Source organism: Plectropomus leopardus, chromosome 2, assembly GCF_026936395.1.
Source record: "Plectropomus leopardus strain MGB_pleo_1.0 chromosome 2, ASM2693639v1, whole genome shotgun sequence".
In the NCBI taxonomy this organism is placed as follows: domain Eukaryota; kingdom Metazoa; phylum Chordata; class Actinopteri; order Perciformes; family Serranidae; genus Plectropomus; species Plectropomus leopardus.
In genome coordinates, this window is record NC_142177.1 from 28469783 (window position 1) to 28576040 (window position 106258).

General features: G+C 38.6%; 4 protein-coding genes across 7 annotated transcripts; all 4 read right to left on the reverse strand.

Moving 5' to 3' along the window:
* Positions 1-335: 335 nt before the first annotated feature.
* LOC148190231 (uncharacterized) lies at positions 336-31111 on the reverse strand. The gene is made up of 4 exons (XM_088089937.1): positions 30571-31111; positions 30035-30100; positions 26918-27034; positions 336-1580 (listed from the first exon to the last, which is right to left on the reverse strand). The coding sequence occupies exons 2-4, from the start codon at positions 30095-30097 to the stop codon at positions 1335-1337; spliced, it is 426 nt and encodes a 141-aa protein (XP_087946063.1). The 5' UTR covers positions 30098-30100; positions 30571-31111; the 3' UTR covers positions 336-1334.
* A 156-nt stretch (positions 31112-31267) lies between these two features.
* Positions 31268-46464, reverse strand: rbm6 (RNA binding motif protein 6). 3 transcript variants are annotated; one of them, XM_042507232.2, is made up of 23 exons: positions 46315-46464; positions 44726-44794; positions 42321-43863; positions 42121-42210; positions 41936-42005; positions 40980-41053; positions 37212-37286; positions 36723-36999; positions 36444-36601; positions 36228-36328; positions 36068-36128; positions 35887-35980; positions 35718-35776; positions 35504-35624; positions 35120-35217; positions 34202-34558; positions 33963-34112; positions 33779-33844; positions 33087-33314; positions 32927-33001; positions 32741-32835; positions 31721-31772; positions 31268-31627 (listed from the first exon to the last, which is right to left on the reverse strand). In XM_042507232.2, the coding sequence occupies exons 2-23, from the start codon at positions 44776-44778 to the stop codon at positions 31532-31534; spliced, it is 3993 nt and encodes a 1330-aa protein (XP_042363166.1). In that variant the 5' UTR covers positions 44779-44794; positions 46315-46464; the 3' UTR covers positions 31268-31531. The 3 variants fall into 3 exon arrangements, with proteins under 3 accessions (XP_042363166.1, XP_042363157.1, XP_042363149.1); XM_042507223.2 differs by having other exon boundaries at positions 31268-31624; positions 35887-35983; XM_042507215.2 differs by having other exon boundaries at positions 35887-35983.
* A 1145-nt stretch (positions 46465-47609) lies between these two features.
* On the reverse strand, positions 47610-67887 carry LOC121955293 (caM kinase-like vesicle-associated protein). Of its 2 annotated transcripts, none has more exons than XM_088089951.1 (11): positions 67667-67887; positions 55980-56105; positions 55758-55889; positions 53036-53110; positions 52053-52191; positions 51811-51931; positions 50665-50740; positions 50433-50563; positions 50224-50302; positions 50024-50111; positions 47610-49073 (listed from the first exon to the last, which is right to left on the reverse strand). In XM_088089951.1, exons 2-11 carry the CDS (start codon positions 56072-56074, stop codon positions 48774-48776), a joined length of 1236 nt encoding a protein of 411 aa, XP_087946077.1. In that variant the 5' UTR covers positions 56075-56105; positions 67667-67887; the 3' UTR covers positions 47610-48773. The 2 variants fall into 2 exon arrangements, with proteins under 2 accessions (XP_087946077.1, XP_087946070.1); XM_088089944.1 differs by having other exon boundaries at positions 55980-56120; positions 67667-67886.
* Positions 67888-85479: 17592 nt separating this feature from the next.
* LOC121958329 (macrophage-stimulating protein receptor-like) lies at positions 85480-103067 on the reverse strand. Its single transcript, XM_042507244.2, has 21 exons — positions 102928-103067; positions 100878-102167; positions 98134-98310; positions 97075-97194; positions 95928-96098; positions 95655-95821; positions 95314-95443; positions 94906-95042; positions 93900-94076; positions 92722-92821; positions 92211-92441; positions 91924-92070; positions 91659-91821; positions 91413-91502; positions 90373-90582; positions 90211-90291; positions 89943-90124; positions 89722-89831; positions 88380-88545; positions 88157-88293; positions 85480-87926 (listed from the first exon to the last, which is right to left on the reverse strand). Exons 2-21 carry the CDS (start codon positions 102081-102083, stop codon positions 87695-87697), a joined length of 4134 nt encoding a protein of 1377 aa, XP_042363178.2. The 5' UTR covers positions 102084-102167; positions 102928-103067; the 3' UTR covers positions 85480-87694.
* Between the last annotated feature and the right edge of the window lie 3191 nt (positions 103068-106258).

Below are 106258 nucleotides of genomic sequence, written 5' to 3' on the forward strand. Positions count from 1 at the left end.
TGACTGTGAGGTTTTAGTATCTGCTGTATTCAGAGGCCTCACATCGCATAAACCAATAACTCTCACCTCCATGTGTAAACCTTTTTAAAGCAATATTTACAACATCCGAACGATATCTCAGAATCAGGATCATTTATTTTGGATTACTTTAAAGAGTGTTTACCAGGCTTCCTGTCAGAGATGCTGTCATACACAAGAAGATTGTTTACAAGAGAGGAGAAGGCTCTTCGGAGCTATATTCGGCATCTGTGAAAGCATTTGTCTTGAGATAAAACTATTAATAGGCCACATTGTTACATCTTCTGTATGCTCATGTTAAAATAAGTGTGCTTTTGGGTGCCTGGTACGAATGATAGCATAATGCTCCTAAATAAAACAGGATGAGACTTTATCAAGTTGAGTTCAAGGAATGCCCATATCAGACTTATTCCAGGTCTCACCGAGGAGACCGAAGGATCATTTCTCAAAGTGGAGAAGACTTATCCTCACACTTAAAACAGAGCTCATCCATCTGCTGCTATCAGGGCATGCCTCACTGAGGAACAAAAACAAAACAGTTCATATAGAAATCCAGAGTGAGCTCATATACTGTAAAGCATTATGGGAATACTTCAAAACGAAACCAGACTCCGAAAGTGTGGATTGGGCAGAGCGTCTTGCCAGACTCTGAGCTTTTCCCTCTTTGGGCCACAAATGAGCTTCATGGAGAAGTCATCATACTCAGCACATACACTGCCAATAAAACTGATTTATTCCCATGAGGAGGATTCCCATAAATTGCTTTTGAGTTTTTAAATCCCACCTCCTTTATTTTCTCGATGACTGATGTGCCCTGACATTAGCAATCTCTCTGCGTCATTTGACATTTTTCTTATTTTTATAAGGCAGCTGTAAACATAGTGCTTCTGTTTGTTTATACCAAGTCGCCCGTCTCTCCCTCAGTGCGGGTTAGAGGTTCGATAATGAGTTGGCGTGAAAGTATCATTCAGGGATTGTCAAAAGAATCAAGTGTTTTCTCTTTCAAATTTGATAAACAAATCAGTTTACTAGTCAAAAGTAGGTTCTTTCAAATAAGACTCCTATCCAAGTTTATCCTCTATATTTATCTGCTTTGTATTTTATGACTTTTAAGCACTTTGGTCAACTGCTGTTGTTTTAAATGTGCTCTACAAATAAAGTTTGACTTGACTATAACATTTGCCTGCAATTTTCATCCAACCACAAATGCAGATATGTTTTATCATCCCCATTCATCTGCAGAGGTAAACCAAGCTTGCTTTGACCTGAGAAACATTGATATGATGGAGTCAGATGTGGAGGGCCGAGGTACGAGTTCAGTCTGAGTAACCTACTACACAGTCATAGTACATGAGGAGAGATTGTGTTACACTCAGAGATGTCCTCCTCTTAGAAGTGGCGATGTCCTCCTCTCTTTCTGAGGGGCATTCCACACACACCAGGTCCAGGGAGCGGCTCACGTCAGACGATCCTCTTTCTACTTCATACGCGACCGCAGGGCTGTCGTCAGAGGGCTTTACCAGCGGTGTCTGTGAAACCTGAGTTGCTGGACAGGCTTCACACTGGGGGGGGGGGCAAGAGGTGACGGAGGGATGGGTTAGTACTGTTGAAGAGGTAATGCACACCTCAAGTAGTAGGGAAACTGTGGCATGGTGGCTCACCACAGGGCTGCCTGAATGTGAGGAAAGCCAACCCGCCACCTCTAAGAGGATCAAATTTCCTCGCAACTTGTTGCCCGATGCTATATAAACTCTGGCATGCAGTGCTGACACCTGATCCGGACTAAAAGGGCCGCTGGAGAGCCGTGTCCCCTGCTCTTTCAAGTCCAATGCCCCCCTCCTTTTGCCCACACCCACCCACTGGCATGGTCACCCTCACTGGGGCCCACGGTGGAGCTCCACCACACAGCTCTCACTCAGTTTCAGTCATCACTGCTCTGCTAATTAGGGTCTCAGGGGACAGTCTGCCACAACTAAAGGGACACTGTGGGGCCAGGGAGCTCCCTTTAGCTACTGAAGGAACCTCCCTCCTCAAATTTAATGTGTCCCCGGTGTGTGACAGCTGTCCATCTGGCTGCCAAAACACTCCAAATGTGAACTGAGACATGATATCATGTTTGACAGGCCTGCATACAATCACAACAGTTGAATGTGGCTCTGAAATAGAGATTAAAAGGGGCACTCCACTAATTTTACACATCAAGATCAGTTCACTCGTCATGAGGAATAGGCTACTACTCAAACCGTGAGCTATTTTCTATTTCTTTCTGCTCTGAAGTGACTTTTTAAAGTCTGGATAAAAAAAGAAACACTGATGATGTCATTAGGTTTATATCAGCTTGGGCTTGAAGACTACTTTACCTCCACTTTAAAAAAAAAAACCCTGTGTTACAAACTTGGGGTGTATTTTTTTAAGATATTTACCAGGTAGGGCAAATTAAACCCTTCACTGAGTCCTGCCTCACTGTGCAGACTGGCCAGTCATTATAGTGCAGCATTGGCTGGATCCAACAATGGTCCCAGCACTCGTTTTGGATTTCCCTCATTTTCAAGTTTGTTTTGTGGATTTCTAGCTAAACGTTGTGCCTGGGAAATTATATAACTCATTATTTTGTTCGTAGTAGCTATCAATTTCTTTGAGTAGTTGGACATTTTAGCATATACATCTATCAGCTGTAGCAAGCAAGCAAACTTGAAACAATATAGGATACCAGACAAGCTTATAAACAAATTAAAAGGTAAACTACACACCTGATGCACTTTCTATGTGCTTTGTTCTGCTGCTAAAGCACAAAGGAGCTCTTTGCTATTGCTTCAGGTAAAACATAAGCCATAAAAAAAACCCTTTTTACTTCTAGTGACCATTTCTGAGCAGAGCACTTGAATGCATGTGTGTCATCATTGACTGTTCAACTTGGAAGTATGATATTTCCAAGAAGCATGTGAAGGCAGCATTAGTTTATCATTCATTCATTCATTCATTGAATTATAGAATTTTCCAACAGAGTTGCACTATTATCTGATCACTTTGTGTTTGTAATCATAGTATAGCTAATATACATGTAGCTAGAATATTTTGATAATTAGCAAATGGTGGAGATTATTTTCATCATCTTGCAAACATACAGTAAATATGTCAGGAGTGCAAACAAGCAGCTGAATTAACTAAAGCCATTAGAAACCTTGACCGCCATTACATCAATAAACAACTTGAGGTTGGCAGTTCCACAAGCCCTGAATGGAATAATGAGTGCTTCAAGCATCAATTATTCAACTTTATTGAGCAGGGTAAGAGTTTTCTCTTCTTTCATCAGAGACATGGTGAGCTGGCAGCCGCTGAGAGATGTCCAGTCTGACGTAAATTTATCATAACGCAGAAATCAGCCAGTCGATATCACATATGTCTGTGAAGATAATGTGCATGGCTGACTGAGTGTTGTTAGCTCGGAGAAATGAACCGAGGACGAGAAACTGAGTATGAAGCGGGAACAGAGGAGCGATAAAAGGCTTCATCCTGGAAAAAAATCCAGATGTGCAGCACAGCAGCAATGCCTGTCTACATAAAAAGAAGTCCTTAAATGAAAAACAAAGACAACATGTATGTGGAGGACATTTTTCTGTACTATAACCAATACTTTAGGCATTTAAAAAAGCAGCAAAAAGTAAAGGTTTTAGAAGATGTTAATGAGGATCTAGGCTGTAAATAAACTCGTCTTATGTGACATAACATTTCAAGTAGGTCTCTTTAAATTGGGCATCAGCACCTTCAGTCTTGAACCTCTCTGCTATCGGCTGCTCTGCTTGTTGTGTCAGTGTCAGCTTGAACAATCCTCCCTGTGACCCCCGAGATGCCTAAAGCTCTTTAGAGAGTCACTTCAGATGAGGATTAGGACCGGGTGTAGAAGAAGTATTCAGCAACAGGAGACAGCTCTTTTTGTTTCAGCGAGCGAGGAAACAGAAAAAGACTGCACATTTCTGCAAAAGCTGCAAAGAGACAGAGCAAGAGTTAAAAAAAGAGGGATTAAAACACCAGAGGGCCCCTCTTTCTTCACTCAGGATGTTGTTTATATTGTTGACAGGCCTTTTAACCTCCCTAAGCTCATTCTGTGAGGTCTCTTTGGGAGCTCACTTTGGGTTTGTAGCCCGTGGAGTCTCCATTCAGCCTGCATCCAGTCAAGCAGCTGCATTATTTATGAGTGCTGTTATTCTGACTCCCTTATTGAGATTGCTGATGCCTCATCATGGAATAAAAATAATGAGGGGACAATAAATTCAAGCGCTGTCAACAGCCACTTGAGTGAACAACATGTCAGGTTTCTCTCCCCCAGATCCTGATGACATCAGACTTCTCTGCATGTGATATGTTTTCCTTTTTGGACAGGTCCAATGGTTTGGCCTCAAGGCCCATTTCACACTGGATTAGTTTCCATTTCAAGCCCCGGCCCAACCCCCACCTCCTGTATCAAAGACATCAACTAAGGTTAAATCCTTAGAAAGTCTTTTTCATCTTTTGTGATGGGTTTAAAAGCAGTGTGACAGAAGTTTGCGATTGTGGCATAAATAACATTAGGTCAGGCCAAAAAAAGACTTTCTAATCAAGTTAATTGAAATGGATTAGACAATGACCACAGTGCTGTGCTTAAATTTAGAATAATGCAATCTCATGCCAAGGTTCCTACACATTGTCCTTTTCAAAATACCCAAAGGAGTACCTAAAAGATTGCCCTGAGGTATATGGAATTATACAGTTAAAATTTAACAAAAATAAAAACAATACCCCAAGATAGTATACAATGATAATAATAATAATAAAATAATACATGATTAAACATTGAGTGCTAAAAATACCAGCTCCCTGCCTGTTCTTCTTCCTAATCACCTGATTCTCCTCAAATAAGCCTCGCCGCTCTTTTCTCCACCTGCACTTCATCCCCTCGTCAGACTAGTTTGTAAGTAAGTCCTGCAGCCATATAAAGTTGCTCCTTGTGATGAAATTCTAAGAAAATTGTTAGAATTCTGACATTTTCCAAGATTTTCCCTGTAAAGTTAAGAGTAGGTCCTGGTAAAGACTGAAGTCAGGTTGTGTGGGCTTAAACATTATGTTATTATCCAGTTGCTGGATTTTTTCCATGTAACTCACAACTAAATGTCAATATTCACCTCAGAATGACGTAAGCATGAGAGGTTTTGAAGACACTTGATTTTGATTACTTAATAACACAACACAACTTAAAACCAATAAAATAGCTTCATCAGGCATCAGTACTCTATATCAAATTGGCATTAGACAAGGTCCTGATGTTGAATTTTGGTCACCTGATGTCACAACCTAAATTCAACCAAATATTTATGTCTAATGACATTTTTGAGAAGCTTGTTATTGTTGTTAACTTAGAAATGTTCACACAAATTTGATATTTTGTTAATTTGGATGCTATGTATACGTGCAATTCAAAAACATTGATGCATTTTCTTTCAGACTAATGTTGTTACAGATGTCTGGATTTGGTTTTGTAACAAAGCCCTTGGTTGGGCAGAGATGCTACTTCTTGCTCGTTCTGGCCCATCTCCCTCACACAGCGTTGTAGAAATTTTGGCTGTGCTGTCTGTCTGCTCCAAACGCCATTAAAAACACTCTGCTTCTATGATCTATGTATTGGTGCATTCATCTGGGGTCCTGTTTACCATGTTCACAATATAATTCCATCAGAGACCGCCTCTCGTGGTATTTACAACCTTGTAAGAGGACATTTTGCAGAAGCTCTGAGTTCACGAGTTGTAACGTGTTTGCTGATGTTTTCAGAAATGGGACAGGCAGTGGATGCTAGTTTTTCTGCAGACGGTTGGTTGATATATTATAATTTTAGTTGTATAGTGTTGTTCTTCGTAATTTAAAAAAAAAAAATGTTAGTTTTTAAAACGGCCTCATCTTTTTGTTTTGACACTCTGCCTTTGCATTTCCTGCAAAACGTGACTCACCATTAGCTACATTGTTAGCCTCTGTGGCCTCTAGATGCTGACAGTAGCGTCCATATTACCGTTGCCTAGTAGTGGCGCTCTCATGACTTAACCACTTGAACGCCATCTAATGTTGTAACTACGAGCTCACAAATTCCATTTGAACACAACATTTTTTTTAGATTTTCTGAATATTACATCTTAGAAAACCGAACAGAGGCAGTAGTCTGGCAATAGCTATTTTTCTATACTCTTTTCTTTTTTCCCACATTTATCCAGAAGTGACTAAAACAGTTATATTTTTACATTCTGTGTAGGATTCCTGTCATGTTAAACCTTCATTGCCTGCATGTACACTAGTAACAATACTCATCAGACCACCAGCATACAGCGCTGTACATTCTTCTCTTCACTCTCATCAATACACTTTCTGTCTCCAACACAGTATATACACAAGTAAACATGCATGTTTATCCACATGCCTAAAGATGCACTGAGACTACAAACATCAGAGAATATACACACACACACAAGCACACACCTGCCTTAATGTGCAGACAGACTGAAAGTGCACAGAACATTTCCCGTATGGGGAGTGTTTTAAGTAGACATCTGTACATGTATAAGCCATGAGCTCCTCATCAGCGAGTGTACTTCCAGATGTGAACACAAATCAGTCACTCAGAGCAGCCTCACTCTCCATCTCCTCACGCATGCACAGAACAAAATGGGTGTTTGTATCAGGGGAAATCATAACAGGAAAGGACCAAAGCGGGCGCGTTATCCAAGCCGAGGGAAAGTTCCAGCACATCTCAGACTCTAGACAGACACCTCATTACCGTCTGTCCACGAAGCATCTGTACCTGACAGAGAATCAGTCCACTCAACCCGTCATCTGTTAGTGGCAAGGACATTTCCGCAGAACCGAAAAGGCAAAGACATTTCAAAGGATCTCAGTGTGTTGAAATCAATGAGAGCACCGGGTACATTCATTGTAACCCTTAAAGCAACAAATGTTATGTTGTATTCTGTTATCAATTGATCTTTTTGTCCTGTTACTGCATCTGTATCAGCTCTTCTCCTGTAGCACCTCATCACAATAAACTTCCAGTCACACAACATTAGCAGAACCTCAATGAGGCCAGTTTAAGGAGTAAAACCACTCGTGCTCTGACCCTTTGACACCAGATCATGCATCCCTCACCTTTGATTTTTGCAGTGCATGCTAACAAACCACAAAGTGACATAAAATGCCAAACTCTGAGAAACATGACAGAATGTTTCTCACATCAGATTGGCTACATAACTTAAGGTTATTTTAGAAAATGTTGTTTTTTCCCTCCAAAAAAACACATTACATCATATTTGAAGTGGAAACAGACTACTTTTCAGCTTTTCTTTGATGTTTCACAAAAGTTCAAGAGAAGACTAAAATGCAAGAAACCACACAGGCGGGACATGAGAACAAAAGTGAGCTTTAACTACATAAAGCTGATATAAAAGACAAAAACTCCATCCAGCATCAAAACAGAGGAGGCAGGAAAAAAAGAAACAGCACGCCAAAGAAAAATACAAAAACCAAACTAGAAACAAACCAGTATGCAAGAAACATGTAATGCATGGGAGCAATGCAGATGGACTGGCCAAAGACAAGGGGAGAACAAGGACAAAATTCACAGGAAGAGCAAGAAAATACAAAGGGACAAGTGACAGCAGGGGTGATGAGGAACAGGTGAAAAAGATTAGGGTGGGGATAGACGTTCCTCTATGGTGGGAAAAACACACAAAGGCAGGAAGTTTTTCACTTTAGAGATCCAAGTTTCCAAACATACTAAATACATGGAGGAATTATGCAATATAACTACAACATTTCTATTTGATGAAATGAAGCAGCCATAAAAACAGAAAGTCTTGGGTTTGGAAACATAATTCGATTTAAACATCATATACCACCAACGAAGAGCTGCACCAACTGGAGACTCAATTTGTGGAATTGGATATTTTAAGTGAAAACAAAAGAGGAAAATCAAGGCCGTAAATATATTTGAGGGGGCCCCAGTATTCAAATATGTTTGAAATGCCCCCCTGCTGCTCCCCAGTGTTGACTCTGACTATGGCCTTGGAAAAAAGTTATGTTTGCTGTGAATCTGCAAACTGGAACCCTTCAGCAGTTAATTGTCCTTTGGCATAAAAGAAACTTAATGGAAAATATCCCTGTTGTATTTTGATCAGCATCAATCTCAGGGAAGCAATAATAACTCAGTGGGCTCTTTTCTCGTTAACAGCGGTTTTGCTCTGGTACTGTCCTTGGTGCTGCCTGCAGGAGCTTGTAACAAGCATGAGGACCCTCTTAGTCCAGCTCTCCAACAGAGTGGCATGTGGATGACTTTGCCACAAAAACTCAAGGGGTTCTGCTGGCCAGCCCGGCTTCATTAGCAGAGTTAACCTTCAAAATGTGCTGCTGCCTCCTGCTCTGCCCTCGGGTCTGTTATGGCTGAGAGGAAGTTGGAGCAAGACTTGTGTCAAATATACTGTCAACGCGCTAAACAGGAACAGCTTGGACACAGCCAAGTGGCAGTCAAGAGTCCCGCTGGGAGGAGGAAAGTTTGCTGAATACCACAGGAAGTTATGGGCCTGTCTTTGAAATAAAACTGCCTCCTGTCTGCAAGAAAACGTCTTCAGGCTTCAGCTTTTATCTGATTAGTTATAAGGGAACTAACTGAATGAGGAAACAACACACCAGCAGAACTTTGCTGTGGCTCTGGCCTCACCTCACTACAGCGTGAATGGTAGTATTTATGGGACATCTCTGTAAGGTTATGTAGCAGCAGTCTCTGATCATGGTTTCACGATGCAATTTTTGGATTAGCGGTCACTGGATCCAAAGACCATTTGCAATGTGGCATGGATGATATCACTACATGAAAGAAGAAAATAGCTGTCCTATATGTATTAAGCATACTCAGTAATCATGATGCCCTCCCTCCATATTGCACTGGTTTACCTTTCTCTGGAGGCCAGACTCTCACTCTGAAACAAGGGAAGTATTATATGACCTGAAACTAACTCAAAGAAGCTGTGGAATTTGTCAGGATGGATATATACTGATGTCAAATGATAGGGGCTGCTCGGAATCAGTCTTTTGGAGTCTAAATTCATTAAAAATAAGGAAGACCAGTGCCGAAAAAAGTCCTATCTCATCACATAATGCTGTAACTCTCTAGATCACTCTTTTATTCATGTTCACGCTGCTTTTATTGCAAAGCTTTGACTTTAAGACAAGTCTGAACTCATCTGGACGAACTTAAATCGAAAATGAAGTGAGACCTAAGGTGAGGCTGGCTCACCCAGGTGTCACACCTTTGTTTCCTTAATTTCCTCTGCAGAGAGCCCTTGTGCTCTGTGTGAGGCTGTTTCACGCCTCCCCCTCTGCTGGCTGGAGGCCTGATGAGGTCCAGATGTGGTCCAGATGAGGCCCCCTGTCTGATGCACGGGCCTGAGAGGAGCTGTAGACTCTGGGGGCTCATCAAACTTCTAGAGGTTCTGCTCAGATTGATTTCTGACAGAGAGGTGCATGTTCTGCCTTAGATTCAGTGTTTTTATGTATTTATAAAGGTTGTGCAACAAAAATGATACACTAATTCATAATTTACTTCATACAAACCTTCTATATACAGTTTCAAACTTTCTAATTTTTAGCAATGATCATGTAAATACTCTGATCATGCACTTTGGACAGGATGTGGAGTTCTAGATCTAATGTCTAGATTTAATGTCTTTTTTTTTTTTTTTGAGGGCTAACACAGAGGTTAGCGTCATCCTGGGTCCCTTGTTAAAAAACAAAATTATTACTTATTTTTTCAGTGGATTTTGGAATATTGCAGAATAAAAGCTCTGTAGCATATATGTTAATGATACCTGCGCATTTTCTTCTTGAGATAATTGCCACAAGTTAACACCACTTTTATGATATGTGACATTTAAGAAACCCACTGACTGATGTGAGGGACTCCACGTGTACTAAAATACTAACTCATTGCCAGTTCTTAGCACTCATTCCAGCACCATTTCATGTCAACTGCTTCTTACTTTGAAGCATGTTTATCCTATTAATTCATTTTTTAAAATACCTTAATAATATTGGTGCTTATTTGGGACTTATTAGTTAGACTGGTTTAATTTTATGAATATAATAATAATAATAATATTTTTTTAAAAAAACATCAGACTTCAAATGCACTTTTCAGAGTCCTCAAAGACATTTTAGGATATTAAGAAAAAAACCCTCAAAATTCTTTAAAAAAGACAATAAAATAAAATGAAAGATTACAACTGGATTTAATCAACTGCGGAAAAAACATAGTTACGAACTTCTGAAGAGGTGGTTTTGAGGACCTTTTGGAATGCTGACCAAAAAAATGGCTAATGTGTAAGCGCGGTATGTCTAGATAGTTGTGTATCTATGTGGAGGTAATGTTGGTATAATTCACCCACTGCAGACAGATTCTGGATTTGACCAACCAGTCTCAGCAAAGGGCAGAACATCACATGGAAGGTTTAAAAGCTCAGTCTATTATCTTGAAATGAAATTAAAATCAAAGAGGAAAAATGTTTGTGCAATCCTCTATGAGCCCAAATTCTGCCTTACGAGAGCGGCACCTTGAGCAGAGCCTGGCCCTGTTAAAATAGCTTTCAGCCCCAGACACAGAAAACAGTAAAGACCTATAAACGAAATTTAATAAACGTAATACATCAAATAAAAGTGTGTTAAGCTTGCTGTCTGACAGTTTTTGTGTTCCCATTTCCACTGACACTTCATGCCATGAAGGTAAATGGGTTTAAATGGCAGGAAGGAGAAAGTATGAGGGCTGTGATACCATGGAAATTTTCGGAGATGGGCTGCGTCTTTCTCATATTTCTTCCATGGCCTCTGTCTCTATCTGCTGGTTCAATCATTCACTTACACCTAAAGATATTTGTCAGCATATTGTGGCCTACTGACCCCATTAAAGGCTCGCTCAGTGCATTTATTATGGTTTTCTATGAGTGGAAACATGTATAGGGATTTGATTGATGGGTTTTTTGAAATAAGGCTAAATATGGATGTTTTTTATTGGTCTATTTCTTCTAATGACATCTAAGTGACATCAAATGAGTTTTACTGTTATTTGGGAGCCAAACAGGTTGCACAAATGTACCTCAAAATTCCGAGAACCTGCCTAAAAATGTCTTTACTTAATGCTCACCCATTGTGTTCTGCTTTATTTTATAAGTGTCTTTCTCAACACAGGTGACTGATGTTGTTTTATGGTTTCCTAGAGCTTTTGGGCAAATATTTCATTATTTAAAGGCATATTAACTCTGAAATTATGTTTTTTTCCGGCAAGGGCCAAAATTTCCATGTATCCTGTCTTTCATTTAATCTGGTCCAGTAGCATTTATACTGATCTTTACAGCTGTCAAGTTCATCTGGCGTTTGTTATGCTTAGTCTAAGCCCTTGACTATTCATATGGGGCTTGTGGTTGCTGAGATATTCTCAGTATTTAAAGAAATACAATTTTTGATCGCAGACCTGAAAAAGGGGAGCAATGTATAACAGGTTAAGTGTATGTGCGTTTGTGCATGTATATACTGTATGTCGGAGGACTGGTTACAATGTTAGCACGTGTAAACTGTGATGATGGTACAGTGTAGGCAAAGCTCATTCCCTGCAGCAACAGCTGCATGATGTGAGATGTTGAGCAGAGATTGGACAGATGTGTGATTTGAAGTATGCAGGAGATTAAGCCTGCAGTCTGCAGAGAAATCAGAAATGTTAAGCAAGTGTACAGCGGGACAGCGATATAATTTAGGTGCTTTATTTTTTTAGCTTGACAGAAGATAAAGGACATGAAAGAGAAAACTGGAAACAAAAGGTTTAGAGAAAATAAGAATGGGAGCTCTGTACACAGTCTCATATGATACATGACTTGTTTATAAGGAATTTGGTTACTTGATGTGTTTGGCAAAGGTTTTTATTTGCCTCATTAACAACATGGGAGATTTGTTATGCTTCTTATCAGTCTGTAAAACTTCTACAGGGAATAATCATGTGTCTTTTTTGTTTCTTTTGTTTGACCACAGATCAGAGGTTGGTGTGTGTCTGTCATGCTTAAAGTTCACCTCCAGACCATGTGAATTCTCGCAGGCTCAGGCCTCAGCATCCTTGGAAAGTCTGTATGAACAGGATTAGAGACTGAAAGATATGCCTAATTGCCCACAATTCCTGTGTGCTGATTATCTGCATCTCAAGCTGTTGCGCCAGCGAAATAGATCCCATGACAAAAAGACATTTGACAGACCTGAGGATTATGCAATGCTGCAGGGAGAAATGCAGCCTGATTTATCCAATTATCTTTTCTTTGTTGATATATTTCTCATAAGCCTCAGGTTAGAGCAGTGGGACAAAGAGACTGTAGCAGCTTTTTTTGTTTTGTCTTTACAGGCAAATATAAAAACACAAAGTGTTGAGTCATTTGAATCTCAATATTACATATTTTCTCACTTACATCTGGTGAAATTTAGCTCTCTTTTTATATTCCTGGGGTTTTGAAATATCTGCAGCTGAGATTTCTGCTGACACCCCAATATACTGTAATAGAGCTAAAGGGAATTTCATTTATGGTCTTTAAACCATTAAAAATTCACATTTGAAAAACTCAACAGCAGCTTGTCTTTCCAGAAACAATGCCCAAGTTACTCAGCATAAACCACAGACCACACTGTGAACAGTTTTCATTGGAAGTACTTTCTACTGAAGAAAAAATCCCAATGAACACTGTCTCCGCTGTGGTTATTTTTTTTAAATTTACCCTTTCATTATAAAAACTATAATTTGTAATTCTGAACTGTTAGCATGTCGGCGTGTAAAGATCACACCAAAAAGAATCGGGACTTTGTTTCCAGGTTTGTAGCGCCTACATTTGTCAAGATGCTTTCTGCGTTGTGTTTGACATAAAAATACTTTTGAATAGACACAGTTAAAATGGGACTAAGAAAGACTGAGCATAAGAATCTGAGTAGACAGAAAAGAAGATAGTTGTTGTCAATATTAAGAAATGCACTTTTGTTTCTGTTACAGTGATGGACAGTTAATTTGTATTTAATAAGAGGGATGTTCTGAGATTACGACTTTGTGGCATTAAAGTTTCAGGCATCAGCTCCTTCCACATGTGTTTAGAGTGAAAGCAATGTTGAACTTCTAACATTAATGTTTACGAGTCTACATGAATTTATGTGCATCAAGGTTCATGTTAAACTGTAGAGAACATGATTATATATTTTGTCTTTACAGGGGGATTATAAATGCTGTCCAAAGCTTATCTTCTTTGTCTCTCTATACTACATAAGGGATTTAAAAAAAAAAATCTCAGTAAGCCTACAACACTGTTACAAAAGTACAAGTGAAGTAAAATGTAATGAAAAACAATATCCTGTGGAACTATAACGCAAGAAATTGTAGAATTATAATACATCACCTAGAGATTTTTGGGTGATTACACCGAGGAAACGACTATAACGGCACTTTTACTATTATATTATGAATAAAACAAATTGACCTTTGATTTTCTGCACAGTGTGTCATGACTGACACACTGTGCATTCCAATAGCCACACTACTTTACTATATAGTTGCCAGAAAAAGATTTAGGGTGCGTTCCAAATCGCATACTAATTCTTTTCACTTGTAGGAGGTACTGCAGCTTCCCTTATCAAGTATGTGCTGTTGCATGCAGCACACACAGAAACAGGACATACTACCTCTCCATAACACGGCCGCCTGAACTTTCAACCTCTTTTTCTTAAATCCATTACCACAGAGATAAAACAAATCACTGATTGCTGAGTGTTCTTATGTTTCAGCGACACTGTAGTCAACATATGTTAAGGTTTATAGGCACAAAAAAAGACTTGGTTATGGTTAGGAAAAGTTTGTATTATGGCTTAAAACAAATGCTTGTAGTGGCACAATCCTGGCTAGAAAAAAACAGCTTTTCATGGCACTACATCCTCAATGAAAACACATTGACCACTTACTATAAAACCCACTACGTCCGGTGGCTAACAAGCTGATAGTACTCCAGCAATGACTTGCTAAAACACAACCCATTTTGTTGCTCTTTGTCTTGAACAGTCATCAACAGCTTGGCATGCACCTCACCACTGACCATCACCTTCATCTCCCATGACAACATCGACTCATATACTACGTCACTTTTGATAAGATACATGAAACATACATATGGGACATATCCATGTTTTGCAGAAATGTACATTTCTTCTGGCTACTGACCAACTCATGTGGTCATATGTTTTATGTTGTATGGAGCGTTGCACAGTTTATAAATTGTGAAATGAGTCTGTTCTTTGATTAATGCATCGAGGCATGGCTTTACATGTTTCCATATAGTCCTTGTTCTAGGTGCATGCATGTGGTGACACTTCTTTGGCGTTACATTGTTGCGTTTGGCACCCAATGCACAGAACCATGGAAACTTAATCCTGTGTAGCTTTTTTATTTGACCTGAGAAAAAGAAAATTACCTGTTTCCTTCAGGGCTAAGAAAAAAATGGGGGAAAATTGTATGAGCAATTGTATTAACAGCTTTCAGCAGATCAGTTTAAGGGAATAATTCATCTGCCTGTACAGCTACTATATCCATCAAATACCTTATTACCCAACACCTCAAAGCAGGTCAGATAACTGTCTTTTTGGCTTCTCAGTGCGAGCCTCTGAAATCATATCAGCACCTATAGTATAATGTGGTCCACCTTTATCAGCACTGTCTCCAATATCAAAGCTCGGGTTGAGATTGAACACCCAGAAGAATCCAGGTAGATTTCTAAAGCAGAAAAGGAGAGAGACAAAAAGTACTGATAATTAATGGCTGTCACAGGATACGGAGTGGATGCAGAACGATTACAGATGACATATAAATTGCTGTGTAATTTCAGATGCTATGGGCGTTTTCTGTGGAGCAGGTCTCCTCTTGTACTGCCTGACAGATGATATTCGAATTGAAGTCGAGGCCAGAGGGATAACATGCCATTGTTGAAGCATCTGATATGCCAAGGACATACAATGGTCCGGGCCGCATGCAGAACAGCAGATCAAACACGTTCTAGGATTTCAGGGGAGTGCAGTGTAACACAAAACAAGCTCTCTGAAAAGACCCACATCATTATACTCTACACTTCACATCAGTAACTATTGACAGACAAGAAACAACAATTATTTATATTAATGCAAGTGTTGCTCTCCATTTACTGCATTAACAACCTTGGACATTTGGTGCAATCAGCACATCCAGTTTGAGAGCATTCGTGGTCACTGATTAGTCAAATATGCCAACACCCCTTCTCTTAAAAGACCTCATCAAGTTTCCTTCTTTGATTTATGCCTGAACAGCTGCAGAGGTGGCATGCACACCAGCCAGGTCTGACAAAAAGGTGCATCTGTAACACAGTCTCCTCTGTCTCTCAGTCACTCCCGATACAGTTTGAGGACCTATGATGGTTATTAGGGTCACGTGAAACATGCGAAGCACTGGAGCTCGTTGGAGGTAACAGACAGCTGATGAGCTATGTGTTCCTGGATCATGAGCCCGTTTGCTGGCTTGCAGCACACCATGACTATGATAACATTTTGATCAGTGGTCAAAGAAACTGAATGGCATGGCCAAGCAGAATCTAACATGTCCATGAAGATTAAAACAGATCACATGTGATGTGACCCCTATGTGACTTGTACAGGTCGCGAGGGAAAACATGTTTTAGTCGAATTCACTAATTGAATTGAATTCACTAATATTTTACAGATTTTATATTGCATGCATCAGTACATCTGAGCAACACTGGTTTAATCTTGCAACAATCACTATCTGCAGACAGCCTCTCACTCAAAGTGGCTTGCTGTTAATTATGTGTAACTTTAAGATCAAATATGGTTTAGCAGGCAAGTTATATAAACAGTCATACCCTCGTACAGTTGTCATAAAAAGGGAATTTAGCTATAGAGACCAAAACCATTTGTTGTTCTAGGCTGTAAACATGGAATTTCTGCTGTCAAGTTTGGCATTCTAACATAGGTGTCTGTGGGAATTTGCTAGCTTCTGGAGCCAGCCTCAAGTGGCCATCCAAAGAACTGCACTTTTTGGCACTTCTGTGTTGGCCTCATTTTTCAACCCTGGAGGTTGTCGCGTGTGTGTCACAAAATCACATAAACCTCATGTTGGTGCTATGGGAAAAATCAGAGGATTACCAAAGGCATTTGGAATTATCCTCTGGGCACCATGGATATCTGTAAAAAAACAATAAATAAATAAAAATGTATTGCAATCCATCCAATAGTTTTTGAGCTATTTCAGTCTGGACCAAAATCTCTATTGCAGTTTCAATATGAGGCCAGACCAGATTGTGTCATTATAAGGTTTCTATGTGATGCAGGCATCCTGTCAAATAACTGCAATCCTATAAATCTTTCAATGTACTGACATGCGCACAGATGAAGAGTAATCCCACATCTAAATCCAATCATACTGCAGTCATGGCAGTCCAGATTTGAACGTTTATAACAGACTCTCATGCACTTTGCACTGAATGCAGCTTTGGTTTTACAGTTTACTGGAAATTGTATTTTTCATGTGCATGAAATCAACAAAGAGACAGTTGGCATGGGATTACAACAAGATGTACTCTGATTTGAATGCCACACCACAGTTTTACTACCAATAATTATTCATTAAAACACACTAACCCCATGATACTTGATTAAGTTGCATGCTTGGACATCAGATCTGTACTCAAGGTACAGATTTAATATGGAAAGCTGCATCAGTGTTCCTTGTACCATGGTTATGCTTACAGAGACCAGGAGACAAAGATAAATGACTGTCCTCATTTCCCCTCCAAACATGTTTGCCTTGTTTCTGCACTGCAAGCTATCAATCAGGCCCTGCTAAAGGTCGCCATTCACTGTTAAGGCGGTATATGTGCACGGATACGACCACCCAATCTGATCTGTGATTGAGGGTGGGCTGTGACATGGTGACATATGGCTCCTCCTATTTGGATTAAAGTCAGTAGACTTGGTTCTTCAATGCACCAGCTCTACAAAAGCCCTGTCTTTAATTCCTGCTTTTCAAAGTGAAAAAATTCACCAATGTGATAAGCAGAAGAGAGCTTAAAGGAACATGTCGAGGGATAAGAGGCAAGAGTCACGGTGTTGACACTAATTAGGAAGTAAGGAACTTAGAACTGCAAAAACACTTCAGAATACTCTAGGATTTCAAAGGTAGGAATCTGGGATCAGATGCAACGGGACAGAAACAGCTTGAAAGTCGCTCTCAGCACACTTACGGATCTGTATGCAGACGTTCTGAGCAGAGATATTCAAAGATGGAGGGGAACTGCTAAACAGAAGTGTCAGAAGTGATTGAAGAGTTGCTGAGGTGGACATCAATATATTGACTGCCGATCACAATAAACAATCTGAATGATGGTAAATTACTATTTGCTGTTTAAGAGCCCAACCTGAAAACATAAGCCAAGACAATAGTTTCAAATGAGGATCAAGAAAGCCAGTCAGTGTAAAAGGCTGTTTTTCTGCTGTTGTATTATGTAACAATATAAGAGATCAGTCGCTTTACTTTCTTTAAAACGTTCATAAAATAAGATAAGGCAGTGTCCCTGAAGGTAAATTTGTTCTGGACTCCATCCACAGAAGATAAAATCATATAGAACATACTACTCGGTGGAACATCTCAACAATACATATTCCATAAAATAATTTGGACATACACATCTTCTGACAGTGCTAATCTATTGCACAACCCTTGTTATCAACATTTGCATTAACTTGTCAGTATCAAGAGTCTTAATGGACATGGACAGGAATTAATATTTATAGTTCAACCTACTCAGAGGAACCCTGAATCAAGGTTAGATAGTAGTTAGATTTTCGGCAAGTGACACCAAATTGGTTTATGTATAAACTGTAAGATTTATTACTGTACATTTAAGCAACTACAAATTGTGGGAAAGGTCAGGAAATGTTTAAGTTAGAGTGATGAACGAAGCATGAAATATGCACGTCATTACTACTTTTGACTGATACAGCTTTAAACAACACGTCCTCATACCTAAACAACACAATAGTGCTTGCCAATGACTCCCAAAATGACATATGGCAGCTGTAGAGTACTAGGCACCAAAACTATTTGGCACCAAAAGTATTTGGTTAGGTTTAGGAATAGATCACAGTTTGGGATAAAAAAAAGTTTTAAAATAAGTTTGTTTCGTATGTAAGTTAATCTATATTAGGTCAGTAACATAAGTTAAGGACATTCAAACATGGTGTAAGTTAGGTATTTTAGGTAAGTTAACTTTGGTATGTAAGTTAAGATACGTCAATGGTGACTTTTGGTTTCACAGAGGGACACAAACAAGGTCTCCTGGGTCATCCTCCAAGCTGGCACCTTACGCCAAAATGATGTCACAAAGACAGACTCTTAGGTCAGACAGATACTAAATTTTGGTTGGAAAAAAAATTGGGTTGATGGTGTTTTAAATGTCCAACTACATTAAAATTTAATTTTGTGTTGATGTTAACAATATGACATTTTGCAGATGTTGAGTTTTGTTCTCCATACCTTATGACTAAATGTTATTATTCCATATCAAAACGACGTTGACATAAGAGATTTGGAAGATGTTGGATTTTCGATACCTAATGACACAACTTTAAACCAACAAAATATCAACATCATCTGTTGTCAGCATTCTGTGTAAAATTTGTGTTGGCAGTAGATGTCCTGACATTGAATTTTGGTCACAGGATGTCACAACCAATGTTAAACCAAATATCAGTGTCTAAGGCCATCCATTTAACCCAACCTTCCCCCTATGTGACCTTTGTCCGCCTTTTAATTACTACAGCCACCAGAGGTTGCAGCCTAACTTTAAACATAAATATGGGTCATAATAACTACTTATACAAACAACCTATGTGGGGGTGCCTTTGGTGGGAGGATGATCTAGTTTTAGATGAACGGTAACTTGCATAATTTTCAGTAAAAGCATCGCTGAAACATCTCTTTTAACCAACAGGAAATTGCTGGCTCATTACAATCCTAAGATAGATGCATTTCATGAAAGCCCTTTTGCCAGAATCACTTCTCTCCTGAACCAAAAGAATTCTCTAGAAACTACATCTCTGCTAACATGCATGCAGATACGCCGCTACACTTGAGGTTTAACAGGCTCCCATTAAGACACACACATTACAGCAGCTCTCTCTTTGCTCTCAAACCCACGCTTCATTCAGGGACGGGCTGCCCTGAATGGCTGTGTTGTCGTCAGTACTCTCTCTCCTGGGAGGTGAAAGTGTCTCAGGTTGAGAGAAGCTTTCTCTGTTATATGTGTGAGCCACTTGACACAGAAAGAGGGGAAATTAAAGGCTGGTAGGTAGATGAAATCATTTTAAACATAAAGCTATTTAGATGTAATTTAAACATACTTACATATGTGTGCATTTTATCTGACATGATCCGGTGCTTTACATGCTCGGTTTAATGCAGTTTGAGGTCTGCGTTTCTAAAAGAGACACAATGATTTATGGCCTCCGTTTGTCACCCACAGGGCCTCAAGCACTTCATCCGAAGACAAATGACATTTACAAGAGACAAAGACTCCTGTTCCTTTCTTATGTACACGCTGACTTTGTTACAGAAAAGGCATTTCTTTCTCTTTTAAATTTTTTAATTACACACAGTAACAGGCAGCAAATAGTAGTCCTGTTTTTTTCTCTCTACATAAACGTTAAACTGATTTGGTTTGAAAACCCCATTACATACAGTAGATAAACACAAATGGAGACTATACCTATCATAGTGAACATCAAGAGGAGACAATAACATTTGCATGTTTCCCACCAGCCCTATCTGTTCTCATTTGTGTTAGTGTGCAGGCAACATTACAGAATGCTATAATCCCTCAAAGCTGACAATCGTGATATGGCTGTTAATGTTGTCACTGTACTGGTTTGTGCCTCCAGGACAATGCATAATTTGTACAGTCATTTTCACTCCAGGAATTGGCTTCCACGCAGGTGATTGGGTTACAACAATGGTGTCATATAAAAAATGCACTGGATGTTGTAAAGCCAAGAGCAGGAATGAAAATATCCTGAAGCCAGCTTAACGGGGATCGAGTTGTAATGTCGAGTGAATGAGAAAAGGCAGCAACACTACGTCTTCATCTGTTTCCCAACACTGTGCTGATAGGTTTATCAGCTGAGGAAAACTAATGTAAACCTACTGCTGATGAAACTAGCCATGTGCTCTCCGGTTCTTTCCACAGATGGAGACGGAGTTGAGGAGAGCTTTTGTTCTGGGGTAAAAAGCTGGTGTTGCGAGTACCTTTCAGCACTCTCTGATTCAGTGCACATTTACAGGGCCCCACTACACAGGTATGGCCCTGTAGGAAGTTTGAAAAGCATGGTAATGTTTCTGTCGTCAGGGGTCTATGAGAGGGATCTGTGTTCCAGCTGTGACAAACTTGCCACGGAAAACGTTCGTGATATCCTGAGAAGTACAGGTACAGCGGCAGCAGGAGATGATCATTCACACTTGTAAGTATTTTGGGGAAGCTGTGTCTGTGAATTTAATGTCAAGGAAAGAAAGTAGTCGAGAGTCAAGGCACCAGAGGAGGAGTGAGGCCTTCTGCTATGTTACCTTCAACCCCCAAGTGTTTTCACCATAATTTTAGCAGTAAGAAAAATCAGGACATACTGGATGGAAAGGGGCTACATTTTACACTCCTGACCTACCAGATGTTGAATGCAAAGAGCTCCAAGTTCATTTCCATGTGGCAAGATATCACAATAGATCAATTCAGGTTTTTAACGTGAAAGAATTTGACCTGTTTGGCAATAAGAACGGTGACAATATTGTAACCCTAGTTCTATAAGCACAGCCCTCTACTGGATTCTACAGAGTGCCCCAGGGATGACATTTTCCAGTAGGCTGACGTAGAAGTTAGCTTTGCCCTAGTTACTTTGTCAAAAATCTATGGGATTTTTCTATTGGATTATTGCAGAAAATAAGCTCTGTGGTGAATGAGTATTTATGATACCTACACATTTTGTACGGCAAGATAATCTAAATGAAATCTACTTTGAAATTTTTGAAGCCTAAATGCAATCACCACAAGTAAAAAGCTAACATTAGGCTATAAAAAAACTACAGTATGGTCACATGACTTAATGTCGCCCCGAACATTAAAGCTGTGAAGCTGTGTACAGAACGGTTTGGCGTCCTGGCATTCTGTAGTCTCATTTAGCCACTTGCTAGCAACCGCCTTTTCGCAAGTAGGGTATTATATGTTGCAGAACAAAACATAAAAGTCTCTTAGGCTTGTGTTAAGCAGAGACCTTATTATTTCAGGCATCTAACAAAAAAAAAAAACATCCAAACAAACCCAGTGAGGTTGAGATGAGGGAATCAGAGGTGCTAAATTCTAACAAATTTCTAGGTTTTGGGACTCATTACTGGGTTTCTCTACCCTCCCTTCATCCACAACCAAACATTCGCTCTGTGACATTTGCAAGAACATAGCTGTCCAATCAGAACTTGCCTACCTGAATATACTCAAAGCCCACAGTATATGTAGGAGCTATATGATGGCATCAGCATCATTCACTCTTTTCAACCAATGGCGTAATAGCATTAGGGCCCCTCACATGGAGGGCTTCACCTGTTCTAGTTGAACTAGAAGTGCCAAAAAAACTGTTCCTCTAATGGCCACTTGAGGCTGGCTCCAAGACAAATTCACTATACACCCCCATGTTAATATGCCTTTAACTTTAACTTTACAGCAGAAATAAACATGTTTACAGCCTATTACAAAAACAGTTTTGGTCTTTAGCTAATTTCAACCCTTAGGCGGCCCTCCAGGCAATCAACACTCTGACCCAAGATAACAACATAGGAAAAACAACCAAATTCTATGGAATTTATTGACATAAGACAAGCAAGCAAGACAATAAAAATCTCAGGCAGAGAGGCAGCAGGATCAGCAGTCCCAACGCTACAAGACTCTCTCCTCTGCTGCTGACAAAGAAGCTTTTGAAAGAGCTCCTTCCCCGTTCAGGTGCAATGTACCTCATTAGGTGATGCACACCTGGGCAGATCTACACAGGGGACAACAGCAAAGAACACATACAGCCATAACACAACACTTATGAAAACTGTTAGGATAGTGATTTTGTTTTTTTATAATTCACCTGTAAACATTTTCTTATTATGCCCATAGTTACGCATATTTTAGTGCCGGCTGCTTAAGTGACAAGCTGTTTGAGGCCTCACCGCAGTCTATGAGTCAGATCCGCTCCTTGTTCATCCACAGCTCCAACCTTCCATCCAAATATGTCACACATCCACCCAGCCACACTGGTAAGTGGGCAACCACCGTCACTTAAGAGAAAAAGGGTGCTGATGGCATCGTACAACTCCTTTAAATTGGGCTCTGCATGTACTTGGGTAGGCACGTCCTGATTGGCCGACTATATTTATGAAAAATTCAGTGGTTAAATATGTGCTTGTCATTCCAGGAGAGTATTACCCACAGAGTCCAGTAAAGATGATTATTCCTCTCAGAGAGAGGTTCCTCAAAATGAAAAATGGACTCTACATGTCAGACAAGATGGTCAGCTAGGTATTTATGTCATTTCTCAAACAGCATAACAAATAACGACAGCATGCTTCGTATTTTCCACAACATCAATACAACAACACACTTTAGCTACAAGCATTAACATGATGCAAAGTTATGAGCTAAGGGATGTACATTGATGCAACTATAGAGGATTAAACTGGATAAAGAGAGAAAATAATACAGGCGCGAGAAGGAGATGATAGTTTGAAAGCAGCTAATATGGTATGAAAATGGACTTTTAGACATGGCCATGCATAATATAGCAGTAATGGCTGATTGCAAGGATGGCTATTTCCACTTCATGTGACTTACAATAATAAACTGAGGCAGGAAAATGACCTGAAATGATGTTTCATCCATATGGCTGCTATGTTAAATTCATCAGATATATTCCCATGGGTTAACATTATTACTGCAAAGTGTTAACAACATTTCTGCCAGGTATTTCTACGCCAAATGAAAGAGCCTTACAAATAAAAATTCAAAATGAAACAGACATGTTGGTTATTACAGACATTCCCTCCTGTTAATATTGACTTAGTATGCGATTGTTTCTTCCCTCATCCTTATGGTCCCTCAGCCTTTTGCTCACTAACCTTATATTACATTAAAAATTTAACAAGCCATTAATAATATACAAGAATAAAAATCTAAATATCTGAGGGCTTGAACTCCTGGGTCATGCTAAATCTTATGGCTGGACAGAACCTGATTCTGGGGAAAAGTTCTACACACCAGCCAATCAATAAGTTTGGTTTTTATTTTTCTTTAGCTCTTTTGCTACTCGAGCACCCAGCTGGCGAGTTAAACATTGAATAACCACACTGACATTTCATGGGCCAGGGGGATGTATGTGCATGTTTTGGAACATGTGTCCAGGAACAAAGCAGTCTGACTGAACAGAGAATTACCAACTTGGAAATATTTTTCATTGCTTTTGTGGAGGGATCATGCTGCTGCCTTCAGGCAAATACAATGCTGTCATATTACACACATGTGGTGAAAGAATCCTCCTGGTCCCCACGCTCAATGCAATTAGCATAAATAGTCATGTATCTAAAATATGCTGATGTCTGATGGGAGGATAAATATGAGAACTGCTGTTTGGCAAGATGCAAGAAGCAAGATATGCACGGGACCCAATCCCAGTCTTTTCAGTCTAATATTTTGTTGTAGCTATATTTTGAAGAAAGAGCTCTTCAACATTCTTTGTAAGTCCAAAGGTTCTCTTCAGAACCCCTGTTAAGCAAGAGTTCTTCAAGGATTGTTGAAAGATCCTCATCCCTGATTATTCAAATGTTTACCAGTGTTTCTAGTGGTATTTTACATGTAGCTGTACCTGAAATTACCTTAATCAATTCACTTTACTTGTTTACTTGTGATAACTTTTACAATCATTTTATGCCATGCAATATCACATAGTCTGCCAAAATTCTTTTTTTAGGGGTACGTGGTACTTGGCAGTTCGGAACTGGTTTTAATTTAGAAGCGAGTTTAGTCTCCAAACCCCGGTGCACCATTGAAACAGTAAAGTAACAACAACATATGCCTCTAATTAGCACCTTTATTTCTAGGAGTGTCACATCCCACAAAGCAATTTAACCATGAAAAGATGTTTAATAAATGTCTATTATATGTCTAGTTTCTTTAGCTGTTTAGATTTATTTGTCTATAGATGTATAGATTTTGGATATACAAAGTTGAAAGGTAAAAGTTTAGTAGACGTCTAGCCTTAGACTAGATTAAAAGAGTAAACAGAATCTGTGTATAAGACAAAAATAAACATTCATCAGGTAAACGTGGTGGTATGCAGTACTTATGTTCATTATTTAAAGGTTTTCATGTATTTTTAAGATATTCAATGATTATTATAAAATATGGTCAAAATTCTATATGTCGCCAATAAATCCTAGTCTACTATAACAGGGCTAAAGCTTAGAGAGTTTGTTTAAATTAGGTCTTTGGATCAGTGGGATAGCATGTGTAAGAAGATAAAGCTGAAGATGGTTGTGACATTACAAAAATACAACTTCTTCCTTGGCTACAGTCACAGGTAAGCTTAGAATTAGCTGAACTATGTATCGGAACAAAGCAAAACTAGCATTAAAACTTACTTTTAACTTAAAATTTCGCATTGTGAATGACAACTGCCAAATATAAAGTGAGGTGAGAAAAATAATCAAGGTCTAAACATTGTCAGATACAGCTATTATATTATTATATGAAAAATGATTCACAGAGCATTCAATCCAACTGCCAAGTGTCATGATGGCTGACATTAAAATGATGCAGAGCAGAGCTTTTAACTTTATGGCAACAGGGTTACACTGCAATTATAACAGTCTGGGTATACTTTACAGATCTTTGACGGCTCTCAGAGGGAGTGTTTACAAAAGCAATGCACAGTTGTAGCAACGTGCACAAGAATTGCTTAGCTGTAAATTGTAATTACATCAGTCAGTCATCTGAGGGATAATTAAATGAGACGACTGAAAATTATAGAAAGCTACAAGAACAGCTATGAGGGGTTTTTTTAGAATCAGAAAAGGCGGAGAGTAGAAGCTAATATTCCAGCTGTCTGTTTTCTGTATTAATATATCACTATCGCTGCTGTCATTTCTCCATCAGTACTGGAGCGCAAAACCATGACATCATTTCCAAATGTTTTGAATGTATATAAAGTTCTCAGTGACAGTCCGCCAGCAGAATTGGTTCTACTGCGAGCAATGGTCCAAACTTAACATAAGCTGTGCTCTGAAGTATGTCCCACGGCTGGCAATCACAAGGACATTTTCAAGATGATGTTATAGATTAGCAATCAATAACAGACATCGTTTTTCAACTTGAACTTGAAAGGATAAGCCAGATGGTGAAAATTGCTCAGACAAGCGTGATTTTCCTACGAGGCTCTGATGGTATAGTCTCTTTTGTTTGCATGGGGGTGACCACAAACACATGCTACTGCTTAAGGGAGTCATTCTACATGGGATGTGTTTTTGATCATTTGTCATAACAGACAAAGAAGAGATTCAAGATAACCACACAGTCATCCAGCATGTACGCATATTGTAAACTAATCCATTTCATCTTTAATACTACATGGATTTAATTTCAGGCAGCTTCTTTAAGGGGCTTCTTTGAAAGGAAAAAACTGGAAAAACTAGGCGATGTCTGGTAAACTGCCTGTCCGTTGGTGTTGATTTAGATGGATGTTCCAAAATATTTTTTTTGGAACTTTTTATTGATGTTTCTTTTTTTTTTAAATAATGCCCTCAAATGGGACCATATAAAAATTACATGTCTAAAAATAAATATTTTTTAAACAAAAAACAACAAAAATAAGCAAACAAAGAAATAAACACTATTCTTCTGTATACAGTTCAATAATTTAAATCAAATAAATATGAAACTGAGATTTACAGAGAAAGGAGGCATTAACAGCAGAGCAGGTTCAACATCTGAAAACGACGACGCTTTGAATGATATTTCGTTATTATAAAATCAATTACAACGACCAATTCTACTTGATGAAAACCCCAAATATGATGTGACTCGACTTCACCTTTGTGTAAAAGTATCCTTAGTATATGCCTCTGGTCCTTACTATATCTCACTTTAGATATAACTCCTAAAAAAATATCAGTGAGTCTGATGGGACATCTAACTCCATAATTCTGTCAATTTCTATTTTAACACTTCTCCAAAACCCCTGAATTACTGTGCAGTCCCCAAAAATATGTCTCCAACACAATGCCACCGACGTTTCTTTCATGACTAAATAATGTAAGAGTATTAAAATATGTGAATTTTAGTTACCAATCAAACCCTTTCCGTAACTGACAATTAATAATATAAAAATGTTCAATGTGTTTTGTCACCATTAAGAGCATTTTTGTTCATCTGCAGCAGCTTGGAGTCAGACCTCCATGAAAAGCAATCAAATGTTTCTCCCTCCTGTTCTCTCGCCTCTGCCTACTGACAGCACATCTCAACATCTGAGAGTCCTGCTGACTGTGTTCGTCTTCTGTCTCGTCCCCAGACTGCTGCTCCAGCTCCACCCGCCTGCTGCTAAGAGCTGTCCAGCTGGGATAATTGGCCCCCCTGTCCACCTTTTTCTGACATTCACGCTGCCTGAAAGCTCTCTGTCACACATGCAGGGGATACTAACACAGCAGCTCTCCGTGCCTTACCTCTCTGTTTGGCCTCTCATCCTCACAGACGAACTGCACATTCATTTTCATTCCATAGACTTTTAGGACTGGGTAATGACGACATCTGTCACTGGGAGCTGGATGTGTCTTTGGGGTCTTGTGACAGAATGGAGAAAAGAGGAATGGAAATTAGTCCATATGAAATAACAGAAAATAGGGAGATTTCTCCTGCAAATACCCCTCTGCTGCCATTTTTGAGAGAAAAAAGGAATTTTCATCTCGTCTCTCGACCAATGACTTTATTTGAAATTTCTGCATCAATCAAGATGCTACAATCTAATATTGTTGACACTGTGCTTCACATTTGTATCTTATAGGCTCTGTAATCTTGGTATCAGAAAATACTGAATGATAATTTGTGCTATAATCTGAAAATTGTATTTCAGTCTTCTGTATGATCAAACAGTTTATTAAACAGTCTAGGACATGAAAAGCATTGTCAATATAGTCCACGATACCCTAAGTCCATGTGAATCTTGGTAATAAATATTCCATTTATATGCAAATACACAGACAGTGTGCCTAAATCTGTTGCTCTGAAAATGTATTCATTTGATTGATGTCGCAGGATAAACTGACCTACATGGAATTAAAATATGTGATCGCTTCATCCTGCCAGCATGACAGACAGTGAAAAAAAAAAAACTGCAAATATGGAAGCAATTTAAAAGGCCTCACAACATCTAAAGATCAAACCTTGGATTTCAAGCAGTCCATTATTTCAAGGACACATGGAAATACAGTGACCGACCACCTACATTTCAGAGAAATAGGCAAAAGTATAATGGTGTTCGTTTGTGGCGGTGTACGAATACATTAATAATTTATATTTTGACAAAAATGTCAGATAGAATCTTATGATTCTAAGGTGGCTATTCTTAAACTTTTATTTTATATGAAACATTTTTTTAAGTAAACAACAACAGGTGATGCTGGCTAATTTGCTGTAACCTGTGGTCTGACGCATGTAACTGAGCAAATACATTATAGAGTTAATATGCAGTAAACATTCATGACTGACAAATATAGATGTTAACTAAAACGTTAGCTTGAACCCTTTTTGGCTCCTGGTAGAACTATTTGTAAAGCGTCCATCTTACAACCCTTTCTGAGGGTTTTACCTTCAATCCAACATAATTCATCATCATTGTGGTTTGCTCTTCGGGTCAAAGGAAAACCTGCTTTTTTTGTTACAGCTGAGAACCAACTTTTCAAGATGTGAAACAATTTTCTTTGATCAAAACACAACACAGCTAAATCAAATGATCAGGTATCACACAGCTTCAGGAGTTCTTAAAGAGCTGATCATTTGAATCAGCTGTGTCGGAGAAGGGAGAGATCTAAAACGTGCAAACAAGTGGTACTTGACAAGAGGTTTGGGTAACACTGGATTAAAACCCAAAACAACAGAAGTGTTTGTAAAGAGCACAGACATATGAACTCAAGATGAACAGAACAAGTTTAAACTCAGTGCAGTACGGTATTACCCTTGACCCATCCTGAAGAGAAGGGCATGATGCAGAGGTTGAATACTTGCTTGCTAATTTACAGAATGTGATTTAGATAAGAGTGAAATAGTAGGTTTCTTTGAATCCACACCACCTTAACAGCAGGCTGGCAGTTTCACCTTTAATTCCACTAATGTTTGTCTGGCTCTGCCCTAAAGACTTTCTACATAAGTAAATGGTATAATTACTTCTGTTTGCTGCTACACAGTTATAAAAACACAAGCCTTTCATATAAATGTGGATTTTATGACTGAAAAGCAAATGCAAAGGCAAGTTGTGTTAGGGTTTCACTGCAAAATATCAGAACCTGCAGATAATAATTGTAGTTTCGTTGCCAACCCACAGAACAGGTTTGTTACCATGTCGCGCTGTATCCTCAGACAAAGAGACTCAATGTACCATCAGTCACTCTGAAAAAATAATGTACACCTCTGCCATTTTTATCAAATGCCAATTGCAAAGAGACAAGACTATGGGGGGGATGAAAGTAAAGTGCCTGCTACCTGTTTGTTGACATACTCAGCCACAATTTTCCCATTAGGTTGTCCAAAAGCAAGCACACAATAGGAGGGGGGATTTCATTCAGATTTAAAGGTGTTGGCTCCGGGTTCTCTGCAGTGTTTGAGTGTTTCTGCTGTTTGTCACTGACTGCAGTTCCTCAGGCTCCCAGGTGTTCTAGTTACTGCTCTCTGAGGAGTTAGTATGTCAGCAGACTAAACCCAAGGCAGTCCTATATACATCGAACCACAGCCATAGTGACAGCAGGGGCTGGTTCCTTCATATCAGTAAAGGTCAGAGTGGAGCCTTTTTGATCTGAATCCTTCAGTGCACAACTGGGAAATATGAAAGCTGAATCCACAATGAACTGAAAATGTGCCAAAGGCAAGACAAGTCTTAACTGTAATCCATGGGACAAAGTCTAAAATGCATACACATGAAAATTATCATGCATTTCTCTTGAACTCGATATATACTAATAACCAAAGCTGATTGAGTTTGCATTCTTCCTTTACATCGACACAAAATAGAACATGGTTGTTTGCTGCCATCTAGTGGACAAGAGATGCACGCACGACAGCAGCAGCATCTTGTTTTACATATTGAACACAATTTAAACACTGAAAAGACAGAAGGGTTTGTCTGTGATTTTTTTGTTTTACTTAAAAATGTTGTATATACAATAGCAATTCAGACCCATGAAAATGAAAATGTTAAAATTGCTTAGTTTTAAAACAAAATACATCTGTGGCCAGCGTGACAGTATAAGACTACAAGAGCAGTTTTTGGGTTGCCTGCCTCTTTTTTATTTATTTTGATTTTCTAACCAATTCTAGCAGTCAGAATCAAGTACCATACTTTACTGGATTCAGAAGGACCTCAAGTTTCTGACTCATTTAAAGTCGCAATTTTACACTTTCTTTGTCTGATATTGAATGAATTTAACAAGAGGTTTTTAAAAAGCCAGTAAAAAATATGTTTTGTTTTCTTTTTTACTTTAAACACAGACAGAACTTCATGAAGTTTTTTTTTAATTTAGAAGGTTGTTATAGGTTTTGGTATTCCAAATAAATTTTGGATGAATTCTCACCTTCTGCAGTGTCTGCAGGATGCATGCTGATGGGGACAGTGGCCAGGGCACCCCCTTTATCATCCTCTGTAATACAATAGAGAAAATAGAAGTAAATGTACAGATATAAATGTGAAGACAATCATTTTCATGCCTTTGTTAGTTATTTTTCCAGTGCATGGATCATCCTACCTCAAAGTCATACACACACACACTAAATGCCCCCTGCCCACACTAGCTAATTTGATGGTATCAGTAACTGAATTGTTATGCAATGCTGTATGCATTGCATAACAACAACGAACTACAAAAAGGCAAGCCTGGTGAAGAAATATGTAAAACACATTGCCTGCAGTATCTTTTCCTGAAATGCATTACTCTAGTGGGTATCGAGATTTTTTTATGCAAGTTTGTTTTGACTTTACATTACAACAAAATTACGGAAAACAGCCATGTATTAGGAGACGCCAAGGACTTATTTTGTCCGTTTTATAGAGAAATAGAAAACAGTAAGTGATTTCCAAACTGTCCAGTTTAAAGTTAGTTATGTTACTCACCTAATATCTCCAAAAGGGACGTTGTCCTGCCTGTCCTCCTGCTGCTGCACCAGCTGTGTGTGCGTGACCATCAGCTGCACCCTTCAGGCCGAAAACACTCATTCCAGCGCCCATTCAACCCTTCGCCTTTATTTTCTCATCTCGATCTTGCTTTTTGCTGTGCTCTGTCTTGTTAAATATGTTATTTTTGGGTATATTTCCATGTAAACAAAGCACACGTACTTAGTCTCGTTTTTCCCACGTGTATGTTTAAATTTCCGGAAAAAAACCACCAAAACCAATGTTGATTGTTGGAGTAAATGACCAACCACGCATGGACTCTGACATTTTCATCCAATCGGGACACAGCCTTCACAACCCTTGCTGTTTGGCTCAGAGGGCTGAAAAACTTAAATTTTTCTGGCGGATCAGAGTTGCAGAATTTGATGATGTACGCAAGCTCACTGCGGAGCCGCCGGATGTGCAAACAGGGCATATGTGATATCAACGGAAAGCTTAGTTTCTTCACTTTAAGTGACTTTATAAAGTATGTTGATAGGATTAGCGGTACAAAAGATATTAAACCTTTTATAAACGGTGGCTATTTTTATAGCCGCGGACAACTAAAAAAAAAAAAAAAAAACCTACCATATTTAATAATTCTACATACAGGCCAAACATAAAACATGGACAAAAATATTCAAATCGACAGCATGAATAATATACACTTTTTATACAACATCAACTGTTAAGGGCATCAAATAATTCCTGATTTTACTCATTGTATCGCAACTCTAACCTTGTGATGTGATTTATACACATCATTTTTCATTTCAGTGTAGAAAAAAAATGTGTTTCTTTAATGTAATAATGTCTCAGGCAGAGAGACAGTAAAAACAGTCACGGGATTTCTCATGCTAAGGTGGGCAAGCATGTCATATTAATAATTCACATATCAAAGTGAGGATGTGTTCAGATGAGATCACTCGAGTTCCTTAAACCGTGCAAACATGGCCTTGCGTACTGCTTGTTTGTAGGTGGCATGGTTCCAAACGACGGGCTCTTTCTTTTTTCTCTGCTAGACAGAACACAAAGTGCAATGAGGGTTTTAATAAACTAACAAGAAACAGCACAAAAAAAAATTAACAGTGAAATAAAGCTTCACACTTACCGGGACAGGTTCAGCTCCTAAACCAGGTCTTTCACTGACTTTACTCGTCTCCCTGAGAATAGACAACAGACGATTAAGGCAAAGATGTCTTCAGTAAAAACCACTTGAATACTTTGTTGTTGTAATTTCAATAACAAATGTTACTTTGGTATTTTTCAGCCTGGATGCTGTTTTCCAATGTTTTGGGTGTCTAAGTGATTCATTGGAACAATTTCTGATATAGGTCCAGTATTTAGCCAGTGTGCTGTACAGTTGTATTGTAACATCATGTTCACATTGTCAGTTTATCCACTAAAAGAGCTTATTTTCACGACTGATTGGCTCAGGTTATTTCAAGTGTCTGACAACATTATGGAAAGGACTCCCTACGGAGGTCGACTTCTTTGTTTAAGAGTAAGATTCTTTTTTGTTTCATCAGAAACAGGCCTGAAATTGCCATCGCCAGCTTCACCAGATTCCATTTAAATTAAAAATAATATTGGTATGTATAGAGCCAGCATATTTTCACATCTCACTGAGTGAATTAAGGGTTTCTTTTAAACAAATTAGAGTTGGTGATTGTTGAAAGAGTGAAAAGATGAACCAACACTGCTTTTGTGAGCTTTATTTTGCTTCTGTCGACTCTGAATGAAGTATGTTGTACAATGATAAGATTACTGTTTATCTAAATGGAGTCTGGCAGTTACAATTTTAGGGCTGTTTATGTTTAAACAAAAAGGATCTCACACTTTACAAAAAGGTCTTTCTCTGTATGCATCATTTTCATAATGTCAAACACTTAAAATAATAAACTGAGGTTGTCAGAGGCAAAAGAAGCACTTTTAGAGGACCTACATGACACAGCGCTATTGCCCAAGTGGTTAAATTGCAGCCTGTTTCGTGGCTGCTGGCTGCAGCACTTTTGCTCAATACTGGACCAATTTGAAAAACTGATGTCTCCATTAGTCACTTAGACACAAAATCGTGGAAAAATAGGGTTCAGGTTGAAAATACCCAAAGTTACCCTTAAAGCACACAAACCTGGAGCTCCCAGCCCAGGTGTTATGATGCTGCTGTGGCTGTTGGTGTTTTCTTCTTTTCTGCTCAGGCGACCTGGTAGGTTCTCTGGCACTTAGCTGTGAACAACACATTCCACCTTTATTAATCAACCCACAACCTGATAAGTCTTCTCAGCATATTTTCCCCAACCCATTGAATTTCACTTACTTCTTTTTCCTGGTTCTCAAGTGCCTCTAGCTCCTTCTTTGACCTCTTGATCTTTAGATGGATCTCCATATTTTGCTGTTGAGACAATTATTAAGTATTAGAGGCTGTATTTTTAAGATCACTGTCAACTTTTGTTCATACAGAGATTAATAAGTTGTACTTTGTGCAGGTCGGAGAGCTGCTGATGGCGGATCAGAGCGTCCTTGTTGGGGAACTGTCTCCGACACAGCAGGCAGGCCATCTTTTTCCAGTCTGTCAGCTTGCTGTCCTTGTCTTCAGGCTGGCCACCCTGACTGCTTTTAGCTGCATCCTCCTTATCTTCTTCCACCTCTTCATCACTGCCAGCTGCATAGTCCGATGCCAGCATTCCCAGGGAGCCCATTGGACGCTGGGGAAGTTAAACAGGCAAATGTTAAAAACAACAACATTTTTCCAGTTGCCAAATATCTTAGTGTGATCGCTTCATTTCTGGCATAATATTGTCATTGTGTGGAATGGAAGATGTGAGCACATCTCTAATGAGATCGACCACAAACCTTATCCCTGCACCCTCTAATCTGCAGCATTTCCTTTACTCACTGTCATCCAGTGTTTGAAGAAGTGTTTATCTTTACCAGGATCTAGTCTTAACTTTAAGGGTAAACTTTTAGAAAACCTCAATATTCTAAGAATTTTCTTAGAACTGTCATTAGTAGCAACATTTTGGACTATGAAGTTTTGTGAATACAGCCCCTGGTCTATCAACTTTTGCATTTCTTTTTTAAATTTAGTGCTCTGAACAAAGTTAACGGGTGAGTAAGAAAAGCCACACATCATAAGGTCACAAAATGTGGTTAAAATGAGGATTCTTACCTTTGACTTTTCATCTTTCTTAGGAGGAGCAAGGGGCTTCTTAAAAAGATCATCTGCACCTGATATCTAAGAATATAGACAAAGGACAGGGCCAAAAATGATTATAAGATACAATAAATTAATACCTCCCTCCCTAAAAAGCAATGCACAGAATAGATGCGGTTGACGGAGGCGAGTCTCTCACCTTCCTCTCAAAGATGGCAAAACCAGCATCAGCTGACTTGGACTGCCTCCTTTCATCGTCCCCTCCGGTCTTCAGCAGCGGTGATGCAGAGCGGACGCTTTCCTTTTGTCGATTCTGAATCTTTGCCCAGCGCTCCATATCTTTCATGATCTGCAAGCAGCAGCAAATGTCTTAACAATCACCCCCTTAAACAACCGTGTTTCACATTTTGTGCACTGTTATTGTAATCAAAGTTCTACCTTGACAGCAGCAAGACTTCTTGGCTTTTCCTCTTTGTTATCCTTCTCTTTCTCCTTTTTAGCAGAGTCTTCCTCGTCTTTCTTTTCAGGAGCTGCTGAAGAAGTTTGGACAGGCTCCAGAGCAGAGGCAGCATCAGGAATGGGATCTTGGGCCAGAGCTGCTGCTGTGTTGGTAGACCCTGATACCTTCTTCATTTCCAAAGGAGCATCTGCTGCTGGGTTGGAAAGAATAGCCTGGTCTTCAGCAGTCATGGGCATAGGTTGAGTCGCTGCAGGGTTCCCTCCTGGAACTGGGATGTAGGTCTTTGATGTAGCATCCCAGTACAGGTAATCTTGGGTTTGAGCATTGTAGAAATACTACACACAAAACATTAGGGGAAAAAAGGAGGAATGAAAGCTTAATGAAAAGCACAACCAATCATTTAAGAATTATTTATGGTGGCTACAGGCTGTCTAGTTGGTGCATATGTAGCGGAAACTGCAGTTTATGTCCTCTCATTAAGATATCAGTCAAAACCCAGATTATTATGATAACACAGTGGCTTCTTTATAAGGATTTCGGTTAATATTTTCCTCTTCCATGCTGCAGGACATTTATAAGTCTTCAGACTGTGACACAGTTAAGGAACAGCTCTTTAGTGCCTTTGAAATTAAAAAAAGAGAGATTCATTCAGTGTTCATCTATAAATAAGATATCTAAAATTATATAGAAAGTGTACTGGTCAATAAATGTGCATATTATAGGACACAGTTACTTCTGTATAAATATGTTTAAGCTCTACATTATCTTATATTCTCTGGTTTGTTACTGACTGCAGTACATACCAAACATTACCAAACCTGTTTCCCCATAGTTACTTTTTTTCCTAATCATAGGCCAGAAGAAGCCAGGACCACTGTGCTATCTTGTATTCTCACCCTTGAGTTGGGGTCATAGTACAGGGTCGTCTCTGGGTCGTAGTAGAAGCCTGACGTCGAATCGTACAAGTAGTTGGTGATGTCTGGAACCTCAGGGCCTGGAAGAATTAGGACATGACATTTACATGACATTTATTCATGTTGCAGACGCTCTTGCCAAGAGCAATGTACAAATAAGGTAAAATCCAAGCCAGAATAGATCAAACAGTCTTCAAGAAGAAGTGCCTTGACATTCAGTTCAACAAATATTCTCTAAATACGTCACCATTTTATATCCGTGAAAGTGCAACACAGCTTTACTGGACTAATTTACTACAATGTGGGAACGATAGACACAACATTACTAATTCTTTTTTGGATTTTAATGCTTGATTTGTTTCTTACCATAGACATAGGGCTGTGATCCGTCTGCGGCAACTGCCATCCCAGCTGATTCTGTGGGCACATGGGGTCCACCAGCCTGGTACAATGGATCAACAGCTGGAGTCTCACCATAGCCAACTCCCTATAAGGCATTAAAGCAGGCATACAGGTTACTACTCAGATTTGAGACAAGATATCTATCTAAAAAGCTTTTGCTTTTCACTTTGTAACTAACCTGTACCATGCTGTGGTCTGATGACAGAGCAGGGTTTGTGCTGACTGTCGTCAAATCACCTGTTGGAAAGAAATGTGAGACTGCTTAGGACAGTTTGATGTTCATGCTTAGTAAGAATAAACAGTGTTTAGGGCACAATATACCAGAATGTGTGCTGCTTGAGTCTCACCTTGCATTATAGCAGAGGCACCAGCTGGTGGCTGTAGAGGTTGTAAGTACTGTGGAGGTTGAGGGTATTGCTGCTGCGGCTGCTGCTGCGGTGGCTGCTGCAGTACCAGGGGAAAAAACACAAGTCATCCACTTTTTAAAAAAATATTTTGTTATACAACACAATTAAGACTTCAACTTACCACCATCATGCTAGGCTCAGGTGGATACCCGAGGATGGAACTGTTTGGTTTATCGTCTTTCCTGACAGTGAAACAGACAGAAAATCATCAGGTCAAAATGAGATGATATTGGTCTCCTAGACATTGCCACTCTGAAAATCCTTGCAAAAGGCTGACTTACTTTTGGTTCTTCAGAGGTCTTGCAACCTCAGCATAAACTCTGACTCCATCAATATAAAGGGGTCTGGGTTTAGTGAGGAGCTCAACCAGGCGTGTCACTTGCTGCAAAAGAAGACACAATGCTAAGTGCTGGAAACTCACAGGGAAAAGCCGCAGTCACAAACTCTGATAAGACATGAAATTAACAGCAAACTCTGTGCATTTATATTTGAGGTACCTCGTGAGAGTCCATGTCAACAAAGCAGAAGCACTTGACTCCTGGCGGCTTGGCCTTGACTAGGCGAACGTTTCTTTCATCCAGATATGCAAAGGGATCCAAGGCTTTCAGAATCATACTGACTGTGGTGGTGGGCTTCACATTTTTTATAATCATGGCTGTAAAGTGACACAAGGAATGTGTTGTTTACCTGATTTGGTTACAATAGCACATACCAAATATATCCAAGGATTGTTATGTTATGCTGCAGAGAAAACCCAGAAGCTTCAGTCAACCTACTTTTGCTGTTTGTAAAGACGGAGAGAGGATGAGAGTGATTGCGGTTGGCCAAAGACTCTGCCTGCTGCTCCGTTTCTTGCTGTTGGAGCTGTTGGTCTACCTGCTGTTGCCAGGCCTCGGGAGTCAGGTCAGAGCTACGCTGCCACTGGTTGTGGGACAATGGGTCCATAGGGCCTTTTGGTTTGGATCCATTTAGATTAGTCTTTAATTGCTCTAAAGGCTCATCTTGTCTGGGCAACGGGGGCTCCTGGAGTTGAGGTACTTTGTGATCTGATTCCTAATTCAAAGAGAAAGGTGGAAGTAAGACTTCATTACTTAAACTAGAATGAAGCTTTGACCAAAAAATTCTAATCAGTTCATCACTTAGTCCAAGTGGAAAATTTTGCCAAATATGTAGACATTGCCTCAAGGTGTCCTTGAGATACTGCGTCTGAGAATGAGGCGGACGTAACATCACACTGATAGATACATTTCTTTTACTATACTCACATGAACACTTCTTTCACACTCATCTGGCTGAATGTACTTCATGGTTGTTGTTCTAGTGCCAACCTTTAGGGATCCCTGAAAAAAGAACACACAATCAATCAGCATCATATGACGTAGGTGACTAATATAAAATCAATGACACCCAACATGCACTGTGGCAAGTTTAGCCCTCTTCTTCACTGCCGAGGATAACACCGGCAAACACTTATGCTGGTGAGCAAAGCCCAGATCGAGGATCATGCTTCACACAGCCAGCTCGCCCCACACTATACTAAATAGTTTGAAGTTTAAAATTACATTAGGGTTGCAGCTAAATTATTTTCAGTATCAACTAATCTGCCGACTACTGAAAATTAGTAAAGTAATCATTTGGTCCTGAAAAAAAAGGTAAAAGTGGCCATCACAGTTTCCTATGGCCCTGGGTGATATCTTCTAATTGCAGATATGCAGTTTACAACATCAAAATCCAAACAAAAGCAGCAAATCCACACAACTTAAAAGCAGAAACCAGGATATGTTTGGCATTGTTGCTTGAAGGTGCTGATATCTGTCCACAGCATAATCCAAACAACAGAACTTCATAGTGTCACATGAGAACCATGCTCTCAGTAGTTTAAGTGTACAAACCAAACTATGCCATTGTAAAAAAAAAAAAAACATTTCCAACTCTAGACTGCATTCAGATGAGAAATAAGCTGTTTGAAAGGGAAGCTCATGGCACATCTAAACATACTTAGCAAAATGGGTAGCACTGTGTTAAACATCCAATATTCCGATGTTGGGCGTGTATCTCAAGGCTGTCTTTAAATCCAGTGGTTGATTACAGAGACTACCTCATTCGCACCGAGGTAACCACTAAAACAATACATCGAGTCAAACCATAGAGCACAAAGCAAAAGCAAATCTTTACCACTCTGGATAGCTTCTAAGTGGCTCTTGCAACTGATATTAAAGTTACTGACCATGCATCTGTCTGCATCATATAGTTTTCATCCTGAGATACCACAAGCTGCAGAATGCCGGCCAAAAGCAACCAAATGCTCCAATAATAGCGACAGTAGGGCCAAACGATAAACTACACTGAGCTGATGGGCTACTCTATAGTCTTCCAGACATCATCAAAGCACATGAATCCTGGCCAGTGTTGAAGACTTTGTCCATTGTGTCAAGAAGCAAACTAAATTCTCAAAAATGCTCAGAGCAATTAAAAGAAAGTAGAAATCATGGTGCTCAAAGTTCACTGATGATGAGTTCAACACCACCAAGAGGACATAGACTCACACAAGACTGAAAATGCCTTGAACTGGTGAAAGAATTTTGCCACATAAGGACTGCCGCAGACAGCTAAAGATGATAAGAAAAGAGTCTGCAGGCACACGGGCACCTTTGTAAGGCTGTAATGCTGATTGTGAAGAAAACAAAACTGTTAAATAGATAAAATGTAAAGTAGAAAAGCCAAAGAATCAGACAAATTTAAAGTTTGACTTGAAGGCGCTAAATGAAAAGTTAGGGGATCACCAAAGAGCACAAAGACCACAAATTTCTGGATCAAAACAAGAAGAGAAAGATTATCCATCCAACAGTTGTTGAGAAATTTCATCCTGAACCACAAATTCAACCTCATGGTGGTGCTAGAGGAAAACTCAGGGATCATCGAAGGCATTAAAATTCATCCTCTGGGAATCGTGGATGTCTGCATCGAAATATGTGGCTATCCATTGCGTAGATGTAGAGATACTTCACCAGATAAGTCAAGGGGATAACCAAAGTTGTTTCATCCTTCAGAAACCAAAAATGTCAACCTCATAAGAGCACCAGAGAAAAGTCAGGGGATTCCCAAAACCAGTAGGCTTCATCCTTCCAAGGAACACAGTTAGTTGTACAAAATGTCACTGCAATGCATCCAATAATTGATAGTTGACATATTTCAGTTTGCACCTAAGTGGTGGACCAGCCCACTCACAAAATGGCCTACAAAGTCATCCATAGAGCCACTGGCATAGCTAAAAAAAAACCAAAGGCAACGCAGACCCAGTAGTGATCACTACAATGCTTTACCTGTCCTAAAATTCTTATTTAAAAAACAAAACAAAAACATTTATTCTCATAAATGGTCATTTTCTCGCGATAAATCTAGCAAACGTTGTACGAACAGTTTAACCGTAACTGCATGGTTCTAAGCAATAAGGTCATGCTAAGACTAATTTCACCCTGTGTAAAAAAAGAACTGCAACCTTCTCAATTATTTGATTGCGGCCAGTCTGGCAACATAGCACGGGGGGTGGCGCAATCAAGTCTGCTGGACCCCAGAGCAGCATCCTCCTGCAAGGTGCAGTGTTCGCTAGTCAATTCCGCACACATTCCTGGTAGATTACACTGAGATTCAACATACTACTTCAGCTGTTTACATTGCAAACATCATCAGTAAGGAACAAATACCTGCCCCCCCACAACGGTTTGGGGGGCAGTATTTTGGTCGGTTTGAAGGGGAGGTTGGTCTGAATGTTCACTAAGGCGCGCTCACTAAGGCATTGGTAAGTAAAGTGTTCAAATCTGCAGCTGCTTCCTTGACAACAAAAAACTTCTTTAATGGTAGAGCAAAGCAAAACGGAAACCAACGGAAACCAGACACAAAGACTTCAAAGTGCTCCAAGTGGTACAAATTCCTTCCATCTTCTTCGTTGCAAAGGCAAAATCACAACAAAGGACATGGTGGCTTCGCACAGTACTTTCATTGCCAATAATTAAGTCTTCCTATAATTATCATAAAATTAAAGATGCATAACCTCTCAACTGTTAGACAATCCCACGGAGGGACAGATGTTTTCCCCCAAACATCTGTATTTTCTGGTTAACTCCATTCCAGAGTTGTGCGCTTGGGGGTTGAAATTTGAAGACTTATGACCAGTAGAGCTGGTAAACAATGGGAGGGAAACCTAGTGTATGTATATACTGTATGTGTACATACTAAATTATTTAACATATTCTGTAAATCAGTGGTTACCAACTGGTGGGTTGCTGTCCAAAAGTGGGTTGCAGGTCCATCCTGAATGGAACGCAAGTGACTCCAGAACGTGTCAAGTTCTTAAGAAACACACTTAATTTCGAATTTCTGGCACAGGGCTTTTACTTTGAAGTGCTATTTCTTGCTACTAAGCAACTATTTTATTGCCCTGTTTTGGAATTATCTGGCCAATTAACATTCTGTACCTTTGCAATGTTTTCATGCCACTGATCTTGAAAAAATAATATGTTTTTTTGGGTTGCAATGCTATTTTTTTTACTAAGTTTTAAGTATGTGCTTTGTTATGTATTGTGCTTTATTCTTGCTATATGTTTTATTTAACTGTGTTCTAGCCCGCATGTTGAATACATTTTGTGAAATTAAACTTGGATTAACTTGGAAACTTGGAAAATGGACAAACTCTGGACCCCGTTGCTGGACCAGTTGGGAACCACAATTCTAAATCTTTTGGGCGTTTAACAGGTAGCCCAACCTGACGTACAATTACGGCTTTGTAGATACGTACTTATGATTTAATTTATGTTTAATTTTAAATTTAATATTATTTAACTGTTGAGGGCTGAAATATCAGCATCTAAAAATGTCAAATAATGACACTCTGGTCTCCTTAACCAAAGTTAGCTCACTAAAAAGTAAAGCAACCCCTTCCCAGGTTCTCTCCCTCCCGTCTACTAAATGCCCTCTCCACCCCTCATAATCCTGATGGGAGAGACGGCCTTCGTAGAGTGACGAGGATGGGCCACCTTGTTGGACTCCATGAAGCGGACTGCATCCTCGAGGTTTAAAAACTCCACATAGGCCGTATCGTAGCTGTAACCTGGGGACAGCATTTGAAATACAGATGGGTTTTAGTTAGTCAATGCCAGTAATGACAGTCACCCACTAAAACACAAAGACAGCAGTTCGTGAATACATCGAGATCAGTGTGAGCGAATTCCTACACCTTTACTGACACATACCTTTTCAGGAAAACACACATTTTGTTTATGCTTTGCTCTATTCAGTCTTTTGATGTCATATCAGTCTGTGTCTCTTAAAGCTTGGCTTTACAAAGCCTTTCCGGGCAGATATTCCAAACCAGTGGCAGTGAACAACTACGTGGTGTGCACAGTGGAGACAGAAAGTTTACCAGTCATGTTTATATCACATCTATAGACACCTAATGTCTTTGTTCGATGAAGATTTTGATGTATTCATGCAAAATTTGCAGCCTTTGTGGCATAATAATCTTCAGAAAAAGGCTTGGCATCATCGATATCCATGTCTACAGCGATCCACTGTGGAAAAGTCTCTAAAGGAGATCAACGGGATGAAAAAAGCGCTAACAAAACAGTCTCCATTTCAGGTTTGCGGACACTCTTGTTTCAGTATGGATAAAGTGTCACAGCGACACATTCAGTGAGTCACTTGTCACAGATCTTTTGTAACTGACACCCTTCAAAGCTCCTAATACTGAAACCTTGGTAAGTCCTCTTAACCCTGCAAATGACCCGACATCCTCAGACATAAAAAAAAAGATGGCATAATAGGACTCCCATTCCTTCTTTTTTGAGCAAGTTCACACAGACCACCAACAACAAAAGCAACCAACGTGAAAAAGAAAGAATGCGGCGTTTCGAATGTCGTAAAAGCGAAATGTCGAGGGACATGTTAGCGATCGACTGCCCCAAACGGTTCCACAAAGAAACTTAATTCTTACCTGGCACCACATTTTTGATTTTCATCCCCTGCATTGGCACACCATCACGGACTGCAAAGGCACCAAGAATCTGCAAAAGAAAGGGTTAAAAACAAGTGAGTCATCCATGTAAACGAAAACAGACACAGTCTAAAAAAATTGTATAACTGTTGACACATTATGTTGATTTTCTGTTTGATTATTACCTGCTCCATTGTGGCTGTCTTTGGGATGCCAATTATGGATATTGTGTTGGAAACTTTGTCCTCCACTGATGCATTCCTGTAGTCCTGATCCTTTGACAGTAATTTTGATTTAAATTCGGGTTATGAAACATCAAAACGTTATGATAAATGCAAATAATTTCTTGAGAAATACACCAGCAACAAATTAAAAATGCACATACCTGAGAACCAGACTCACTAAATTTTGAGGGTGTGATTGGTTTAGACTCTTTGATGAGTTTCTCTGGTGCATGAAGTGCATCCCGCTTGTAGTCAAAAGCCCTCCCGGACCCTGTTCTGTAATCGATGTCCCTGTAGTCTTGGTCTCTCGCCTGTCCACTGCTACTGCTTTCGAAATCACGGTCCACCCCCATCTTAGCCCTGGCAGGTCCTTGATTGTGTGGGATATCTTTCAGCCCTTTAAAACAATCATTTGGCTCCTGAATCGCAGGTGAGGGCTGATTCTTCTCTTGATGGTAAGGAGGCCTGTCGTCACGATTTGATTTATTCTGGCTGTGCTTCGGGTTCCTTTCTCCAAGCCAATGTTTACTCTCATTTTCTCTCCCTAGAGGGCCAGTGAGGGGACCTATATCTGGGTGTGGATGGTCTTGTTGAGCTTTGCTGGCAATTGGTGGTAGATTCATAGCTGGAAAGCAATCATCACGTGGAAAGCTGACATCTTTGCCTGGGAAGTCAACAGATGGCCTGTCCCTTTCCTGAAATGGTGGTGGATCTCTGACATTCATGTCTCTGCCAAAATCCACAGGAAAGCTAGGTTTGGGTACACCTCCCATGCCTTTACCCATGTCTAAGTAAGGGTTCTTGTCCTTTCGACGGTTCTTCCATTCCTCTGCAAGAGTCATCTCCTCACCACTTCGATAATCCATAAGGGGGCTGCCACTTAGGTCTGGATATTCTCTTTCTCTGAGTGGGTCTTCTGCACCCATAAATTCTGATCTTGGTGGGCCAGCAACATCTGGAGGCATGTCTGGTCTTGCCCTGTCCACCAGAGGACCATCACTGTTTCCAAATCTTAAGGGTGATCGATCCCTACCTCTAAATTCAGCTGATGGACCAAGACGATTTCTGAAATCCATGTCAGAATCAAATCCCCCTCTTGTATTGAAAGGCGGTCCTCCTCTTCTGTCAGTGTCCATCATTCTCCTTTCACGTGGCGGTAAGTCCACATCATAGCCATCAGAGTCACCCATGCCCATTGGGGGCCTGTCCCGCATGTCCCTAAATCCATCATTTCGTTCCATTCGGTCCATGGGAAACTCTCTTCTTCCATCCATATTTGGATGGTTGTACGGTGGCATGTCAAAGTGAAATGACTCTCTGTCCCTCATGTCCATAAATCTGCTGTTTGGTTCCCGTGGTGGCATACCCCTCCCCCCCATGTCTACTGAGTTCCTTCCTGGTCCCGGGAAGCCAGGAGAATTCATTAGTTTGTCTCTGATGGAAACATCATAGTGCCTTCTAAGACTGAAGTCTGGCTCTTCTCCAGGTCGGCAAAAATCTCTCTGGTCTCTACCTCGCATATCACGCGGGTCCATATCACGTCCCCTCATTGGTGGCCCATCCATCCTTCTCATGTCCATAGGTGGCAGATCTAGAGGTCTTGGGCCCATATGACCCATTGGACCCATGTTCATCCCATCTCTACCTCTATAATCAGGCATGGGACGATCTCTGCCGCCAAACATTTCTCCACGATGATCACCACTGGAATATACATCAACATGTTAGGCTACTAATTTGTTTGAAACGCACATATCCGATGAAGATAGCTTACAACAAAGTGTAATAGACAGGAAAAATTGAGTTCAATTTCAAAATTGCTTAGCCAATCACCATAAAGTCTTACAGAAGGGGTGGACAAACGGGTAATAGATATTGTGAGCCTAAAGAAATGTGTCTGGTATCAGAGATCTTGTCATAAAGTGAATAAGATAACATAAGCTAAAACCTTGATTAACCCCAAATGGGGAAATTTGATTAAAAACAAATGGAGGGAGCAGTCGAATGCAGACTTGCGAGAAAATGCTTTATGCCAAATATGTACATAAATACAGGCACTCTATGGTTTAAAAATGTCATGCATCAGCATATGGGCCTGTAGAATAGAATAGAATTACTTTATTAATCCTGTGAGGGAAATTGTTTTGTTACAGTAGCAAATAAGAGAGCAGCATCTGAATAAAATAGTTGTTAAAAATGTGAAATAATGCAAATATACATACAAAGGAAGGCACTTAACATAGAATAAAATAGAGAATAAAATAAAATAACAATAACAAGAAAGATATGTACAGTATATACTGAGAACAAACAAACAAAAAAGTCAAAAAGATTAAAAAAAAACAATAAAAAAGAAAAAATGTACAAATAGGTGTGCAAAAAGTGAAGATGTAACATATAGTATTATGTTAGTACATATACTGTAATACCAGATATTAACCATACTGAAAACCCCTAACAAACAGCATTAGACACAAAGTGCAGTTACTTAAAAATATTTTTAATTCTTACTATCAAGTTGAAATTCTTTTAAATTAATGCCTATGACTGAATGACGCTTTTTTACCGAAAGGGTGGTCCTCCTCGTGGTCCTTGCCCTGGTCCTGGTCCATCCCACATGTTTGTGTCTTAGTATCTAAAAGCAAAAAATTGAAGGTTTGTATGATTTTATTAGGGTAGATGAATGCACCACTGGCATGGGCAGGTATATCCAATAATGTACTAATTAACAAACACTTAGTATTGGTGTTTTTAAGCATATTATTTATTAATATGGCAAATACAATTAAGCTTTTGGTTGCATACTACAATACTAAAATAAATTGCTTTTTCAGTCCACTTGATACATTTTGCAGCAATAAAAATGATTAAATAGGGATTACTAGACCAAAGACTTTTTAAAAATCTTATCAGACAAACTGATTCTGACAAACATTTCCTTTTGGGAAATAATTTGCAGATGAAACACATGTAAGAAATATATGTTGCAATTAATTGTATTGTAATTCTCAGCACATGTCATATTTCCTTTTCATTTATTTTAATCATTAGGGCAGTACACATTAATCTACATTTCTGTAAATGTTCCAGTGTTCGCCATCAAGCTAATTTTCAACTGTAGTCCTTTGGCAAGATGTTTTGAAACCTATGAAGTGATAAAATTCGCATAACAAGGGCAACAGGACATCACAAAAACAGCAACAGCTACAACAGGAACTCCCAAGCCATGCGAAGCAACATTAAACAGCACACCACCAGCACAAAACAACATAAAGCATTTTAGCAAAAACTAGCCATGCACTTAAAATCAAGTTGTGATTTACGTATTGCGATAATATTGTATTGATGGGGCCTTTGGGGACTGCCACCCCTAAGAAATGGACTTTGACCGCACGGTGCGAAAATAGAGTGATCAGAAATCCATGAGCCCATGGCCACATAAAATTAAATCTGTACAGCATACCACACCCTGTGACCAGATAATAAAAAGCTCCCGGACCAAAGACAACAAAACATCCTCAAGAAGAACAACAGAGGTATGATCTATCTTTAAGGCCCAATAGACATGCAATAATGCCGTATGTACCCTTACAGGGTGGAACAACGTAAAATCACAACATAGACAATCAGGATGACGAATGATACAAATACAGGCGAACTGAGGACAAATTCAAAAGTTATCTTTTGTATGTTGTTGGGTCTAATTTCGGTGCTACAGTGATGATACTTAAAAGACGGCTGTATACGTCAATCCGAGAGCTAACAACACTGGGTGGTGTGATTGCTAATGCTAGCCCACTGAAGAGTAGCCAGCTGCTTACTGCTATCACTAGGCCCCCCAAATCTACGCCACAACATAAACAAACGGCGTGGATGTTAGAGTGCAATAAACAACCTAAAATAAGGAAACTAGCGCTTTGTGACGACAATGTTAGCGTGACTAAAGTAGCGAGCGGAAGCCTTGTAACAAACGCTAGCCCAGCGAAGACCATTCACAGGGTGACGCTATCTGAGCTAACTTGGCTAATCTGCGTTAGCTTGCGGCTGAGCGGCAGCATCCTTGACACACACAACACTCCAGCGGCTGTAACGTTAACATGCATTTAACTGTTATCTCGTTCAGTTTTATATTGTTTATTCATATATAACACCCACCTTGCTAGCTCTTTGAGCTCTGTGTCGATATTGCGGAGGTTTGTCGCCCAGGTCGTCGATGGTTTTAACCGACGGACTGGTAACAAATGGAGACAGACGTCCTATTTCTTCTTCTGCAGTTGCTGCAGCGGAGACGAGCCGTCTTCTTCTTCGTTGCATTTCTGACATACATGCAAGTAGACGCACAATGGCAAGTTGCTGCCACTCAGCGGTTGTTAAATGCAACTACTGGCATCTTTCTCAAATATTTTTATTTTATTTTATTGATTTTACACCAGTGCTGTGAACATTGTGCAAAGGCATATCTTGGTATCTATATCCATATCATATAAGACTTTTGATTTGATTTAATTTGATTTGATTTATTTCAAATATGTTAAAAGGGAAATAGAGAACTGATGATATAAAAGCAGACGGACCAAAAAAAAGTAATGCAGACAGTGAAGCAATTAAAGCAAAAGAAATGGTCAAACACATGATGATTAGTATTAATTAACTAGCTTCCTTATTCATTTTAACGTATATTATAATTAATTAAATGTATACATACATCCACATACTCAAAATTAAATATCTACTACTTTTCATTATTATTTACAGCAAAAAGAGGAAGATAAACTATGAAAACAATAAATATTAAATGACCAAATAAATAAACAATAACCCCTGTCAATGCCTGGTTACTGTCAAACCCCCTCTTCATCCATGTACTTTGTGAAAATCATCTCCATAAACAAAAACTTTTTCTAGTGGTACAAACACTTTACAATTTGATACTAAATTTTCCCCATAAATTTTAACCACCCTCTCGGTCACTGAACAATTTTTGAATATTTTCTGGTAGTAGGGTTATTTTTAGCCTTAAACATTATTTACACTGTTTGAAATTCCACAAGATCTGTACATTTTAATATTTTTGACTGTAAGGATAATGAGTTAGTGTGATCCAGATATCGACATGATGTGAATGATTCACATTGCTCTTTTATTGGAAAATAGAAAGTGAATATAATGGCCTTTTGTAGAATTCACTGAGATAAGACATACATGACCATACCTACTATTGAGGTCATCAAGGTCAGGGCCTCTGTATGTTTTTCTAAGTATACAGTTCCCCTTTTCAAAAGGGAGCTGTGGAGCATTGAAAAAATATATTCTAAAATCACAAAAGCATTGCAAAATATATTCTCTGATACTATTCTGAAGTTAAACTAAGGGTCCTTGCTTTGTGTTGCAATAAAAAGGCGGATCAATGTGAAATGGTGGTCATCAGAGAGATACAACTTGAGAAAATGTCACAGTTTCAGCAATATCAGTATTGCTCATTTTATTGATTCACAAGCATCGTAGCAAACCATTAGCTCAGCTAAATGTTGCTTAATACACACAGAAATAAAAAAATACACATGTATACAATGCAAAAATACATAGTGGTACAGTATATGGACTCAGCTATAAACTCTGCAATTTACTAATTACAAGTGACAACACAACAGCAACAGCTAGAACATCACTCCACATACAACGCTCTAAGTTTAGTTTTCTCTGTTTTAATTCGTGTGTGAAAGAGGACGGAACACAAGTATCAATACAGCGGCATTAAACTAAACAGAAGGGCAAAGGAAAACAGCTAAAATATTTCAAAGAAATCAGTAAGTAATTAGAATCAAGTTGTTTCTTTTGAAACATTTCAGTACATTACTGCAACAAATATTAAGGCACTTCAACTTAAAAGTATGCTTTCTTAATGCCTTAAAATTGTAAGTTGACTGAAGTTGTACCGAAGATAAACCAGCAGATATATGGCTAAAATTCAGTAACTGATTATCATTATGAAGTAACTTGTAAGAATATTTCATCAGTGTGTGATAAATTAAAAATAAATAAATAAATAAATATATGTAACTGTAATTCCAATTAGAAGAAGCATGGTTTCTGAAATTTTCACTAAAATACACATGCAGGGAAGTATTTTAAAAAATTAGCACATTTTCAAATCTTGATATGATCAATTTACCAATTCTTTCAACTCATAATTTTAAGTCACAAGACACGAACTCAGGATTGTAAGTTCTGAAGCTGAAAACTAGCATTTTTTTGAAACAGACAAATACACCTATATACAATGAGCTTGATGAATAAAGGTGAGCTGATTTCACTAAATAACACTATGACTTTTTACAGTTTTCAGGAAAAAGGAAACAACATAAGAGCTACTTTGCAACTAGCCTTAAAGGGACTTCTACACAAAATAACGAGGGAGAGTGAAAAACACTATTCAATAGACCAATCAATACAGAAGGCAGAAATGTTGAAATGCATGGCGTTGTGAAATAACTCTGCAAACTGGGGGGTAGTCAAACAGCACAGAAATGGTATCATCATGCCAATTGTATTGGCTCTCCTGCACATGTACTTGATAGTTTGGCCAGGGTCCTCTTCTCGCATTTGTCTGATGCCTACTCTGCCTTTCGCTGTGGCAACATTTGGGGAACATCGCCGTTGCACCGTGCCTGTGGCTGCTCTTCCTGTCTGGCTGCACTGGGCAGGGAGAGTGCAGAGATGGTGGCAGTCTGTGTGTCAGGAGCCTTTTCACTAAGAACAGCCTTTATGCTGGCAGCAACGCCCCCACCGCCGTCGGCTGCAGGAGCAGGAGTGCCGCCGGGCGTGTTGGGGTCTGCTGCAGCCCCGGCAGCCCCAGAATCCCCCTGCTCAGACGCTCGAAGTCTCTTCATGAGGGTGGTCACTCTAACAGCTTTCTGTGAGTAATTACAATATGCAGTATGAGTTTAAATAAAGTGAAGGCATACAAATATATAATAATATCATGCAAACAACACAACAACTAAACTTTGAGTGCTTTAAGCTGCAGTTAAGTCAATTTGGACAAACTTTAGGGATATATATATATATATATATATATATATATATATATATATACATATGTATATATGTATATATATGTGTGTGTGTGTGTGTGTGTGTGTGTGTGTGTATATATATATATACATGAATATGTTGTTTTTTATTTTGACCTGACAAGTTGATTATATTAATGTGTAAATAATGGCAGAGCCATACGTTAATGTATGAATTAGCACACAGAATCTTTACTGCACCTGATTGTAGTTGTTAATAGCAGTGAAAACAGTATGTATATTAGTATTAGCAGATGCTATTAGCATTCAGGGTGTATATTCCTCTGTTGGACAAAGTGTTCAGATTCTTTACTTAAGTAAAAGTACTAAAACTGCACTGTAAAAATACTCCGTGACAAGTAAAATTTATTTAAGTTAAGGTAATTAAGTGCAATCAACAAAATGTACTTCAAGTATGAAAATAAAAAATAATCATCAAAAACTTAAAATTATTCAAAATAAATGATGATTGCATTAATTTTCTGTCAACTGCCTAATTGATTAACAGACTACTTGCTAACTTTTGCGTAATTTGATTTACAACTAAATGTCATATTTATAAACTTCTCTCATGTTTTCTATGCAAAAATCTTAACTTGTAAATTAACCAGTAACTAAAGCTTCCAGATAAATGAAGTTAAGTAAAAAGTACAATATATCCAGTGAAATGTGGAATAGAAGTATTAAGTGATGTGAAAACAGGAGACATAGGTCATAGACATTATAACCACATTTTATAAAAGTAAGGATATAAACATGCATTGACATTTTAGGTATATAATAAGTAATACCTTCCACTTTGCTCTGGCAAAGTTCTTTTCTATTTGTGCACAAACGCCATCCTTGATGTTCTTGTCTGAGGCAGCATTTCCAGAAATCCTGAGAGAAGAAACAAAATAATTTTTTTCATTAACACAAATATAACAACATGCTGGAAAATAAGTTTGGTTGGCGTGAACACAATTTATATTTGATTAACTTTATTTTTTACCATTCATGGGCAATAGCTTCCTGGGCAGTCAGACGCTGATCTTGGTCCACTTCCATCAAAGATGCCACTAAGTTTTTGGCTACATACAAACAAACAAAAATGACAACAATGAACATGGCTTTCCAAAATTCTGATTTTAAACATACCAGCAGTAGAATGCAAAATACGACTGCACGCGTATGCATTTTAATAAAGTGATTCTGTCTCACCAGAATCTGAGATGTCATCCCAATATGGTGAATCAAATTCATAGTCCCCTGACAAAATCTTTAGGAAAAGATTCTTATCACGATCATCATCTTCATCTGCATCATCATAGAAAGGAGGGTTTCCAGACAAACTGTGAGTTGGAAGAAAAGAACAGTATAGGATGAAACACATTTTGTTAACGTTACTTAAATATAATCAGAAAATTACTGTGGTATATTTATGAGTGCTTACAGTATATACATGGCGACACCGATGGCCCAACAGTCCACAGGTCTTCCATATCTCTGCCTCCCAACCACCTCAGGAGCTGCAGGCAAAAACAAGCGTTTAGTATCTTTATGCTGTAGCTTTACACCAGTGATACTCAACTTTAGGCCCATGAGCCGATAGGGTGGCGGGTGGCTGCCTTCCATTTTCTAACTCTAATTCACAATGAGAGTAAACGGATTCACACTATGAAAGTATGTTGGAAGTAAATAAGATCCAGAGTGCATAATAAAAGCATAAACATGGAGCTTGTCTATCAAGAGAAAAAGTGAAAAAATACCAATAACAAAGTTCTTTTAAAAAACTGCATGTAAACGCAAAGATTTTGATACGCTCTCTAATAACAGCTGGAGTTCATCTCCTCACAGCTCACACTCTGGCTTTTTATTTACTCTATTTACTCTTCTCCATGGGTTTTAGGGTTTTTTGTTTGATTGTTTTTGTTTTTTGACAGTTGATTCTACTGTATATATATATATATATATATATATACATATATATACAGTTGTTAATTGTTTCTTTCACCTAAAACAAACAAACATTAATTACTTACAATTATTCTATTTTCTTTACTAGTTTAATTACCTTTTTTAAGGTAATAACCTTGTGTTAAAAAATAAGACATGTATATGTATTTATTTTATATATTTTATTATATTTTTCTGCAACAGAATTTTAATATCAAATTCCAATAATAATAAATATGCTTTTCTGGACATTTTTCTTTATTTTTTGGATAGTTTTCTAATCATCCTCCCCTCTTTTTTCAAACTAAGTTTTAGGTATTGTTCTTTGCCTTTCACTGATTTCTTGTAATGTGTGGGACATTTCTTGTCAAGTTGGTCATTGCCTTTTCCGCCCATGTTTAAAATCAAGAAATTAAGCCAAGTTGCTCAGGTTTCAGAGCGCAGCATAGGAAAACTGATGTTGATCCAGGCTTCAAAGGGTCAGCTAGCTGCTGGCCTCCTTTTGTTTTGCAAAGAGTGGCCCCAGGGCAAGCCAAGTTGAGTATCACTGCTTTAGACTAATGGACTACGATTACAAACCTTTCAAATTAACTTGGTTAAAACTTAATTTTACTGATCTGCAGTCTGGTTTAATGTCACTTACCGAGATATTCTGGAGTTCCACATGGGTCCTTAATGAGTTCATTTTCCAGTTTTGCCAACTGGAAGTCACTGATAACAATTTTGGAGTGCTTCAAACGATTAAAGTACACCAAGTTCTCCAACTGTATGAGTAAACACAAGGATTTATCAGCCTGGAAAGCATTCTGGTTTTTCACTCGGGATCCTGTTTGCCGTGTGGTGAAATGCTGCTATTTTTCACTAGGTGTCAGCAGTGTAATATACCTTAAGATTTCTGTGGACAATTTTCAGAGAGTGCAGGTAAGCTACAGCCTCCAACACCTGCCTCATAACATTGCTGGTGTCCCTCTCAGAGTAGTATCCTTGATCTAAAATCCAGTCAAACACCTCTCTGCCTGTAGCGCTGGAGAGAAGGGACATTTCAATTGAATGCATATCACTTGTTGAATAACCACACATGTTGAATAAAACATTAGTTTTGTACAAGTTGAGGAAGTATTTGTGCATAGCAGCAGGGTTGCCAGGTCGGGCTACTTTTGAAGTGTTGCCACGGGTTGAATTTTTTGTTTGCTGCTTGGGTAGACTTGTTTTGCATGCAAATAACATGAATAATATCTACAAATATTTAAAATGAAATAATTTATTTGTGCCCAGATTTGCATGAACGCACATGGACACGGGACACGTCACACGCCCACACACACATAGAGTGCTCTAATGCCTAATTGCCTAATGCTCTCCGCCCACCAACACGGTGTGAAATAAGGTTTTGCATTAACTACAGAAAATGCATATAAAGTAAAAACAGTACAGTTCTTGTGCAGGCAGGGAGGTGGAGGAGGAGTGAAAAGACAAACGAACAGGTTAACTTGTGTGTCAGTAAACTGGTCTACACATTCACAGAGCTACATTCTATCTATAATAATTTTCTGTATCTAATTAAAGAAGACCACTTTGGGGCTTAGGTGAAAGAACTGTGTACGGAAAAGTGCTTTTAATGCTGGCACACTAAATATTTATGGTAGTACTTTGCAGATTTTACAATACATTTGGCAATGATAGCAATGCTACTGGACCTTAAAAGCAGTGTATATGGTATGGCAAGGGCATATTTTCAGTTCTGGTATTGAGCCGTTTTTTTTGGCTTGTTTTAATTGGCCGTCAGGCTGGTTTTGTCACAAAGACCTGGCAACCCTTCACAACAGTCTGAGCCAACATTTCTCTCAAGGGCTTCCCATAATACTCACAGCTCCAGAAAAATGAAGTACTCTTTCTTCGTTTCAAAAGCATCAACCAGCTGGAGGATGTTATGATGTTTTACCCTTTGAAAAGCAGGAAAGAGGGGCAAGGGAGTGACGGGAGGGTGAGGAGAATGGAGGGACATAAGTGGGGTTAATATGAGCAATAAATAAAGTCAATGAGTAGCACAAGCTGTAGAGCATGCAGTCTCATGTCGAACATTCAAGGCAGTCAATCACATCTGAACATCTGACTACATATGAAAACTACCAGATTTACTCAATTTTGGGCCTACATGTTGATTAATGCTAAAATATTTTATTTTCTAGTGATATTTTGGCCTTTAATATGTATTGTTCTTGCAATGCAAATTGAAGCAACAGTTAACCCTTTGAAACATGAGTAAACTGGCTTTATTTCTGTCAAAAACATTGGAGGATGGCAATGAGCAATGAAAAAAAATTATGTAAAAACTAGCAAGAAACTTGTAAAAATTACCTGGTAAAAAACCCACAATGACAAAACAAAAACAAGGAGAAAAAAATAAGAATGTGCTTAAACATTATAATAATTCTGTAACATAATTTGAAATATATAATTATGATAACTATAAATATTATTTTTAGCTTTTCTCTTTCTTTTTTTTTGTCATAGACATTTTTCCTAGCTTTTTTTCTTTACAACTGTTTTTCTCAATCTATCAATTTGCCAATCATGCCAAGTTGCTCACTGAGTGTTTTTGAAAGAAAACAGCACAAGTTTGCTCAGAGTGCAAAGGGTTAAATACTTGTGAAAGCTGAAAGAGTTATGTCACTCTAGGTTTCAAAGGTGACATCAGAGCATGTAAGCTGAGCAGAGCGCAAAGGGGGCGTGAGCAGAATGATTTTGGTTGGAGCTCAGAGCTTTTTTTTTTTTTTTAAGTTGGAAGGCTCCCTCCTGCTGCAATTTGGCTCCGAAGCAATTTGAGTTCGAAGCATGACCAACTCAGAATGCATTTTTGTATTGCACTTGCCATATACTGTATAGAATAATATAAGGAGCTGGTGTTACATCACCCATTAAAATTTGGACTTCTGTTTTTGTCTTTTTTAATTTTTTTAAGCCAGAAGTGATGATGTTTGGATGAGATGTTGGAGCTGTGGAGGACTGAGGGGTGGATCCGGCTCATAAACTGTGGTGACGCCTTGCACCTTGAGTGTCACTCAAAAAAAATTTATTCTTAGTTATGTAAAAAATGACCCCCTGTACAGTTGTCAGTGTTAAACAATAAGCTGCAGAGACAAAAAATGTTTTTGTACCAGGCTGTAAACATGTTTCTTTCTGCTGTGAAGCTGAACATTTTAACATGGGGGGTCTATGTCTCTGACTCACTTTTGGTGCCGGCCTCAAGTGGACATTTGATGAACTGCAGTTTTTGGCACTTACGCATTGGATTCAGTTTTCAGTTGCTGCTTGGCACATTTTCTATTTTCTGTCAAAAATTGACTACAACAAGCTTGACCATGGAGTTTACAAAGTACTTTCAAAAGAAAACTAAGAAATTGTGCTTTTCCTTTTACACTAAATGATTGTAGCTTGTGTTTAAGATTAAATTACCGACGCAGGTTTTTCTTCTTCTTTTTTTTTTGAGTGAGCATCAAGTGGAGCGGCCTGGAGTGGCACTGAGCGGGGGAGCGGAGGGACAAAACAGTTCTGTGAGCAGGGAGCAAAAATTCTCACCACTCAACTCCACTCACATGCTCTGGATACATTATATCATGTTACTGCAGTACATCAGTATCTTTTACAAAACATAGTTTTCAAAGATAGGGTTAGCAACATTCTATATTTGTGTTACTGTCAAGAAATCTCATAAAAAAGACCAAAACCATCAATGTTGTATTGTGTCACATAATACTTTTATACTTCATGACCCTGTCTGTGGCACTCAGCCTCAAATTCATGGTATCTTCTGAAGATATAATAAAGGCTAATCAGTGGTAGAAGTATTCAGATCCTTTGCTTTAGTGAGAGTGCTAATACCATCCTGTAAAAATACTCTGTTAAGAGTAAAAGTTCTGCATTGACAATAGTACTTAAGCAAAAGTAAGTAAATATAATCAGGAAGGTGTACTTAAAGTATTAAAAGTAAAAGTAGCCACTACAGAAAAACCTACCTCCAAACAACTCAAATTTTTAAAAAAAGAAAGAAAAAAATACCCCAAATTCGAAATTATTAAAACAGAAGTAAGTAGTAGTGTATTTGTCGAGGCCTATTTTAAGTGACATATTTGTTGCTCTGAGTATTGCAGCAGGACAGTAAATGTGGAATTAAATCAAAATAAACTACAATGCTCGTGTTGACGGTAATAAAGAAACATATCATTCAATGCAATGGTTAAATAGTTTTTGGACAACAGGTGATATCTATGACAGAAGAATATGATATAGCAAAAGTTGGCTACACAGTCAACATTACAGGGATCAATTCATCGTTGGTTTTGGATTTTTCACCAGATTAGTTGACAGTAAGAAAAATCCATAACATCTCCTGACTTGTGTTTGTGTATTTCTCTAAGAATGCACAAAGGTAAAACTTCCTGATGCTGGTTGTTGAGCTTTTGCACAACACTTTGCTGTGTCTTTGAAGAATTAATTTTGCTGATCAGCTGTGCTTAATCTTTGTCTCAGTGCCAGGACAACGCCTCAGACATGGTGGCTCTATAATGAGGAGCTTAAAACATCACTTACATCTTTAGGATCATTATCTCATTCTTGGCAGCTTTCCTCACTTTCCTGCCATCCTTTTTGTGGAACTTCTTACAAGTGTACATTTTCAAGGTGTTCCTATCCTTCGCCCGAAATATCTCGCAAAACTCCTCTCTGTTAAAAAATGGAAAAAGGAAACACACATCAGATTTTGGGCAGATTTCTTAAAAGTTTCTATCAACTTTGCAACAGAGATTTACTCACGATTTAACAATTTGTCCAAGGTCATATTTGTCGGCCACCTCTGAGGGATGGTTGTAATCCTTCTTCTCCCCGAGTGTCAGACAACCAAATGGCATGGCAGCTCGTGCCCTACAGCCAGGGAATCACCTGCCACAACACAATCTGTTGACAATATGCAACATGTAAGATTCACCAGAACAGTAAAGCATGCATATCCTCAGTACAAAGTGAATGTGAACACCGGTGTGCTACTGTACTGTAAATGTTGTGTTGTAAAGATTGCAGCCCAAATTGCTTTACAGAAAAACAAGCTGTTTCATTAATGACAATAACAGAAATGGAGGAAACAGTTGCTCACTGATGGCACTTAACACAAAATGAACGCAGTACATCAATGCACACATTTACACGGAGTGGTTTGGGCACATGATTATTGCCTTCTGGGAAACCTTTTTGGTCATACATCTGAGAGTAGATAAGTGTAATTGAGCCAGTGGGAGCAAATTATTTCAAATTACCACAAGAGCAAAACAACATATAAACAAAATTCTCGGATAACGTAATCAACCTTGGTGATCTCTGTCAGATTGCCAGGCTTGTTTCTTTCCGCTCTGCAGTGAGTCAGCTCTGTACTGCAGCAGCAAAAGCAACTGTAGCATTATTCATCTGTCTGCTTTCTACAGAAAAGAATATTCAGATTTACTTGACCCTGCGCTGTTGCTGTAACTTTTTGTCTCCTCTTCTTAGATTTTGAAAGACTCTTGAAAGTTGAGAACGCTATTAACTCCACAGCTCTGGAGGAACAAGCGTAGACGAGTTCTGTTTAAATTCCTGCTAGCGAACTAGTTGTGACTGCCCGCAATTATAATGACATGCACACTTCAGATCCAGAATTTTCACATTAGCAGAAGTTCATAAACTGACAGCAAAATGAATTATCATATCTTTGCACAATTACATAACATTCGCTGTGATTAAAGCTGTAGCTGTTAACTTTCATTAAATTACCTTTTTGTCATATTTGATGAAACTGTCACTATATCCATACAGAAGTATATTAGACAAATAATATGTAAAAAAAAAAACAAAAAACAACTGTCTAACTCTGCCCTCTCAAATTTCGTTTGATGGTATCACAACACATGTATTAAAACAATCAATCAGAGCAGAAGAGTCTCTAATACAGCTGTCAATAATGTCAATCACTTTGACATTATTGATAGTTCTTATCATGCTGATGTATGATGAAGAATGAGTTTTTGGATTATTTTTCAAAATAAGTTTGGTTTTAATTAGCTATTGGATGCTATGAAAACTTTCAGGATAATTTATTGCATCTAACATTTAGAACTGTAGACAGGAAAAAACCCTATAAATGTAATTCTCCCACGTGAAGTTCTTTAACACATTTATATGCCAGTTTCACAGCCTCACTAAATAAATAACTTAATATTAAATATAATAACACTGCTGCTTTTTCACCATGAAACTGGAGAACTATCATGGACATAGGGTAATGTAATGCTGGTGTATTTGTTAAAACATGTTTTTCTGATATAGCTTGAGCAACTAGGCCTTTAGTTTTTGGAATTAAATGCCTATTTCATTAGTAACTTCCTGACGTGTAGTAAAATACACTATTACTAGAGGACCCCTTTGTTGCAAATTACTGCAGAAGTACAGTAACACACTTATATATAAATAAATACAATTTTAAATTAGGGTGACTTGAATTGCTGCAGCTGCACAGCAGAATATACAGGTCCACTACTACAAGCTAAATATTGCTGGTGAAATGTGATGCTGGTACGAAAAAGAGACCCAGTTTTTTGGCAAGCCTTACATAGAAATGGCAGCCAGCGAGGGAGAGTGGGAGTAGAGAAATTCTGACTGAGGTGCTGTCTGGAGCCTCAGTCAAGACCCTTTCAGAGGCAGAGATTTCTCCCAACTTTAGCACACAGTAGTATCTGCACTACAAAAAGAGTGGTCTTAAAAATATAAAGTAAAATGGGATTTCAAGACTGCACATGGTAAGGGGACTGATCTATAAATGTGAATTATTACCGTTTCTTACAGCAGAAGGTCTCATGAAGAAAATCTCCTGTTTTGTGAATCAGGAGAGAGTCCTTTAGTTGAAGACAGTATGCTGTGTATACAGTGCTACTGTCCACAAGGGGACTCATTACTCTCTGATCCAATCTCCTCAGATCGCTGCTGTAGTGCTGTTATAAAATGTGAATCATATGTAAATTGCTTGGTTTTTATAACCTTTGAGAGTCTGTTTCCACCAATGTTCCCCATTAACCCCTCGTTACTGACACTAATTTATTGGAGATTATCTCTCTCTGATCAATATACTGCAGGGAGAAAATATAATTCATGAAGTTTTTGATTCATTTAGATACAGTCCTGCAGGGTATTCAACTTTTTGGGCCCCAGTGCATCTGATATTTTTCGTCCATTATCTTGGAACTCATTGGCTATTGGTCAGACGAGAATAAGCCTCTGTGGACAATGTTTCCAAGTATAGCTGTGGCTGGAGCAGCTACGTCACCCGCCCACCACCTACATGACTTGCCCACCATCAGTCCATGATCAGCCCCTTTTGCTCCTTGATCCGAAAGTGGAAGAACCAAGCAGTAACTTCTGAGGCTGAAAAATGAAGGCAATGCAGAAATGCCAAAAACTGCAGTTCCTCTAATAGCCACTTGAGGCTGGCTCCAAAACAGAGTCAATCCCCACAGACCCCCATGTTAAAATGCCTGATTTTACCACTGATGCCAGCCAGGTAGAAAAAAATGATTTTTGCTAGTTTCAACATCCAGGATTATTGCTGCGTTCAAATGGAACGTGTGAGCTTGCAGTTGCGACATGGGAAGCCATGCACAAGACATGCTTGCAGTCCAAGTGGTTAAGTTGTGAGAGCAACCCCGCTTCACAACAGGATGGAAAAACATGGATGCTATACTATTGGCATATAAAAGCCACCCAGGTTAACAATTTAGCAAGGGCGTGAGCAAGTCACACAGGCTAATGTAGGTAATGCAAAGACATAGGAAAAAGATAAAGCCATTGGGAATATCAACATTTTCCTTTGACATTTTAAACTTATGAAGAACAGCACTATACAACTAAAATTATATGATATTAACTGACCATCCGCATAAAAATTAGCATCTGTGGTCTGTGCCAATTTTAAAAAAGTCATCAAACATGTTACAACCTGGGAACTTGGAAAATTTCTACTTATGAGGTAGTTAATACAACCCCAAATGAACGCACGATTCTGTATGAGAGCTAATTATTTTTTATGACTCACCCGTTAACATTTTACTAAGGCCCAAAGTTATGCATATTTAACAGCTGGGCTGCTTTACTACAACTTCTAAGGTGATTCATGTCTTCACTGAAATATAGAGTGGACTGTTGCAACACTTGGCCTTGTAATTATTAACTACAATATAGTGAAAGAAGGGTTTATACAACCGTAGTGTTGATGGGTTTGTCTTGCGGTGGATGCAGTTTGTAGGTTATAGTAGCTATACTGTGCCTTCCAGGTCGAGGCTTCCTGTTTTGTGTGCCAGTCATTTTGGCTAGTCTCTGTGAACAGATATTTGCATATGAATGATTTTTTTTTATTTAAAAAAAAAAAAGCTCATAAAAAGCAAAACGCACATCAGATGACAGCCAATGGATACCGAGTTTGCATCTCGGCTAATGCATTCTTCCTCCCCACAACTACTGTTTCCCTGCTGCTTAAACATTATTGTTCAATACTACTTGAAGCAGAAATGTGCAAACAAACCGGACAAACACAAACAAAAATCTTGTTCCACTACCTACAGACTCTGCATGCATATGCAAATATCTCCTTGTACAGATTATTTCTTCACCCCATAGACTGATTACATGACCTTCACATGGGACAGATCAACATGTCACTGTTTTTCTTGTTTTTTTGCACATTTTTGATTGCATTGGTTAATAATTAATAGGCACAACACAGGTAACAGGTAACATTAACAGGTATATTAGCCGCAATATGTTCATCATGGGACTGGGAGAAACAACCTGACTTTGGTAACTTTAACCATTTTAATATAATAAAAACACAAAATCTATTCATATGAAGTCTTGAAGCAAAATGACAACAAATTTGTGCTTAATTTCTTTTTAAAACAACTTTAGCTTGGATCTCAAGGACAGGCATGTCACGCACTGACACTGACAAACACACTGTGTTAAATCATCTTCCTGTAGAACATTACATAAGCAAAACAAGGTGTATACATTTTATAGGACATTTATGGTAAAGCTCTTTACAAGAAGTGCTCATCCCACCTATAACAAGAGCTCTTACCTGCCCCTGATGTTACCTAATCCTCTCAGTGGGGCCCCACATGTAGGCTACTGATCTTCACTGCAGTTACCGGCAATACTATCTGGTTTAATGCCAGAGAAAGAGTTTAAAGCAGTGACAGCCAAAGTAATTTAAGCTGAAAGTTGCCTGCTACAGACCAAATTCTGAAGGTGGAGCGTTTTTAAGTATGACACAGATTCAGTATAATTTACAGGGGTAAAATACTTGTTAATACTTTTTTTCCAAATTAGGCTACAGAACTACATCAGTTACACATTTCAGAAGGGGAACCATGAGGTTGTATTTCGGTCCTGTGATCTAGAATATAATATAATACTCACTCTACAATATTCATAATAATTCACAATTTAATTCTTATCTGTTCTTCTGTTGTATTTAAATTTAGCACACTTGTGGTACAATGCACATAGTCATACACATTTCATATATATTTTTTATTTTTTTATACAATGTATTTTTCCTAAAGTGGGTTAGGGTAAAAACCCTTGCATATTTCTAATTTCTAATTGGAATTTATTTAGAATCTATTTCTATTTTCTTATAATTTCTCTGTCCACATGTACAGAATAAGAGCTACTGTGACATATTCAGAGTATTCTGAATCTGAATAGAATGGTAAGGGTTAATTAGAAGAGGTCCAGGATGAGTTTGACTTTACATCGTTTCTGATCAGGTGAGGACAAGCTTTGCTTTACCTCAGCATCTCTAGTTTCTTTAATTATAAAGCTCATATACCATTGTCAAAATGGGTGTTACATTTGGATTTTAAACACAAGCTGAGCAAACAATGTATTCTTATTTCCATGACACTAATTTATTAACTTTAGTTCATGTCAAGGCAAGCACAATCTACTAGTGTTTGTAGGTCACCAATAATTTATGTGAGAAAAAAATTGCCAAAAAACTAAAAATTCTGAAAAGTAGAAAAAAAACACTGAAAAAAAAAATCAAAATCATTTTTAAAAAATGTAGAAAAACATCCACAATTTTTTTTTTAATCAAAATAGATACCTTTTTTTGTTTTTGAAAATCAGATAATTTCTTAATCAACTAATCATTGCAGCATTGAAGTACAATTACCTCAAATTTGTCCTTAAGTAAATGCACTCAGTTACATTCCACCACTGACCATCACATGCCGTATACCCCAGTGAAATGTAAGGAAGGTATGCTGTTATGAAGAAACGGATCACCCAATTCTACCATAGAGTGTAAGAAATGATTGATTAAGTAGCAGAGTAGTAGCCGAAGGGATCAAGTCACTTCTATTCAGCTATAATCTTTCTTCAAAGTTGATCCCACAGATGATTTTGATTTAGTGCTGTATTTCTTCCAGAAGTATTTACAAGTGAAGAACACCCAGAGGTGGGTAAAGAAGGTTAGACAAACTCAATAACTATTCAAAAACAGAGCCCATCTCTTACCTTGGCAAACAAACACGATGTATTTCAGAACACCATTGGCCCGATCAACATGCAGCATATAATAACATGCCCCTCTGTGCTGAAGAGGAGGGCTGTCAGTTTACCATTAGCCTGGAGTATGATGAATTTTCTATTCTTCAATTAAATCACAATCTCTGCATGAATCCGGCAAGAACAATACCCACACTCACCATTAGTGTTTTCTGGCTCTCACCTAGATTCACACAACTGCGCTGCCTGGGTATCAAAATGATTTCTTTTCATAATACATGCCTAAATCCTCCTCTGCCATGATGCTCATTCCAACCAATAGATGCATGAGTGATGAAAACAAGGACAAATATTTCTACTTATTTATTTTTTATCATGCCTCAGCTCGGGTGTATTTGGTGTATTTGATCAAGAGATGACAGCAGATCTTTCAAAATGGCTTAGACCGAACGTATCGAGCCACGTCCGAGCAATATTACGTCTCATCTTGAATGCTTTTAAACACCTAGGTGGCCTCTGTTTCTCAAAATAACCAAATAGTCACCCCACAAAGACACACAATACTGTGCATTTCAAGCAAAGTTAAGGGGCAAGGCTTATGTGAGACCATTTAATGCAACCATTACACCACAAAGTGAATCATCGATCGTTTCACCGGTTCTCGGAGGCTTGACTCACAGCACCACAGTGCACCAAACACTAAACAGTAAGTATGATAAGTCAGACAGGATTTTCTGCGCACTTGTTCCACCTCCCCCTTTCATAGCAATCTTGGAGATAAAAGACTGTTCTCCTTCACCACAAGAAGAAAAAGGATAGAAGGCACTTGACTATTGCTGAATCAGGGCTCTTTTATCTTTGCCTTTTGAAAGATCTGAATGAAGTGTTCTTCATTAATGGGAATGTAAATGCTGTTTCAAACTCTGTCGCAGAGCTCAGCATTGAGAAAACTTAGCTGTGGACACCCTTGGGTGATAAAGACAAAGGCAGCGCTATTTGATAAACAGATTTCATATCCGTGTCCAATTAATTTTCAAGCAAACCTCTTCAGTTGAGATTATTTTGTTACCGGAGTAATAATGGGCATGATAAACAAACTATAAGACTTGGAGTCATATTTCCAAAAATAAGCAATTCAGGACTACATGATTTCTTCTATTTCTCAGTGAGTGCAATGGGGATAAAGTTTCTTTGTAGGCCAACTTGGAAGTTAACATAGCCTTTGTCATTCAACAAAATGCCTATGGTATTTTTTCATTGGATTTTGGATTACTGCAGAAAATAAGCTCCGTGGCAAACAAACATCTAGGAGGCTTACAGGTTTTGTTCAGCAAAATAATCTTCACAAATAAACACCACTTTTATAATTTTTTTAGGCATTAATACAATTGCCAGAAGAAAAAAAAATCAAATGTTAGGTAAACACCAAACTACACAACTGTCTCCTGTCTTCAAAATGACCACCAATTAGTTTTCGTGTTTGGTATAATGAAATTTAATGTTCCCGTCAATATTTGAAGTCTTGTGTAGCATATTAACACTGCCTTTTAAGACACGTAAAAGCTTAAAAATTCACTAGTGGGGTAGCTACTGAAATATTTTATATCGTAGAACAAAACCTGAAAATGTCTGTTTGTTTTAACCACAGACCATATTTCAGGCTGCCAACCAAAAAATACATTCAAAAAAACCCTTTGACTTTGAGGCAAGGGAATCACAAAAGCAAATGCTAATTCATCTGGGTTTTTTTGGACTCATTCCTGTAGCACTCTATATAATAAAGTTGTTTTTTTATTTACTAATATTGTTAATAATGAGTCACTGGGTTAAAGATAAATAATGGATAAATAACAACTCAATGGAGAAAATAATTATCTGTCATTTATGGTAACACCACCATGACCACAGATCAAGACAGCGCTTCCGAATTCAAAAAGCTTTTCCTGACAATTCAAGATATGTATGTTGGTGTTATTGAGTAAAACTAGCTAGTGTTCAGCTACATTTAGCAAAATGATCACTGCCCCCAGTCCAAAAGAGGGTCTGGCAGTAACAGGGCAAATAATACACAGCAAAAATGGCAACACTGTAAATCAGAAGATAAAACAGAAAAATTGTTGCGCCCCATCATGTGGCTGTCTTGTTCCCCCAATGACGCCAGAGATGGAGCCAGTCAGAGTCTGGCGAACATATCAGGATGCCACGGTCAATGCCACCATTGACATCAATATATACACAGAGTCTGTGCTGGGTTTCTTTTTTTTTTTTAAATGAAAGAAGCAAATGTACTAATCTAAAATCTAATCCATTCACAACATTACCAGAACCATCTGGAAAAATGTGATATTATAAATGTTATGTTGTGTTATGTTATGGTCTGCTGTATTATATCGTATTATATTATATTGCATTATATTAAAATAATTTATATCATTTTATATAACATTACATTACATTATATCATGGTTTGTTGTGAGGTGCAAGAAAATGATGATGGCCTGGAGGCCTAACAGACCTTGAGATTATGGACATCACTATTACTCAACATGACTAACAAATGATGTCACTGTCATTCATTTGTTTATCCACCTGTTAATATCTCCGGTGAGAGTGAGACACCCACCACTTTTCTAAATTTGCAGAATAAAAACATAAAAAGGATGCTGCATCTTCACACTATGCTCCAGCTGTTGCTGCATGACACTGACTAGCCTGAGCGGAAATGCTATAATCTTAAATAAAACATGTTTCCCTCCAACACCTCTCACACACTGTTGGTTCTGCTTTCCACAGGAGGAGAAGGCATCTCTGCACTGTGTTCTACGTGTCAGCCTAATTTTGACAAAACTGGGAAAAATTATGCATTGTTCTAGCAATTAAAATGACAGTAATTGGTCTGGTGAGGTTTAGGAACCCAATTCCAATCTCCTAAATCTGTAACTCGTTACACCAACTAAAACTGGAAAGCACACTTAACAAAGTAATGAGGGTAGTGTAATTAGAGGTAAAATATGCAACTAAACAGCATTCCAGCTGTTGCAGATATGCAATGTTTGGCCAAAGGGGAACATTATAACTCAAGCTAAACTATGTTTAAAACATCTAAGACACTCCAACTTTGCTGAAGGGATGATGCATTCTGGCTCTCTGTTCTGGCATTCAGTAACATACCAATTGGCCTAACTGAGGTGCTAAATCTAAATTTCACTGTTTAAAAGTCTTAGAGCAGGGTAACGTGAATCTGCTGCCATATTTTAATCCATGTGTGAAATGATTAAATTCATGTTCAGCACACTGAAGTGAAGGGCCATAAAAAATGATAAAATATTTAATTTTAGAGTTTCCGCTTCCCATAAGTGTCAGTTCAGTGTCAAATTGACATGAAGCTTCAGTGTGATCCAGCTCGACTGCTTTCAGACTTTTAAACACTCTAAAACTGATTTGCTTGCTGAGTCGTGCTGAGATGAAAAGTGGATGATGCATACTGCTTTTCCCTAAAGCTGCTCATTTTTATGGATATTGTTTACTGTTGCCTTGTTACAGTTTGTTGTAGGTCCTACTGGCTCACTTTGTCAGTGTCCAAGGGGAGGCATGTAACTGTTTGTGAGAGTGTGTGAGTGTGTGTGTGTGTGTGTGTGTAGGAGGATATTTATGAAGTATCAACTGAAATTCCTTGAGCATCTTCTGAATGCAGTTTGGGGGCACTGAGAATACACAGTCACACAGTCCAACTCAATTAAAATGTTTAATTAAGATCACTGAATGAAGATGTAGAGAGTGGAGATTTGGTTTTTTTTTGTTTTTTATTTGCTACATAACAACAGACATACATGTGGTTTGGTGCCATTTTTTTGATCAAATAATCATAATGTTGCTATTTTAGAACTCAGGTTTGTTGGTCAAAGTCATGTCGAACGGTGGCAGTAGGCCAGAGAGAGCCGTGAATTTGGCCGCAGCTGAGCCTCTTCAAAGGGAACGGCTCGGTGACAGGGGGCAGATGGCGGTGGTGATGTTTGAGCCAAATTTTAAAGCCTGTAATGCCTTATTTGTGGCCTAAATGTTGCGCTTGCAAACTGCGAACACAAAGAACACATTCACACTTCGAAATTTTCAAGGACACTGTATCAGACTGGAACAGGTGCAGAGAAATGTGTTTGTTTTTCTCAAACTCCAGAGAGAGGGGAACATTTTGATCACGTAGTCCTCCTTTGTCTTTGACTCCTCTATGCATTGACTCTACCATTCATATCTTCATCACTGGCTCATCTGACCAGTTTCTTCAGATGTTGTTTTGTTGCCATGGTCACCAAGTGCTACAGTATGCACCATGGTACTGTCTGTGCAGAAAAGCTCTCTGCGTCCTCATCGACATTACTGCCCATGACAATTGCCACTGGATGTGGCTGAAAATCCCATTTACTGATCTGAACTTAAACACAGTTAAAACAAAGTCCAAAATACCAATAAAACTAATAACAACAAATTATTATTGGACTTCTGTTCATTCTACCATGTCATTTTGTAAACAATGTGTGCCCCAAATATTTAACGGCTGCTTAAACTAAGCTGAATGCCCAGTGACACACACCATGACCCAGGTAACACATTCAGTTCACTGTTACATAAACAGAAGGCCCAAATTCTATTCAAATAAGTCTTTGAAGCATCCTATTCAATGATGACTCTTTCACTGTTTCCCAGAATGAACCATAAAGGTTAAGAGAAAAAACAGACACCTGTGAAAAAGGATGGCGTGTGCCAGCATTTCTGAAGAGCAGAGGCGCATGTAGCAGCTTACTGTACATCTATCGAAATTGTTTTTTATTGATTTTCCTTCATAAACATTTGATCTTGCTAAATCTTTGAATGTCAGCCATTCATAAATAAACCTAAACATACAATTTTAAAAAAAGTATTTCCAATAGCATCATCTTATGCCTATAAAACATCAAAAAAGTGTTTTCTGCTCTTAGTGCATTCCAACACAACATCCCTTCTCATGGCAAGTCTGTTTCCTGCGTCAAAGCAATTGGCAGTGCAGCTGGGGTTCCAAAACTTTTCTTTTTTGCACAATAAATTGTGCACATCTGCCAGCCCACTGATGTAATGCCCTATGACTGATCCAAGTGAATTTATCTCTAATGCTGAAATTAAATTTACACAACATTGGAGCGCTCGTAGACATCCACACACACCTTTGTGCCCTCCTTTTTTCTGGTTTACTCAGTAGACGACAGGCAGCATCACTTCCCTGGCCTCTCAGTGCACTAGCTCTCCTTCTGGGGTGTATGAAGTGGCGTCTTGGCTTTGGCAAAGTATTGCAATCTCAAGCACTTTGGGTGTGAAATGATGACAAATAACGTCAAGGAGGCAGGGACACCGCGAGACTGAGACTGTGAAAATGTGAACTCAAGAGGTGCTGCAGTCTGAGTGCATGAACAGCATGCCTTATGTAAACCTGAGGATCAGTTTGAGCAAGTCTTTATGAACTATAAATCTCATATCGTGAAAAGACTTGTTGATCGTAATGAGGAGAGAGAATTATGCGTAAACTTTGGCGTTAACAGCAAAGCAGTTGTCACCGATTATTGCCTGGAAATGTCCTGACAACATCACTGCTCAACAGCTTGACAGTTAAAATATACAGTTTTTGCGCATCGCACAGGTTAGACTCGTGTTGCAGAAAACTCTCCTGCAGGTGTCTTTAATTGCGCGCACTTCTGATATTTCATCCAAAAATCTTTTATCGCCGCAAAAGTTTTCGAAATCATGCACGCAAGGTGATCAAGACACACTGAATGAATGAAAAAAAGCTTGAAAATTCCTCCACATTCTTCACTTCTCGCGTTTCTGGCAGCAGTGTTTTGCAATCTTATGACGGTGAACAGATTACGCAAATTGCATTCACTTACCTTCAATGAAGTAAACTGGCGACAATCAATAATCCAACCCTCTGTCTAATATTTGGTGTATTTTCCTCTCGCGGCTTCACTTTCCCTTCCACTGATTTTACAGCCCGCGTGCTTGCAGAGAGATTTAAGATCCTCGAGCATTTCCAACAAGTCAGCTTGTTCACGGGAGTATTACGTGAACGTGTGATGGTAACAGCGGGGTATGATGCAGGAAGGAGGGGAAGTGTGTGTGTGTGTGTGTGTGTGAGTGTGTGTGTGTGTGTGTGTGTGTGTGTGTGCGCGCGCGCGCGCGCGTGTGCGGTGCGCTCAGCACAACTGCAAGTTGTGTGTGCGTGCGTGCAACAGTGCAGCAAATGTTTTGATATCATGTCACCATATTTAGGACTTTTAACAGTGATTGAGCAGGGGCAAAACATTTTTTAGATCGTCCCGGAAGTCGGTGCCACTCATTCAGCAAAATCATCTGATCCCAGAATAAGAGCAGCTTCTATCAACTCAGCCCCCCAAAAAACTTGCTTCAGGCTCACAGTCTCCATCTGTCCTCGACTGTGTTCAAGGGTTTGTTTGCTCATTATCAGTCGTGGTGATTGTCTTTTATATCATTTTTGGCTTTTAAGTTTAATGTATTTAGACAGAGCGGGAGAGGCACACACTGTGCTTTTCATGAAGTAAAATAAAGATTGTGCTTCCATGCAGACAAATTATTGAGTATTTCATCATGAAATAAAATTAGAGAAGATGAACAAATACATTAACTGGTTTCAGGACTCCATGGGGACAGGGAAGTAGAAAACAAAGCCCCAAAGACACAGCCTGATTGACCTAACATAATGCAAGTAAGTAGGCCTAATAATAATAATAATATTATATCTGCTGGCAGCTGGTCCATACAAAAATGCAATATGTTGGTGAGACAAACAACATTGATTCATGAGACACACTTAGCGGTCACAACCTGCCAATCATGTTAATCAGCAAGCAGCAGATGACTGAATCAGCCTAGTCACCAGAAATGTTGGCATTGCACATTTTTGGAAACCACAGATTTGTTACTTTTTATATGTTTTGTATGTATCATATCAACATTTCTGAAGTGATATAGCTCAGATTACATGTGAGCTGAGGCTGCCAAGCAGCCAAGAGACAACTGAAGCCAATAACGCTGAAGTGACAAAAATTGCAATTTCTTGAATAGTCACAGTTACGTTGCTCCTAAAATGGTTTTGGTCTCTAAAGATAATTCAAACATTTGTGGCAACTGTTTGAGGGGTGAATTTTTTTATAACTCACCTGTTAATATTTCATTAAATCTCAAAGTTACACATATTTAAGGGCGGAGCTACTTGATTGACAGGCTGTCTGAAAGGCAGCACTACAGTCTATCAGTCAAAAAGTGTGCCCTGGGATGACATTTTTCTGTAGGCCAACCAGGAGGCTAACGTCGCCCTGGTTCCCTCTTAAAAAAAAGCCTATGGAATTCCTCCATTGAATTTGGATCATTGCAGAACATAGACAGACGTTTTTGAAAGTTACACAATGAGTTCATGGGTGGAATATTTACCGACGTATTTTATGTTGTAGAACAAAACATGAAAGCTTCAGACCTTATTTCAGGCATCACACCAAAAACCCATTCAAAAAACCCATTGACTTTGAGAGGAGGGAACCGGAGGTGCTTAAATGCTAATTTATTTCCAAGTTTTAGGGCTCATTACTGGGGTTCTCTATCCACCCCTTGCTGCACTACAGCTCCACTCTCTCATCCAAACATGGTCACTTCTGGCTTCTAAAAAACAAGAAACAGCAGAAATTTTGAAATCTGGGCTTCGAAACCAAAGTCCAAAAACCAATGAGTAACATCACAGTTATTATGTCCATTATTTTATACAGTTTATGGAAGCAGCAGAAGACATCAGACCACAGTTAGAAACCAACGAAAGTGGGTATTCACGACACATCTTGACATTTACAGCTGTGTTTGTAGCTACCAAACCAGGTATTTTAAGAGAAAACATTATTTTTTCCTAACCCTAACCAAGTGGGTTTTGTTCCTAAACCATACCACAGCTTTGTAACAACATAAAATAACATTTAAAGTTTCAATGTATCTATAACATATGAAAACTCCAAATGTAACATCTCCATATTTTGCTGAAACATACAATGGCAACATTTACTCTGATGACTGGGTTGAAAGATTACTGTGAGACCCAGCTCTGCTCTCAACTTTTGCAGGCCCTTTTCAAAGTATGAAACACCAACCTATGGAAAAGGCAAAAATCCCATAAGACTGAGACAAAACTTGGGTGAACTAAGAGATCTCAGATTCACACACCCGCTTCGCTGGGTCAGTGCCAGCAACACTGCTATGTTTAGAGACAAAGGAGATCATCTCGATTGGCTTGAATTAATCCTAGAGAGCATGAGCTCCTGTCTAAAGATGGTTTCTGATGTGCATTTTAACACACTGTCTGTGGCGATTTTCACTAAGTTCAAGTCTCTGCAATTTGATCATCAAAGTGTTACTAAAATGAACTGAAACCAGAGCTGATTGGAATGTGTGAAACTGCATTTCCAAAGCAGTTTGGGGGAACAACTTTCCCATTTCAGAGTTGATGCATAAAAATAAAGCCGTGAGGGCAAAAAAAAATAAGAAATGTTTTTTCTCTTCTCTCCGGGTGAGATCAGTGCAGGGCTCAAGTACCTGAAGTGGTGCTGAAGCAAGGTAGAAACAACATAAACACCGTATTTGTTCATGCACTCCTGGAGCAGGCACCGGCCTCAACCTCTTTTTTTCATGTGTTGTGGATGAGACCACTATGTGTCATGTTTCATGAGACCAAATGCATTCATTACAACATTTCTGTTTGAAAATGTACATTTTATTGAAAATAATAATACACTATCCAGATTATACATATATATACCTACAAACGCACATAAACAAATTAAATTGCATAATTATAAACTGCAAAACTGCATATATATATATAAGTCTGTAACCAGTGGGAAGGTTTTGGGATAAGGGTGAGTGGGATATTTGGATTCAGAAGATTAGGGAGTGAGTTAACAGAATTGGTTTGTTTCATGTTCTTCTTCTTGTATGTCTTACATGTCAATTAGAGACCAGTATATTCTGCCATCTCAGATATGCCTTTGCTCAGTGTCCACACTACTGGTGTAAAATCAATAAAAAATATTTGAGAAAGAAAGGAAATAGGGAAGACTGATTTTAAGATGTCAACATACAAGTAACATATCCAAAGTAACCTTGCTACAGAAATCTTCAGTTTCTACAGACCTCTGTGTGCATGCGGTGCAAACTGATCTGACCACCAACAGCACGCTGCAATTATGTACAGGTATACGTAGGATCTGCAGGGATCTTAGCTAGTAGGCAGACTCTGTAGCATTGGCTTATGTAACATGAGTGTCTCTTTCCTAAAATGAGTAATGCCGCTAAAAGGCCATTGGGATAACAGGAGAGAGAGTGGCGGAGCATCTTTAACCTGCTCCCCACCTACCCACAAAACCACCTACTCTCTCTTTTCTGACTCTCGGTATCACATGGCTCAGCAGAACTCTGGTTGTCTTAGCAATACAAGTTGTGCTGTATCAGAAATCGGAGTCCTGGAATCCCTCATATCTCTGTCATTATTTTGGAGCGGGAGGTTTATAATCCTCCTCCAATCCTCCACAGCAGGAGGGAGTCAATCACAGCTGTCTAAAAGTTTAAGTCTAAAAGTGACTTTGAGACATCAGCCTGAGATGGGAAACCTGAATTTTAATGGGAAAAAAACAAATCTGAAATTGTTTAAAGGTAAAAGTACACTTGGCAATAGAGATATAACCCCAGCGACAAAAGTAGAACAAGAGCATTTATTCACCAAAAGCAGTTAGGAAGTGGGGAGTTTGTATCAAAAATAGAGCTCAGGTACACCCTAGATTTGGATATTGTGTAGATAAAAGGTGAGGCGTCTCCATTTTTGGAGACAGCTCAGAGTGCCAAAGGCACAAACATGTCAAGCGCAAGTCATAAATGATCGACATAACATGACAGCATTAAGATTTCACTTCATTTTCCTGTGTCTCTTCTGAACTGCAGGCCGCCTCATCAGTGCATATGTATATTGAAGGATTGTTCTGCAAATATGGCTCAACTCCACACTCAAGTGTTTATGTTCTAATAATTGCACATCTATGCTCTTGACACAACAGCTAAATTGGCATTGACATCCTTGCTTTTGGTGCGCTGTCACCATAGTAACAGCCTCTTCAGGGACATATATATTGCAGCGTTTGGTGCCATTTAAAGGACGAAGCTATAATAAAAGTCATTTTGCACTAACAAATCTCACAGCGAGGATCCCTAAAGCAACTTTGAGGATCATTTTCAAATCTCAGAGACTCAGAGGGTACTTGTAAAGTAATGATTATTGTTAGCTTTAAATTAAAATGCTTAAAATGTACAGTTTGGTGGCTGCATGATCATATTAGAGGATTTAGTGAGTCTTGTAGTTTTAGACTAACTTTTTTTGTTTCTCTGACCCTTAGACTCAGAGTACACACTGCTTTTCTTTTTTTTAATCTCTTTTGGGGATCGTCTGATGTCATTTATGAGGAACAGTTCCAATTCTGTTAATCTTTTTATCTCAGTATTAGAAGCTGTGCCCCATTGTCACGGTCACTTCCACTGCCTGTCATTTGAATGAAGATTTACATAGAAATTTGACCTTCAGCAGTCATAGTTGTCTGATAAATGAGAAAGTGATTACAGCCAATACACTGTAGCTGCTCAGGCGATGCAATATGCATGATCCCTACAGGTCATCAATTATTAGCCATCGCTCAAGTTATTTTTATCATATGTATTTTAATAGAGCTTAAAATATCTCATCAAAGAGATACCATTTGCCCCCAATGGTAACAGTGTGCCCATGCAGTACTCTCCCCTAATGCGATTTATATCAGCTGTAATTATCCACAAGCAGCCTTTTTAGTCTGCCATACAGTAGAAGCATACGCAAAAGTGGAATCTGCGTCACAAAGCTCGCAGGCAGTACCTCACTGTGCTTCTCTGAAACTACTCAATGCTCTGCTCATCCTTATGTTACCATGGCTGCATCTAGTTAATCCAGCATTTGTAAGTCTATGAATGGACTCGAGTGACTCCCCTGCTTCACTGTTGCTACATGTCTGTCTTCTCGCCTGTATCTGAAATCCCTCACAGAGTCTTCACGGAGGAATTTAAAATAGATAATGTGGGCAATGTTTGTATCGCATCAGATTTTGCTGTTTCACAGGGATTTATATTGTGAGAGGGAAACGAAGTAAGACACTGACAAAAATCCTCACCTCACAAGCTGTATTTTAGGTGTTTATCCCATTTTTTCATTCTTTTCTAGATATGGCAAGTATGAACTGTAAAGTTTTAAATAAGGCCTCTCCCATGTATTTTAAAACATAGACACTAAGTAAACATTCCCATGTAAGTAACATAAGATGAGACATACAGAAAAATTAGGACTGTGTGTCGAAACACTGCAGATCATCTCCCATAAGTCACACTGTCTCAAATTCAGACTTGACAAGAATCAATCCGGCGCAGGCTCTCCTTTTTTAGGAACATTCTAGAAATAGGTTGCATTATTCAAAAAACAAAAACAAAAACCATATAGAATAAGGTAACTTATCACATAATTTAAATAATGTAATTCTCTCTGCAATCTCTTTTCATTGTTTTAAGAAGACAGGATTGGGTTTTTGTGTGTGTGTGTGTGTGTGTGTGTGTGTGTGTGTGTGTGCGCGTGTGTGTGTGTGTGTGTGTGTGTGTGTGTGTGTGTGTGCGCGTGTGTGTGTGTGTGTGTGTGTGTGTGTTTTCAGTGCAGGATTGTCCCTGAATTCATATTCTGGCCAAAATATTTTTCTCCACAACCCTGTACTCCAGCTTGTAAAAGATGAGTCAACTTATAGTTCAACTTAGTTGTCATAGAAACCAAAACCAATAGTCATGGGGTCTGTGATGGAAACCTTTTGAAGGGCTGAAGGCATGCTTCTCACAAGCGTCAGCGGAGACCTTGACAGCTATTACAGCAGATTCTGAGGACATTCAAAACATTTCCAGAGAAAACTTACAATTACACAATGTAACATGTAAGCAATGTTAAAAGTAATAGTCCAAATGTAAGTGAATACATAAATTCATGACAGGGGTACTTGTGATTTATATATAAAAAAGGTTCTTTCAGGAAACAAATCATGCAAAAGAAGGGTTCAGCCATAGAAAAGTACAGTGCTAAAGGGATATCTAAAATCATTTTGCTATAGGAGGTTTTTGTGGATTGCATTCTTAAGTATTTACAAAAATTGAGCATATTTATGCAGGAACATAAACCTTTCTAATGTGGCCAGTTCTGAGAGTCTTTGCGGACAGGCAAGTTTTGATGCCTTTCAAGCAATCCTACAACATGCAGCATTTTAGGAAAATATGTCCTGCAACCACCACATTTGTCTCTGTTTTTGCAAATTAGGCCAGTGTAAATGCTCTAACTTGATAACACAGGCGCCGAAATGAAAAACAACACGCTCGGCGCTGCTCACACACTCCTGATGCACACCGTGTGAAATGAGCCTTATGCTCCTTGCTTCAGTTGTAATCGAGTGTTTTCTTATAAATTCCAAATTCAATACACTGCCTGTATACTTTTAATTTGTAATTTACACATTTGCCTGTCAACAGAGGTTAAATGTGCTGCTCAAAGCATTGAAGCAATAGCATTTTTACATGAAAATAAAAACCAACAACTAAACATCTTTCCAGAAAAGAATGTTCCTGTTATGGAAGCCTCAAACATGCATGTTTGCATTTTTTTAATGCCATAATCTTGAGATCATGAGTTAACTAAAAAAAAAAAAAAATCTGAACAAAGCTCGTTTTCTTGTAATTAGTGTCTTCTACCCCATATGAAAGCATGAAAGTAGCAGAGGAAATTTATTTTGACAAAATTGGAGACAATAACACTATAAATTCATACAGACGAGCTTCAAATTGAGGCATAAAAATTCACCCGAATGCAGGAAATTAAGTGCTTGATGCTCAAGAATTTCTGGCAGAGGACCCCCAAACCTCCCATTCCATATGTGTCTCCCCAGTATTGAAACTAAACGTATACTTCCTTGCATGCTGGCATTGCACTCCTGTTCTTGTAAGTAATAAGCCAAAATGACCTTTTTTTTGAACGTTGTCAGTTGGTGGTGTATTCTGTGTATTGTTTGTATCTGAGGAGATCGGCCCTTTAACAGTAAATCATCTCGACAGTTGGAGAGGTCCTGTGGATTTGACTGTTTTGTCTTCCATACAGGGAGGGAGGCACAGTGTCACAGATGATACCCTCACACTTCAAGTAGAACATTTGGTGCTCTTTGAGGTTACCATAGCTACCACAACACAGCGAGACCGGATGTCCATAAAGCTGATCAGCTTGTAGCCGGTGGTGAATCTATGAGTTCTGTGTCAAAGCAAATAGTACATAAAAATCTGTTTCACAGTGAGGAAAAATCAGCGAAGTTGTTAGATAACATGCGTTATCCCAAGTCCCCAACTTTTAATTAAAAGTGTTGACATGGTGAAAAATTCAGTGGTAACAAACTAGTTTGGTACATTTTGTATTGGTTTGTGCACTTGGGACAAAGGAGCAGCAATAAATAAATTAACATTCTTTAAAGGTTTTTTATCCGTGTAATTACTGTGAGGTCTCTGCTCACAGGGAAAGGCAATTTATCTCTCAGTACTCTTGTGCTAATTCGGAGTTTATGAGGGCTGCCTTTGGGTCTGCACTGGCACTTAACCACTTTCATAAACAGTGGGACTCTTTTTCCTAATTGCTGCAGGTTACTGCTGATGCAGAACTATTATGTTTCATACACAATGTTGTATCCAAAGTTATTCAAAATAGCTTTGGCAGATAAGATTTATGCAAAAACAGTGATGGATTTTTCTTTCCTGAAACATGATGACTTAGTTAACCTTTAATGTGAAGTTGCATTATGTTAGATATAACATTTAAAGTAGTCTCTGCTTATCTATTAATTTTGGCTCAAAACCATGTTTAATATTTAGACTTACTTATGTACTGTTATGGTTTGACTCTTACCATATTGACATGGTTTAATGGTCACTATCAGCTACTTTGCAAAACTCATCTTTAATTAACAAAGAATTTCTATTTCTATGTGTTTCTACATACCCACAAGAAATAAGATATCATTTGTTACTTGCAGGGAGTGGAGCGGTACTGTTTCCCCTGAGAGATATGGGTCACTACCTTATCTCCATAAGGAGGATGAGCAAAATCTGCATTTCAGTGAGTTAGTGAGAGAAAAATATGCATTCAATGTACTCACAATAAAATATTCACTTTGAGGCATATACAGTATAATAATCCCTGAATTAATAATGGGAAAGAATCTGACCCAGTGTTACTCAATACATGAATGGATGTTATTTTCTGGTGTGTGTGTGTGTGTGTGTGTGTGTGTGTGTGTGTGTGTGTGTGTGTGTGCGTGCGCGTGCGTGAGCGCATGTCGCTCTTCCAAACTCATTTTATTCATTACCCTGACACAAACACATACACTAAAATTATGAATAGATTATAAAACATGCATAAAGCAGTTTGCTAATTTTCAACCATATCTCTACGCCTTCCTACACACCGCTGATATCAAATGGGGGTTGTCATAGCAACAGGCTCACAAGCCACAACAGGGCTTTTGGAAGACAAATACAGATCAGCATAACAGAAAAAATCTCTCTTATCCACCTTTTCTGTCTACACACCTATCAAAACCCCACTAACGAAAGCCTACGTGATGGATTTTCGCTTCTCTCATTTACAAGTCACAATAAGACTGTTAACACATGCAGCTTAATGAGTTGTTGTCCCTGAATAAATAACTCTAATGGTACAGTTTTATGTGGCATTTCAGGGATTGTGATGAAAGAGGCGTGTCTTGAGCTTTTTGGCCCAAGTGGGGCACTGACTTGTGCAGGGGTGACATGAAGTACGAGCACTGCTGCAGGCACACACGTTGATCTTTCATTTACCATTTTTGTCTCCACTACCCATAACTACTTTAATTACTAAAATGACAGTGTCTTGCATTCCTGTTTATATTAGTGTGTGGTGTCACAACAGTGTAAAATAAAGCTTCCATACTTTAATAAAGAAATTGTTCTTCAAAAGTAAACAGTACATTAGCAAAGTGACAAAAAAATTAAAAAAAAAAAATAAGTGTGTGAATAAACCTTTTAACAGTTGTATCAATATATTCATAAAATTAGTCAGGCTAGACACTACTCTGACACATTACTTGCTCTCAGGTTTAAGACTGAATTGCACCTATAAACAAAAATTCAGTTTACTCATCAAACATTTCAGACTGACAGGGCAGATAGCCAATCATTACCTGTGGTGGCCAATCAGATTTCTGAGGTGGTCTGTGCCACCCCAGGCCACTCCCTAGACACACCCCTGGTTATAATGTATAATATTTTTCTCAGAGATGGTGGTGAACCACAATAAAGCCTCAACTTTGCAATGGTCAGAAAGGCCACACCTGACGATCCAGGGTTGCAACGGGGCCCATTTGGGATCAGCATTTCTGTTCTGTTCTGTTCTATTATTTAATGTTAAGATCACCACCATGTAGTCACTTAAATGACTTTGTTGGTAATGTCCCTCACATATGCACTTTTGTTTTCTCAGCTGCTAAGAAATGAATGAGTATAAAAGCCTAAACCTCATTTAACCATAATTTAAATTTAAAATATTGTTTTATGCACATGCATGTCATGTTGTTCAATGTGCCTGAAGCTACATGATATGACACTGACAGGAAACAACTGCATGTTTTGTCAGTCCATTACGGTCCACAGCAGACACTGAAACCCATCACACACTGCTGAGCTACTTCCAAAGCTGGGGCCTAAGTGTGAAACTAAAAACTTGACACAGTTTTAGCAAATGAGGATGTGTAATTTTTACAATCCGAAGGAGCCAAAGTCATTGTTACTGAGGAGGACGCTGATAAGGGAGGAATTACTTGAGCACTTGTTAGAAGCCCTGAAGGAGCCGGTTGATGAGGTACACCTGCATCGGATTAACCTTTCTGTGTACTTGAAATCTCTTAACACTGAGTGCATCAGATTATTGTCATTCATTGACACATTTGTTCAATATATGCATTTCATTTATCTCTAAAGCAGAATAATTAATATCTAATTTAATTTAATTTACTATATTTCACCAGGATAATAAAAGTTAGTGCTATTTTAATAAAAACAGAGAGAGAACAAGCTTTGAAACTTGTGTTCAACTCAACCCAGTCACCAGAATAAATGTTGGTGTTTTACTTTTCTACAAATCACGGTTACAATGCATTTCTATGATTATGTGTCAAAGACATTGAAACTTGACATGTCTTTATAATTTAACAATGCTGTGGCTACTGAACGCCTAGCTTATGTTAAGGCACAAAAAGGCACTTGATTGTTGTTAGGAGATCATGTATTGGCTTAAAATGTTCAATTCTGGTGGCACAATCCCTACTGAAAACATAGTGATGTTTCACAAAAACACTAAAAATGTTTTGCTATAGTAATTGCAGTAGTTGTTGATTAAACCTTGTAAGGTCTTTCTTGAATAGGCTTTTATCCATTAGGATTACAAGAAAACCCTGAAATTTTTTTTTTTTTTTTTTTTCCTGGGCAAGAGGGGCGATGCAGTCCTTGACTGAAGAAATCTATTTTATCTTGCCAGCTCGTTTGACCTTAGGGTATTTAAAGGTGTGTGTAAATAATTAATTGGGTAGATTCACGCTGAAGAAGAAAATACATAGTTGCAGGTGGTTCAGCACAAACCACACGATCCTAGGCTACTGCATATATGAAGGGGTATTTTATATTTAGAATGTCTAATCCATACTAGATTTCATATTTAGAGGTCTTAGACAAGACTGCCTACTTTCATCTTTACTTTTCAACTTTTTATAATCGAACGACTTGCTTGCTTTATTCCTGACAGTTTTAACATCACCAATCAAGATACACATCCCAACACATGCTGTTTAAATGTATGTGTGACACACATGAATGTGTGTGAAATTATTCTCCCAAAAATGCTACAAATGGAAAATGTATATATAAATAATATATATATATATATATGTATATATATATATATATATATATATAAAAAATAATGCTAATAACAATAATAATAATAATCGTTGTGTTATTACACAACCTGTGCACAACCGGCCGCTTAATTCACAGTGCAGATTTGATAGTGAAAAAAAAGCATTCATTCACGAACGTAATCCGAAGATGTTAAATTTTAAGTCCACATCATACACGACTTGTGCTTGAGATACACACTTTCCACATTTCCTTATCGTTTAATAGCCCAAATGCTCATCATACTGCATGACCCAAAAGACAGCAACAAAACAAAGTACCAATGACTTTTAACAGCGCACCTGACATGTGCATCTTTTCAGGAAGGCCGCTGTCCGTGGTGCTGATTTTCTCAGCGTTAACAACCGCAATAAACAATAACTTCAGCAGAGTGACACATATGGCATAATCGAGGCAAGCAAGACACAAAAGAAATATAACCACATCAAAAATAACATGCATTGGTGAATAGGTAGTTCAGTAACCAGTAAAGCACAGACAAAGTGTGCATTTTACTCACCCTATTTGAAGAGGAACGCTATTCTCCTGTCTTTCCTGGTGGTAAAGTGGTCAATAACCAGAAAGTCAGGAATCCTTATCAAAAAGTGGACAGGGCCAGCAAAATAACCGCTGAAGTTTAGTGCTATCAGCCAGCCACTCGGTGCGGATATGATTCTCCTCATTGAAAGTCCGAAAGCCTTTCTTCCTCTGTGCGCAGCTCTAGTTTCGGCGTAGGCCTGCCGTTAGATTTTATCTTAAAATCTTGTTGTAGAGGTAGTTTAGTAAAATAGTTTCTTACAAATAGTCCAAATCTCCACCCTTCATAACTGCACTTGCTAATTTTGCTAACGAGATGTCAACACAAACTTGACGTTACTATGATTTGATTGGTGTGAGGCCAAAGGGTGGGCGGCTTCCCTTAATCACAGTCCTGCCTAATCACAGGTGAGAAGTGTCATGACGACAGCCTCACCTGATTGGTTAATCATTCTTTTTTTTTTTTTTTTTTTCACCAAGGGACAACTCAGCTTGGCCTCCTTGCAAGGGATGCTGTTTTGGACATGGTAAAATGCTAAATAATTAGAGGAGATAAATAAGGAATAGATGACAGTGACACAACAGAAGAATCACCTAAACTGTTAAAAGGAGTGTTTTTATTCAATGACAGCTACAGTCTGAAAAAGGAGAGGACATATGGCTTCCCTTGGCCTCCGGCAGAAAATGCCACTGCTTCTGGCCATTGCTTCTAGGCTTCAAAAATCCCGAAAGTGGTGTTCATTTGTGAAGATAGTCTGGCTGAACAAAACATGTAACTATTATAAACATTTTTTTTTTTTTATCACAAAGCTTATTTTCTGCAATGATCCAAAATCCAACAGAAAAATCCCATAGGCTTTTTGACGAGGGAACCAAGGCAATGTTAGTTTCAGGGTTGGCCTACAGAAAAACGTCATCCCAGAGGCACTCTATTGTGACTTGGTGATAGGGTTATTTAGAAATATGTGAAATGGGAAATGTGGTTAAAGGACAGTTATGTGTAGAAATAAACGGCAGAGACGAGAGAGGGACACACATCATCTGTTGCCTGCTTCATTGTTTCTCTGTCTTTTACAGAACAACATTATTACCTGTCTTTGGGCCTCATGTCCTGTTCCATATGCAGATGAAACACTATTTGATCTGATATTGATAGTTCCCTTCCAAATATGATTTTTTAAAAGGAATTCAAAGCTGTGCGACTGGCTTTTGGATTTCATATGCATTGTCTCGAGTGGCTTAACAAAGGAAGACATGAATAAATCTATAGATAACAGCAGTGTAAAAGCAGAGAGAAAGAAGAGAAAAGGGTCAATAAAACTGGGAAAATACAGGATTTTGTATTAATGGTGACTGATTCGTCAAATGGCAGCCAAGTATGTAGCACTGGTAATGACTAAATGCATGTCGGTGCTGTACTCCTCCTAACTTCAGATTATAAACTGCACCTGTTTTTTTTAAGGGTAGTCTGACTGTCTCTCTTGCAGACAGTGAATATCAAATGTTACCTTATTTAGCAACAACCAACCTGACCTCCTGGAACTTGATAGCTAGAAAAGCCATCATTGTGCCATGAGTGTGACTCACCTGTATTGTTTCTTGTCACCCCAAAATACCATGGGCTGAAGCAGTATCCATAAACAGCCAAACTGAATGAGGAGAAAGAATAGCTAGTAGCTAATACACAGGACAAAATTGTTAAATTGCTTTGAAATATTACATCATTTGAATTTCAATAGGAACAATGCAATTTAATAGAGTTCCAGTACAGAGCATGCATATGATGGGCTACACAGAGAGTTTTTAACTGTTGCTTATTTTCAACTCATCTTTGCCAACATGAAACAACTCAGCCCAACAGTTTTACCTCATAAAGAGGTAAAAACATGGTTGTTTTTTTTCATGAATACATAAGGAAAGGCACATGTCTTTTGTACTGAGGCAATATAGTTTTAGTAGTATTATGAATCAGTGAGGGATAAACACACAGTTTCTAAGAGTTTTCTATGTGAAAAATTAATAAGCATGGGTGTTGATGAAATCTGATCTATTATTAATGGAGAAGTAACTTGATAAGTCAGTACATGAAAAACTGCAGTAATGACATATAGTGTTAGAGGGTCAGCTTATATTCAGTCTATAGTCCAAGGGTATTAGAATTATCCATATCCAATCACATTTTTTGTGAGCAACTAAAAGACATTAAGCATTTACAACATATTCAGCATGTAGTGTTTATAACATGAATCTTTGCAGCAGCAAAGTGTTCATTTTATAACGATGAAATACCCTGGCATACCGATAGCAAGATGGATGATGAAAAACTCTTAACAAGTACAGTTAGCTATGTGCCTGCCGTGGCCTTGTGCCTCTGAAGCACTTTCATTGCTCTGCAAATTTGTGTTTGCCTTTCAATATAATCCCATCTGTGGAGACATTCACTCAGAGAGCAGGGACAGGAACAAACATAACACTTCTCTCCATCTGTGACCTCCCAGTTCTTCATCCTCCCTCTGAATGCAGCGCTACAATGGAGAAGAGCAAGGGAGAGGGAGGAAGATTGCCTCGCTATTCAGGTATCTACCGATGGTACACAATCTCAAGGATAGCAGATTCAATGCAGAGAAGAAAAGCATGAGAAAGGCTACAAACCCACTTGCAAGGTATTTTACAAAGGAAGTTCGGCTTTTAGGATGGAAAAGATTTGTCTCATTTCTAGAGAAAAACAGTAATTAAAAATTTGATTTGATGAGAATGCAAAACGTCATATCATCATCATCATATCATATCAAGTAATTAAACTAAAATCATTTTATATGCATATATTTTTTCAGAAATGTGTCTTTATTATTGAGGAGTGTATAATGTGCTGTTAAATGTTACAGTTCAACACTGTGTCCATTTCTTTGTGACTAATCAAATATTCTTAGTTGCATTCTCACATTTTCTTTCCCCATCCTTCCTCTGCAGACTTTTTCTCACCAACATGTTGAAAAACTGAGAGACCTCAAGCAATGTTGAAAAACTTCAGACTGTGAATGCATAGTTCAAAAACACCTGCAAGGAGAGGCTCACCAACAGTGAATCAGGCAAGTTTATTTTGTGGTTTTTTTTTCTCATTCCGTCCTCAAGCCGTTTTATATCAAGTGGTGCAGTGCAGATGATCTGATGCCTGATACAACAGCATACATTTTCAGCTTATATTAGATTCATCATGCAGCTCACACAGCTCATCCTTAACTAATCCAAATTGGCAACAGTCATGTTTGGCACTTTAGAAGCAGTGGTCCATTTACGACATTGGCGTCTTTTCCATCGCTGCAGTTCCAGGCTAGAAAAATGACATGCATGCACAGAAGTTGAGTTTGAACCCAACTAATGCCCCTACACCCATGATTTAGTTAAACTTAAACTTTGGCAGCTACAAGCGGAGTGCTAATTGGCTGTCGTAATCACCCTCTTCTCGTGTTCTCCAGTTCGGTCTGTGAAGGACAAATTTGCATAAGTCTTGACAGGAAACAGCTAGCCACACTTTCTTTTTCCTTGTCCAGTTTGTCATGGATCACACAACAGCTGGTGTATGATATTTGCAGCTTCGCAGATTTCAGCCAAATCCTGCTTAAAAACCAGGGCAGTGTGAAATAAAAGTGTAAAATATTTATAAATATATACACTTGAAGACAACAAAAGGAATTTTAGACCAGATACTTTAGTGATCTGCTCTCAGCTTGGTTCAGTGCAGCTATTCCCCCTCACTGTGCTACTGGGTTTGGATTGTGTGTGTGTGTGTGTGTGTGTGTGTGCATGCGTGCGCGTGTGTGTGTGTGTGTGTGTGTGAGTGGGGGTGGAACATATCTGGTGCCTCTGTGTGAAGACCATCTGAGACTTGGTGTTGGTGTTTGGGAACTCTTTTGTGAGAAACAGGCTTTTCATTGATTCATTGATAGTTGGTTCAATTATTCTTCAGTTAATTATTTGTCCCTACAATAACAACAGACTTCCTCAAAAATGAATTTTACTTATGAAGATCAGTTTGCACTTCATGGAGAGTGCTACATTAGCTTGCTACTCTGTCATCCTGTGAAAACAATTGCATAATGATCCAGCTGACTGGATGACATCTGGTTTGGTTCGACTTGGATTTAATGCCACATTCATGTCATACTAATGTTACTTTATGCAAGTGTTTCTGCCTTTTTGCCTTAAAATAACGTTCATGTCAACATTAAAACACAATTTCTCAAACGGGAAGCTGGAATTTTTTGGTTTATCTGATTTAGCATATTAAGTGCACTAAAAGAAGAACATGAATACCTCGCCTGCCAGTCTGTGGTTTAAGACAGTATAACCCAGATTTAATGTATAAAGTGCAACTACATTATTAATGCAAGGTATACATTGAAACCAATAGTTCCCATGTATGCATTTATGCATTTTTTAATCTTGCTTTTTAATTTAATTTTTTAAAATTATGATTTTGGTGGGTTTTTTTTCACAAACTGCAGGCCTACCAAAAATAAAAATCAGCTAAATGACACAATTTAATACAGCCAGAAACTTTAGAGTGTCCCTCATAATTCTCCCCAAGTATATGACAGTGTGTGACATGCTAAATAAGTTGTCGACTACTGCTCTAAGCAGAGCCTAGAGAGGCCAGGAACCAACAGTGCACGTATTTATCCACAGTTGACTGAAAGCACTTACTTTCCCCTTTTAACAGCCTAAACCCTATTACATTACAGTACACCAGTATGTCTATTTACAGGGTTAAACTGGGTATTTGCCCAATTCAACATTTGTTCTCTGAGTTGAAACAGAATCCTAAACAGAAACAGAAAAACACTGGCACTAAAAAAACTCTCTGTAATATAGAAAAAAAAATGAAAAACAGATTCATGGTCTAAATTGAGAAAAAAATAGTTTTGATGTCACTGTTCTATTTTGTGATGCCAATCTTTCTTTAACATTTAAAGTTTTGATTTCAATGTCAGTGTCCTTGTTTCATGCCAAATTTAATTTTAAATGCCAACGGCTTCATACTTTCCCAGAAGCTGCGCTGCCAAGTTAATTAAGAGATCACTAAGAGGAGTTAGAGGTACAAATCTGTACAGAAATCTTGTCAGACTGCCTTTGAAGACTTTATTTCATGGCATCAACGAGTCTTTTAAGACTGAACAGTGGAGCCTCAGCTGTTTCGGTTGCCTACTGGGCACAAAATGTGTCCTTTTTCAACTGTAGGTACATATGCAGCTTGAACTGTTTACGTATGTATTGACTGATGCTTTCTTTCCTTCTCCTGAGCTCTTCTTCAACACCCGCAGTCGACATATGCTAGACGATCTGAGTTAAGGCAATAGTGATCACCTTTTTTATTTCTTTGGAACCCTGATGGTGTTGAATACTGTAACTTACCAATTACCATTTAACCACACTCCATCCTGTTTGCAAAACTTAAATGAAAGCAAATCTCAAATGCGATGGTTCACAGAGAGAAATATCTATCATTTTAGTGTTTTGTTTGTTTGTATTTGGTCTCTAGCTGCAAACATCACCTCATGTTCAAATCTAGAACCTCCACCTGAACACAGCCAGAGCTTGTCATTATTGCCACCACCTTGTCAGTACCTTAAGGCAAGGGATAAAAAAAAATCTTTTTTTAGGTCCATAAATTATTCATAGAGTGTATAACAAATGCTAGATACACAGATTAGGCAGAAGCATGCAGTTTTCAGTCTGGTTGAGCAGACATAATTCAGACCTCTAACGGTGTGTGTTTTTCCCTCCCATCCACCTGGCAGAGAACAAGAGCCGCGCTGCCTCAGACCTGTGTCACTGGCTTTGATGAATCGCTTTCATGAAGAACTTCTGTCTGTCTGCTCTTGCTGTAGTGACATGCATTTTTTTTCAACTACACCAGAAAAAAAAACTGGTTACAACTAACATTTTAGGTTAGTTTCTTTCAGGTTGAACTGCCTTGTTTGCCGATCGAGATTTTTCTTACTCAGGATAAGGCTGGAAAAAACAAGTCTAGTGAGACACTGAATTGGTTGATACACTTTACGGACATGTATGCGCAAACCACAATTCATCTGTACAAAAACACGCTTTACAGTGCAACTTAGAGCACAGAAACGTTAGTTCATTCTTGGTAGGAAGGAGAGGAAATGCAGCAATCACAAAAGTCAAGTATACCCTGGTAGAAAGCTTGCTGGTCGTACTGCGTTGTCAGTTTTAAAATTGAACAATCAGTGCAGATTCAATCAGAGCATAGATTGTAAAATTGTCTAATTTGATGTGAAGATCATTTTAATTACATGCAGGAAACAAGGAAATGTTCAATATCGAAAGTATGCAGTGATATGTTGATTGAGTTGAAAAACTGATTTAGTTCAGAGGTTGAGATGAATACAGTCGTACTGTTTGTGTAACATCTTTGTGTTGAGCTGTCTGCTATAGTGCAGCAGACATCACTGCAGCAGCTACTGAGTGTGCTTCAGATGGAGGCATTGGTTGCCCTCTAGCGATAATGACAGGTACTCCATGTTTTTCAAAGCCTCAGTTGACATCAGAACAGCACAGACAGCCGCTGTATTATTCAGTAGGTGCAGAGCTTTTGGCATCAGTGGCTCAGATTTCATGTGTTTACTTTGTCTCGTCTGCATTCTACATGAAGGGATATAATCTTTATTATTTCCCCGTACTGTTGGCAAAATGTGTCCAAAAACCTAAAAATGTTGACCCTTGAACACGTCAGCTTTAATAGACCCCTCTTCTAACAGTGTAATACAATGGCTTGGAAACATATATTTAACAGCCCAGCATCCTTTTCAATAAGTCTGAGAACAAAAGCGTATTTTACATTCATTTTGTCACATTTGTGTTTCAGATGTTTGAAACAAAATAATGAAAACATTTACTTCCATCTACATGGCTGCTGGGGGTGGATTATTTATGAGGCAATGGGCCCCTGGGCACAGCCGTGCAGAAGGCCCCACCACCTCTCCTCAATAGGAGCTAGACACAGCATTTAATAGCAGTGTGCATCTCTTTGTATTCGTTACACATCTTGCTGTGGTTTATGTCTCTTTGTAGATTTTTTTGTGTCTGTGGTTGTTTTTGTTTCTGTAGTCCTTTTGAGTCTCTTGTAGTCTGTGAGCATCTTTGTAGTCATTTTGTTTCTGTTTGTAGATGCTTTGTGAGTCTCTTGGTAGTCACTTTATGTCCCTTTGTAGTAATTTTGAATCTCTTTGAGGTGACTTTGCTTCCTTCATTTTAATCATTTTGTGTCTTTATGGCCTGTTTTTCTTAGTGGTTGTGAGTCTCTGTGTCTCTTTGCAGCTGTTTTTTTATATCTTTGTCTCTGTCATTTTATGCTTAACTGATGCTTTTGAATCTTCGTTATGGCTTTGTGCCTTTTGTAGTAATTTTGAGTCTGTTTGTGGTCATTTTTGGGTCTCTTTGTCATCATTTTGAGTCTGCGGGTACTTTCTCAGTCTCTTGGTAGTCACATTTTGTACCTTTGTTGAATATTGAATCTCTTTGAGGTTGCTTTGCATCTTTTTGTAATCATTTTGTGTCAGTGTTTTTTGTAGTTGTTGTGAGTCTCTCTGTGTCTTTGCAGCTGTTTTGCATCTGTTTGTAATCACTTTAGGCTTATTTGTGATCATTTTGAATCTTCGAAGTTTCTTTGCACCTCTTTTTTTCATATTGTCTCTGTTTTCGGTCATTTTGTGCCTGGTTGTAGTCATTTAGAGTTTGTAGTCGCTTTGTGAGTCTCTTGGTGTTGGTGATCATTTTGAATGTGTCCCCCTGTGGTTGTTTTGCCCCTTTTCAATCCTTGTGAGTCTATTTATGCCTTTTGACATCTGTTTTGCATCTCTTTGTTATCTCGTTTTAGTTGTTTTATATTTCTTAGTGGTCATTATGAGTCTCCTGGTCAGCAGTGTTTATTTGAGTGACATGTTGTAGGTGAAAGCCCGGGAGGCCCATGACACTTTGGGCCTGCCCATAAATGCCGTCTATGTTTTGCTACTGATAAAATGTGTATGTAAAACTTCCAGCATGATTCGGTATCAGCTCTATCAAGAGTTTATAGTAGCTACAGTGTCTTTGAAATCAGTAGCCACACCTTCCACGTGCTCAGGTCTCCAGACACGATCAACAATTTATGTCATGCATGAATGTGTCCAGGCCTTTTCTTGTATGCTGTCCAACTTTACTCCTGCATTACTATCAGAAGGTTTTGGGACTTTGCACCCTCAGCTGGTAGCATAACTGTCTGTGTCCAGGTCTGAGGCCTCAGCCTCATCTGTAGATGCAGTCAGGGACGGATAAGGCCTCGGCTGGTCCAAGTTGACATAGTTAACCTTCAGACTGATGTAGTGCTCTCCTTCCAGACAGGACAAGATGCGTTGTACTTCTGTAACCAGGCGATTGAAGCCAGGTCTGCACTCAGGCTCTGGGTCCCAACATGTCAGCATGATAGAATAACTGTGGAATGAATAAATGTGTAAATGAGTGAATGAGTAAGTACATGAGTAAATATGTAAGCAAGTGAGTGAACTATTGAAAGCCATGGTGAGCTCAACAAAAATAAACCTTAGAGAATTGAACCTCTTTAAGAAACTCAAATGAATAGATACAGCAAAAATTGTGTTTTTTCATCATAGTAAATGAAACCTCGGGACATGATATTTAGAGAGTGATGGTGTGATTCTTACAGAGCATCAGGGCAAAACTGTGGCTGAGGAAGCCGGCGTCCCTTCAATAAGTAGTGTGTGATATCATAGGGGTCCACATCTGGATAAGGGCTAGCACCTCTGGTCAGCAGCTCCCACATTAAGATACCATATGACCACTGATAAACAGAGAAGCAATGTATTGAAGATGATGCATGATAGTTGTAACAAGTACCTTCAAGTGAACTGGATAAAGCGCACTCACCACGTCAGACTTGGTAGTAAACTTTTGTGTTTGCAGGCTTTCGATGGCCATCCACTTCACTGGCAGCTTTACCCGTTTGTGATCTTGAATACTGTAGTATTCCTTGTCGTAGATATCCCTTGCCATGCCGAAGTCAGCCACCTTTACTGTGAAGGTTTCATCCAGCCTGAAAAGAGATGGCATCTTTACAAAAACATAATCTCACAGCCAGTTCCTGTTCAAATTATATATCTCTGGAGTCAGGTGAATTTGAATTTACACCAGTGTGAATAATCAGTGTTGATGAGCAGTGGTGTCCTCATTAGAGATTTGCCATGCACAGGCAGCATGCAGAAATTGTGGAAAAAGAGAGAGCTGTATCAATGATTTAATTTTTTTGTGTGCTGCACTTTTCCTTAATATGTATGAGCAAATAAACAGACTAAAAAAACAGAAATACTATACAACCAGTGTCTCGTATTTATCATTTAAAGAAGCCTTCAGACGGGCACAGTAATTTGATTGGCTTTGATATGTTTTAAAAAATACAATTTATAATTAAATCCTTGTTTTTGGATTTTAATAACATTTTGACATAAGCTTTAAGGATTAATAAATGTCTCTATGCTGTAAGTATTGTAGTTGACCATGGAACATAACCAGCCAAAATTGTAGTGTTTGTTGCTTACACTAAATCCATAAAGATATATTAAAGATGACTTAAAGCTACAGTAGATAACTTGAAAGCTGTGGTTGGTGACTTTTATAAAAATAACTTTTTGTCATACTTGCTGAAACTTCCACTACATCAACAGAGCAGGCAGATAGTCTGTAAAAAAATAAGCTATGGTCCTCTGCTACTATTAGTGCTTTTAATGGCATTTGCAAGAATTAATCACATGAGAACGAAAGCAGCAAATCAGAAACAGAGTCTCTAACACAGCTGTCACTCATGTCAGTCACTGCAAATGAACTATAGTCAAACTAAGTATCCCTGATCAAAGATAAAATTTAAGATTCTGTTACGGCATTGCCTATTTCTCAACTGTTTTCAGATACATATTTTAATGTACTGTTTAGATGTCAAATGATAACGTTTGTGGCCCGGCTGCCATGTTGACAACAGCTGAGTGAAAACTAAGCACCACCCATAGATTATCTTTTTTATATACTCCTGCGGGAATTTAGTGACAGTTTCAGCAAATATCACAAAAGATTGTTTTCATTACATTTGCTTTTATAAAAAATCACTTCGATGTTGCATCAACTTTTACGACAAACAGTGAAATGGCCTCCTGAGGCGTGACAAAGCTTTTCCGCTGATATGTCACGGGCCAGCGATCAGTGTATGATTCACACTCACATGCAGTTACGTGCAGCCAGGTCTCGGTGGACAAATTTTTTCTGGGCTAAATACTGCATCCCCTTGGCAACCTGAAGCCCGAAGCCTATCAGGTCTTTCACTGTTGGGTTCTGTGGAGGACAAAGAAGTATCACACAGAGCTGACACACTCTTACATCCATACTACACATACAAAATATATACAGCCGTACTGGTCCAGAAAGTTTTGTTGCGTAATTTACCCTTTTCTCAGAGCGTATAAAGTGACGCACATCCCCGTGCTTCATGTATGGTAAAACCACCAGAGGGAGCCCCTCTTTAGGCAGCATGATGCCCAGCAGAGACAGTATGTTGGGGTGGTGGAAACCTTTCATGATGATGCCCTCTCTGAGGAACTGGTCCACCTCCCCCAAGTCAGTAATTCCTGTTAATGCAACATATACCATTACACAGACTAATCCAAAAGTCAAGCACTTGTATAATACTGATTTAAGCGATAAAAACACATACGGTTCAGAGATTTGACAGCACAGTGGGTCTCCTGCTTGTTGCTGTCTATCAGGTATCCATGATAAACTGTCCCAAAGTGGCCTGTGTGAAAAGAGAAAGTGTTTATTATGGATATTTTGTGCTAAAATATTCAAGTAGAAGAAAAAAAGGCAAGAGGCTTACCTTTGCCAATTATCTGGCTATCCTCAATTCGAAGCATCTCAGCGGGGATCAGGACATCTTTGACCTCTTCGAGAAGATCAGAGCTTAGACTGACCATTGAGATATCTTCCTGCGGCATTAAAGGAATGGCCAGATGATCATGGCTGGCAGCGTACAATAAACCCTGGAAGGCCATTCCTCCTGAACCTGATGTTTGACTGGAAAGATCCACTGAAAAAGAAAATCCACGAGGGAACCACAGGATAAGGTTGTTGTACCTAAAAGGCCGTTACATCTTTTTTTTTACTACCCTTACCAAATAGACTTTTTCATGGTTTTTTTTTTAATTTAACTTGGTTTGTTACTGAGTTGGTTGTTTAATTTCAGTCATTTTTATCTATGTAAATGCATTTAAAGTACATAAATATGTGCAGTATCCAGCCTGTTTGTAATGTCCCCATATTTTTTTCTTCTAGTTTTTCTTCTGTTTGGATTTTCTTTTCTTTTCACGAGTTGTAAACTTTGGAGCAGCTAATCTTAATATGGTATACATTAAATGGTATAGGGAAAAAAAGAACTACAATAAGTAGGGGTGTGGAACAATACATTTTTTGAAATCTCGATTAATTGCAGGATTTCAATAGTTAATTGCGGTTAATTGTGTTTTTTAATGGCATGTTTCTAATTTCAGATGGTACCAGTATCATCACTGTAGCTTAGCCCACTACGGCCTCTTAAAGACAGTAATGTTGGCCTGCTATTAACGTGATTTAAAAAAAAAAAGTTACATATAGACCTTAAATGCATCGTGATTGACCCATTAACGCTGACAGCCCCAAAATTATGACAACCTTCACTAACAAACAAATCTAAAATGTTTGTTTCTGTTAAGCAGCCTCTGAAAAATACGAGAAAGATTTAATATATACAAATATAAATTTCAGATCTTGTACTTGGGCTGTTGCAGGGCTGTACAGAATGAAGAAAAGGAAAAGGAAGAAATGGAGAGAAGAACTGATCACACAATAATATGGATTCATGAATTCATTTGAAAGTCTTACCTCGTCTGTAGTCCCCTGTGGGGGAGAAGTCAGGGCCACTGCCCATGCGGTTCCGTGAAAGCATTGTTGATAAACGATTCTCTATGTTGGCTGAAAGGATACATATAATTAGTGAAAATCACTGAACAGTAAACTATGAAAATATACAGTAGTACAAAGTGCAGCAAGGGCATAAATTAGGAACTTCTGTTCACAAATGTGACAACTGCAAGTATTCTATATAAAAACAAATCTGAATTTTCTCACCTCTCTTTTTCTTCCTCAAATGTATCATCACCATCAATGCAAGGCCGGCACCTACTACCAATGCAGCAATGATGCCTAGAACAATACCCGCTATTATAGTGCTGTTGTTGTTGTCATTGTTGACTACTGTGCCCACATCATAAATTTCCCCATTCACAGACACCTATAGCAGGGGAAAAGATTATTGTTAGATACAATTCATTTTGTATCAGTTTCCATAAATGATTCAGGGTAATGTTGATGAGTAAAAAGCACACTCTCTCACTTTAACAGGCAACCCCTCGCTGGGAATAACCAGGCCTTTAGGAATCCTGCAGGTTAGCTCATTTAACAAAACCTGGGCGTGGCAGTTCACACCCCCAATAGACATTATGATCTTCATACATGAGCTCACTGTGTTCAGTTTGTTATGCTGTGAAATATATGGAGAAAAAAAAGACATATTTTAATGAATAATTGTACTGTGCAAGAATTGAATTGAATTGAATTTTTACACAGCAAAGTTAGTCACAAAAATAAATGTGAGGAAAAATGCTGAGTGTGTAAACATACATGCAGTGAAACTTCCGTCTCTCCTGGTTTTAGAGGTAATTCATTGTCATCATTCTCAAAGGGGATGATTTTGGCATCAGGGTGGTAGTCCAAACGTCTCTTGTAGAGGTTACGTTTCCCATCCATGTGAATAAAAATCTCTCCTGAGTCAGACTTTTCTTCTGGCATTTCCTCAGGAAAAGCAGGAGCCCAGCACTCCATATGTGTGGCATTTGTTGTGCTGCTGCACACCTGCAGTGACATAAAGCACATTATATATTGTTTGCAAGCACAACTACTGTAACAGCTGGCAAAACAGAACAGCAATATTCAGCTACAGACTGAGTATGAGAAATCCACAAACAGGTCCCTGAACTGCAATTCACTTTATATGTTAAAGGAGTATTTTATTTTATTTCTCTGCACACACAAGTTTAATGATGTGTTGAGAACTGACCTGAAATGATGGTTTAATTGAATAATATGAGTCTTTAAAGACTTACAGAAGGATAGAATCAAAGGGTTGACTTACCCGTTCAAGAGACTGCAGGCTAGGATTTTTGGAAGTGTACTGAAGGACAGTTTTGTGGGCAGAGTCGAGATTCTGACCAACTATCACCAGCTTGGAGCCACTGTACGACAGTGAGAGAGTTAGTAATTACATTGTTATGTGTAAACCATAGACTGCATATAAAGATGGGTAGCATGACAGTGAACCCAAAACATCACGATTACCCCTGTTGAACCCTGCCCCCTCCATGTTAGTGGGTGGGACATGGGCCAAACTAAATAAAGATGTTCTCTGTCATTTTAGAGTTTGGTGTTTACTTGGTATTTGTTGCTATAAAAAAAGGGGTTTGATGACATGATTGACAGCAGTGTTTGTTAACCTTGTGCTTGCTACTAATGGATGTGGTTACGATTGGGTTGGATGGGTGTGTATGCATGGGAAACAGCTCCCCTTGAATGATGCTTGGCCTTGCTTTCAGTTTTTCTCAGTGGCCATGCAACTGCAGCACAAAATCCACTTAGACCAAAAAGCATTTTCCCCACAGACCACCCTTGTAAAAGAGATGTCTGTTAAACTGTTGACAGAACAACTTGAACTGCAAACAAGGCCAGTTGTGACTAGGAATGATAAGGAATTTTTGCATCATGGAGATAATATTTATATAAGTTTTCCTCAAACCGCAAAAAAAAAAGAGAAGCGATTTAAAAATTTGACATCATAACAATGTAAAGTCTATGAGCCGAACAGGATCTCATGGATGGGGCCAGCAGGAGAAACATGACTGCATATCAAGCGGGCTGCATACCCTGGAAGTTGACCCAGGAGCTAGAAACTTTTTTTGGCGTATGTGCTAGGTGAACATTTTTCTTTGGACTTAAGAGGCACTGTCTTGGGGTCCTGTATCCAGATCTAATAATGCATCTATGGCAGGAACTCAATACCATGGCTCCGCTTCCCGATCACTACTGTGCAGACTCTGGCACCAAAAGATATGACCAGCGATAGAGAGTCGCGCCTTTATTCCTGATATTTTGGCCTCATTTTTGTATGGTGGGAGGAAGTGAAACCACTTCTTTCATACACCATAATTGGTGCAAGTACTGTTTATTTTATGATGACGCAATGGAAGGTAATGGGGTCATATTACTTAATTTGGAGGCTGTTAATAAGACCAGCACAGAGTGGGATCAGTGTCCTACCTTTGGAAACTGCAGTGAGGATGTATAGAGGTTATAAGAGGGTCTTCCTTGTAGGTGAACATCTTAGAGGTTGTCACTTGATAGTTGTCGATTAAGATTTTCACCGGTACCTTCCCAACACCTGTTGCAGCTGGTGTTTGGCAGACAATTGAAGACGCCCCACCTTCTTCAGGAGCACTGAAAAGAAAAGAGATCACAGTGCCCAAATGTGTACAATACTTACAAACCTTCATTTAAAAGCGGTATCTAAACACAGTGAAATTAGTATGTTGTAGATCAGTGGTTCCCAACTAGTGGGTCGCGGTAAAAAGTGGGTCGCAAGTGTCTCGTGTTCATGTATATATTTTTTTTAAAAACTGGCTGTCTGTTTTTGTTGTTGTTTTTTTGACCCTTCCCAGAGCTACAGATATTTTTCCTTGAGTCTCCCTTCATGTTCATCCCACATGATGTGTTCAAGGATCATCATAAATTTGAAAATCCAACAGTAATTTTTGTTTTTAAAGTTTCTGGCTGTTTCATTTTGGCGATTTTTATTTAGGTGGGCCTGCGTTTTGGAAGGCATGTTTTCTTTCAAAATAGCCAGAACTTTGTAGAGACAGAAATTTTGCAATTTAAAAAAAAACAAACATTATCCAACATTTTAAAGAAAAAAAGCCACATTTTAAAAGAGGATTTTTTTAGTTTGTTTTTTACACATGCCTGTTTTCTTACCAAAGAAAAATACTTTTTTTTTTCCTACAAAGGTCTGCCCCCAGTGTCTTCAAATACTAGAAATGCCTCTGGTTTTAACTAATTTTTGCAGTTTGTTTTATTTCATTTTGTTTAAAGCCCATGTGATATATACATTTGTTAAATAAAATTGAATATAAGGTAATTTCTCTTATGTGTGGACCTTGACCTAATCACTAAGGAGAAATCTGGTCCCAGTGGCTGGACCAGTTGAAAAACCATTGGTGTAGACCACAGTCATGCATTGGCAAAATAAATACTCTACTGTTTTGCTCACCTTTCAATGTTGCACTTTTTGTCAGCAAAGAAGATTTCTCTCTGTATCCCTGAATTAAGATATCTGCCTGTCAGTGTAACCGCCGTTCCTCCAAACACGGGTCCGTAGTCAGGCCTGATTTCTGTGATGCTCGGCTCCTGATTAGACAGAGATGAAATATGTTATCCACAATGTAACATTATATATATCATTTCCCACTGGCCCTCACAAAGACATGTTAAATGTGTAAAAGCTCAGGATGTGCTTTTCACAGTACATCAGGACCTAAATTAAATGCATGCATGGTGTTTAAATATAGGCCTCAGTGTCATGTCCCTCACAGAAGACAAAAATTAATTGCTGGGACAAAACTCATTTTAAAAATGAGTATTTTTATTTAGTTGCATTCAAGTTTTTATGTATTTTTACCACAAAAGAGAAGCCAGGCATCTGAGCTGTGCCTTCAATAGAGTAACCGCCCTCCACTTCTCCCTCATGGACATCCAGCGTGATGGTGAGGTCCTGGTTTGGTGTGTCTTCCTGAGTCTTACACACTAACCTGTATAAAAGAAAACAAGGGATGATGTGTTTATGAATAGTGTAGATTAAGATATTCCAACATCTTTTTAATCTCAGCCCCGTGTTAACTCTGACAGCCCCAATATAAATGAATAAATATCACTTCTCCCTAGTTAACATGTTGGCTTGTGACTATCAGTGCCCAGTAATTCCCACATACAGTAAATGCTGAGAAAATGCGTGCCACTCACACTTTACTACTGCTCTTTCCAGGCAGGACTGTACACACGGTCCCAGGACCCACCGTGACGATGTGGGTTTTGCCGCTGATGATGGCGGGTCGCAGAGGAGACTGAAAATCCCAGCCACACAGTGTGACTTCTGTCTCAGCACCAGAAGGTACCATTTTAGGGAAAAACTGCACAGAAAAGTGTTGTCGTCAGTACAATCAGTGTGATCAGTGTAACGTCAGGACTCAGGGTGTTTAAACTTGGCTGATCAGTTAAACCTAGCAGCAGATCTACCTCTGTTATGACAGGCGCGCAAGAGTTTTTGTTCCACTGCGCGGTGCATTCTCGCTGCCTCGAGCAGTTTCCCGAGCACCAGCCGCAGTTCATGAAGCTTGGAGCCATCAAACACATGGTGCATGTCATAAAATGTGCACACCCCGGTCCTGCAGAGGGCACCTTAAACAACTTGATCAGGGAGAGAGGAAGACGAGGGCAGGGTAAGCCGGATAAAACAGAGAGAAGTCAAGACAATCAACTAGAAGTTGCATAATGTTGCTTTAAGTGTGACTTTTTATATAAAAGTTTGAAATTTTAGAATCTTAACCTTGCATATTGATATAAGAGAATGATGAATTTTTCTTTTGCTATTGTAGGAAACGACTGCAAAACAAAATAGCAAAAAGTATATTGCTATGGGCCTAAAATGTGTTATTTACCTGTTTTTTTAACAATACAGAGTGTTTGTATTTTGTCAAAGACCTTTCCACTTTACATTTGATTGCCGGCATCAAAATTAGATGGAAAAAGTAGTTTTATTTGTCTTTATTTTTGTCTTGTTATGAAAATCTGCATATCGGGCCACTGGCATGGACATCAATTCAAAATGGCCACCAAATAAACCCTGTGGGCCATAAGTTTACCTTGGCAACATGAAAAATCTTGAGCTTGACACCATTAGGATCTCAAGAAACACAAGTTACCAAAAATGTCATGTGTTTACATGGAAACCTATTTTTCCTGCTAGACTACATAATCTTGACATGGTTTAGCCTTTTGGCCTAAATGACAAATTGAATTTGTCATGTTTCCTCTAACTGATTTCATTTGAGGGATGCTGTACTTGAATTTTTTGTACTTTATCTTAAAAAAAAAAGATACATCTGTGTTCTTGTTACTGGTGTGATAATGGGCTTTATAAATAATAAATAAATTATAGTGCATGGGATTGTGGTAGCTCCTCCAAATGGATCCATTATGACAAATGAGCAGCCATTCTGGGTTGATGAGATACTGTATGTGTTTATGTCTTGATTCTTTTGACTCTGATGAAGACACAGACTGTTTCCACTATTAAAGGCTGCTAATCAGTCAGTGTGCTCCAGTTCCCCTTTTCCACCTTAAACAGATAAACAGTACATGCAGTATATAGAACAAAATATACCTTATTTCCCACTGCGAAGAGAAGTGATTTGTTTGAGTATACATCTGCTGTCCTCAACACGGGGGTCTCTCCGAGAGAAAAGTTGGCAAAAACAATCGGTCTGTACAAAGTAAGAATCACCTAAACCACACAAAACAGGGAGGTAATGTCACAAGGATTTTCATTTTTAGAAATCTTAATCAACATCTGCTTCTGACTGAAAGAAAGAAAGTAAAAAAATAATAATTCAAAACATTTTTTTAAACAAAACTGTAAAATTCAACCCACTTTACAGGTTTGGATGATGCTCTCCCTGAGACAATCATGACAATACCCAAAATAAGGCAAATCTGACCTATTTCAACTAATTAAAGTCGCGAAATTGAAGCATATTACTGGTCTGTCATATCGACAAAAAAGTTCATTTCATGCAGATGCCGATATTTCATTTTAAAGCAGTTATCTGTCGATACCGATGGTGCGCCAATATTATCGTGCATCCCTAAAGAAAAATATACAAATGTTTAAAACAACGGCACTACCCTTTTCCTCTCCTACCTTATTGAGACAGGTATATTTTATAGCTATTTTAAAAATAGCATACACCTCTCCCTATCAGTATGTATTTTGAATTGTACTGCATTTTGAATTGTATTGATTCTATAAGGTTTTTTTGTATTGTACTAGTTCTTTATTTTTATATCAACTCTCTAGAGCAACATTACAATTGATATGACTTTTGAAGAACACCTCTCTCATGCTTTGCTAATGCGCACGTGATGGTTTAAATGGAACAGCTGATGGTGGTTAAACACAGAGTGAATCTGATGTAGCAATATGCGAAAAGCATAGTGCACTCTATTACTACTATTAATAAATAAGTGTCAACCTGAACATCCTGGTGTGCGCTGGAACTTTAATTTCTTTAATACAAAAGTTTAGTTTAGACATTTTAAATAATGTCTTTTTTCTTTTTTTTTTAGTAATGAACATATTCGTTATAATATATTTGAACTGCAAAAGCAAGCACTGACACATCACACAATGACTCTACTTTTTTATCCTTAGGCATGATGCTACCTGCAGTATCCGGCCGTCTGAGGTTCCAAAGTGTCCCAGGGTGTGATTCCCAATAGTGGTGACCAGGACAGAGGTGAAAAGTATGTCTCTCATCTGCCTGTTGAAGAGGTCTAATCTGTAGTATGGCTTTGACACCAGGGTGGGTTTAGTAGTGCATGTGTCATTACCTCCAGAGCTCTGTACAAGCAGGACAAGGTTGTAAGTTTTTAATCACCATTAGGAAATCACATGTATTCAAAAATCTAAAGTACCTGCGTCTGTCGGCATCAGTCTCCCTCTAAGCACATGTATCCTGCATATTCTTGTGCGTTAGAGGAAGAGAGATAAACAGAGAGACGCTCTTAATTCACCCTTATAGGAAGGAAGTGCTTGAGCTTCGCCTGCAGTCAGAGCAACATGCTGTGAGAGGAACAAGGTCATAAAACAGCAGCGACTCAGGCTACATATGTTGACTCTGTGACTGTTTATGTCAGCCAACTTTCCACATGCACATAAAACAGTCACTGACAGATGTGTGTGGATGGTTGACAGACCACGATAAACTCTGTAGTAAGTAAAAAGTGATCATTTAAAAGAAAAAGAGAGGATATGTTAAACTAATGGTAAACATTCCACTGCAAAGCAATTTAGCTGACCTGCCCCAGCATGCCTCTGTTTGCTTCCCACTATTTGAATACCATATATTCACGTCATTTGATCTTTTCAGTCACTTTGCATTTCATCATTTGAAGCTCAAACACATACAAGTTATAGAATTGTATACACTTAATTCTAGAAATAACAACTAAGGCAACACTTGATGCTAATGGTTTTAAGACTGCTTCAATTATCATTTATTGATTGAGTAAAAGAGTGATTCTTTCCTCCCTAACCCCCACTTACTCAATATTCTACCCATTTCTGAGTCAAATAATGCGTAAAAGCCAGGCACAGTCCAACACTGGCCCTCCCCCTGAAATTCCACCTTTTTATCAGTAGGATTTATAACTTGTATTTGTTGGCACACATTCCTGTAGGTGTACACATGACTGTAAGAGCTCAAAGGACACAGTTTGAACTCCACAAAAGGGAAGAGACCACACCTTTATTATTTTGTTGAGCACTGCAGCCAAATTCTCTATTCAGTGAAGGCGTATTGAGGGCGAACTCTGCATGTTATTTTGGGTATAGGTTTAAAGGAATACTTCACCCACAAAATGACTATTTGTCTGTCAATTACTCAACATGTGTTGAGGCTTTTGCACACAATGTTCGTGTTTTCTAAAGTACCCGCACATTTAAAAATATATATGAGCTCACACTGTGTCAATCATTTTTCCACACTAAACTTTGTTTATCTTGCGTGCCTCTGTGGTGTACAAAGAATACAAACACAGCAAACTCTTGTTGAATTGAAGTCATTGGGGTCCATGTTTAACAACAGCAAAAACTATATCAAAACATCTGTTTACAAACTTACACAACTCATGCAGTATAATTCCACTGTCATTTCCAGCGACATACTCAGGTAGCCTTCTTTAAACAAGTCAGTAATATTCATGTGAATAATGATGATGGGGAGGAAGATATAGCAATTCTTACCCGACTGTCTTGATTTTGACTCAAATGACAGCAAAGGCCTTCATGAGACAAGCATAAAGTGGGCATGTCTGTAAAGGGGAGACTCATGGGTACACAGAGAACCCATTTTTATTCAAATATCTTGAAGTCAGAGGTCAAGGGACCCCTGTGAAATCACCATGCTGTTTTTCCATCACCAAAATTTAGCCTTAATTGGAGCATTATTCGGCCATCTTTCGGAAAGGCTAGACATGACACGGTTGGTACCACTGGATTCCTCAGGTCTTCTAGTTTCATATGATACCAGTATCTTCACTCTACGCTTTAAAACTCAGCCCAGCACAGCCTCTTAAAGGCAGGAATGTTGGCAATTAACGATTGCATCATGAGTGACAAATTAATGTTGACAGTCCTAGTGATAATGCATGCATTTCGAAAGTACTAATCATAAGACTAGATAAACGAGACCTGTATTATAATACAGGAGTTGTGTGAGAGTTAACTGGATGATTTGACATAGTTTTGCTGTTGTTAAATGCAGCCCCCTAAGACTTCAACTCATTAAAAAATATTTGTGTTTCTTGATATTAGTCCTTCACTGCGGAGGCATAGATGCTACAATCTTTGGGGGTGAAGTATTCCTTTTACCCTCCACGTTGTCTTTATAGTTCGATACTTTTCACCTCTGGCAGCTTCAACTGAAGGATTTGGGCAGGAAAAATTGCTGCAACTACAAGGATTCAACATGGTGTAATCACTGAGCCTTTTATCTTCCTGAAGCCATTTTCATTTCAAAGGTCTGTACTGTTACTACTTGCCACTCTCTCACGGGAGAGACTGAAACCTAACCGAACAGAAAAACCATGTGGCAACGTGCAGGTCACACTACTGACTCATCCGCCCCTCCCAGTTCTCTCATCTGGCCGTGCTCTATCTCACACCCTGATCAGTTAACAGGCATATACTGTACCACTATAGTCAAGGTTTACTTTACACTACCCCTTATTGCTCAAGACTGTATGAAACTTCAGGCTTAATGATAAACTACACTGTTCCCGTCACAGGTGACTTAATTACACAGTGTTTGTCTGGATAGGTCACTTCCTGTCTGGGCGTAGAGAGACCTTTGTACGGTCCCTTTGCTCTGACAACAGTCTGGCTTAAAAAAAGAAAGAGTTACTCACTTCATGTGGGCAGCTTTCGCACGGCTGGAAGTGACAGAGACCTCTGGACAGCTGCTCTGTGCCTGACTTGCAGCAGTCATCCACGCCTTTATCGATCTCACTGTTAAGGTGGGTCAAAGGGAAGGCACACAGGGCAGAGTTTTTCTGAGGTACACCTCGCTCATTTACCTCTGCAAACACCCCATACAGAATGTCCTCTGTCTCTCTCACTCTCAGCTCAACTGCCAGGTCTTTCCCAGCTCGCCCGAAGTGTGCCGCCTGTAGCCCGTTATAGACAAGGTCCCTGAAACCCTGGCTCCGTTTCCTCCTGCGTTTCGGTTCATAACGACACTCCAGGACCACCTCTCTGTACATCCACACCTCTGGAATCAATATCGGCAGTCGCCCCAGACGAGTCTGAAAAGCTGAATTGCTTTTGAATGGATTTTCTCTCTGCAGAGACAGGAAGTAGACATAATCCTTGGTGGAGAAGCTGTAGATGTAATCAACCTTGTATGAGTCCCGTAGACTGGGGAGCACTGTCAGCCCATTCATGACCATATGAAAGCCATCTTCAGTTGAAAGCGGCCTAAGCACAGATATGGATCTCCTCGGATACCTCTGTGCCACTTTGTCGTTGACAGAGGCCGCTACGAAGAAGAACGATGTGGCGCCTTCTTCAACTATGGTGACTTTTGTGCCAAGGGGACTGGCCAGACAGTCTGGGCAGTTGGTTGGTGAGTTTTGCTCCTTTTTGTATAAACACTGAGGCCCAGCCTGGGGGAAGCTGATGTCAATGAAGTGACAGATCCCATGCTGAGTACTCCCACAAATGTACAAGTAGGGATACGGAAATCCAGCCGGATCCAACAGCAGAACCTCATTATCTGTATTCACTGGATCCTCAGGATCTATTTCTACATCACAAACCCCACAGGTTTTACAGTCCGTAGTGCCAACAGGTCCAGTTTTCACCTCCCATATTTTTTCCATGGCATCGTTGACTGCCTGTATAAAGTTCTGGCATGCAACATACACCTCTCGCTGTTGCGGATCCCTGTTCACCGCTATGTTCTGTATAGGTTTGTGTGTTTGGAAATGGGGGAGGGAGTATTTCACAGTGAAATCCACCAGCCTGCGCGTAGTAGAAGCACATGTGTGCTGTCCTGAGGCTGTCTGTGTTTGTATCCACATGCATACTGTCAGCAAGGCAACCCAAGTGACCATCTCCACGCCCCAGTCCCCAATGTTCGAGTGCTACCTATAAAATATTTTCCCCAAAGAGATCATTCTGGAGAAGCAGCAGGAGCTCTGTGCAGGAAAACACAGAAGGAATGTTGAGATTTAACAGACATATGATTCTTCTATTTAACAGATTCACTGCGCTGGAAGAGGAGGTGGATACTGTAAACATTTTAGCTTGCTTAAACTGAGAAATGAAGCATGGGGAACTGAGGAAAGAGGAAAAAGTATCAGCTGATGTTTTTTTCTTTGAGCCCTGTGATTAAGATAGTGTTTTTGTTGCTGTTTTTTTAAAGTAGGTGTTAGATTTGATATACACAGATATGGCATAGGTGTGAAACTTACAGAGCTATAAAGCCACTGGGAAGATTACGAGCTGGTAGAGTCAAGATAAAATTTACGGTGGGCAAGACATGACTTGCTGCAACATGTGAAGCAACTATAGAGATGTTCAGGCCTTTAGATCCATACACAGAATAAACAGAGTAATGGCTGAGTTGAGTAAATACAAGTAAGTACAAAGTAAATAAATGAATAAATATTCATACATGCAAAAGATTCAGCAGTTACCCTGCATCTAAATTTTAATACACTGCCATGCAACTTACACCTATTTCAACTCTCAAAACAGAGTGGCTATAAGGTTTAACAAAGCATAACAAAGTGACTATAAGGTTTATTTGTGTTGCTACTGACTGCTAAGATTACATCTTCTGTGCAGGTAGGTGATAAACTGTGAATTATGAGAAAAGTCATTCATTGACGTAAATCAAAAGCTCCCCGAGACACCCTCCATAAAAACAGATGTTAAAAAAAAAAATCATCTTACCTCATTTCGAAAAAGGAGGATGTCGCTGTGATTTGTCCAAAAGTTTCAAACTATGTATACTTAAATAGAATATTTTCATGTGCAAGTGAAGCTCCACTCACGAACCCGCACTCACCTGTCAGCACAGGATTCTCACTGGCACAAAGTTTACACTGATACTGAACAACATCAGCGCTGTGTTGAGACGAGCTACCGCAGAGAATACGGCATCTGACACTCGCCTTCAAAATAAAAGCACGCCAGGCTAAAGCCCTCACGGTGGGAGTGTGATGATTCATGATTCACTTTAATTCCTGTCAGCAAGAATTAGAGGCTTTATGAAATTGGTTATTTCATTTATAAGTTATTATAGATTTCATCCAATAATAGGCCCAGGTTGTAATAAAAATATTATTAATAATAATAATAATAATAATATCAAACTTTTTTGATCCCCAAAAGCAAAATTCAGCATGTGAAACAGGATTGATACAGGAAACTGATAGAGAATTGGCCTATTTAAAATTAGAAATAGGCCTAAAACAAAGTAAAAATCATGGGTAAGGTTTAAAAACATGATTTGTTTATATTACAGGCCTCTATAATGAAACTACAAGTCTATTTAACAATTATTTGTAGTAGCCTAGTATTGCAATATTAATGTTTTAACATTTAAACTAGCAGATCATGAAAATAACTTCAGAGAATTACATTTAACTTCAGTTACGTTAGAACATTACTAATAAATTTAAACATCCTTGAATTTGAGCAAAGTTGTTAGCTTAGGTTAGGCTTAAGTGTGAATAAATTGGAGTGTGGAGTGAATTAAGAATATAGGCAAATATTATTATTATTATTATTATTATTATTATTGTTATTCAGATTGTCCTCAAACTGTCATTGCATAGTTTAACTTGTTATTATTATTATTATTATTATTATTATTATTGTTGTTGTTGTTGTTGTTGTTGTTGTTGCTATTCAAAATTTTTGCAAGACTTAAGTTTTGGAGAAGATTGACGATTTATTTTGAAAGCTGAGGGCTGGAAATGCCATCGTCATTCTGACGTACTTGACTCTAATATTCTCAAGTGGGAGCTGTCCTGTCAGGCCGCGCCCGCAACAAGGAAGTATGAAATAGTTGCGAAATCGGACCACTTCAAAAATATCCTCATGGTTTCCTTCCTAGGAGTCATATCGTATCACCGACTTCAACTCACTCAGCCGTCATGGTGTCGAATTTAGTGGAAAAACTAAATCAACATTTGAAAACAGCCTTGTATAGCTACACGTCTGCAGGATTTTTTTCTTTTTTGCCAAGAATGTGTTGCTCTCAGATGATGGAATGAAGTTACACTTCAAATATATTCAACTCCAGCCAGGAAGTTATGAGAGGAATGTCTTCCCTCCGCAGCCAGACATCCTCATATAAGCTCAGCAATGTGACCTTTAACAAATAAAAAAATACTGTTGACATAAAGGAGAAATGCAATAAGTTGACTCATACTGGCACTTGAAAGAGAACATATATAATAAGACTAGTGATCGTCAAAGAATGTCCAAATAGAAATGCTCAAATAATGAAGCATTACAGATCCAAAAGTTAAACATCTACCACTGAATCCAAAGTTCAGTAATCGCAGAGTGTTTGAAAAAGTCTGCATTGCCATATTCCTTCAGAGGAAAAAATGCATTTTACAGCGTTATTTTTCATACTTTCACTGCTCCAAACCTCAAACTACAAAGATCTGGCATCACTAGAGAGAACTGTGACAGGTACTGCAGGAGCACGACACTGACAAAGCTGTTTTGATTTGAACTCAACAAGGACTCGCACTCGCTGGGGCCTTCGATATGCAAACACTGATCAAACAAACTGTCGAAAACAACAGTGTTAAGGACATCACATCCAGTCCTTGAGTTTGCACCTGTCCCTGTGTAACTCACTAAACATCTCACTCCGAACACAAACAAACATACAGTGCACTGGACCATGCGGATTAGATTTAAATTCAGTCCATACATGGAATACTTTGTGTTGTTACTAAACTGGAGTATCTCCAGAGATATATTGATGTCTGGGATTAAATTCCCAGAGGAGGTTTTTAAAATAAACTGCCATAAAATGTTCATTTCCCACAAGCTTTGCACAGTTTGTTTTGAATTTGTCTGTTATGTTGCAGAAATGTCAGTCAGCAGAATATTAAATCTGATCGCAGGTTCGTTTTTATTGCTTGTATTTGTCTTGAAATTTCTCATTCGCACATCACAGTGATCTCAGAGAGGTTTGCTGTCTTACCAGTGCTGGAATGTAACTAAGTGCATTTCCCAAGTACTGTACTTAAGTACAAATTCAAAGTACTTGGACTATTCTATTTTCATTCTATTTTATACTTTTACTCTACTACATTTCAGAGGGAAATATGGTACTTTTTTCTTCACCACATTTTTGCCTAAAAACACAAGAAGAGTTTATGAAATATGATATTTTGTTAAAAATTAAATTACCAAATTTTATACAAGTAAAACAGTTTCCATTGTAAGGAAATTAATTAATTAAGTCTTTATTTTTGTATTTATAATTTTTAGTTTTTGGTGGTGTTCTCTTCCTTTTTTTTCAAACAATTTTAAGTTTTGGGGGTTCTATACTTTTTAAAAAGAATTTTGAGTTTTGGAGGGGGTGTTTATTTCTATTTTTTTACTTAAATAATTTGGGGTTCTCTTTTTATTTTGAGTTTTTTTGGGTGTGTTCTTTTTTAGAAATATGAAATAAAATATATCCAAAAGCAGTAAAAACTAGGTACTGGACAGAACAAAAATAGTTGCAAACATACAAATAAAGTCTGCATACTAGATAATGCTCCCATGAACACTTATTACCTTCACACGTGTGACGTTTTGGGCCCAAGCCCCTCTTCAGATAACAGTTCTGTTATATTTTTTCATCCATTTGTGTTATTTTTTTAAGAGATTTTTCTGTATTTTGTACTTTTACTTTTAATATTTTAAGTATACATTACTGATAATACTTACTTACTGTTACTTATGCAACATTTGGAAGCGCGACTTTTACTGTAAGAGTATTTTCACAGGGTGGTATTAGTTCGTAAAGTAAAAGATCTGAATACTTCTTTCACCACTGCGTCTAACTGCCTCTACTTGATCCATAATGATGAATCATTACTCGTCACTCCTAAGCATGCAGCACTTTCTTCTAGAGGTCATTTTTTGACTCCTCACCCGACTGAGATTGTTGAAATGGATGACAAATACATGAAGCAATACTAGGGCGTATTATTGTTATTGTCACCATGGAAATGTTAAATATCCCCTACAGGCATGTTTAAGACAT

What these genes read in the sequence shown, in the direction of transcription:
- LOC148190231 (XM_088089937.1), bottom strand. Translation starts at nt 30,097, where the DNA reads ATGATAAAGGGGGTGCCCTGGCCACTGTCCCCATCAGCATGCATCCTG. An exon ending in TCCTGCAGACACTGCAGAAG is followed by an intron (nt 27,035 to 30,034) that starts GTGAGAATTCAT and finishes TTCTGTCACAAG; the next exon opens with ACCCCAAAGACACATCCAGC. An exon ending in ATGAGAGGCCAAACAGAGAG is followed by an intron (nt 1,581 to 26,917) that starts GTAAGGCACGGA and finishes CCCCCCCCCCAG; the next exon opens with TGTGAAGCCTGTCCAGCAAC.
- rbm6 (XM_042507215.2), bottom strand. Translation starts at nt 44,778, where the DNA reads ATGTGGGATGGACCAGGACCAGGGCAAGGACCACGAGGAGGACCACCC. An exon ending in TTGACATGGACTCTCACGAG is followed by an intron (nt 36,329 to 36,443) that starts GTACCTCAAATA and finishes CTTCTTTTGCAG; the next exon opens with CAAGTGACACGCCTGGTTGA. An exon ending in ACTATGACCCCAACTCAAGG is followed by an intron (nt 34,559 to 35,119) that starts GTGAGAATACAA and finishes TTTTGTGTGTAG; the next exon opens with TATTTCTACAATGCTCAAAC.
- LOC121955293 (XM_088089951.1), bottom strand. Translation starts at nt 56,074, where the DNA reads ATGCCATTTGGTTGTCTGACACTCGGGGAGAAGAAGGATTACAACCAT. An exon ending in CTTGGACAAATTGTTAAATC is followed by an intron (nt 55,890 to 55,979) that starts GTGAGTAAATCT and finishes ATTTTTTAACAG; the next exon opens with AGAGGAGTTTTGCGAGATAT. An exon ending in GGTGTCGCCATGTATATACT is followed by an intron (nt 50,564 to 50,664) that starts GTAAGCACTCAT and finishes TCCAACTCACAG; the next exon opens with TTTGTCTGGAAACCCTCCTT.
- LOC121958329 (XM_042507244.2), bottom strand. Translation starts at nt 102,083, where the DNA reads ATGGTCACTTGGGTTGCCTTGCTGACAGTATGCATGTGGATACAAACA. An exon ending in GGAAAGAGCAGTAGTAAAGT is followed by an intron (nt 95,444 to 95,654) that starts GTGAGTGGCACG and finishes TCTTTTATACAG; the next exon opens with GTTAGTGTGTAAGACTCAGG. An exon ending in TTATACGCTCTGAGAAAAGG is followed by an intron (nt 89,832 to 89,942) that starts GTAAATTACGCA and finishes TGTCCTCCACAG; the next exon opens with AACCCAACAGTGAAAGACCT.